This window comes from Danaus plexippus, chromosome 14, assembly GCF_018135715.1.
Source record: "Danaus plexippus chromosome 14, MEX_DaPlex, whole genome shotgun sequence".
Classification (NCBI taxonomy): Eukaryota; Metazoa; Arthropoda; class Insecta; order Lepidoptera; family Nymphalidae; genus Danaus; species Danaus plexippus.
The window spans coordinates 2,587,072-2,723,048 of record NC_083546.1 but is presented as its reverse complement, the minus strand read 5'-3'; the positions used below and the strand labels follow the sequence as shown (position 1 = coordinate 2,723,048).

At 29.2% G+C, this 135,977-nt stretch overlaps 1 protein-coding gene and 1 non-coding gene across 4 annotated transcripts; one reads left to right on the top strand and one right to left on the bottom strand.

Annotated features, from left to right (window-relative positions):
* Positions 1–49,132: 49,132 nt before the first annotated feature.
* On the top strand, positions 49,133–49,205 carry Trnam-cau (transfer RNA methionine (anticodon CAU)). The gene has a single exon. It is a non-coding gene; the product is annotated as a tRNA-Met (tRNA).
* Positions 49,206–63,262: 14,057 nt separating this feature from the next.
* LOC116769536 (uncharacterized) lies at positions 63,263–116,514 on the bottom strand. 3 transcript variants are annotated; one of them, XM_032660666.2, is made up of 6 exons: positions 116,330–116,514; positions 110,328–110,795; positions 80,227–80,272; positions 75,382–75,505; positions 65,287–65,396; positions 63,263–65,118 (listed from the first exon to the last, which is right to left on the bottom strand). In XM_032660666.2, the coding sequence occupies exons 2-6, from the start codon at positions 110,429–110,431 to the stop codon at positions 64,759–64,761; spliced, it is 744 nt and encodes a 247-aa protein (XP_032516557.1). In that variant the 5' UTR covers positions 110,432–110,795; positions 116,330–116,514; the 3' UTR covers positions 63,263–64,758. The 3 variants fall into 3 exon arrangements, with proteins under 3 accessions (XP_032516557.1, XP_032516559.1, XP_032516560.1); XM_032660668.2 differs by lacking the exon at positions 116,330–116,514 and adding an exon at positions 116,184–116,323; XM_032660669.2 differs by lacking the exons at positions 110,328–110,795; positions 116,330–116,514 and adding an exon at positions 83,559–84,051.
* Positions 116,515–135,977: the final 19,463 nt, after the last annotated feature.

The window sequence follows — 135,977 nt, the reverse complement described above, 5'->3', positions numbered from 1 at the left end:
TGAATCCGTTCTCGCTGCCCACTTGCAGCGCACAGCAATACGCGCAGACAGCGCCGCTTGCCTCCAAGTAATGGAAAAGCGTTAGAATTTTTTTTTCTTTGTTTCAATAAAAAAAATTCTAAAAGTCAGTTCAGATTTTCTAACAAAACATTATAAGCTCACGTTAGTATTGTTTTATAATAAGTTTAAAAGTAGCCTAAAGTTATTCCTATTTATATTTTATACCTGTAAATTTTTTATTTAAGTCATCGTATTATGTACACGCAATATAACTCTATTAATGTTTTCGATGCCCTATAAATGATTTGATTATAAAATCATGGCATATTTTTCAATAATGATAGTTTAATCTGTTGGTATGTAATCAAGATATTTATTAGAGTGGTGGAGGTGAGAATAATGTTTGTAAATATGTTGTAATTATCTGTAAATATTAGTTAAATTCTGGACATTTCATAGTTTGATGGCTGGATTCGAATTACATGCTCAGGGTCTGCGCCGTCTTAAAGTTACCCACTTTTTGTGAGACCACTTTTTTTTTTTGTAAAATCTGTGATATATTTATTGTAAGTACGAATGTAATATAATCAATTTGTAAATTCCATTTTTCGATTTGAATCTTATTGTAAATTTAAAAATATCATTTATCACAACGAATATATAAAATTACGTTTAAGATATAAAATTCTCGAATAAATCATATCTCGAAACAATACATATCTTTTTATCTAGCACGGAGACTTTCTATAGAAAATTCTATCAACGAAAAGGAAAATGGTGAAATCTCTTAGAAACAAACCTAATGTATACGAAAAAAAAATATAGAATTCTTTCCCTAACATTTTCCTTGAAAATCACACCTGTATTGCCTCTGAATATGGAAATGTAGTACTTATGTATTATTTAAAGCAATTGTATATCAAATATGTGTACATTGTAATCGTATAAGGAACAAAATATGACAAGACGATATTAAAGAACTTACTTATACAATTTAAAACGTTTCATTTATTCCGAGTCTCCATAGTCTGATTAGTTTATACTCACGTTTTAAATATATTTTAATACATATTTACAATAACAATAGCTGGCAAGTTCAAGATCAACTAATTTTAGATTTTAATTCGATTATATCATAATGAAATACGTAATGCATGTTCTGATCAGATAGAGTACGAATATTATAAAATATTATCTGATATTTTCAGATGGGTCATCTAATCCATCATAGTAACAAAAACATCAAGTTAAATAGTTTAAACCATTGTGATTTCACACATGTCACTACGAACCCCATCGTAATATTATACTTACATTTTTTATATGAGGGTAATATTTTCCATTGTTACCCTTGACTAGATAATGCATGGGTTTATCTCTACTCCTAATTGTGTCAGTGAAGAATGGGTATCGTATTACAAGTGAATTCAAATAAAACGGACGTTAGTGTTCAGTCTTTGTAAACATAAATTAATTATCATAATTTAACATTAAAGCATCGAACCGGTAAGGGGTGAGTCTGAAAAATATTTTCATTTCATATAAGTAATAAATACACGCATAAAATATCTAATGTCTATCATTTGGGACAGTTTATTTATCCTCGAATGGACAAATCTATATGACAAATATTTGTTAAAATCTAGAGAATAAAGAAAATATGTAATATGAAAAAGTTTGCATTGGTTTTTAAAAAACACTTAATTAAGGGACAGATATTGTTAAATAATCTAAGTCATTTAGAAATAACACATACGAACTTTCGCATAACATTGTGCTTGTCATTTGATACTAAGGCTCTCAAATATATTACTAATCCGGCCAATATGTAGCTGCAATATAAAAACATAACTAAATTACGCTACAATGATCCAATTGTGTGATGATGTCGTTTGTTCGGTTGTAGTCACGTGACCTGCGCACGCGTCCGTCACTCACATTATTAGAAATGACAATTTGTAAAACAACACCTAGCCGTCATTGATGTACCAATTTTAATAACCAACAAATTTTTGAGTTTCTTTTTGATTTATGCAAGGCGTATAATGTATAATATAGTATAATTTTTCCTAGCTTATAATTGAGCAACAAAATACTCAGCAAATTACTCCAAAATCTGCCCATCACAATGGTTTATATGACGAAATATAATATCTACACATATATATCATCCGTGACATATTTTAGTTTACTAGGCCGTAGATAATAAGATTGTCGTTATTTATCTAGGAGCTATTTGTCTACCCTCGCGATAAACACGTTAAGTGAACAAATCGTGTCGCGCGGCGCTCGACACCGCCACGTGACCAGCGCATTACAGAATTAGTATCCGGTGCATCTGACTTTACATTTAGTATGGGCGTGTTGGTTACTGATAGACGTTGCAATTCAATCAATATAATTGCAATTACATTTTATTTATTTCTTCCTAACATAATTTTCGCATACGTTTCTCGTAACGGGAATATAGAGGTCAATTGTATGAAAGTAATATAGATAGAACATTCAAAACTAGATACGACGAAAAATTGTAAACGTACAAACAAAATAAAACCCCATCAGGAGAGGACAAATGACGTCATCCATCCCTCTCCCGCTAACAGTCGCTACATATCACTCTGTACACGTTCTCGGCATTTTTCCTTTATATATTATTAATACATAGTACAAGCATGCACCGTTTACACTCTCCACTTACATATAGGTTTGTCCTTTTCTATATTGTAGGGTTTAGTTTTCCCAAGCGACCGGGCCTCGAGGGTAAAACTCCCTAGGGTCGGTATTGACTCTACTATGGAAGGAAAGTTATCTATACACCTATTGTCGACCGCCACCCCCCCCTCCCCCCTACACCCACCTCCCGTCGAAGGACTTTCTTACGCGTTTTACGTTTTGCTTTATTTTCGCTAGCTGTTTTGAATCAACATTATTAAATGTATCTTTTGGTAGCACCGATTACATAGCTTGTTGGATTTTCTCGTTTTCAATATAACACTTTTTTTATGTTTTCCTTTCAAATTTGAACTATATAAGTGATAATAATAAAAATGTTCTACATTGTAAATATAGATAAAATGTCCACTAGATCAGTCTTTACAAAATTTTCATATTGGTATTAGTTCAATGAATCAATTGGTTAATATAGTTGTTTTAACAACTAAAACTTACAAGCAATGAGTTTGAGTTGTAAAACAGTTATAAAACGATACCAAGTCGGCGTGTCAACGAGCCGCGTTAAGAGAAATTGAGTGAGAGTTGAGTTAAAGTATTAAAAGTTTTCAGCGATCTTTGTAGACGCCGCAAACCTGTGTAGTGATGGCCTTGGTGTCGATGAAGAATTTATCGATTGTTGAAAAGATTTTTGTTTTTATACATATGCTAAAGGATTATTTATTCTACTACTGATGAATTATTAATTACTGATGAATCTTAAATTTAGACGTACAAATGTTACGCTAAGTATATTAAAAGGAAACATAAATGTTTAATTCAAATTACGTATTTTATGAACGTTATAATTTTATTTAATAATATCTCTTCAGGGAAAAAAAATTGATGAAAAAGATCTTCAAATTAGTGAAACAAAAAATATCTAGCTGTTTTTATCTTGAATCCGAAGTAATGTTTATACATTCGGTATTATAATATCAAAATAATTAATGTAAATATAAAATATATCAGGTATCCAATCCCTTTTCCTTAACACGGTGTAAGTTAATAATGTAATAGAATTACAAGGAAAAACTGTTGAACTCTGTCGGAGCCGGTCGGTTTAATTGTGGCACTTTGTTTTGTTGTCCATACAACATTAAAACACATACGATCTTAAATCTCTTTTATCTTAGTTTGGTTATTGACATTTGAACAAATAAAAGGTACTAGTATTCAAGTAGAGGATTTTATATGAGTGTTTATGAAATATATTTAAAGAGATTTTTGTCTTTTAGAAACGCTTCATTAATTAATAAGAGTAATGGTATTGAATTTTTAAATGATTTGTTTTTCTATGGACTGTGAACGATTTAAGTTTAACTAATATTACGTATGTATTCGGGTTCGGTTGATTGAGAAAAAAAAAATTATGGTAAGTACCCAAAATGTTATATATATTTACAAAATTAATTTTAAAATGAATAATAATCATATAATTTCAAAACAGATATATTTATATTACCGATAATAACTCATCATTTTATTTCAATAAATTCTTTTTATTAAAAAATCATCAAGCAATCTTCTTACGGTATAAATATATTTTTTTTTAATTAAAATAATCCTTCCTATTAAGGACAAGGGAATTTATTAAAACGACAATTCCTTGGACTAATCTGCTTATGAAATGAGGTTATATTAAATGTCATGCATTCTTATAGTTCTAAGTTTTCCTTTGTTTTTTTTTTCTAAGATCTGTAGGACGTGTCTCGGGTAGATACATCTTCTCCAATATTGTTGAGTGAAGTGATGTCTGATATACGTCATATCACTTTATACTTTACCCTTAGAACGAGGTATCATCTTAACCTTAACACCGACAGTTCGAAAGTCTCTAAGTTATTTGACATATTCGTGTTGTTGATAATATATGCATTGATAACTTCATCACTGCAAATGCAATTAAATTGCTACTATGGTTTCTATTCTTTAACAGTTAAACCATGCATGCAACCCTGACTGCAACTAAAAGTTTGAAAAACTATTTTTTTTTATAAATTTGTTCTAAAAATAAAAAGAAATGAAAAGAAGCTTGAGTTCTTTATTACTTCAGCTATAGTAAATGATATTTTTATCAATATTGGTTCAGTCGTTTAAGAGATAAGCTGGAACTAACAAACAGACAGACAATCAAAACTTGTGAAATGAAATATTATGTTAGAGTTCCGAGCATACATCCATTTTAAAACCTATTTGAATATGCATAGACGTTAATAAAACTAAATATAAATTTAGCTTCAAAAGTTCTAGCTCTGTATCACTAGTTTCGGAAGCGTATAAAAGCGTTGTTTCGAAAAATTTTGTATTCAGCTCGTCCGCCAACTAACAGACGTTTGCAAAAGTTGCTCATTATACAGAGATTATTATAGAATTTGACGCTAGACGTTAAATACACACGTCAGTTTTTAAATATTCACATATACATTCGTTGACTTTGAAGAAATTACGTATGTATGTGTGTATGTGTGTACGTGTAAAGTAGTAACTATCAATGCGACAAGTTGACGCGAAGCCATAACACATATCTGGTACTTGTCAATTGAGATCAAAGCTGTCCATTGATAAATCAATCCCAGAACATAATAAAAAACCTTTCCAGGTAATCTCTTTTACGTTTACGTTTGTTAGCAATTTTCGCGCGTCCCTTATCAAGATCACATCGAATTTTATGGCTCTAATCGCAGCCGCAAATAGGACCCGAGCGGGTGATTTCCTATCCTAACCGATTATGGGATTCCAGCTAATTAGCTATTACCGATATAGCCTTACTTACAACGCATCACCAAGAAAAATATCAATGATCAATATAACAGTACAATATTTTTTTTTATCGATTAAATGAAAACCTCATACAAAATTTCAAAGAAAATTTAATATAAAATAACATTGCTATTGTAGATAACAAAAAGTAATTTGTATGTATTTTATCACGAGATCAGTAAGAAATGTAAAAATCAATACAATAAATGTTTTGACATACAGCAAGCTTGAATACTATCTCGAAATTTCATCGCAGATAATTATCTCGGAGAAGGTCGAGTGTCAACTAATTAAAGCATTGAACTTTCATCTAAATATTAAATGCAACATCAATTCATTCCCGAAAATCAAACTACATTTTAAAGAGCAGATTCTATTAAAATAACTACACCGGTTGACAAGTTGTAGACTTTAGGCTGAAAAAAAAATAAATAATACAATGAGTAAACATTGAAAAAGAATTTTATATTTATAATGAATCCTAAACAAGTAATGGCAAATAATAAAAAAAAAAAATTAATAACTTTCAATGAACAACTGTATAATACGACAAAGTACTTAAATAATTATAATGTAATAGTTCTCAGTGTATCAACAATTTTAACATTAGTTATGACACATACGTAAAACTCACTATTTAATTGGACCCAAGATGATAAATATATACCCTAAGATAAACCCTAAGAAGACGAACCGTTAAACCTCCCTATAAAATTGGTAAGCTACTTACAAAGGATCGATTTCATGAGGCAATATTTTAAAGACTGCTCCTTTCTACTGTCGAAGATTGAAAAGAGTATTAATTTAAAAATTCTTATGTCTTTAATTTGATTGTATGTACATTATATACTTTACATTTTGTTTTCTTTCTTTACACATTAAAAGCATTTTAACATTTAAAATAAGTTAAACATTTTCTTTTTATTATTTCACACGTATTAATAAATAAATTATATAAAAATTTATCTTAAAATCAATTCACACATAACTTTTTCACCTTGAAAAACTTGCGACGTGATAAATCTACGTCACGATATATAGAAAATTAATTTTCACTTGAGTAGTTAGAAAAACCGTTAATGTTATAATAAAACCATAAATATCCTACAAGTAATAACAATAGAATAAAACGCTTTTCATTACAACTGTATTGAAACAAAAGTAAATACAAAAGTTTCCCAAACAAAATAACGTCCGTACCGCGAGACCACGGACGCCATCTTACTGAAATTCAATCTTCGTAATTTCAGCACTCTCCAAGAGATGGCGCTGTTCTCTCTCGGGACTTCTACTCAAACCCTAGTTCACAGCGGACCGTCCTGAAACACAACAAACTGCTTGAGAAAGGGAGAGAGAAATTCTCAAGGCTCTCACGCCAACGCCGATCGGGGATTACATAGCTTGTTGTACTGAAATTATCCTTTTGTTGTTAAAGTGGGTGTGTTCAGCTAACCAATGGGAATGTTCTCTGGAAAGGACCACTCCCATCCGCTTTCTGGTGCCTACTGGGAGTTGGATGAAAAAAAATGTTAGCAATAGGTAATTTTGAATGTCGCTGGTAGGTGATGTAATTGCCGCTTTATGTAGACCGTTCGTTTGTTAATAAAATCCTCCCAACGGTATTGTGACGCTGATTGAATACGGAATTGGATGTACAAAAGTTTTCTATTGATAAATAACAAGCTGTTGCGATTTACTGATAAGCTATAACTAAACAGGAATAAAGCTGTAACAATTATGGATAGAGTTTTCTTAAAAGATTTATAAGTAAGGACTAGAAGTGAAGTGAATAATTTTAGCTTTGTACAGAATAAAGGGCTTAACCATCTTAATAAAAATATAACTTTCCTTTGTGCGTCGTTATTTCTTATATACTTTGTATAATAAAAACTTGACGTGTTCAGGCTTCTTAAAATGAGATCGACTCTTTGTTAAGCAGAAGGAAATAAAACAAAAAGTATATGTACATTATTTTCGAAAATAATTACGAAAAATATAATAAGTAGAAAATCGCGATACTAAAAAGATAAAAGATAAAGATAACCAATAAAAGTTGTAGGAAACTATACTTTATTTCAAATATTTACTATATATATATATAGTTAACCTTTTTTGGGAAGATCCTATTCATTTTATCCCTTTAAAATCTTCGTAAGAATGGATTATTCATATATGTGTAACTTCGAAACGAAAGTGTATTTCTTTAGAATCTGAAAGCGCTATACAATACACAGTATTTTACATGTCTTTATATAAAATTTTAAAGTTTGTAGCATTTATTTACTCGTTTTAAATATATTTACAAACACATGAAGTGGTTATTAATAATGATTATTATTTAATATCTCAATCTTATCACACGCTTGAAAAAATAACAATATAATAAGTACAATAAAAACGGATTCTTTATTGCGTTTTGTTTCTTCCACGGCTATGAATTATAATCTAATATTTTATTCCTTAAATAGAGCATTGTCTTCTTATCAATATATAAAAGTTTGTAAAATAATATCATATGTAAGTAGAACGTCTGATATCTATATAACGGTAAGGTATCGTATGTTTTATATGCAAAGATATTGATGGATAAGTGCTCGGCCGAGGGAATTGGGGGCTCCCGACATGGCTTAGCACTCACCACTCAACGTGACTTCACAACTTTAAAGTGAACGATGGTTTTATGTGCCGACCAAGAATAGTTCACTGGTTTTGACAAGCCAACGCTTTTACTCCACATAATTTAAACATATAATTTGCATATCATATTTCTTTTTATTTTACATGAAAAAAAAATTATTAACAAAAGTAACAAACAAAAATTTCAGTGCTTAGTTTTAAGCGATTATCCTGAACGACTTGTATAATGCGAGGAAGAATCAGCCTTTAAGTTTATTCTTAGAATGAAGGATAGTTGACTTAAAAGGGTATTGCTGGATTTAATTACATGAAAATATGAAGATTCCTGTGCAGGTGAATTGGGAGTTACTTGATTTTGTTATTAAACTAACATCCTTGTCATAATAGGGAACACCACAATTCAAACCGAAGAGAGAGTTATGTGGACACTCAAATTTATATAAAAACTCTTTAGTGGTGTCATTGCGTATATCATGTGTCTATGAAAAATATTAGGAAGAACTTTTCGGCAAGAACCATTTTTATAGCAATGGATATAAAATCCGCTTTTGGTCACTACGCTTCAGTAGGTATGAGTACATATTTAATGAGATCTAAGATTTTCGCGAGTTTTATTAATTTAAATGAAACTAATATATTTTTGGATATACTACGCGGATTTTATTATTTTAAAACTACATAATCCCGACGTTTCGGTTACTTTTCAGCAACCGTGATCACGGGCAGACGAGATGTGAATGTAGTTTTAAAATAATAAGATCCACGTAGTATATCCGAAAATATATTAGTTTCATCTAAATAAGTACATATTTTTCTACTTACTGTGGTCACCAAAGGACAAAAATTTGTAACTCATTAATTTTGAGCGACGGTTAATGTATCAAAAACTGCATTATACACTAGTAGATTTTTTTAATATCCAGCTTGTTTATAGACCATAATAAATATAAGTAATAATTTAAAAATAAATATCTTATGGATCAACTAATACAACTTGTAGGCTGTCTAACATATGGCGATCATTGTATAAAGGAAGAGAAGAGTTATTTGTTAATTATTATTTCAATATAAGTGTATCTCAGACAGTGATCTAACCATATTTAAAAACAATTATCCGTATATGTGAATCAATGTTCAACTGTATAATATTCGAATCGTAATAATATATCCTATTCACCCCTTTACACCATGTGTTGAAGCAATTACCGGGAACTGCCAACAATATAACAAGTGTGAAGATTTGACAAGCTATAAATTGAATTTGAACACTTTATTTTCATTGAGGAGCAATGGACGATGAAATAAAGACATTAGGGAGGTATTGTAACTCTTTGTAGCATTGTATCGGTTAACTTCTAATTATATGCCCCATTTTATATATTACAGATTAAATGGAAGCTGTAACATACGGGGAAATGGTGTACATTGAAAAAATACAATACTTGTTTATTATTTATAAATAAAATTGAAATTTAATTTATATGGAGTCAGCGTAGCTCTCGTTGAATAAAAATCTAAACGTATTTGCGGAATCGTTTATAACATTGATGAAGATAAATAGCTTGTCTGATTGAAATCTTTTTGAGATGTAATGTGAGGGAATTCTGAAATAACCATTAATATTAGGGTAGGTGTAACGAATACGGACAGGTAAAATAACTTAAAATTTTTTTGAACACCTCCTCAAGCAATGCTTACTTTTGACAATAAATAATATAATTAATTTCAATGGGAGATTACTTTTAAAATAGTTTATAATGTATTCAGTAACAAGTTCGAGAATATTCGTTGTAACTCAAACACAGAATGAATCCTATAGTTCTACATTAATAAATATATATTTTTTTAATGCGTAACTTACAAAACCTGTATATAAACAAATTTGTTTGAATTCTTAAATAAATGAGTAAAGTCACGACATATAATTGTCAAAGCTATTCAAAGACGATATTCCTAAAGTCATGGGTTTGATCCTAATCCCGTTGATTATCTATTTTATCTTAATAATTATTCGAATTTTAAATCATTTATTAAATAATATATATCGTAGGTAATTACATATTATTTTATTTAACAATATCTTAAGCCACAATGGGTGATGCGTGTTTTTTACTCCGATCTAGTAATCCTTCTTTCATTCTAATAAAATCTTTATTAATTGGTAAGAAAAACAGTCGTGAGAATCAATATCATTATTTATAATAAAATCCTAAATGAAAAGACTTTTATTGTTATTTTACGATCGTGTAGGTATTTTTTTTTTGTATCAATGACTATCATTAATGATGTAACAAAGAAAAATCCTTCCCTCATTTTTGTTCAACAATGCTTAGACTATTTTCAGACCGTAATTTGTTTACACGTGGTAAATTAAATTTATTATTCGTAAACTAGACGAGACAGATTTTAAAGGGAGTTAGATGAAGCAAATCCATTTTCTCTTCTTATATTTTCTTCGTTTAAACAACATTATGGGAAAGCTCCGACGGCGTCGTTTTTAATAAACAGATTTTTTATATTTGGAAATGTTTAGAAAAAAAAAATGACAGCTATTGAAATTACGAGGTTTGAATGTGTTACTGGACTGAAACTGAAAAGGTGAGCTATTTATCTACTAATTATACAAGGCAGCAAAAAAATTTGAGCCCTAAAATGTCACTTAGGTATAGTGCCTCTGATCGTTTCGCTATTAAAGGATTTTTTTTTCACTGTCCATACGAAAATATACATCTTAAAACATATTAAAGGAGACCGAAACAATTCCGTGCATTTTTGTGGTCGAAATGTAAAGAGATTAAAATAATATCATTTGACAGGGTCAGTTTAATCGTATTAAAACTCTGTTCGATATAAATTCTTATTCCGCTCTAAAACATATTAGAAAAGTGAATAAATGTATGTCACAGTTTCTATAAAACAGCTGTATTTAACTACTGTGTTAGAAGTTGCTTAAACGCAATAATATCTTTTTGTACTATTAAGAGATGAGTGTTTGAGAAGCTGTTTTATAACAAAGGACCTGTAACCGAGTGACGAGATAGATGTTATAAAGTGATTTACAATTACCACAGCGGTCATGGTTACAGTTTGATTTAAATCAGCGGCTAGGAAATCCAAAATAACGAACGTAGTCACATTAAACGTTTACAAGTGAATAGTGTCAAATTTAGTCATTTGTCGATTTATTTTACCATTGAGAAAAAGTCAATTTTTTTTTATTATTTGTTTATGGATTCTTCCTAACAAAATTAATAACTAAATCCTATATATCATATGAAATCCATAAAATCACGTTTTTCTTTTAATTTTATCAATGTTCAAATTGACAATTACGGCAAATTTGTTGGTTTACACAATAGAAAATGTTTTAGACAATATCTTAAACTTTTAACCATATTTTCCCTTAAAACTCTCCTTCTTTTTTGTTATAAATTTATTTTAAATATTTTGATAATCATCCAGACAACCAAAGAACGCGATAAGAGCAAAAAATAAATTCGGGGATGTCATTAACAATATACTAAAATATGAACAGATTAAATAAGATGGTTATAGTATTATTAATTTAATAAATATTCATTTTAATACTACAAAATCCTAAATAATCATGCCATATAATTAAGAAATAGTACAATTATTTTGTGGTTTGAAATGTTTATCAAATATATTGCATTTAATGTTAATCATACAGGTACGATTGCAATGACTTATTTAAAAAAAAAAAAAAAAAATTAATTCTATTCGATATCGCTTCAAATAAAATAGTATGAATTTTTTTACATGGAATTATAAACTGGATGACGTCATAGTTGTATGTATTTTACTAGTATTACATTTTATAGGAATTGTAATTTAAATTAAGACTGAATACTAGTTACACCAGGTTGAGTTAGCTTTGCTTGGTAAATTATTTTTTTGTGATCTGTTCAAGTTGTAAAAGATATCAAAGATTTGTCCTTTAATACATAACACAAAGCCAAAATATACTCAATAATTTCTACATCATGTAGTTTCTATACTATAAAAAAAACATTAAATTATTTATTGGAATAGAAGCTCTGTCCCTATACGTTCGTTCCCCAAATAAGATGCTTCCCTAAATTGTGTAAAGTACGAAATAATTTCACGGATCACGTGTCACCCGTATAATGACCCAGCTACGGACAAAACAAACACGATCCTAATAAGGGAATGACTTTGAAGGAAACGATAAAAGAAATAAGGGTTAAAAGTTACTAAGACATTTGTTCTTGTTAATAGAATCTCTTGCTTGAAGGGATTTTAATTTGGTTCTTGGAAAACCCTAGAGTTTTGTTATATACTCGTATTCTTTATATTATAACTCAATATATATTTAAAAATGATATGATTAATTTATATGTTGTAACGATATATTTAAAAAAAAAATTAATTAACATACTTACTGGGGCCATTAATATAATATATAAAATAATATTTATATACAATATATATATAAAAGTCAACAATGTATCTTTTTATTCTCCTATGTCTCTTTATTGTGAAACAAGAAAACATGTTTTATTTTCATTCATGACGCTTAATTTCCCACGAATAAATGAAATCTTTAAATTTGAACCTATCTTGTAGATTTAAAGTTCTACATGGATTTGAATTTAACATGTAGCTTATATATTTTACTTTCGCTTTCAAAAAAATAAACATGATTAGTCTTACCGTTACCATGGTTACTGGATAAAAGTGAAAAAAAAATTGAAGTCGTTCTTATTGACATCACTAGGTTGTAAACTGAACTTGTGTATAGCGAATTGTATTATAACCTTATATTATTTAATATAAAGCCCAAGAAAACGACATACACAGTACAGCTTCGAAACGTATAGCATTTTCACTTCGTACTGGAAAATAAGAATGATTGGTTATCCGGATTGTGCTTCAACCGAAGTAATTGTGAGCAAATACTAATATGAGAAAACAAAAACCAATAACTCGAATCCACAACACATTGGACAAACAAACATTAACCCCTCGACAATCTCACTCATATTGTGTTGACAAAACCAATGAACATTCTTAATTATTTGCCCGGTATAAGTAAACATTCACCCTACATTTAAAACCAATACCAGGGACCCCTAGATTCAATTCAATTTTGTAACCGCAAGTAAAATATCAAAGATCGTAAAATCTATAGGGGTCATGATAAAATTGATGTTGAAACTATTGTTTGACAACACAGGGTCTGTCTCAATTAAAAATATTGCTAACAAGACAAACAGTTGTCGTTACGATTTTAGGTTTTTAATTGGCTGTTTGAATAGAGATAATGATATTTATTGGTAAATAGTATGGCACGACTCCAAGTTACAAGTATGTCTGTTTAAGAGATAAAGATCAGATAATAAAAATAAATATTATTACTTTGAAGTTTAATTAACTTAGTACAGTAGAAATTTAATAATTTGTAAGAATGGTTATAGGTACGTACATGTATTAATCATTCAGCGGCTCCTTAACAGATTTTAATGTAATTTTTCAGTATCGTAATTAAAATATCACAAAAACAAAGTAGTTAAAAATTAGAAGCACATATGATTTAGCTAAAACATAATGTGAGAAAGCAGCTGATTAAATATAGTTTACAAAACAAATCGTAATAATTTATATTTATAAAAATATTTTATACTTGTAAATAGTAAACATTAATTACATTGAAATTAAATGTAGTTCTCTTGATATCTCATTAAATTAAAAGGGGTGCGGGTCAACATTTGGCTGGCACTGTTTTATCAGCCTGGTTGCAGGACATTGGGGTTATCTGTGGTCGCCATCTTGTGGGGTCGTTTGGGCTAGATGTCTTAGCTGTCTCGTGTCAAAGGAAGGTCGTGTTTATGATAAGGGTCACTTCGCATTAGCTGGGGATTAAGTCTATCGCGATCTAAAATTTTAATTGGTCTTAATTACACCATAATATAAGTCGTTTTGTTCAAGTTATAATATGTTTAACCAGTTTTTCCGATCGATTTTTTTAAATATAATGAAAAAATATTACGGTAATCAAAAACAGTGATGTTCAAACGGTAATCAAAATCCATTCCGATAATTTCAAACCGTCAAAACAAATAAACCGTCATTGTATTGTTTTCTTGGCACACGTCAGTCGCGACTCGAATGCATAATCAATCAGTAATTCAGCGTCGCATTCGTCAAATCCGCATGGGATTTGAATATAAGGATTCCAATCTTTATTTTTCTTTCTGTGGGCGTTTTAAAACGCTTTTGCGGTGTGTAGGGAGGTGACAAAGAAATACTGAGAATGAGCGAATGAATGAAAATTCTAAAAGCTTTTACGCCTGTTTATCGAAGTCCACCCGCTCCTGTGGGATCTCATTATTGATGTTTTGACGGATGACTTTTAATTATTTATTATTATTTGTCATGTTAAAATATTGAAATCATTGTAATGTCAATAGCATTTTTTTTTTAATAAATTTCATTTCCAATACGGAAAAAGCACGAGATTTAGATTAAGAGTATTTACATATATAAGTCTCTGTAAGATCAAAATATGTTTTAATTTTTTGATGAAAAAAGAAATACAAATAACACTTTCTTTTCGGATAAAGGTATTTTTAATATAAGGTACATATTGTTAGCCTTTGTTAATTCAGATTTGTATTATTTTATTGTCCTAATATCGACGCACCTGTAATGTATCATAATATATCTCGGAGTCTATTGAATAAGTTAACTATATTTTACATGTAAAAAAGACAAAGCTGAAATATTTAGTATTAACTTTATTAAATAAACATAATAAAAAGGCACTTCAAATATATTGTATTGCAAGCATTTTAAATACTTTTCTTTTCTTATTCTGTTCTTATAACGCTATTTTAGATTTTTATTTATTTTTCATATATCTTCACTTCTTAGCCGAGCGTAACTACTTCGATAATTTTCATAAATAAATGTAAAAATAATTAGTATTCCAATTCCAATTCCAATGTTCCAGTAAAATTAACAATATTTGATGAATACATATACGTATTTTAATTTTAATATGGATGTAGATATTTTTAATACATTAAAATCAAATAAACTACATGCTGGTAACGAAAACATAATATTTCAATTAGTATATCAGCAATTGTATAATTTTAGCGATCATCTTTATGGTGCAGCTGATACAATGCCCAATTTTGCCGGCCCTGATTGGTCAAATTTCCCAAGAGATTGCGGGGTACGTCTCCTAATTTCTTGCTTCGCTCGTTGATTTCTTGTAAAGGCTTATCAAGAAACTTTTATGAACGTTCACAAGCATTTAGTGGAGTTTTCGTCGAGGTTATATATATTTACAACTTTCATATAATATCTTAATCACATATATGACGTAATCTTTTAAACTGTCATTTATTCATTTGAAATATTCTAAACAAAACCGCACTCAAATCACACGTCACCCAACCGGAAGAGTGAGCACTCATTCCGTTCCGAATTAATGAATATTAAGTGCACACACACCTAAGTCCCAACAATAGCGGCATCTCGCAGAGACACTTAATTTTCTTTAATCCTTGGGGATAGGATTTACATTACGCTATTTCAAAATGACGATCTACATGGAAATGATTTTTGACTGGCGCGAAAATAGGGAAAAGTCATCAATTTCTTACACTTTTGTGGGGCAATGAATTTATTTTGGATTGCTTGCTTGCGTGTTATGTAAATATGTTTGTATTCTGTTACTCCTTCTACATATATTATGGATTTTATTATATTATTCATTCAGCTCCTTTATAAGTATTTTGACATACTAATATATTGAATAGGAACATCAAATCATACTTAATGTATATTCCGTAACAATACGTAACTACCATGGAACATTCACATTTACGTAAACAGTATACAAGTTCCCACTTTTTCTATATTTGTTATTCTGAAAGGGCATTATTAAGGTGCTGGACGATGATGGATTGTTCGTATCAAATCACATGAGATTTGAGAGATCTTATGATGCGGTTCACGAACATACGGAACCATAAAAAGTTTTTCTTTTTATAAATAATTTCACCATACAATATTGTATCAAAGTATTTTTTAAAGCTTATTTTGTTTCACCGACATTTTAGAAAATTATAATATTAATGATTTAATTAGTAAAATCTTAGTGAAAGTACACTTTAATGATTTATAAACTTTATATTAATCTTTCCTAATATTATTCACTTATGATTTAGTTTAAGGTGTTTGATCTCATTTTAATTAATATAATATATAATCATTAATGTCAAGAATCCGCATATTTTGTGCCCCATACAATATTTGGTTTGTTATCTTAACATTGGGTAACCGCGGTGTAAATATTTGATGATCCCATGACGACTCGCCGACTGTCTTATGGTTAATTTATTTTGACGAATCATCTTTTTGTCGGATAAAACATATTTACCTTCGGGATAACAAAAGTAAATTTTGCTAAAGAAAAAAATTCTAGCGATTTTCATTGACAAATATAAATTGATCCCTACCGATTTTATAATAATAAAAATATACTTTCCCACAAATTATTTGATCTGCATTGCATTGATATAACAGGAACATAATTCGTGTTTAGTCAAATATGACCATATAATACAAAATCAGACAGATTTAAATACTAGATGTAGTTAGGAAAGGACATGCAAATATTAGACATCAGATAGTTCGCTAAAGTTAAATAAGTAAGTCGTAAGCAAATCCCTAAAGGTCGCGACGTACGACATTCGGCGAGCCTTTATTTTACCGTATCTAACCACCCTCTATATACAGCATGCTACAAATTATAATATTCTTATTCCAATTAAACTAATAAGACTTACTTACTGACGAAAATATAAAGTATAAAACTTTATATTATATCAATAAATATCATCTTCTTAATAAGTTAAGTAACAGAAAGCGTATATAAAACATACATACTATGTTCATCCAATAGCACATTTTTATTGAGTCTATTAAAATGTGTAATAATAATAATTATAAAAACCTGTTCAAACATATATATCTTTAACCGTAAATCTTAACACAGAGTTATTAAACATAAAGTTTGTATAAAACTAAAACCAAAGAGATCAATGAAAATTTTAAACACCCTGTATATCAAACAGTGAGATACATTTGACATAGCTTCATAATATATGAGACGAGTTAACAAGCATGTAGTTACTGGCCGACTCCATCTCTCCAGAGATGCGATGCAAATGAGAAATATTTTAAATTTTATACATTCCGCATGATTTTGAAACTATTTATTTTATATTTGAGGGGTTTGTGGTTTACGAAGTATTAGATATTATGTACGTAAAAATGTAAATATATTGAATATTGGAATAAAACGTGGATTACTAGAAACTTTTTATAACATCATTTGAATTTGATAAAGATGTTACATTATTTTGGATGTTACAAAATGTTATATTTTCATTTTTGACATATTTTAATGTAATAATATAAAAAGAATTAATATAATTTTACATATAATTTTCCGTTTCCGATTTCGTCAATAAAAAGTAGTACGAAGTAAAAGTTTTTTCCGTATATTTTTTTATGGTTACCGAAGCTGCTTTTAAAAAACGTAACCAAAAAAATTTATACATTTATGTATTTCGTCAAACTTGGTGAAAATATATTTTTTTCATACATTAAATTATTCATAAGCTATAATTAAGTTAATTATAAAATTGTATTTCTCATCTGTAAAAGCTGAAAGCCCAAAATTAATAGCTATTCGCTACCGGTCAGGTAAAGGAAAGTGGTTTCTGACCGAAACTAATCCCTCTCCCTAATTGTATTAGCGACAACTTTGATGCTCATAGCCGTCTTCCCTCAGGATATGATCCAACAAGAAATTAGATTAGTTATAGTTGTTGGCTTCACTAATAAGGGGCGAAAAGTTTGCCCCTATACCCGCGTAGTATTCATATAAAAATGATTAATTTAATAGTTATACCTTTGTTAATTATTTCATTGCTATATAAATACCCACCGTGTAAACGCTGCCTTAGATGAAAACCATAAAACGCTTCCATAAGTTACAGCATCTCAAAATGCATAGAACATTACAAGAGCAAGTTTATTGTGATTTTGTGTTTAAACAATGAGGGAGGCATTTTTACGCGGTGCCGTAATGAATTTCAGGCTAGCGAGACATCGAATTTATAAAAAATTCAGTAGAAGACGTGGGGTGTGCAAGTATTTTGTTCACCTCATTGAGTAACATTGCTTCATGCATAATTTTCGCGGTTGGTTTTTTGTCTTTTTATTATATGGTCGTGATGAAATTGTTTGCACTACACAAACTTAATAATATTGATTGGATTACTTATGACTAAGCTGATTTTTTTCGTGTGAAGATAATATATTTAAAAAGAAAAAGTAGTAAAAAGAGTATCAATCTAAACTGACTAATTAAGTATAAGTCTGAATCTTTTGAGTGTCCCCGTAAGCGTTTTGACGGTAATCAGGATTTCGTTCTAAATATTGACAAGAATTATTTCTATTTTCAAATTGGCGAGTACAGATAATGTTGTTATTTAACAAATTTACAAATTCAACTAACAGAAAATAATATCACAATCAATTAATTTAACTAGGATTGGGAATGCTTCACTTAATGTAGCGCGTTGTTTTAATCAGTATCATTAATTATCATTTAAAATTGCTATTGTATAATAGGGCGAATGTTTTTACCGATTAGTTTAAAATTATAAACGGCTTATAGGACCTTTTTAACGAAGCGTGAAACCTTTCAATTTAGTTCATTTATTGGCAAATCAAGCGTTATTCGGGGATCGTCAGCGAGGCAGCATTATCTAGTGAATTTCGGATATTACCGAACTATTCGCAGTTTTGTTGCGGTCCTGAGGGAAATATTATGTTTAATTTTTGGCTATAATGACACAAAGCGTCTGAACTCGCCTCGTTAAGTAGGTAATTTTGGGGGTAAACGAGCTCTTTTACATTTATTATTTTTCATGAGATACACTGTGTAACTGTTTTTGATTGTGTGACTCGCAATATGTGTTATTATTATTTTTTTATCTAAAACAAAAACAAATAAGATTAAATACCAAGCTAAATATTACAGAAAATAACACATTCAAATAAATTAATATTACAAATTTTCATCTTCATTTAAAATTCATTTAAATTGGCATAACACATATAGGTTCCATTAAAATAACAAGCAACAGCCGCTAAGTTAAATGATATGTCTATACATTTGAAGACTGACGGATTTTATCATTCTTAACATATGTCTGAAACAACGGAGTCCGCTAGCCGATAATGTGATCAAATTACGTCACTATTAAACAATGTACCCAATATACAAATATAGCTAACACAATAATGGGGCTATAAATAAGCTTGATAAATTTCGCTCATCTGGTTATTATTTACCGCGACAAATGGGACGCTCGTTGTCGCGATTGGCGGGAATTTGTCGTCGATATTTATGACCGTTAATACAGTGAAGTTACTAATTTTGGTATTATTTTAAAACGTTATAATTATGTACGCGTATATAATATATGAATAATAATGTTTAATTAATGTTTCGAACATTTCGACTCATTTCATCATACGCGTATAATCAAGACATTATATGGGAATTCCTTTTTATTGAATAAATTGATTAGGATATCTTCAGATTTCTTCACGTTGGGAATGTTGGTGTAGTGGAAAGTATTGAATAGAATTTACTTTTATACAACACTTCCAACACCAGATTTGTTGGACGTCAATATTCTTCTAACTTATGTGTCTCAAAGTAATGGACCTTGGCTATGAGACGGAATTTTATATGTCTAATCGTTCGTTATTTTTCTCATTTAATCACTTTATTTAACTGTGTTGCATTCAATGAAGCGTACAAAAATATCAAAGCATAAACTATATCACCCTAGAAAATTAATTACAGAGAGACTGTTGCTATAAATATTATTTATTTGCAATTATTTTATTATATAATTTTCGTTAATCTGTGTCCATTGTGTTCAGGACTGAGCAAATTAATGCGCGGCTTATTAATCGCTTCATGTTAATTGCAGCCAATACCGAGTAGCTCTGTTTCATTGTGAAAATCATGTCTCATTATAATAGTTTTAAATAAAACCATAGTTTATATAAGCAATACAGTATTATAATTATTTATAAGTTTTTTTTTTTTCTCTTTTTAAGTCAAATAGTTTTTGTGTTTTTAAAACAACAGAACGTAAACTTCTAAGAAATAACAAGTACATAGGTAAAACCAAATTCAACGACATTAAATTTTTGATATGATACTAGTTTAAATATCTAAATGTCACTTGTTTTACATTACAATACATTACATCTTGTTGGCAGAGTAAATTGTGCACGTTTCTTCATTAAGAAAAGACTAAATTTAACTGAAAGAAAAGCAGTTGTGACATAACGTTGATAAATATAATGGCACTAAATGAGTCTGTATTTATTTGTAGACAAAAAATATATATAGCAAATCTTTTTCTCTTCAGATTTTGTTTTGGTAATCGCTATAAGACCGGTAATCCGCTGAAAAAGTTAGGCAGCTGCCGTAAATCTTTGAGTTTAAATGTTTTTGGTCAAACAAATGTGTACATAAATTAAGTGGAGATTGACAGGGGTTCTTTACCTGCTTTTGTGTTATACTTATATACTTGTCGTATATTATGGAATTGCTTGTGATTTTGTACTCATTTAACACATTTAAGACCCTTCAAGATTATCATATGGCTTTTAAATTACTTAATTTTTTAATATAAATAATTTAATATAATCTGTGTCCCAATTTTTGATTTATTAATCACATCACACAAGCAACTATTAAGAAGCACTATATGTAAAGGCCTTCTAAGGTCCCAGAGGGATTGCTGGACACATCTCAGTAAATTAACAAGCCGTTCATATCTGTCTATATATAATTCTATAGTCAACACGCAATAAGATTGATGCACGTCCAATTAAAATGCGAATAGAATAAACGTAATTCTACTATCAAAAAAGTGTCATCAAGAAACAGCCTGAAAAAAATATATACATAGTAATAATGCGTGTATAATAACTAAATAACAATCAAGAACAAAGCAAAAACAAGCGATTGCAGGCACAAACCAAAACCCAATTAGCTTTAAGTAACTTGATACCATAAAATTTATAATAAATTATGCAACATTTCAAGTAAGAACTATTTTCAATGATTGGAGTGGACCAGACACGTCGATACAAAATTCACCGCACACTGCATAAATAGACACGTGACTACAATCGCGACACTGACGGCCCGCCACCGGACAAACGCATCCCAATACATTTATTAAGGGACAACGAAATGAATTGAGAGGACGTTCATACTATTTATTTTGTTGAATTTATAAAAGTATTTCTTATGCTATTCTTAATAATTAATAGTTGAAGAATATTCGCTGATTAATAAAACACATTAAGACAATGAAATATTTAAAAAATCTGCGAAATATCTGCTAGAAATTTTTATAAATTAAAATTTAGTATACAATAATTTTCGTAGTGAGTTACGAGTTTGTTAACTATGCGATATAATAAATATGTCAAAATTTTTAAAACTGCATCCGCTCTATTCCACATCGTGCATACATCACATGCTAGACCATTATTCTAATTGGTCGCAAATTATGCCTCATCGGGTTAGCGTTTAGCTTAGTTTAGCTTTAGGGTGACCGCATAATTTAGTTTGCTTTACGTCCCTGTTTTGATTGGTAATATTAATATTATTTAATATACATTAAAGTGATATTATACAAATTTTGAATTTTCTTACGATGTAGAGACTTCCCCCCGTTAGTCACAGAATTAACATAACACGGAAATCCCATAAACATATGACATTTGTTTTAAGACCCTTTTAAACATTTACATAAGATAAAAAAGTTTACATCTAAAGGGTCTTGAAATGCAGGACAAATAACTTTGATGGTCATTAATATAGTGTTGTATATTGAAATATATTGAAATATTTTTTTTTGTATCAGTTTTATATTCAACAAAATTTAATTTAACTTTTGATAAAATTATAGTTATACTTCAGTGTTATATTACAATAGATTTGATTAGTTTGCAGTCATCACGAAAATATTAATGGATAATTTTCATCAAATATTATGAATATGCAACTTTGTCAAACTCAAACTGTATAATTAAATACTCAATATCAAATCGATTAATACGTAACAGGATACCAGTTATCCGGAGAACATGAAGCAGATTTTATTAAAACAAAGAAAAACAACCCCGCTGGAGGGTAGCCATGTTTTATTCAAATTTACTTACATTTATACTAACGGGAAAGACCTTTGCTATCCTGAATTGTATTCCCTCGCCACACCATATATCTTCTTCATGTGCTTATTTATTTCTGTACCGTGTGTTGCAATGAAAAACGTATCTGAGATAATTCCACAATAAATGTATGTAAAATATACCTATAAAACTATCACATTTACTTTTACAGATAAAGTGCACATAATGGTTCAATATTATGTTGAATTATAAATTGTACAGAAGATTTTTCATATTAAAAGTTGTACCTAATAACCATATTTTGTGTGCTTTTCAAGCACATTCGTTTTATACACCATTCTTGATGCTCTCACACTGAAACAATTATTAATTATTAAATAAACCAAATATATTTGTTTATTGGTTTAATTAAATATAAAAGTATCGTAATGAGCTTCAACATAATATCGTGTATACTATAATTGCGTTCCATACACTTGGAGAAGAAATGACTCAACGCTATACAAGCCCTGATAATAAATAATACGGGTTGTCTTATAAATTATGATCGTGTTGGCTCACTTCTCATTTGCTGACGAAGTTTGCTCCCGCCGGGATAGAGCCAATCACGGACTGAGTGAACTTATTATGGGAAAAGTATGAACGTAACATGACGCTGAGATTTAAAGGAAACACGCTCCATGGAGTTAATTAAATTTGTAGCAAACCATGTGACAAAAAAAAAATCGAGCGCTTTATTACTATTCATATTTTTTCCCTCACATTTTGTTTTATTAATTAAAAAACCACCATTTTGTACCCACCCAGTTTTACAAATACATTTATACAAAAAAATCAATGATGATTTGTCAGAAAATAATAGATTTTTTATACATATTAATCTACTCCAATACAAACAACAATACGACATACCATAATTTTAGTAATTGTTTAAAAAAATCTTAATATAAACTATGAGAACAAAGACTTCAAACTGTTGACATTGTATATATTTTATTCTCGCAATTTAACAGTCAGTATTTAATATTTATACTGATGTATTCTTTAATATCAGACTGGAAGAGATGATGCATCACCGCGCTCTATCGGAGCCGGTGCGATGAAGGCGACAATTTTTCACGGCGGAGTGGAAATGAAACAATTCCTGATTAATCCACGACCAAGACTATCGTATTTATGAAAACTGTCTTGATACTTGATGATAAAAATTTGTATATTCAGAATAGTTTGTATATACGAGTTATAAGATATACTCTTATAATATGTGCTTATGAAACAAGTTTTACTTTTTTAAATTGTTTATCACGCAATAATTTAAAATACTTCCAAATCAAGTTAAGATTTTACCAAACGAAAACAAAACTAATAAAAATACTTTATAGATGTAAATCACTCAATATACTAAAGCAGATCACTCTAAAGTGTCGAAAGTGAAATCAAAGTATCAAAATTGTTCAATTAAAAGATGATCAATACAGCGGTATACTTGCCTTAATGCTAACCATGGCTGCATTAATATTTTGCTGGAGTTTTTCGCCAATTCCCGCGAGTTGATCTCGAAGTGGGGGGAGTGGAGAAGTGCTCCGTCTCAATAAGTTATCGGAGATGAGCGAGAACATTAACTAATTACCGACACCGATACCTGCTGAGAAAATATTACACCAGAATATTTATAAAAGATTCTCAAGTTATATTATAGAATAAGTGTATTAAATGTTTCAGTATCTAATTTAGTATGATGGAAATAAAAACCAAACAAATAGAATATGACTTACAATCATGACGAAAGAACTGTTAACAATAAAAAAACGAGTTCACTTTTTAATTAGCTCGAGTTTCAAACCAAAACACTCGTTCGGGAAACAAAGCGATTGTAATATTTTTTACTTATTACAATATGAACTTAAACATAAATATCCGAGTCGAATGGTTCATTGTTGCAAACGAAATGCAAATCCAGACCTTTCACCCTTTGAATGGTTATATTTAATTCAAGAGTACGGAATGCAGGTAACAATCGCGCTCCTAACACCGGTAACTGCTGTAAGTGTAAACGAAGAGGAAAGTACGAAAAATTTCCCCTGTTCTGGTAAAAAAAAACAACAAAGTGAAACTCAGCCTTCCTTATTTCCCCTGGCGATGTCCCGACGTTCCCGGTTCTACCCCGGAAATGGAAAATATTGCGATAAGGCGCATTATAGATTAAACACGTCTCGCGACTTTAATGCGTTATTCTGTGATCAAGCGGTCTCAATATCGTGTGTGGAAGAAGTTCTAATGATGTTAGGAGAAAATAATGGCTAAGATAAAACGGTTTTGCATAAACGATGTAACTCTATTGACTTGAAAGATCTTATCGCGGTTTTTTATTGCGAGTTCAGCTTGGAGTTATTTTATGTTCTACTGCTGTTTACGCTTAACGTTAACGTATAAGTTTAATAGAAATTGTATATGTTTTTGGCATTTGATACAAAAAGTATCATAGCTACAGCAATGATTAGGATGAAATTGTAAAAAACCTATGATTTTTGTATAAAATTTGATATTATAGGTTGTGAGGACGTCTGTATATAGATAACAGTGAGTTATTTGCTATATACATTTTATGCACACAATCTCAGTTCTATAACTAAATATTAGTAGTGAATAAAAAAGTACAAGGAAATAATAATAATCTTTACTACTTTTTCAACATGTAACTGACTTCTCAATGACATATTAATGACAGTTATTCAAGTTTATCTTTCATATTATCTGTACTAGCTCAATATCGTTATACTTGTCTAATTTAATTTTATACTTAAGTATAGTAGTTTTAAATTAACATATATTTTATAAAAATAAACCAACAGTACTACTTATTAAATCTAGCTAGAATAATAATTTACTAGGAATTTAGTTATGAATAAAATTCTTTTCAATGTTTTTTAGTCCCTATTTTTCTTTGACCACTAATGGGCACTTAATCTCACCGAAGTACATGAGTGGTGCGTGCCGGTAATCGCTATTAGATCAAACTTTAAACCAGCACACACATGGTCCATACTCGGATTACGTCATGTACCACGGGGCTAATGTGCGTTACATCAGCAGGGTTATAAAAAAATATTATTTTTATTTAATATATTTTTATATTTTGATTTTTTTTTTCAATGTTTTTGTCCTTTTAAGGTGTTAGGTTGATTTTAAAATACCAATAAGACATCTTCAAAACAAAATATTTTACTATAATTTGAAAACCTCTAAAAAAAATACAAGTTCATGTCGAAAAGAAAATAATATTATTTAAATTAAAGTTTATCTCGTTTTATAGAATCTTAAAATTAAAACTGTTACAACGCACAAGCCCAAAATGAACAGTCGCTCCAAGTGTAACACAAGTAGGCGCGCATATGGTAAGACTAATTCCACTACCCTACATGGGGTTGAAATAAAATAAAAACCAAATTAGGGGATGATGCAACACCCCTTCGATTTTTGACAAATTCCATTATACACTTGCATTAGCTACTTAGTGTTTCTATGTTCACTGGTTCGAAAGCTATTGTAATCAAAATACTACTTAATAAAAATATTATTACAATAAAGCAAGGTCAACGTTTTTGAATTCTCTTTGTTTTTGTGTTCTGAAACAGTCAATAATTAGTATCTATTACTCTATCTCAGGTCTCTGTAAAGTATACTAAAAAGACGCTGTCATCTTTTCCTAGCCATTAACAACATACATTCAAATTTTAAAACATAATTATCAATTTTTTTAAATGAAAACCAAAACACAAATAATATGCTATGTATAAAAAATAAAGATTTTTAAGCAATGCAATCTCATGTATAAGTTCGAAAATCCCTCTTAAATGATTGCGACCTAGTGAAATGATGCACCTATTCACATTTGTGAACATAACAGAGAATTATGAAAAACTATCGATTACAGTGGGCACATGTTATAAAGAATCACCCGCTGTGCTAATAAATAATTCGCAATACATCCCTCCGGTCATTATTACATGCGAGCTGATTGTGTAACTTATTATACATTGACGTATTTATGATAATTTTGTCCAATTTATTTACGTATATATTCTCAACTAGCTGATAATAGCCTTTTCGTCTGTTATAACAATATTTTGTGTGCATTTTTATAATTATTTCTTATTTAATTTTTTTTTAATATTTCAAATATATGTAGTTGACCTCTTCCATTTTTACGAATACATATGTAAATTTGATTGGACAGCATATTTTTATTTGTAACTATAATTTTTATTTATTATAGCATATATTTTTATCATAATAAACATTGATGTATTTAATAATCAATCAATTAGTATGTCATTTTTGAATATATTTTATAAAATAAAGTAACTCTATATCCGTCTCAGAAGTGTTATCCTAATGGCATGTATTTGGTTTAGCTGTTCAGTAAGTAGTGACTTTTAAATTTAAAATTATAAAATAAGTATGAGTTATACAGAAAATTTTCGAACAAATATTACTTTACCCCAATACGATATTAACTAACAAGTATATTATGTGTCTTTATATTTGAAAATTCAGCTCATAAAAATCATGAAGTGGTTTCATTTATTCAAGTTACAGTATCAGTCATGATTCTTAAAGTTCATAATTTATTCTAAAAATGTCCTTCTAAATGTCTGAAGCCAGTATTTTTAGCTTTCAATCACACGTTGATACCTAAAAGTTGCCATCGCAAAATTAGAATAGGTTCAGTGTTATAATTAATTATAAATAATAACAGATATTGATTTGAATATAATTAATAATTATATATATTTTTACTACCTAAATCAAATTTATTACCAGGTTCTCCCAATTTCATCCTGGCATCCACAGGTACATTAATCTATTATTAATTTATAATCAGTCATAAAAATTTTTCTAAGGGTTATAGTACATTATAATTAGTGCGGCATAGATGGCGCCTCTTGTAACAATAGCTTTAAAGCTTCATCATTTAATACCATAAACAGTTCCGAAGTTAAACTTAACCAAATTTTTAAGAGTAAACATTTATAAGCATCCACAGTACAAAAATATAACAGCCATGTGAAGTTTTAAATCATGACAAATCTGTTTGAAGAAAAACGTTGATCATGGCTATAGCATAATGAAAATTTCCAGTACGTTTATAATTTAAAAATGTAATAAAGCTATACAAACATAACTTCTTTTCCAAGTTTTTTATCCCGTACAGTCTTGTCCAGATATACATGTCACATTTCTGCGATCATACCACAACACAGCAATCAGTCCCTGCGTTTTGGGATAATGAATCCCGTAGGAATCCCGGACGCTGCAACAATCGTGACTTAACTCTCGATCAATTCCCAAATCGTAGTGGAACTGTACAATTCCATCTATTATATTCGGTCTAGACAGTTACATAACAGGTAGCTTTTGTTTTGATAGAAATTCAGACTTTCTATCATAGATACAAATTTAAAGTTTGTGTTTCAATTTGAAACATAGCTAGTAACTTTTGTTATGAGTATAATTAATATCTCTATATAAAAAGAGTTTGAAATGTTGCTTAATTGAATTAAAAACTGACGCTGACTCGGTATTACAAAAAATAATTTATCTAAAAAAGAACATTTTGTTAGTTATGTAAACAAACATCATTTAATACAAAAGATTTAGGAAACATTAACTAGTTCAAAGTGACGAGTTCTTGAATGATTGAAACGGCCTTGTTTGTTAAAATCTTTTGCCACTTTATATCTCGATAATACCTGTAATTAATAAAACTGGTCCATTAGCGCCAGCATCGATCTCCTTGTTTAACTTGATCCAAACATCTCTCTGGTGTATTAAGCCAATAATGCAAAAAAGAGGGGCAGTGTCTAAATGAGCTCTAGTAACTTGTGAATATTTATGAGCTACTTTTAGATGGAATTTATTTAATGTGTCTAGTTACCGTAGTATGTCAGTGTCGAAAACACTTTTAACTCAATACTTCAAAAGTTCAGAAGCGGTGAATTATTCAAACATCAAAGGAAGTGATATTTTTGTTTAATGAGTGCTTAAACATTAATTTTGTTTTATCGCCACAATTATAGAAAAGCCAATCAAATGATTATAATTTAACAAAAGTGTGTGAATTGCGAATACCAGACAAACGTTTAGGTTTTACTTTTAAATATATGTATATGATTTAAGCCTATGCTATGCTAATTTCAGAATTCCAACACATTTTATTTATGTGGTAAAATACTATGGAAACTCCGTGCGAGTAACTTTCACGTCGGCTACATTCGAACTCAGTTTATTTCTACGCTATATTCGTCTAAATTAGCATACGACTGGAAAGCGACAATCGCTAGATGTAGAATTACCATACACAACGCAACTTACGGATATTTTTTTTCTTTTAGTTTATAAAGACAAAAATCCCTATTGTGTTTAACAATTCAATAGTATTTATACATGTTACTGTTATGAGATCTTCGTGTTAAAATATAATATGTACATAATTTATTTGCTTCCTTATTGTATATTATTTCAACAGGTTGACGGAATCAAGCAACAAAGATTATAATTATTTTGTAAGCAACAACTACTTCGACGAGTAGGTACTTGATAATAATAATTTTTTAAATAACTTGATCAATATTAGTGTGTATTTTTAGTGTAATATTATCGTCACCCTAACTAGGCGTACCAAGTACAATAAAGCAATTATAACTGTCATATTTCAACTCCTCTGTATTTACATTTATATTGAAGGGCGCGGCGATGGAGTCCGATGTCAACTCAATCGGACTTTGAATTTTGGTCCTTTCATTATAAGTTTTAGAAAATAATATGTATATTAGTTTCTGCATTTATCGTGTTTAATTATGTTTATTTTAAACATTTATGCCACCAAGCAAGTGGATATGCCGTAGTCAAAATAGACTACCAAGCGCCAAGGTTTTAGAAAATTGTACAGAATTTGTATTTGTGTATGTCAATATAAATTATTAGGATGGTTATCTAATTTTATTTCGTTAAATTTATTCGCGGTATTTTACAGTTTTAAGAATAAAATTTCAACATTTAGTCATTAGGTCAAAATATACTTAGAGTTTTATTTGTTAAGTCTATGGAAGGTATAAATATTGATTAAGTGTTTGTAAAGTTATGCTTGTTTTTTGTTTTTCTATTTGTTGTTATAATGTGTGTCAGTATACAATACTTAGATTTTATTACTTAACGTTCCAAATATTTTTTATGATGTTGTATCTAGATGACGCAAAACAATTGATACCTAATTACATAGAATAGTCAAAAAATATAATTCTTTTAATAATTAACAACTGTGCAAATATTTAATAGTTCAGAATTCTCCGATGAAAGAATAAATTCTCTAACGTATGCGTATATTGCAATTCGGTCCACGAAGGCTGCACTCTCTCTGATTCCATTTGGGAATTACTATGTCGCCACAGACTCACAAATCACTACTTTCGTTATAATGCCACATAAGGATCTTAGAGGTTTTATAATATTTTGTAATAGTGATATCTATATACAAAGTTTTATACTTTTGTACAAACCATATAACTTTCCCAATAACTTAGTTAAAAGTTCTTTGTAAACGTCACGTGGCAATGTAACTTGAAATCCCATGATAGAATAAAAATTCTCAACATGTTGAATCGAAATAAATAATATTGACAGCTTACGTAATAGCTTTTTCACATCTCTCTGGACAAACGGCGGAAGCTTTTTATTCTATTATTGTTTCTGAGAAATTGTTACAGTTTTGAAGAGTGACCGGGCCGTTTTTCTTCCGCGGCAAGTCGGCTGGAATGAAAATTTTTCAAGTTGCCTCCCCATATTCCCGAGGGCACCGTAAAACTCTGTCGGACGTTGGACAGTCGTGGTCGGCGTACAATTTGTCATATTCATATGTTAACGTGGCCGTCTTTTCTTGCAAAAAGCGGGATAACTTAATTCCAGCGCCGCATCGCATTTGCGGACATTCAAATTTGATGTCTTGTTATGGTAATACAGGTGTTGCTTCTGTTTTACCCAACAATTTTACAAATATTATGATATTTTTCTATATTATACATGATAACAAAATTGAGTATAACATAATCAAACAGGAATTTCTTATGTCGGACTTAATATAAATAAAAAGTGGACTACCTCAAACAATATAATAAATATATCCCAAAGATATTTCATAAGACAATATTTACAAGTCATGTCAGAACCGGAAGAGAAATGTTCTCGATAAATCCACCACAATATGTAGGACGGTCGACCTCGGATGGTGGCATCAGTAAGCACGTCCCGCGCCAATATCAATAACCAGGGTAATTGATGACTTGTCCGATTTGTCCGGACCACTCGTTTCTCACACGGTTTACGACCTCTTGATCCAACTACAACCTTATATAATTCTTTTACTTATATTTTCCTCTGACTTTCAACTAATAACGATTACAATTTTATTAGTTTAGAAAAATAAACTGCAACTCAAACATTACATATTAGATCACAAATTAATTATGCCATTAGCATTTGTCATTATTATAGCGTAAATTAGATCCCGCAGCGTCATTTAACGCCATGCAGTAAACAAAATTTTTGTCACTATATCCAATGAAATTAGTGATAGCGAGGCTAGATGTGTTTAACTTATGACAGGAAGACACGCGATCACGTCACGGTAATGACAGAATAATAAATTATTGTATAATAAGTTATAATGTAGACCTGGCCTTATGTCAGTGGATGGGTGTGTGACTTAATATAGGATATTTTGTAAATTAAATGTGAATTCCCTTAATAAAGGGTTAAATGATGAAGTACTTTTGATATTATCGAAACTTTGCCGTGACACGATATTAGACTATTCACTAATAATAATATATATAAATGTAAAAGATGTACATTTAAAGCGTATTAATTTCAGTAGAAGTCTAGTGGCTTATTATATCTTTTTATCTCGAATGCGACTTCACTTATTATAACTTGCTCTTATTTTCATACATTTTGTTAATATATATTCAAATATGTGTATACATGAATTGTTACCAAATAATCATTATATTTCTATATTTTTTTCTAGAAAAGTGGCAAGGAGCACAAGGGCTACTTGATGGGAGATAGTCACCGTCGCTCATGGATAACTGCAACAACAGGGATTTTGCAATTGGTTAAATGATCTTAAATCAACGAAAGTGACAGTTTGTAAATACTTATTTAAATTAGGTTAAATAAGACATACCATTTTCCTTAAATATTCCAGTTATCTATCCAAATATCTTAGTAAGAATATCTTAACAAAACTTAAATGGTTCAATAGGTACCGAACCTTAGCTTATTATTGTAACATTTTAAAGTTATAAATGAAAACAGTTATCATTTTTAAGGTAGTCTTGTTTTTGGGGGTACTTAACCCAATAAGCCCTCGTCGGACAGCGTTATAAATTCGAATAGTTTATTTTAGTTAAGTAAACAAATGTGTTGTATTTGACTACTTAGTATGCACCCCCGGGAGAAACATACTTTGAAATAGTTAATTTTTAATTACACTTTTATTACTGATGCATCCCGCCCAATTAACAAAGTAAAATATTACTTGCCGATAAGTAATCAAATTTTATCAGACTCTATATTTATTTTGACTAAGTTTATATTAATAAAAACATTAAAAATTACATTATTTTAACGAAAAACTTTGTAAGAGTTGTTTTAATAAAAATGTAGTTTCTTAGCCAGTTTAAACTAGACTTTGACTCTGTTATTACTTCTCTAAAAGAATTAAAATAAATAAAAAAATATGGACAATAGTACGTTGTTCTTGTATTGTGATTTAAATATCATTACATTATTCTGGATATTCAGTTTCCTTTTAGCATGTTTGTGTACAACTTGCCACTGTTATTGTTATCACTGTCGTTTTCTAAAAATTGAATTTAATAAAATCCATATTTTTTACAATACATGAATTTTATCACACGACATGTTTTTTTATATTTGATCATCAATCGTTTATATCACAATACTATGTTTTCGGAAAGTAGAATTCACCAATACTTCACTTTCTTTTACCTATATTTAAAAAAAATATATATTACTTCAAATGTACACAATTCTAAATGTTCGGTATTGAGAAATTCCTATTTTACAGTTACGTCAAACAAGTTATTCGATATATTAAATTTTGATTTCTCTGTCCTTTGATTCTCGTCTTTTTTAACAAAGTCATTAAGATTATTTTTCTAAATTCATCAATATTTATTTTGTGTATCATTGAAATTGAAGTCAAAAGTCTTACTAGTTATTAGTTTAAGTTTAAAACCTATGTTTAAAGTGTACATTTTTATATTTCTCTCTCTTGATAAATTTTTCATTATTCAGTTATATTATAATTTATATTGCAAGAAAGAGAAGTATTAAAGTTCTCTACAATTTCATTCAGTATCATACATACATACATTTAGTTCAGGCTTTTCCACTAACAGCTAATTGAATTCATACACAATATTCTGGCTGTTATATTTCGATACCACAACGTAATTTCATTTATCCTCCTATCAATGCTTCACAAGAGTAATAAACAAGTAAAGTAAACCTAAACAAATAGTTCTTATTATATGACGTTATTTGTGTGTATTTTCAAATTTTAATCGTGTTATCATAAATTATAATGTAAACATTTTAGCTGCTGTAAAAAAGATTTTTGAAAGAAACCTTTGGTGTCATGATTGGTGGACAAGGTTTTTTGTTTTATGCAAGATTACTTGAAATGCACGTAAAAGTATTAATTTCAGTTTTAACAATTTGTAAGGAAAACTGATTTGGAATAAATTTTTAACCAATTACATAAGCGGTATACGTAAAAAGTAGCTAGCATAAAATGTATAACACGACCTCATTGCTAAAACTATCCGCGACTCCAATTTTGGTTACAAAAAACGCCAAAACCCTTTGAAACTTGAACCGATGTGTTGCCATACAAAATCTGAATTCCCCACGCTTTCACGACACGCATACGATATATCCGCTAATGCCACTTGGGATGTTGAGTAGTGCTTTGTGTTCAAAGGCACCTGTTTTTGTATAAACAGAATCTTTTTCTCTGGTTTCGCGAGTGATATGGGCCTTTCAGCGGGAGTCGTACTTAAAATAAACATTTTCGTCGCAGGATATAAATCGAATTAGACTTGTATAACAATGCATAGATATTCCTTACCCATCGTGTCGAAAATTTTGTATATTATAAAGGATAAGCTTACATAAAAACAAAGTGAAAAGTATCTAACTTCCCGGCGGATGGTATGAACAACTTCCATCCCGAAACAATAACAGGTCTAGAAACAACATATAAATGCACTTGAAAATGCGTTACCATTTATCAGTCAATAAATATGATAAAAAGTATTATTGGGGCTAAAACGCGCCCGTCGGGACTGGAACGTCGGATTATTGTTTTATTTTTACGTTCACGCTACACTGGATAAATGTTTTTTATTTAAATGGTATTTGATATTGAGATTTATAGCGTAATAGCCATTATTCCCATTTAGGTCCCAAACATAGTACGTTACTTACATTTGAATCAATTATTTGTTCTTTGATTCGTTGGAATACATGTTGAATAAGATGAATTTTTTTTTATGAGATCAGTGATTGTAATGTTAACGTAGAAGAATATAGAATCCGGCTTCTTATTGGACGAAAGCAAATGATATCAAATTCGTAAATAAAATAATATTTAGGTATAAACAGGGAAAGGTTCAAAACAATTATAAAAGTCGGCTTATAAAGTAATAATATATTAGTAATATTTAAAATGTCATGATTTTCTGAAAGCGAATATCTTCGCCTTTTAATTAAGTTTCCAAGGGGTCGCTTCGTTATATAATTGTTATCTATCAAATGAACCAAAATCATGATTTCCTCCTTACATCGACGGACTAGAAAATTTTTTTTAATTATATGGTTGTATACCTATTATTTAAAAAAAAAGTTTATAAAACGCTGCAGATAAAAATTTATTAATTTAGCTAAATTAAGATTATTGAGATCCCTTCAAAGTGACCCAAAATTTTAGTTACCGAAATTTTATACCCATATACAGAACTGCTCATAGTAATTTACTTTACGAATCTTTTTTTTCACATATACAAATCTTAAGAAAAAGTGAATTGATTTAAAATATATATATAACAGGATTACTTACCTTTCTTTCCACTAATGCATCATAACTTAAAGAATATTTAAGGACTGTAGAAAGAATTTTTGTCAATATTATCCAAAAATCATTACTTCGAGTTTACCCAATCAATCCAATAAAGGAGTGTATTAACATTCCTCTGCAATTAATGTGTTAGTATTGCATAAGTACTGTGTAAATAGAAGACCATTAGGAAAGTTTCAATGGGTAAAAAAATAAATAGTACATGTAGATTCTTGATGTTTGAATTTTTTTTTTAATACCTCCGACTGTATGAACTGTATGAATTGAAATTAAATGAAAAATCAGATTTTTTTTAAAGATATTTTTAGTGTCGTAGAATAATACAATAATATAACGTATACAAGTATATGTATGTACTCGCACAATATTTTATAGGGATACATTTATTTTAAAATTTTGTTACAGTGCCTGAGTTTATTAAAAATGTTAAATTTCAATTTAAACTTATAGATAGACCGTAAATATAAAAGATGTTTGTAATAGTTAAAAAATATATATTTTAATTTTCCATCTTTGTACAGTAAATTAATTTTCTACGATACATTCCGTGTTTACAATAAATCAAATATAACGGACGTATCTTATTAAAAAATATATTAAACTGAGTGTCTTCTACAATTAGAGCAATTACAGCAACATAAAAAAGGAATCTAGCAATAATAATACATTTTCATCTCAACTGCCCGTGATCACGGTTGCAGCAAAAGTAACCAAAACGGTGTATGTGTAGTTAATATAATAAAAAACAAGTAGTAGATCGGAAAATGTTAGTTTTATTTAAATATTAACACGTATAAGTGACAGGACCAATAAGAATATTTTAAACTCTATTCCAGACATCTCCGAATACACAATAACGTTAAAAACAAACTACTTATGTATAATAAAAAACGTGAAATCATTATGTAGAATATTTTAAGGAACTTTCAAGACTCAACACAAGGAACTTGATTTACCCAAGAGATTATAATACATTAAGACATAAGAATAAAGAGAAATTTTACGTTCATAAAACAGCAAAAATAAAGAAAGTTGTTTGTTTTTTTTTTTAATACAGATACTTCCGACATTATAAAGTAAGATATCCAATAACTGATTATCACCGAACTGGTAGATTATTTTCATCTGACACTATTTTATAAACAAATCTTCAAACAACGTCAGGAAAACTGCAGGTGTTGTTAAAGTGAAGTATAAGCGGAGACATAAAGTGGATAGACGATCAACATTTAAGGTTTCATGAAATTAGTAATGAGTTTAGTTTTATAGTCTATCTTTAGACTCTAGAGTCTATCTTTAGACTGTATTATTCTTTAATAATGTTTCTTTAAGGACCAAAAATTATAAGAAGTATTTATATACTAAATGAAACATCAATATAACAGCAAACATTTTATAATGAAGGACTTAAAAACAACAAACAGGAGTTACCGAGTCAAAGAATGAAAAAAAAATTTCTATAGTAAATTCTACTAGTTCTGAAATTAAACAGTATATGAGAATCCATATATACATTTTACATATATAACTTACAGACAATTTTCAATATTAAACAACTACCAATTAAACTGAATCGTCACCGGCATTCAGAGCAAATTCCAGTTTCATAAGGTCCAATATATGACAAACCAATAATATTGTTACGAATTACTATTAAGCTCGACCAATACAATCTACGCAATTTTTGACGCAAACAAATCAACCCTATTGTCGCTATAGTGGCAATAACGTCCCCGTTACCAACTCCATATTTACTTATTGTAAACTCACATGACAGGTGCCCTAATGGGTGAAATAACATGGCGGGTGCGGCCTAGCTACCGTTCATAGATTCGAAAAGTGAAGGAGTGTTACAAAATTAAGAGAATTTATTTATTTTTATAAGAAATTTTATATATATAATAAACATGTGTGTAATAAAATATTAAATGACTTTAATGTATGTCTCCACCTCCACTCAGACATAATTACCTTCAGTTTTGCTTTATCTAACTTTTTGTATTTTAAAACGAAACCTGAAACTGATAATATTTAGTGATAAATGACCATTCTTTACTTTTCGTTGTATTGTAGTCTAATCAGATCTAACCGTTATGTTAAAATGAAAACGACCCTTCTATAAACATAATCTTTGACACTATGCTGAACGGGCACCTCTGGGGAAATCCGCTGTTGCGCTAGTTACGTGTAGGTGCCACGGCCCAGGAGCGGCTATAACTGTAATTAATTAATTATCGATCTCATATACTTATTAATAACATTATAAACTTACACTAGATATAGTCACTTCATATTTGCTGGCATAAATAAGATAAATGTCTAGTAACTGTTCTCTTAAATAACTCGATTTAAAAACATTTCTCAAATGAAGAGAGATTTAATTCTAATATTATTATTTTTTTATAAAATTATTGATTTAAAATAATATAACTGATATAAATATAATTCCGTTTATTGGTAAAGGTTAAGAAATAGTACGTGATGCTCAAGTATTGTCACAACAATAACTTGCGGGCCATAAGTGACAACAATTGCGAGAGTTACCCCATCTCCACGAGCCGATAATGGACCGTGAACTCTCTAGGCGACGTGCCTGTCTGACTCCGTCTGAGTACTGTAATACAAAACTAAGGTTTAAACTATTCTATTCACAATTTGTCTAAACTAAACATATGTATCATAGTTTCTCCGAAAATAGACGTTTCATGACTTTGTCTTGGCGTAAAACAGTAAGAAAATTTATATGTCAAATAAAAGTTCATCATCGTATTGTCTTACATTAAGTAACAAAACTATAATAAAAACTTAATGATACTCCAGTCTGGCATAAAATTAAAAAATATATAGTCAATTATGTAAATTCTGTACATTAAGAAGCATAAGATTTCCGTGCAGTGAAGCAATAAAGACGTAAAAGTAAGCAAGCAATATAAACATTGGCAAGCTAACGACGTCCAAAATGTGCCCTGACGGACGTAAGGGGGTTGCGGGCAAATTGTAAATAGTGCTGCCCCCATTTAGTTTGCAATATTTGTGTGGTTCCGTGTAAATGGAAAAAGGAGAAATGCAGAGTAATACCAAAGGGCGAGAAAATATTCATAAGCAAAAATAAATATTGCATATTTTTACTTTAAATTTTTTTAATGAACTCTAAATATGAGTTCGCTTTATGAAAGAAATAATAATAATTTCTTCCTAAATAATTTACATTATACATATGTATTCACTTAAAAGACAGGCACTAAAATTGAGATTTGAGAAATATTCTAATGTGTATCTAATGTTATCAGGAACAATAATATCATTGATACAATATAAAGAATTATAAAGAAACCTCTGTAAACACCTGCTCTGTACGTAAAGGGGGTACAACACGATATCGAAAACGCTGATGTGTGTAAGTCGACGGAAATTAGACATTACGACGGCTGGGAATTGCTTTGGATACTGTACCTTGAATATTCCGTATATGGTGTTACTGCTTGTTCTTGTCTTATTATGTAGTTCCACTAATATCGAGTTATGTAAAAAAAATGTATTAACTATTCTTAATATATAAAAGTGTGTTTGTCGTATACACTCAATTGTATAAGGAAAAATTGTACTAGCTAAAAACTTTGATGCCATATACATGTATATGACATATAACCTTCGTAGTGTAATTTATATGAACATATTTAATCATAAACTATATTCTTATATGATCTCGTTAACAATATATCACCCAGCTTCGTTGTCAGATCATTCCTAGCAGCGTCACGCGCCTGTGATTTGACGTGTTTAATTGGACGTATGCTAGACCCTAATTTGTGTTAACTTGATCACTGATGTACGTGATCAATGATATACTTGTAGTCTGTAGTTTAACATTAATTTATCTAGTAGTAAAAATAACTATAAAATAGTTGAAACTATAAAAAATCAAGTGTTGGAGTATGTTACAGTTTTATTCGTCTCAGAATAATTATATTCTTGAATAATGGTAAGACAAACATAATATTTTATTCCAGATATAGCCTACTTAATATATATATATATATATATGTATATATATATATATATGTATATATATATGTGTGTATGTGTGTGTGTGTGTGTGTGTATGACTGAACACATAGCTCCCTTATTATATATTAGTCAGCGAGTCCATTACAATAGCTTTCACACAGAACCGACAACACATAAATTTTCCATGGCCGTCCTTCAATCCGTCTGTCCGTTGGTAAACTGGTATATACTTAACTCTAAATAGCCATTAGAATTAGTCATTGATGTACTGAAAGGTAGGGTGAAAAGTTGTGATCATTTGGGCCTAAGATTTATATATAGATAATTTCTGCAATAGTAAATGATTTTGAAATAACAAATAAATACTAAATAATGTAATGGAATATTAATTACAATTATTAATTTAACTTCTTATACATATATACTTAAATCTGAGAGTCAAATGATTATTTTTCATGAACTTATATTTTATTGAACTTTTTAATCTTACTTACTAATCAATACACATTCTATATATTAAAATTTTTAATACTGTTCTGTTTACACGAGTTATAAAACTTTGAACCTCTGTTGAAACAAACGATTTGTGACTTTCGTTAAAAGCGAACCTGAAAGAATTTTATTTTAAATGCATGAGTCTACGAGGAGTAGACGCGTAGAGGCGTAGCGTCGTAGCAGTGTAGACATTAAACTACATTACAAGAATTTGACTCGTACAGAGCTTAGATTTGATAAAAAATACAAAGCAAAGAACTATTGTGTGCGTCAATAGTTTGTATATACTTTTAGTATACTAGTCTTTAATTTTAGTCCTCACTAAATATATTTATAACATATATTTATATTAATCATTTGATATTTAAATACTCGTTTTATATACTAATTTATTTTAAAATATTTAATGGTCCTCGGACATTTGGGTCATATATCATGCATTCTATTATCGATCATATAAAAAAGGACAGAAACGGATTTATATACTTTATAAATATATACATAGATTATGATTAGAAAATACAGGTTGGATATCAAATAATATTTTTAAAAAGGATAGAATTATTTTTGTCAAATATGTCGTTGCCAAATTAGATTCAGTTGTCTAGAGAAGGTTTTTTTTTTTAAATTATCACACTGCCCCTTCAATACCAGTATCCGACTGAAAACCGCGAGTAATTAACGCAATGAGAAATAATTCATGGACCGACAAAACGAGGATTTTAATACCCAAATGAAATAATTTCTCAGATTGATGACGCGATACCTTTCGCCTTTTTTCCCGTTCGAGTTTTTAATTATGTTTTATGGACTCGCGATTCGCAATTTACAAGATTAACTTCGTTTAGATGGAATCGAGCATTTTAATTACTTTATACCGAGGATTCGACTCCCCCTTTTTTATATATTTTTTTGAATATTTTATTCCAATGAACTCGTTAACCTACATCACCTTCGTAAAGCAGAACCAAAATCTTATACTTGTTTAAGACTATAATCACTGACACTTGCAATCCTAAGTTTCTAAAGTTATTGAAAAATATCAATATTAAATTGGATCATTAAAAAAAAACTTTTAAGCATAAACTAGTATTTAATAAATTTTGGAGGTTTTAAACAAGAAAAAAAATCTATTTTATCTCGAAAAAACAGAATATAAAAAAAGAAACTGTTTAAAATTACGTACATATACATTTGTACGAGAAATAAATATAATTTTAGTTATATGTGAATATATTCATCTTGTAATTATATTATAAATAAAACTTATCTGCTTTAAATTAAGAAAAAACATAAGAAGTTTTTGTGTACAAGCTACGTTACTTGTATTTCGTTGGATATTTTATAACGATGTGCTTCCCATTTATAAACAACGAGACGCGGACTTTAAACAACCTCCCTCAGGAGCTGAACTTTCCGTCCATCTAGCGACAATATTTGAAAGTTATTTCAACATTCACAACCCTCATAGGCGCCGTTAAAATTCTGCCCTGCCACCTTATTCATAATACACACATCATCTCTCCCATTCCCACCTAACATTAAATAGAATGAGCGACTGAGATAAAAATATTTTGCAAACTGACATCTCTAAATTAAACGTGGTCGGCTCATGATAATTTACATATTTAGGTGAAATTAACCCCGTTCCGTTAAATTGTATTATGAATATTAATAGTCTTACGTGTGAGGGAAATGTATTATATTATATGATTATGGGACCCCATCTTTATGGCACAGATTTGTGCCAAATAATTATATACAACAAAAACAAAGTTATATGAATATAAAATAGAAAAGACGTAATTTTTTATTGAAATAACTAAACTCAGTTACGGATTTTTGTTACCCCATCTTGAATAGTAAAGGCCAAGATGTCCGGAGGCAAATTTTGAAACAGGCGAGGTTTATTTGGTTATCTAATAAAATATTACGAGCTTTGACAAGTGCTCGGAGGTGCCCCCTGGTGGCTGGTTCTTACCTTTTTCGGTTATGGCCACGTTAGCTTCTAAAATAAAATAAGGATAGAAGTATTCTTAAAACATTTTATATTTTTAATTCTATTATTTAAATTTCTTTTAACAGTAAATGACATAAAAAAAGTTTCAACTTTTCTTGTGTAATTATTAATTCTTATAAATCAAAAAATATTTTTTTGAAATTTTTTAGAGAAAACAAATTTAACTTAAAAACCAATGCTCTGTAAAAAAAGTCTGGAAATCTAAAAATAATGTCCAACAGCGACGATTATTTTTATGGATATATGCCCAGAAGCTTAGTCTTAAATTAAATTTAACATGCTCGGGAAATGGCAGCGAATAATGGTATACTTCAATAAAGTCCTTAAGGAATCAGAGGAAATTAAATAAAACACCGTCAAAAAAAAACTTATTGCGGCAAATAATTTGGTAGGGCGGTAAAAATGAGGGGATTTAAATTTAATTTCCAAACTGAAACGACTTGAAGTATCCCTCGTGGCGTTCGAAGTTCAAATGTCGCTGAACATTTTTTTTTTAAGTCAGACCAGAAAGAAGGAAAAGTACTAATATCTTTAATTTTGAATTCTACATAACAGAAACAAATTACTTTACAAATAAACAACTACTTTATACACACAAAAAGAAACATATAAATTAGGTAGGACTCACACTCAATAATTCAATCACATAGAAAAAATAATAATCTATAAAGATTATAAAGCTTTTATTAGATTTCAAGTATTGTACATTTTTCTTAATTCTTATTTAATTTGTGATTTTTAGTTTTAAGGTTTTAGTTATTTATCTCTAGAAAAAAACTTACGGTCCTAAGAAACATATTTTTTAATTTTGTATTTCAATGGTACTAGTCGTAAAGACAAATTTGGGGACGTTCAAAAAATCAATTGGATTAAATTATTCAATATCCAAGAACGAACTTAGTTAAGTCTAAGTCTAACTAAATTTGTCTATGCTCTGATTTCTATTGTCCGTTGTCTTTAATCAAATGAAAGCTGTACAAATTATATCAACTGGAACAGATGTATAACAATAAAACTATTCAGATGTGAAAAGATATAAAAACGTATAATTTTTAGCGATCGGTTAGTTATTTAAAAGTATCAAATAATTAAAAACTATTCATATTTCTAATAAGATAAACAAAACATTAAAAGGTCTCCCCAGACGGATTGGACTTGTACTTGGTAATTAACAGGGGCTCCTTAGGGAAAGCCGGGTCCGGCTAACGTAATATATTATATTTCAGATGACACTCTGAGGGTCTCTGTTTTGAAGGATAATCACAACTCCAAATGTTTGGGACGCTGATATAAATACTTATTGTTGGACGGAATTAAATTTTATGTTTTTTGTTTTCTGTTTTTATTTCCTAAAGCAACGACCTACCACATTCAGCCTACATGACATTAGTTTTTGGAGAGGCACGTTTTTATTAACTCTTCGTGTTGCAAATGAAATCTCTTGATTACGATGAAATTGTATATCACCGTTACAATCTGCCCCCTAATTTAATTTTCATAGTTTATTGCGCACAAACTTTTTACGATGAACGATACCTTTTATGAGATAAATATAACAGATAAAAATAATCTTTATTAGGTAAAGAATAAGAGCTACAATCTTTTCGTAAGATTTGCAAAGCATAGTCTACGATTAATTCTTAAATGTTAGATGAGGCGTAAAGTCTTTTGTAACGATACAAGTTGATGGAGGGGGAGAACCCAGACAATACTAATTATTAAATTTGTTATAGCTTAAAATAAATTATTGAAAGCATAACCTTACTTACGCTAAGTCGTACTAAGGTAGTATTTAAGATTATAATTTAGTTTATTTACGATTTTCATCTTTTAGTTTTAACCTACCGTTGGAAATATGTTTCAGCAATGTACTTAATAATGATAAGACAAAACTGATTGTCATTTAGGCTTGTTATGTCTTTTTGGGCAGTACAATACAATATATTGAACAGTCGAAAATGACGTTCCATACAAGTGCTTTAAGACTCGACTATCAAGATTATAATCTGTCGAACAAATAAAAACGTTGACATTGGCAAAATATTCCACGATACCAGTAGAAATCAAGATATATCATAAATTAAATATATATATATGCAAGCTTTGAAGTTACTTCCAATAATTACTGTAGATATTATAGAAATAATTCAAAATTAACATTTCATATCAACTACTTATTTTATCTGTCTAATTCACTTATTACTATGTTACTATTAAATAAACTATCATATTAAAATAGAAAAACCCCACAGATAGTTCGTCGAGAGCCTCTTCACTGTAGCAGTAGTCTCAATTACGAATTACCGAAGTACAGACAAGAAAAAAAGTTAATAAATAAATATACAAGAAATAAAAAATTAATAAAATTTCTGACTAAAGAAACATATGTTTATCAATCCATAGTATTGTTTATTATAATTAAATTATTTATTTTATATAAAACTACTGTTTCGTTGCGTGACTTTCAACCTGATAATAAATAATCTTATGATATCTATGTAAGAGTAAAACAATCCTTTGGTTAGCTGCAATATTTTTTTGTTTGACCGTATCAGTTCATCTTGACGGGCCGTAACTAGTGTTTTTCACACAAGTTTTATGTGCTATTATTTGTTACGGTATATAAAAGTAATCCGCTCTGACTTTATGGCGCCGGACCGTCTCATACGAACGTAAATTGCAACCTACAACCCCTTTTATTTTGTGCTCGACACTAAAATCTCCGCTTATGTATTGTTTATTTACGTGATACTTTGTGATTTATTTTACAGTGTTCGTAGTATAAGATGTTTGTAAGTAAATGCTTTTATTGCAATCGTATACACGTTTTATGTACACAACTCCCACAGGTGAAGGTTACATGTTTCGATATACAACGTACTTGACCCAATATCATTATACTGTTTGTAAACATGAAATTTATTTAAAATATTTCAAGAACTTATAGGAACATATTTGTTTATTATGGAATAATCCTTATGGATTGTCATAGATCTAACTGAGAAACAAAATCACAAAGTTTTCATTCGATCGATTTAAAGGAACATGAAATAGCAAGTATCTGTTTCTTAAACTTAAATAATTACAATGACATCAAAGATTTTCTAGTATTCGATTAAATAAAACGGATTTACTAAGTTTTTTTTAATATTTTAAACAACATACTCCCGATGTTCGCGGGCAGACGAGATGGAAATGTCACAAGTAGTATATAATTATACAATTCATCATATTATGTCAATTAACATTTTTAAATATTTAGAAGTTTTATCTTAACATCATCAATTAAGTCATGTATCTAAGTGATGTATACTCTACGTTCGTCTGTATCAGTTGAAATGTATTGAAACACTGCTGACCGGACGATGAAAGCATCTAAACCTTCACATGAAGGGAGGAGGTAAATGTAGAGTAACATAAACAATTCATACCTGTCATATAAGTTCCTAGTACCGCGTATTACTCACGGCAATCTAAAACGCATTTACCGTCATAAATAAAACAAGTCTCAAGCGCCCCATGCCTTTCAATTTCTACATACTACAAACAATGTTCCCGGGCCAATACTAAACAACTGTCATTTTATTTTATCACCCGGCTTCCGCGTAAACTCGCTTGTGATAAATTTTAATGCTGTACGAAATATTGTCGTGCGGTAAGTTTAAGGTGTTTTCGTATTCTTTATGATTTCGATTTAATACCAAATTCTCTATCACCTCAGTTCGTATCAATACATCTTGGCTCTGAAAATAATAAAGTGTTCAGTCTAGGATATTAAGAACAATCAAATTATATTCTGTGGCCTATGCAATGAAGCCTTATACAAAAACAATTTTCTGTAACGAGGCTAGGTGCGAATAAATTATGTACTTCTTCTGACAGATAAAGATAAGTTACTTAGCAGTCAATTAAAGCCCGGTTAGACGGCCCGCAAAAAGAGTTTCCCTGCGTCATCAAAATATATATATATATTTTAGAGACTTAAATACTTTAGGCTTTTCATTAAGATTTTAGTTTTCATATAACACTATTGAGAAATATTGCTTTTACAGGAGAAAGTGAAACGGAGTTCCATAAGAAAATAATATATAAATTAAAGATGTGGAAATTATAGCGCTCCTTTGTACCTGCGTAGTTACGAATACATTATGGCTGATCATGAAAAGAATTATCTAGATGTAGTATATACCTAATATTCCAAAAAAAGTACGTAAAGTAAACTATATACAAATCAATAGATTTTTTAAGTGAAATCAATAAAATCAATGCCGTAACCAAATCAAACCCAAGCCTGACTTTAAGCTGATAATTCAATCTTTATATTTTCATATCAATTGTAAAATTATAACGATTTTATATTAATTTATAAATGATAACATATTAAAATACTGAAAGTTACTACAAATTCAACGTCGCTGTTGAAATAAAACCAAATACTTCGATATAATTTATTTAATAGATGCTATAAATAAGTTTGTAATCGTAAAACAGATATATTTTTTTACGATATCTGACATTCTTTCCTTAAGATCATATTTACTTACAGGATTTCTACCATATGTACGTTAAAGAAAGATTGAAGAAAAGGTCTAATAGGAATTCATTTCTTTTCAGTCGTCTATTATATTAAGTCGTCTATTATGTAATAATCGGAGAATATAGTTATAATGCCTTGAGTAAGAACTCTCCCTGTTACAAATTTTAATAGAAGGAAGAACATGTTTTTTCTCATATACGGCACATACAATCAGATTAATGTGTAAACGTATTTAATAGTATCATGTGACGACTTTCACTTGACGATTATCAAACAAGTTGCTAATAAATAACCAAGAAAAGTTAGATGAAAAGACGACGGAGAAAAGAATTGACTTAATGAATTCGATTAGAAATGATAATGAAACCGTCTATTGAGATGTTGCTGTAGCGTAAAAATCTATTTATAATGAGCTCACGGGCAGGTTCATTAACTGCTTTCAAGAAACCAGGAACAGTGTTTGTAATAAATAAATAAAATTCCAGATAATAGACTCATGTTACAAAAATTACATATTTATTTAACTCGTCGTTAACATAACTATAACTTATTTGGTAAAGCCACGGGAACGCGATATTCCGAAGGTGCTGGTTCAAATCCTGCACCTGTCGATGAATTTTTCATTCCTTATTTTATTAAAATTAAATTTAAATTTAATTATTTAAATCGCTGATCAAAAATATCAAAAGCGAAAACTGCTTGTACGAATTAGTGAACATTTATATGCTAGAAGCTTACATGTAATGCGACATGCGACAAACACGAAAAAAAAACATTTTTAAGCTAACATAAAAGGAAATGCACTTAAATTTTTGCTATGGAAAATTTAAATACTTTATATACTTAACTTTTACTCCTCATTATTATTAAATATATATATATATATATATATATAAGTATAAATGTACGTGTATATATACATATTTAAACATTTTGTTCAAAATATTTTATATTTATAAATATTTCTCTTTCAAATAATGATATGTAAGATTTTTCTCGAACTACATTAAAATATTTGTCGGATTAAATTCGTGATGATGTTACGATGGCATATGAAGTTGTTAACACTTATTAGAATAAAAATGTCTTGTATAGAATGAGGATTCCCTTTGGAGAAATTTAAAGGCGATTGTTGAATTGTCTGTCGGCTCTCACTCCACAACAAGTCAGTGACAGCTTTATCATGAACATGTAATACCAGTATCAATCAAAACAGCTTTGCAATTATCTAATTTAATTCAGATTATTTAAACGTTTGATCCGAAGTTAACAAAGTAAATACTATTTATTTAATGTATTCTTATAAATAATGTAACATTCTTATTTGTTTAAATGATAAGGAGGAAGCAGTAAACTATGTTTCGTATTTTATTGATATTATTATTTTATCTTTATATAATTTAAAAAGTAGGTATATGTGATATGATAATGAAGAGGTTTTAATTTTTTTTAAATTATTTTTGTTCCAACTTAATTTTGCTGTTATTGTTGTCAAATGAATGGATAAGTACGATTATATACAATTACAATATCTATATTTACAGATATCACAATAATCATTAATATTTTCAAACCTGCTCAATTAAATTTTTAAAGGTTTGACGTCTATAAAATGTATGCCTTTAGACTGGACGGTTTGAAAAAACAAAACACACACACAAAAGACTTTTATTTACACTTATTACTTAATCATACAGTTATATATTCTTAATTAGTTACATTAATTACACAGAAATTATGACATGAAAAAAACAAAGTGAATCTTGTTGTTTGGCAAAGAGTATGTTTAAGAAATTAAATATCTCGAGTAATTAACTATTATTACGATTTACGTAACTTAAATAAAAACTAAATTTATTTAGGTGGACTACGGAAGGTTTTTCTATGAAAGTACAAATTAATCTTGGTATATTAAACAGAGTATATTAATAATTGTAGGCTATTATACGACTTTGTACAAAAATAAATTTGTACCCTTAACAATATTTTGTTTCGACAAACGAGATACTATCATGCGCTAAGATCATGACTTAAAACTCATACCATACTTTAACTTTGAAGATCTCTCTAATCCACACATAACCTATGAGCTCATAGTGTACAAACATAAATGTATTCCAAAATAGAAGAATCGTAAAGCTGCAAAATAAAAATCTCATAACCAATAAAATTATTCAAATGAACAATTAAATAAACAGAAATTTTAATAACTTTGAAGCAATTCTATTCATTTCTAGCTGTCGGATAACTCCTCTTTGGTTGAAAATTTATATAACATGTAGTTGTAGTAATCTTTATTAATGTATAATATAGAATTTTTCGTTTTGGTTTTAAATAATCGGTTATATTTATAGGAAACTTATAATAAATGGATAGCAAGGAGTGTTTCAGACAGACAAAACTGATCTGGATATAATGAGATTAACAATTTTTTGTATAATAATTGAAATAAAAATCTTAAATAAAGGATGATTTTATATGTAGGTGTACTTTTTATTTTAAATATAAAAACAAAGCCTTTGGGAAGCTATAAAATTATACGCGCAGCTGCAAACGTTGTGTAAGATCAGCTCACTGTAAAAGTGTCTTTTAACAAACTTTTAAACTCAGCCTGGTTTCGAATCTCGAATCGGTCCCATGGGGTTCTTTGTGAAAAAATTAACCGACAAAAGTTAAAAAATTAAATCGTCTTCCTTTTTCAAGTAAACATCTGAACATTCTAGTCAGTTTACATAAATTGTCAGCTAAAACGTCATATAAGAAAAGCGCAGACATAAAATTTATGCAATTGAATCTGTAACCATCATTTATATCAGTGAAAACTGTAGACATTGTCTCGGTTTTAAAATGTTATCTGGAGCTAACATTATTATTCACAAAAGCCGCGGTTTATTTATGGCGAATTCATTAAGTTTGAAAAGGCGCCGTAACTAGGTGTCTTGATAATTTAATCCTTGCCGGGTTGCCCAATTAAAATGTTTCCAACGACTTTTTAAATATTCAACGGTAAGGGGTTAAAACAAGCCTAAAAACGAGGTAAAATTTACAACTCCTGCGAGAATTGATGCGAACATAATGACATTTTAAGTGTCGATTAGTAAGTTTGCTTTAAAAGTTTGACAGGCGCTTGAAAGGCTTTAAGTTGTTTATGTATTGCAAATAAGTAAAAAATTACTTTACCTTAACACAATTCACGTAATAATAAAAATTAAATTCATGCAATGTCATCACACTTGTACTGATTTTACTTTTTATGTGTAATTTAATCTTATATCATTAACCTTAAAGTTAGTTTTACTATTAAAGAGTCAAAGGCGTACGTTCATTCAAACCAATAATTTTTTTTCTAATGACCAAGTGGTTCGTTAAAGCTGATAAACATGATTATCATAAGATAACAAAATAGATTGTAATAATATAATTAATCGTTATTACGCAAGCCTCGGTAGCGCAGTAGGCAGCGCGTAAGTCTCATAATCTTAAGGTCGTGAGTTCGATCCTCACCCGGGGCATATCTTTTTTTTATATAATAATTTTATGTCTAGCAATAAAATACAAAAAATAGTAAGAAACTTCGTGATGCATAAGGGAGTAGCTTTACTTTGCCATGGAAGAAGCGTATTACTACTATTTTTTTCGTTAAAAACGTGAAATGCGAAACAGAATGGCTTTTTGCTTGAAGTTCAGTGAGAAAACGCATATTTCCAATTCCAATGAAAAGCAAATATTTATTTACTATCAAAAAGAAAGACATTTAGTTATTATTATCAATCATCCAAACAAGTATATTGTTGGTAGAATTATGTATTTACTACAGAAATTTGTAATTCCGTAAACAAAATGATGGGGTTATATTAAAATTGTAATGGACAATTTCTTCATTAGTATGTTATGTCTTAATGTTCTTGCGAACAATAATTAAGATATATTATTCTAGAATTCAAAACAAACTTAAGTTTTAAATTTTCAAAAATAATTATTCTATATGTACTAATATTTGAGAATTTGTCTACTACATAGACGAAATTTTATCAAGAAGCTTAGTAGTGACATCTCTCGAATCATAATAACAGTAAGTTTTGGGTTAGCGCCATCTATACATACATTTATTAAAACATACATAGGTACGAGTTTGCCAGAAATTTAATATCTTGTTTGATGTTTAGTTTATTACTTAATCACTAGATGACACTTTCGTAATTAAATTAATTTCATCAAATTGCTTTAGTTTTCGGTTCTTACCTATATCAAAAAATCTTGAAATTACCATCAAAACTAATTTTTATTATGGTATTAACAAAATCTTTTATATGAAAAATCTCTACATGACCTTCTTTTTAAACTGTGGATTTATAAAAATAGTTGCAGTACCGTAAATAAACCGATAAATCAGAATATACATATTATCTAAAATCTAAATTGTTAGTTCTATAGTAAAAGAAACGATTCATTAAATCGACTTTTACAAATGGTATAACTAAAATCAATGCTGAATCAAGGACGTTCGGTTACTTTTGAAATATTTGTTTTTTATAAATAGCTATTTCATTATAAAAGCAACAAATGTTGCTGTTGTTTCTCAAAAAATATTACTTACATGAAAAAATCTGTTAAAGAATGAAGTAGAAAATAAAAGCAAATTAACCTTCAAAAAATTAATTTTATTTCTAGATAACTGATTATCAAGTTGGTACACATATTTTTGTCACTAAAAAGCTCCACCACAGACGACATTGTTTTAAATTTCATTCAGATGATTTAACTTTTAAGCTTATATTCAATAACAATTGAGATTTTATAATTTCACTCCTTTTAAATTAATTAAAATCTATTTCTGATTTCATAAATACTAATTGGTATTTGTATGGACTTGTTGTAACTTTAATTATATATTTTAAGACTTTGTTAATTTTTTTATCACAAATAAAACGAAATCCTTTAATTGACTTTTCAGCGTTTAAGCGCTAATTACTTAGCAAATAAATTGCAAAAAATAAAAAAAAATAATATGTATTTACTCAAACCGATGTAAATGACGAGGTATTGTTTGGGATTCCGTCACGCGTCGCCCTGGGTAGGGTTAAGGTCACTAGGCTTTGGTTACTGAAACAAACTCAGTTTTGGTTTTAACTCTTTTTAAGGCACAAGGAGTTTTTATATACGCCTCTCTTAAGATAAACTTTTGAAATTGAGTTCCGTCATACAAATCAAAGCAATAATCTGCTTAGAAAATCACAAAATCACGCTATCATATCCATGAGATAGCATGAGATTAAAAATCTATAAAGATTTTAGTCTTCTTTTAACATTCCATTTTTTAAACAACAAAGAATGTTTTTTGAACTTTTAAGACTAATCGAGAGACAAAAAGAACTAACAGTGGAGCAATCGCTTAAAGAAAAAATTACCAAGCAATCCTTTACTTGTTGTTCTTTTTTTAAATAAAACAATTACTTATTGGTAATCAACACACAGAAAAAAAACTACCGAATCTTACAGAATGGCCCTCATCAGTTATGAAAAGGCTGTGTTAAATTTCTAATGCCTCCACACCATAATAATGGCTATCTTCTGGCTACCTTTTGTGATCTGGTTCATTAAGTGCGGGCGCATTCATCACTCCGCCCTTGGAAGGACAAAGGGTAGTTAAAATAAATCAAAAACTTAATCGTTTCTAAACGTCAACAGACAGTGCGGCATCTATAAAATGGCGGTATCTTAAAAAAAAACTGCTCACGTATTTTTTTTTTTATTATTTGGGTACTTTCACATACCTACATCAACTACGCTAATTTTGTAATTTTATTATTAATATTTTTTGATACACTATATATACAATCACTATGTACTCTTATAAGCAAAAATTAATATGCAATAAACAAAAGTTACAAAAAAAAAAAAACAGAACCAATAAAGACCTCACATAGAATTTTAAAGACTTACTAAATTAGCCTCCGTAACTTTCAAGCGTCTGATTAATATAGATTATATCGATATCGATTAAATTAGTTTTTAACGGTTTTTAATATAAACGCTGAGCCTTAACAGGCAATGGTGACGTTGCACCCTTAAAATAGCCCAATTATACCCCTTTTAAAGGGCGCCGCCCTAAAACGCATTAAACTTAGATTTATATCGAATGGAAGAATTGATTAGTTACGGATGCTGCTCTGAGATCTTTTTGTAATTTTATAAGTATATCACCATATTACTATAAAGTTTTCATTGAAATAAGATAGTAAATATCGTTTTAATTGTAAATAAATATTTTATTTTAATTTAATTGCATCTATTACTTTGTTTCGATTTTTTTTAAATAAAAGGCATTATTAAAAACATTGTAATGATATTGTTATCTTTAAATCGCATTTATAAGTTTTTTTTCATTAAATTGATAAACTCCTACAGACATTTATATTATTATTCAAAAGAAGCCGCCAGGACTAACCGCTTGCCACGAGAATAAAATAGTGGAGTAAGCATCACTAAAACTTTATTAATATATAATATCATAATACTTTTCTTTATTTACATTAATAAACATTCCTTTACACATTATAATTTCAGACAATAAATAGATTTTTTTTTAATTTAAATAGTAATGAATTTAAAATTATAACATCACTAACGACTTCTATGCTACGTTGTCCTGAAGTTGTTCAAATTGAGTTATCAGGCTCCAGTGAATTCATTGTCTTTTAGCTTTTATGCCTTTTTGTGCTGATACGTCTTTAATAGTCAATTAATACAGCTACCTGCGGCGTCTTCATTCAGAATTAAACGCTGGTCATCAGCCCGCGTCTGGATAAATTAGAGAAACATCTTACAAACCTTAAAGAGATCACTGATCACTTGATACGACGTGTCATTTTATACTGGAGTCTGGAATGGTTCGTATACTAACTATTGCTTATAAAATAATACAAAGAGATGTATAGAATTTGAACATCCTGTTGTTAGAGCTGTCATTTGGTTGTGAACACAACAAATATTATTAATGAGATCTAAGACTTCTGTGAGTATTTATTTAAATAAGAATAATATTTTCTAATTCACTACTCATTTTTTATTATTTTTAAATACAGTATGTATATACCGACGTTTAAGATACTTTACAGCAACCGTGATCACGAGCAGATGTAATGAAAATGTTTTAAGAACAAAAATTTACTAAGCCACATACAAGGTTGCATATTTCTTTTAATTGCAAATGTTTCTGTAATAAATTTTGTGTCGCTTGAAAGTGTCTCATAGTGTCAAAGTGAATTTTAAAAAACACGTTGACAGTTTAATGTAACGAAACGGAACAAAATATGAATTAGGTCTTACAAATCAAAGCAAGTTAACAATTTTTCTAAGGTACTAAACATTTATTCATATTAAATATTAAACATAAATAATACAATACATTTTAATTACATTTCTTAGATCTGAATGTTTTTTTTTCTGTGTGTAATTTTTAAGAATTCATGAAATTGGGAAAAGTATTTTTTTTGCGAAAACAATATTGCCTATTCAAGTTACAGTGTCATTTATTGTATCTGATTATTAGCTTATGTGATATATTAGATATTTATTAAGTAAATTGCAATTAAACCTTTTTAAATAGTCCGATTGCTAGGTGTAGACCTAAGTTCCAAAGAGACGGAGTAATTATGGAATTATTAGATTTTAAAACACCACACAGCTAATACATTGAAGGGTTACAAATATTATAATTTCTCCCATGATCGTGAGGATTTCATCATATTTTTTGTTATCACACAGGCATGTACTTATACAAGTAAATTAGTTATCAATCAATACGTACATAAGTAAGTATTCAAGTTACGATGTGACCAGCCTTATCGGGGATTCAAACCCGTAAATATATGTTTCGTTCCAACCATTACCTACAATTTTTAAAAAGTTGCTAATAAATTTAACAAAAATTATTAAAACAAAGCCGTAATTACCCCGAGGTTCAAAGTTGATAACTGAAATTTGGTGTTAATTGAAAGCCTCAATAAATCCCGTACAAAACAAGTTGAGGAGGCTAATTACGGGATCCCACAGGCTGTTTATTTCAATCATATCGATTGCGGTATGCTATTATTGTATATTAAAAAAAAAAAGAAAAAAAATTATATAGTAAATAAATAAAATATAAATTGCTATTAGAAAAATATATATCTGACACAAATTTGTGATATAGAATTTACGTAATTATTTTTAATAGCTGGCAATCGGAATAACTTCCTACATAAGTCCAATGAAAAAAATTACGTCACAGCAAAAAACCTAAATATGTAACATTATGCCGACACGTTGCAATCCAGAGCCACAAGCTAGTATAGCGAAAGAGGATCCAATGTGAAGATACGTCGAATATGGATAGATTAGAGCTAATAACAGGAACTGGTCATTTTGATCGATTTATTCCATAAAATGTGTTATTAAGTACGATCTTCGTAATGTATTTTCATTTAAAGGCTGTAGTACCAATACTTAATAGCTGGCCGCTCGTTCAGTTCACCTTAAACGTCTGTAAAAAAGCTATATAGTTTCTTTAATTTGACGTAACTGAAATTAAAATCACTATTAAAATTTTTTATGTATTACTTTTATATGTAATAAATAAATTTTTATGTTTGTCAAAGATTCAGTTAAATTAATGAGTTCTAAGACTTTCGAAGTATTCATTTAAATAACATTAATGCTTTCGGATATACTACGCGTTTTTTTATTATTTTAAACTACATACTATCGACATAACACAAGACGCCTAGTACATCCGAAAATATTAGTTCCATGACGCTGTAAAAGCCGCTGGGCTAACAGTAATACCCCTTAAACAAAAAATTGTTGTGTTATTTTTCAGTTAAATAATTCAATAGATTGTTCTAGAACTTAATTTTTATGAAGAAATGTATTTATAAATCATAAATCCTACAAAAACGTCGAATCCTAAGGAAGCTTGTCATTACGAAAGAAAATCGGATGTTGTCCCGCTATACTATCATGTTATTTGTAACAACAAATTATTATTGTTTAATTATTATAATTTAAATACATTTAAAATGTCACTAACAAATGATAACACGTGAACTGCGTTTGTATACGACCTGTTTGTGGTACTATTAATTATAACTAATCTTCTCATATATGGGACCATGTCATACCAAAGAGATAGTTGTTGTCTAAGGAAAGTCGTCAAAATCTGGTGTATATAAATGTGACAAGGGTCCAGCTGTTAAATTTCCAGCGTAGGCGTATCGGCGCCACCGCATTGTACCACCATATTGTATGCTAATTTGGTACAATTTCGAATAATAATTAATATACTGATAATAATTTGGAAGCGGCTCCTATGAGAGGGACAGGTTTGGTTATGACTTCTTATAACGATCACGCAGTATTATCTAACTTATTTGTTAAAAATGAGAGACATTTTTTGATTTCGATTGATAATATTATTTTGATAAGAAGCACGTTCATCAAAAATTTCAAGGACATATAAAATTATAAAGTGATTATATTGTTTGTAAATACTCAAAATAAAACTATATTTCTAAGATATTGTTATGATATTATACATAACCTTTTAAATTTATAGCAACCGTGATCAGGGAAAGATGGAATAAAGGTAAGTTCCAAACACTTATCAGTATAATTAAATAAAAAATAGACGGAAGTCATTAAGGAAAATTATGTTCTGTTAATAGTGTACACGCGAAAACTTTTAAAATTGTAACCTTAACACTCTGTTCTCTTAGCAAACTCATAACAGACTCGTCCTTCAACTTTTAACCGTTTAATTAAAATGGTTAAAAAAAATATCCACCAACTAAATTTCTAGTTTAAAGCAAACAAAGAAATAAAACAGTAATAAACATGACTTATTTAATTTAATTGAAGATGTTCTCTACATGCATACGATATCAATACGCAATAAAATAAAGTTGACCTTATCATAATAGGCACGCTGTGAAAAACTTAAAAAAATACTATATATTTAATATAAAATATTAAAAATGAAATAATTCCAAATGGATAAAAATAAGAGCAATCTTTATTTAATCAATTAATCGATTATACATGAATTATATGCTTTTAAATGCCATTATACATAAGAACATTACTAATTTAATTCTAAGATTATAAAATGCTATTTATTACTATTTACTATTTTCATAACTATACAGGATATGACGTCATCGTGCCATAACAATACCAAGATAAATGATCGTTTCATTCATAGTTTGATAACACATTTTTACTATTTATATTTTATCAAATATTTATGATAAAATAAAAGAATAAAAATAAAATTGATCCTACAATACGAAGATAATTTAATGGTACCTATGTTGTTTGGTGATGAAAATATTTTATGGCTAAGATTTCTTATAGCGTATCAAGTTATATTTTATCAAATTCACCCCATATCAATATTTTCGACCTCAATATTTAAATAAAATATTCACATAATATTTAATTGTATGTAATTAATAATAATCTTTGACCACTTATGTAAAGTCAACGACAATAAAACAAAGTCCTTTAAATAAAAAATCATTTTTTTCCGCTTTAGTATTTGTGTATATATTATTTTTTTCTTTTGAGCACTGTACGCTTACCAATAGTTTTCATTGTCACAATGCTAAGGAAGCGTTTCTTTTTTCTCATACAATAACCTACGTCATTATTACAGTGTCAGAAGCTTTTTAAATGAAAAACTTTTAACGCATAGCACGTAGTGTAACCATACAAACTTATGGTAGACTCCCTGTAAAATTAAGTATGTTTTTTTCATCAATAACAACATGGAGCGACATATCAATATTGAAAGAGCTAAATCAACAAAAAAACGCCGATAAGAGATGTCAGGATAAAGAAAAACATAATAAAAATAATATTCGTATAATTTTTCAATAAAAAAAAATAAACAAAATTTTTATCTCATTAAACGTAATTTACAAGTACCTCTCCTTTTATTGTATTAATTTATAAAGTTCCAGAGCTGCGTGTTCCATAAATTAAATTAAAATATGCTTATATTCTGTTCCTATTTATTTTTTATTAATGAAAATAATTATAACAAAACTGTTGTAAAATTTAGGCCGGACACAGACTTTTGGGTTTATGGTGTTTATGGAGGGAATATTAAGAATTTAATTTGATATTACTTTAAAGTTCGACGGACAAGAAGATAAATAGATTATTAAGCGATGTCTATTTTTTTTATTATGAAAAAAAAAATCCTATATTGTTAGGGTTAATAATTGATATAGAAATGCTTAAATGATATAGTCACAGTAATATCGTATCGTTTGTGGGAGGCCTAATATTTTATAGGCAGCCTATATCGGCCCGTCGCCGTAAGCTCAAAACAAATTTATTACACAAAAAAATTTATATCATAAACATTATCTATATCAGTACACTCAATCTACCGATCTTATTTTTAGCAAATCGATAAAATCAGATGCCTCGATAAAAATCACATTTAATATCAATGAATTATTCATATAGTCTATTGTTAAAATTGTTTATAATATCGAGATGGAACACGTTTGATCGATTCTATAGTCACTGCTTATTTTTTCTCACATATTTCATTTGTAAATTACAAAAATTGTTTTTGGAATGAAAAATTTTAAGCAATAACATCTGTGAATACATGTCGTGCATCAATATAATGCTTGACTTTCAAAAAGCGATAAATTATTATTTATAATAATTTTGATGGATATTTATTATTCATGTAAAGTGGCACACGTCACAAGACGCATTTTAAAAAAATGCTTGACGTCTCTCCAAACATATGTTCCTGTATCCTTACGGTTTACGAGTAAGCATCGTCTAACTGCAGACGGACTGTTTAAAGTTCCTCATTCATCAACGCTATATGTTAGTTTAATTGAGCAAACTTGTAATAATTTTTAAGACATACATCATAAAATATTTTAATATTCATTCAGTTGTTAAGAACTATTTTAGTTTAATAATAAAATACATCCAACATTATTCATCTACTATTACGTTATTATTATATTATAAGGGTATTTAATATTTCCATGTCTTATCAAGAAACTATTTCGACTTATTACAATATATGTATTTGTAATTTTTATCGAAATTGAGTAATAAGAATATGTACTCTCTCCAAAGTACGCTTTTACTTATAGTACGTTGAGGAATAAAGGCAGATTTTTTATTGATAGTGGTAAAGCGCAAAATACTCTCATTACGGAACCCGAAAACGTCAAAATACGTTTTATTACCCTTTTAGGAACAGTTATAAAGCTATAAAAATTATTATGTTAAGAATTTTATGAATATAATTATTTGCAAATATATGCATTTTACTGTAAAGCTATAGTATGATATATGACAACAGAAAATGATGGAATTTATTTTATAATTTCATTGAAATTTTCTACAATATTCTAAAATTACTATTAATTTCTTAATAAAATGTGTCATTTAAAATAATTGCCTTAATTAATGCATATTACCAACTTTGAATAGCGTTATTAGTCATGCAAATCTTAAGAACAACACCTGAATTTGTTAAATGAATAGTGTGTACGCGTATCGAGTATCGGCTAACAGAAAATATTCAACAAAAAGTCCTATCTTACAGCCATTAGCGCCACGTATCACATGCAAATTGGCTTCAACTCCAAGTCTACAATTACCTTACACCAGCGGCGATTACTCTTCGTTTTTCGATTCACTTTAACTAAATTTTCATTCTTATCTCCCAGGTTTATGATAACCGTATAGTGTGTTGGGCGAAGATTTTGGGTGGTCTCGAAAGTAATGATGTTATTATTTATGTGGAATTATTAATGGTGTTGGCTTTCATCAACTGTCTCATCAAGATAAGTTTGTTTTCAACGACTCATTAATGCTTTATCGGACGAACGATTCACTTTGGTTTTATCATCGAGATCCCGATTAGATATTGGGCTTGAGATTTCCAGGTTTCACGGCTGCTTTCGTCATAATACTGATGGGTGGCTTGTGAAATCTCAGCGTCTTCAATGCGTCCAAGTCGCAAGCTGTGAATCTCACTCGTATTTAGAAAAGCGGGTCAAGAGCTTGAACGTAGGCGAGTAGCTCTTAGTATTTCTAACTCTAAGTGTTATTATTTACACTTTATCTACGGTGAAAGACTTCGAGGCCGAGTCATTTATTTGTTTATTTATATGTTAAAATAAATTACCTCTGTAATATCATTTAATTGGCCATTAATAAACATTGATAGTCATATTTATAATTAAGTTTGTTTCCACTTTGTTTGAAATTTTTATGGCTATACAAACAAATTATTTAATCATTGTTCTAAGGAATTTATTGATAAAGCCTTTTTTTAAACAGTAATATATTCAGTTATGGTAAAAGAGGCGTCCCTTTCCCACTTATACGTAATTAAGTTACGTCTTCTCATGTGTTGTCAGTATGGAGTAAAAATAATGGACTCCTTTTGGAATGTCAGATAAATTAATTCAACAAATTAGAAATATCTTGTAAGGCAACAACATCCACTTTATTTATTATATTGTTTTCAAATAAAAATCTTATCAGCTATCGAATTTAATTACAGCAATCTCTATTACTTTACTCTAAAACTAGACTGATAAATCATTTGCAATGCGTTGTTTAAACTTTTATCCATATTATATCCAATTTTATATATCAATGACTTTAGTATACTTACAAAAATGGCGTCTGATAGCATTTTCAAGTACCGCGTAATATAAATACATTTATTCTTGGAAATGTTTCATTCAAGTATTTACGTACTTTATAAAGTAAACTTACTCTCACCTAAACAATGTATTAAGCTAAAATTCATAAAGATGATTAGTTTCAAAATTAACTTTAAATGTACTTTTATGGACTTTATGATATCCATTACTTTTAAAAACAAAACTAAAGTAAAGATATGCTTTATCTTAATAAGCAAAGTCTAAGATCTTGATTCAAAATCACAAATTATTTACAATGAAACACGTGCCGAATAAAATTATAACCATTAATTATGAAATCGATCTGGAACTAAGCGGTCACTGTCGTAATTGTAGGATCCTTTAATGAACTCTCGTGAAGCTATTATAATCTAATTGACTATCTTTCATTTAGTCATGCAAACAGAAGGGCTCGGCAAACCGATGCGCCGTGGGAACCGAGCACCAAACGAGCTATTTGTCAGCTAAGACCAAACACTAGACGGCTTTTGTCCGAAATGTAATGGGGATAGATAAATAAAAATATTACGGAACAACGGCGCTACAAAGATTTGTTGTTGCATTTATTGACAAATAGATTTAATGCATATTAAGCTATAAGTTCACGTATAATACAATGGCTGAGACACTGTAATCGATTTCGTTACAAATCGAGATACGATTGAAGGCCACTGATTTCATTTTTATATTCGTAAATTTCTTCATTTTGCTAAAAATTGGGATGACGTCTTCGTGTAGTCATGTTAATATTTATAAAATAAAAAAAAAAACAAAAAAAAAAATTTGTCTCTTCGAACGATTCTTAAGTCACGAAGCGAGTTCATAATATATCTGTAAGCGCTTCTAATGGACTTGTAATACCCGACATCTTCAAATATACTAGTGGCGTTAAAAGGACGAAGGGCCAACATAATACATTACATTTATTTGGTATAATACACTGAATAAAGCGGGGACTTATATAAGAATATTTTCAAAAACATTGTTATGACCTTTATCATTATAAGATCTCGATGAATCTCTTAGAACTCAAACGAGAAAAACAAAGAATGGATTAAACTAGTTCCAAAAACTTTTGTGATATAAGCTACGGTTTAGATTCAATTAAAACGCTTCCGCCTGTGTTTTGTTCCACGCTTTTCCACAGTGGACGCCAATATTTACCAAGTGTGAAGTATTTTTTGTCAGGCTCGAGTGGAAGGGTTGAATGGCTGAGGGTGTTTGACGAGACAAACTTCATATCGGAATTTGGAAAATTGTGAAACGATAGATGGGTCTTGTAGATGTCATAGTTATATGTTTATTGGCTGTCATACCTATACGTTAATACTTATTCAAGCAAATAATAAAATTTCGTAAAAATACACGGTAACATAATTTTCATATTAGTATACGAAAATACATAATATTGTGATTATAAATTATCGCAGAATATAGTACTTTTTTATAAAAAAAAAATATTTAAATTGGCATAGATTTTTTCAATATAAAAACACATATTGCTAGCGTTACGTCTAACATAATATAATTTGAGGTTGACTGAAATATATAAAACGTACCTCCTTTACATCATGACCCTTCGTCAGTGTGTTTCAAATGGGATGCATGTTGATTCATAAATGTAAAAGACCGGCTTGTATTTGAACTAACAGTTAGAAGATCTTAACTAGTTCCATCATGCTTCGATTAACATTCTTTTAGGTAACAGGAAGAACATACCTGTTTTCAGATCTTTAAATACAATTTTAAGTGTGTCGTATCAACCAGCGGTATAAAATAATAAGGATATTTGTTTAAGAAAATTAAATAAAATATTAAAATTATTGTTCAAAGGCAGGATTTTAAAAATATATATGATATTTTTTATTATAATTTAATTGCTATTGGAATAGTTTCGTCCGACGACTGGAGATAGTGATCTGGCAACAAGATCAAATTATATGTAGCTTTTTATTGTAAGTCTACAAATACACCTGTATACTGCTGCCTGGTTAGCGACTACATCAGTTTTGTCAGCAAATACATTTATTATTACTTACAAACATTCAACAGTTTTGTGTAGCTCAAACAATTAACATTAAATATTGTAACTTTAAGAAAATATTAAATCACATGTAAAAATTCATCTATATTTTTGTGGACTTGAAAAACATGAATTCAATTGCAATCGCATTGCAATTTGATAGATTATTGCATTATTTTTTTTATATTTACGCATTATAAACAATTTATATTAACAACGTCTCTAAATTATTTTAAAGAAATACTGAATATTGTAACATAATATATCATACATGTAAAATTTTCATCACAATTCGAAGGCGTCTATCTTAAGAAGCGATTTTTATTTTAAAAAAGACAATAGGAAAAATGCGTGACAAAACTGTGACTTGAAACGATAACAAATTGATGACGTCATGAAGCGAACAATGAATTTGTGGAAAATATTTCGACTGTGTCTTTTGTGTTCAAAACTATAATAAAATATAAAACATAGTAATAGATAATAAATATATACGTAATATAATTTTGGTAAGCGACAATTGGGTGAATTGAAATGGCATTTAAACAGAATACGAAGAAAAATTGCAATAACTCGGACATATAGAGCGAATACACACTACACAGCAGCAGAATGTAAATTAGTTTTTTGAATATGACAGAAGATATTGTGCAATCGAATGACAGCAGTAAAAAAGTACAAAGCAAATATTGAGATGATTTCATCATGCTCTGTTTATCCGAAAATTACATTAACAATTGTTATATTTCGTTTATATTATATAATCTAATTATTTATTAAAATATATATATATATATAAATATATATGTGAAGTATTTGGTACTTTTATTTAAATCAGGTTTTATAAAATATTCTATCGTGTTATGGTTAATAACTATAGATTTTGATGGTATGTCCTGTGCAATATTTAATTATTTTTTTTTCAAATCTACCCATGATTTGGTACTTGGGCTTTGATTGACATTCATGAAAATTCCAAGGCCTGAACGATAATAGCCTAAGCAAAACTTCTATATTGAATAGGCAAAAAACCTTATTAAGATCTACAGACCTCTTCTAATTCAACAGCCTGACTCGTGTGTAGTGAAGCGCTATACAATTTTCAGTAACATTTAATGAGATATTATAGTAAATGAAAAGATAGCACCTTTCACCTTTCATCATTTTACTTATAACTTTAATACTTCCAGCTACTAGCATACTTCCTCTAGAAGAAAAATATTAGTTGTTGAACTAATAGAAATAAATTCCAACAAACATTAATGTGTACATGCACTTATATGACTTCTTGATTATAAAAATAAATTTAAAAAAAAAAAATAAAAATACTAAGAATATTTTAATTGCATATGTAAAAGACCGCGTTATCTTACATTTCTCTCATAGATCCGACCTTGTATTTATATTTGAAAGTTAATATAGAGAATAATTATTAATGAACATAATATGAATTTATTAGTTATTATGTATGTATTGATTGTGTTTTTATGGCAATACTAAAGTAGTTCGTGGTATGTTCTCGTGTCATGAAGTCACGTGTAATAAATGTCATCGGGACTGATTCTTTCCAAAGTTACGTCAATAACAAAATTTATTATCGTAATCTGACACTAAAAATCCAAGCATTTGCCTAATCTTAACAAACAACTTGGCATAAAATGCGGTCAAATGAATATGAAAGGTATAAATTTTACGTCACCAAGAATATTTTGGTATGACAAGATTTTAAAAACAAAAAAGCATTGTTGTCTGTTGTTTGTTGTTTGTTTGTGTATTAACTGGCACAAGGATATCAACAAAAAGATAATTCGAGTTAAATATGATTTAATATCGTAATTTTTCTTAGCAATTATACGATTTCGTCTTCAGCGTTTGAATATTGTAAACATAACGGCATTACATAAAGTGCGTCGTAAGTATAACAACTTATTGTTTATTTAAGCGCATATATTGTTAAATATTTTTTTACATTTCATTAAGTGGAATGTATTTTACAAGTATTGTCATTAAAGCGACGATCACACCAAGTTCAACATTGATAGCATACGGTATTTAAATAGACACTGGGCATAACACTATTTATTAAGTCAGTTATTCTTCTTAATTTAAATAATTATCTACTCGTAGTTTACAGACAAACTTAACACACTAAATACAATGCGAACACAAATCCATACATTGCCACCACACTATGGCACAGATCTTAACAATATATTAAATATTAATTAATGTCCTTTATCGTGCATATGATATTTTATTTAAATTATTCAGTGTACTGACAGCAATGAAGATATTTATTTGGTTATGTATTAGTCTTCAATGAAAATATTGAGTTGACCAAAAAAAAAAAAACAATATCATATTTAGGACGAGAAGAGATTCGAAACCTATCACTCATACAAACACTTAAAATAATATATACAAAACTCTCAAATCATACATTAAAATCAATTCAAACGAGGATTAAAACAGAAAACGTCAAGGAAGATGTTTTTGGCGGCAGAAAACATCTAGATATATGTACCTAGACATACAACTGTGGCTAATCACAAGAGAGCAGTTGGTCGGATTAAATAAACATTATTAATTACAAAAAATAATAATTAATACAACTTTACACTAACATCTACGCTTAGAAATCTTTTGATTAACGTTTTCGATAAATAAGTAGACACGTTTATTATATTTACAAGCAGATAACTGGATCCATACTAAATAAACAATAAAGCATTAAATTATAATACACTGAGAATTGACGTGAAGACGCTGCAACTACATAATGGCGGGAGCGGCGGCATTCGTAAATTAAACGTAGTCAAAGAGGTTCGTTGCAAGGAACTGAGGATTCCTTACATATGTATATGTTAGTTGTGACGACGCTTCGCTCGTTTAATCATCAAGTTCAGCGGTGGTCTGTCGGAAGATTCGTGACTAGCGAGACTACTATTTGCTCTTTCCATTGAGAACCTTTTTCATTATAGAGCACGAGTCCGAACAGGCACAAGAGCAAACGCGCGCCACGATGTTACACGACCTTAAGGAATTTCACAGCTTCAACGTCCCAGTTCGGCCTTTTCTCCCCATTCAAATGTTTGCTCTCACTCGCTTCAGCTTCATGCGACGTTAAAAACGCCGCGACCAACGCGGCTGAGTGCTAACTTAACGCTATCCAGTCCTCGTCACTGTAATAATACTGCGGTAGTTGACTAATACTCTCTCCACTCATAAAATCCATCGACAGCTGGCAACGGAACGCGCAAAGCGTTGAAGCATAAATGAGCTGCAAATGATGAGGCAAGTTGTCTACGTGCCCTCGCAGTTCCTCCGCCTCTGATGCCTGCCATGATTGTGGCGGAGGTGGCAGGGCGTTTTTATGGAATTCTGCGACGGTGGCCGTTGTCTACGCTGCGGGCGCCACTTCGGAGGATCGCCGGCTATCATAGTGTTGTGTCTGTTGATGTCGAAGTCGTGGGCTTGCTTTATGAACGAGAAACACTTGTGCTGTCGATCGGGAATGTGACTCTTCCCGCGTCTCATTTGTATTCCCTTTCTGTTGAAGCCTATGTATCGATCCTTGTTCTTCACCAAATGATATCTGTTGTAGCCGTCCACAAATTCCTCTTTGAAGAGACAAGTCGGTTGTCTTTCGGCTTGGAATCTCGTCTGTTGAAAATTTAAACAAATTTGAATATATGAGGTTACAAAATTATTATCAAACACAAAAATCACATATTTTTCCTATACATATTTCAAGTCATATTATTAATTTAAATGAAATCATCCAAACAGCTACATACAATATATACTATGTTCTAATGAAAATTATTTTACCAATCTCCTGCCGACCAAACGCGAGCGGTTGAAGCACAGGTACATGTCCTGCACAGGCGAGTGGATGAGCAGATCTAGACTCACTCCGCGTGTGCTGATGGTGAGATTCGCTGTAACAAAAATATACAACATATTTATTTTTTATCCTTTGCTTTTTGCTTAAACTTACTCGTAATTTAAAGGTTTATCTTAGTAACCATCGGAAACAATACGTAAATTTCTTTATTTTTAATGTTTATCAGTTCTCTTAAACATTAAGGTTGTTTATGTTTCAGGTGGATCAAAACTTGTATAAAAATTAAAGCAATATAAAACTAAATTCCTTCTTTATCTCCACAATTTTATGAGCGGATAACAGTTAAAACTTCTCCTTACGATTGCAATGTGAATATTCACAAATGACGTTAGACATTCCATTATAATTTTATGAAGTATTGACAACCGGTGATAGATGTTGTTAATTCATATAATTAATACACACAATCAACTGTACTTCACTTATATCTGAGGAATTTTTAATAGCTTCTTGTAACGGCAATGACTGAAATATGACCATAACTTATACCACCAAGACGCCGCTCAGGTTCACATAATAATGAATTCAATTACTAATATGCAGAGATTTAAGAAAGCCTCGGGTGCGATAAACTAATCTTTGACGATATTTGGACACAAGTTACAAAAATAAACCGTCGATATTTATTAATATATAGCTTTGACAACAAGTTTTACGATTAGGTTACATACCTACATGAATTGTAATTAAGGAGTACTTATAACTAGAGTTAAAGAAATTAGTCTAGGTTAGGTAGAATAGAGATGTTGTTTTTATACAAAAAATATATATTATATTGAAATAAATAGCTATTATATATAAACAATAACATAACAAAAGATATTACTCTTGCTTTCAATTGATAAGAAATTGATGTCATTGGTGATCAATAAAAAATATTGTTATGACGTGTACCACAAATTTCTCTTGTCACTGGAAACGATGACATGTAAGCCTACCTCGTTTTTCAATTGTATAACATAAAGAAAGTTCGTGTATAGGATAAGATGGCCGGACGCGATGGGACGCTAATAAAAAGTATTAATAAAAATAAAAAAAAATACAGCCGACCGCCCGTGACACCGACCATGTCATTTCAATTAACATTAAAAGAAATAAAATGCTCGGAGCCGGTGATTCAAGAACATAAATTTGTTATAATTTCGATAGTCCCCGTGAGTGCGTGAAAGTGATAACGGATTACGGCTAATGGTATTTCACATTTAGTTATCTTTCGCCTTCGACAATTTTGCTGTATGAAGAAAGAATTACCGAAGAAGCTGTTTAAGCCTCTATTTTCCTCACGTGGAAGCTCTATAAAACTAATAATTTTCATAGTAAATATTCATAGACAATATAAATTTTAATTCAGACAACCAAAGTCACGGACTCATTTATCTCAAAAAAAACTGTTTTTATTTCACTCACAAAATGTGTTTGTCTTATGATATGACGTTACACGGTGTTTATTGTTTAATCCGAGTGAATTTTGTCTCACAGCATTTGTTTGAAATGCCTTCATAACTTTAAAACACTCCGCTATCATAATATTAAATACGTAAGCAACCAAACACCTGTATAATGTATAATTAGGAATCATTTATTTAACGTTACACTTGACTGGTTCACTGTCGAGCTGTATTCGGTTCTTTGTTAATAAATTCTATAAGGTTCAACTGTTTGATAGTATTATATAAATGTTTGGACAAGTTAAAACAATCAATATTTAGAATCCCGACAACCTAGTACGGTTTCCTCGCTTCATATCGGCCTCGTTTTCATTCCTTTAAGTATAAAATTAAATAAACTATGATGCTTTATTTGAAATGATATTAAATATATCAAATTTCAAACAGCCAATTCATGAGTTATGGCCTATCATATGTTAAAAAAGTATTAATCCTACTGCTTATTTAAAAATTATATACTTTTGACATTTAATATGTGCCATAAAAAGTTATGTTCCTTTCGTTCAAAATACAATTGTCGTCGGACAGTTAATACTCAACCGTGTATCTCACAGAACCTCCGACACAAATACTTATTCGAAGGCTCTCAAACAGTACCCGTTACGCCAATGGGCCATATTTCTTTCGTAACAAGAAAAACGTAAACATTGCCCAACGTCCATAGACAGGCTAATTTTTGAAAAGACAACGTAATCTCTACTCTACAATGTAAACATTTCACTTTGATCGCACCGACGTCATGTATTTTCACTATAAAATAGAGGAAGTAAAACTTTACTCGGAGTAGGATTTTTCAATACTTTCATATTTGGTAACACAACCAAAAGAAAAAATTACACAACACTGACAATACAGGTTATGGTATACAAATAAATACAATAATTTCGACAATGACAGCAATTAAGGATATTCATATGTGATAAAAAATATTTTATACTTCCTGCCTTTAATCTACTACTGTATAGTCACGTTCGAATTGAGAAACACCTGTAAAAAATTATTTCATATATAATTTTCATAGTGTTGCTCCATTCGGTGACAGTTAGTTTGTATCTATTGTTTATTTTGTAAAGGGTGTTATGGAAATAGCTGATTTTCTCTTCCATTGTAAGCCCACGCACTATTTTCTTCCTAGCTCCGCATTCCTAATTTGATACGAGTTTGGACGTGATTTGTCGTGTTCTATTTCTACGTTTTATCAGTCAAAGACTCATCAAATGCTACTTGTAAATCACAACTACCATTAGAGCACACGAGGCACTCAGACAATTAATTTGTAGCTAAAATAAATGCATATTAACATAAAAATCACTTCTTTTCTTTGTTGTCTCAATCATTTTACATTTTTAAATTTAAAAATATATTTTTTTTTAATATCAGCGTACCCATTTTTTTTTTTAATCTATATTTATTTTATAGTTACGAAATTAAGTACGCGAATCTTAAAATATTTGAAGTAAATTTTATGCGACACGTTATACAGTGGTTCTTATTTTATTACAAAACAGAATTAAAATTCGGGAAATTATTTTATTGCATCGCATTTAAGGTGAATATGGAGTGTAGGAATAAATATAATCATCTAAAATTGTATTTGTGACAGCTAGTCGCCATTTTTTATTTGTCAGCGGCCAACGACCCACTATCGTCTCTGATAATTCCATCGATGTAATCTTATTTGTAACCTGCATTTTGTATTTAATTATTTTCAGTTGATACAAGCATACTTTTATTGAAGTTTAAAGACGATATAAACATATATTTATATGTCTTAGTCTTAATTAAAAATATTCAGTATCAGCTTGTAAGACCGGAACCAAAAGAAACCCTACACTTATTCACGAAAATTTATAGGAATTTATTCTAAACGGAAATATTATAATATTAAAAAAAATTATATATTATGTATACATTTTATAACTGAAACGCAAAATAAGTTATTATAATTTTCAAAGAATCAATTACATTATCGCATCACATCACTTGAATATCTACAAGACCTTGTAAATTGAATAAATGTTTTCGGGTCGTTTTGCGTAATTATTTTATCTTATTTCGCTGATAACAAGATGACCCCGACATTTAGTAGTGTCAAGAATTAGGCAAATTTTCCAAGTCGCACAATGGATAACAAGAGCGTATTTGATAAGAGCTGATAAAAAAAAATTAACAATTAATTAAACAATATACTTAACATAGCCAATGTAAAATTATTAAACTTTGAATTTTTCGTCAAGGAGAGTAATATATATAATATTACATAAATGATAAATATTTTACATAAATTGGTACAAAATATTTAAGTCGAAAGTTTTAGATCTACATTTTGGAAAAATTTTATCGATTGTTATAGATAATATTATTATTCGATAAAAAAAATAAATGTGCGATTTCCGGACGATATCGAAACCGGTGATTTCCCTTTTGTTTCATTAATAATATCAAAAATAAACGGATAAAGAATGACATATAAAAACTTATACAGTAACAGGCTTATTGTTTGTATGTTGAAATTAAAATATTATGTCTGAATCCGAGTTTCATTTACAATCATAAAAGAATCGGAAGAAATTTTCATCTATACATGAGAAAAATCTTATGTTTTTTAAAATCTAATAACGTATTATTCACTTCAATTTGCAAACGAGATATCGTTTTTAAAAACAGTATTAAACTTAAATTCGTCACATCTATTCAAGCGTTCCAAAGTATTACCATTAAATGTGTAAACTCAGCGAAGTGAATGCGTCAGACGATATCTCAGTTAGGGCTTGACAAACATTTAGCTTAAGGACTACTACAAGTTAAAGATTATTCGCTTATCCGGATGCGGTAGGTATTGAAGTGAATTCCTAACTCTCTTGTCTCCTCCAGAATGTTACCGTTATATCAACTTAAACGTAATTATTTCATACAAAATAACATTAGTTATAAATTTTAAAAGAAAATATTTTATTATAATACAAATGGCATTCCGATTCATAATTCTCAAATCACTTAACGTTTTCTAATAACTCTTTCATACAAAAACATATTTTTAAACAATGTATGTACCTGTTATGTCAATAAGCACCTGACAAACCTTATCTGTATACTTTAATTGCAGCTTCCATTATCTTAATCCGGAATAATAATAATAGACCAGATTAAAGCAAACATTTCAATTCAATTTTTACTTTAATAACGTGGTCTTAGTGGCATTTTTTTCAAATATAGTGTCACAATGAATCTTCTAATAAAAATATAAATATTAGTAATTCTCTATTCATATAAAAATCATATAAACATTAACTTATTTAAATATTAATATATTGTTTTAGCATAATTATTTTGTAAGGTGTTATGACAATCGAGTATTTTTTGACGAATTTTGTCCTTAGAAGTGTCTAAACGGACGTTTATTACGGACGGAAATTAAATGGACGGACGGAAGATGTTACTTCAAAATATAATGAAAACAAATAGTCGAATAAGATCAAAGTCTTATTAAATATTGTCATCACCTATAAAATATTTAAATTATAATAATCTCTTATAAATTCTATGACTTACCTAAGAGCACGTCCCTATCATTTATAGCTAGCAGACCATCTTTCAAATATGTAAGTTTCTCAGTAGAATAATAGTGAGATAATTAATCGCGTACACGCATTCGTTAGAAAGGGAACCGTTTTTATATGTACTCCCTTTGATTTATATCTCCTAAACATAACGTGTCCAATACGGACCTCCTTTAATGTTTATCTTTTATAATCGACATCACTGTTTGAAATTGACTTAATGAATCGAAATATGTAAGGAAAGGATCATATTAGGTAACAAAAATATGATCAAAAAATTTTGAGTATAATCATGAGACTCAAAAATAGCTACTTGAAATCAAACTTCGATTGGGGTCGGAGAGACGAAATTGATGTTTTTTTGAAAGTATTTTTTGTTTTCATTAAAATTTCGACCTTAAATATATCGAGAAAAACAACTGAAGAGAAAGTTGGCTGTCACTTTTTATTGATTCATGTTATTAAATAGTTTATACAAAATAAAATCCCTTTTTTTGGTTACTATTATTACTAATAGAGTAACAATATTACGTTTAATTACTTCAAAGTTAATTTATGATACACATTTCTATACAAATTTTACAAACAACAATTATATTATGGATCAAAAAGCATCACTGAATAATATATAATATGATCTTTCATTTATTTGATTCCTACTATTAAAGTTATCAAAATATTTTGTATTTCTTATCACATGGAACTGTCATAACATAACAGTCATGTGTCGAGTCTCATGGCATGCATGCGACGGTGGCAATGACACTAAAAAACAGTATTTTGATAGCCAAACTTATTACTACATGCAAATATATTCCATAATAATGAAAGACTAAAGGTCATCTTGCGAATCTGTGAAATTATTCCGTATAATTAATTCACGGAATGCCTTATAAAATGATATTTTTAACTGCACTGAGACGGCTGCATGGAGTTTATCATTACAATTAATATATACTATTTATATACAGTTACAATCATATTAAATGAAACAGTCTCCATTTTATTAAATAGTATTTAACATAATCGAAGCATCGGTGAAGAATTTGATAAAAGCTTTGTCACCCTACCGATAAATTGAGGAAGCAATGAATCACTTTAATCTCATAATATCGGAAGACTTAAAGAGAGTAGGTGAATATCTCCTATCCCAAACTATGTCACAACAATGTCCAATAGAATTTTGAGGATAAACAACGGCATAACATTTTTTATTGTTGATAACCAAAGGAATTACACGGAAAATCTTATCGTGTGATATGATTGAGTTAGTATTGTCACAAGTTTGAAACCGGGTCAGACATATTCTGATAAGTCTGGACATCACGATCGATAAATTCTAGATTGTTGCTATGTATCTCGACACGTTGATAATTGAGACAGTTTTATATCAACTGGAAATCCTAATAACAAAGATTTTCGATATTCTATTTAAAAAAACGTGTACGCGTTGTATAATTAATGATAATTTATCACCAGTTTAAATACACGTAAAACCAGATTATCTTCTTTATAATTTGAGCGTTTATTGTATTTTAAAACAGTACATTACCATGTAAGAATATATTTATTTCAACATAGATATAAGACAGTCTCCCAGAATTAAGAAAATAAAACTTTATAAGATTCCCCATAAACAAATTCAGAACACAAAAATTAAACAAAAGGTTTATAATACCGATTCAAAGAACTCAATGGTTTACAGAAACTTAAAAATATCGCAGTACTTTTTAAACAACCTCATTTCTTAGTTTATTACAATGCGATATGTTTACAAAACATTGTTAATATTTTTAATACGATATCAAACAGCATTAAAGACCACCCATCGTGTATTTTTTTACTAACAGATGTTACTATAAAGTAATAATGTTGATAAGAATTTTCAAAGCGTTACACATACGTACATGTTTATTGCAAAGGTTTGATAACTTTATTGTCTATCATACTATATTTTAAAAGAAAAAAACTATATTTTTTTTATCACAATCAAAATCCTAGACAAGTAAGAGAAAGTTAACGAAATTACCACATAGTTTTATGTACACCTTAAGAAGTATGTTAATAACTTGAAAATAACTTTATAATTACGTATAAAATAGCATGAATATAAGGAAAGTATACTATAAAATGCTGAAAAGCGGCTTTCGTGTAATCATTACATAACTGAACGTCAAAAACAAGTCACACAATAATAAACGTTTTCGTAATTACAAACATTTTTTATCCACAATCAAACAAACCACAAACAATTAGGAATGATTTCTTTTAATACCTGCCCGAGACCAACAAATCAATTTCGTGGAATCCTGACCCCATTTTGTTGCTCTTTTCATAAATTGTATTTCTTATTAGATTAAGGACATTAATTGTATGCGTGCGTGTGGTTCGATATTTTTTGCGAACAGAACATTATGGGCCTTTTATCATAAACATTTTTAAATTTAATAACTTAATTTGGGAAGGCGCCTCACCGCCTCCGTCGATTGATTTCATATAATTTGCGAGCCGCCAATCCAATTTCGAAGAATTTAAGCAAAAAATCTGTAGGAAGCGCTAAAGACCAAAATATTTTTTTTTTATTTTCATCTCCAAATTTTTTATCCAACCGTCTCTGGGTGGTTTTGATTAAGTGGTTAGAAAAGGTTGTAATATTAACTCAAACAAATTCATTATATTTTATGTTATTTATAGAACTACCAGTTTCACATAACAAAATCAAAAAACTTTTATTAATCTTTACACTTCTAAAACTATATTGAAGAAAGTAAATATAGTTTTTTTAAATTAAAAATGAAATAGTGCTGGAAGGTAAATTGTTATTGTTTTAAAACTGAACATTAATGATCACATTATTAATATGCCCTCCAGCGAGTACATTAAAAGCTTGTACTGTGGAGTTCTTTCTAGCTCTGTATGAGTTATTGAATATCTTTATCAGAGCATTCGAATCTAATTTTAATTAAAAAGCGTCACATATATTACGCGATATTCGGTGGGAGGTGGCGCAATGCGTCTGGCGATGGTTACCGACCACGTTAATAAGACCTTTCGATTATTAATAAAATCATAAACGCACTACGATGATAGGAGTCCATATAATTTTGGCGATTTGATATTATATCGTTAAATTTTATATTGTCCGTAGTTTCTTTTATTGCCTTTCAACTAACACGTACTTGATTTAAGTGATTATTTTTATAGCAATTATAGTTATTCTCACGCGATTATTAACCATAGTGTAAATCAAATTCACGCAATGAGATTATGAATATTTAATGCTTTGGTTCTTTATTACATAAAATGAAATGAAATCAATGTTTTTATTAATATTATATTTAAACAAACTAAAGAATATTCAATGTTGTTAGCCTTTAAAGTATATTTTGTAAATTACGAAATCACCCCAGACGTTCCGTGAGTAAGTCTTACTATAATTCGAGACAAGAAGCATCATATTTGTTGTTAATAATAAAGTAAATCAATACTTCAGTAATTTGCTGATCTAATCAATTGAATCAGCTAACAGTTCAAATTCAGTTGATGTAACAAACAATATGCAATCACCTATAATGCACGCTACGCAATGTAAGGCCTCCACTGGGTCAGGTCATCGTAGTGATAAAATTATTTCATACACAACAACATTTCACTTTAGATTAATTTTTATACAAAAAAAAAAAAATCAAAATTGTATCATATCTATATCTTATCTAAGTAACGACCTCGTAACATTTTTCGAAAGGAAATTCGCTATGGTAAATAAACGATGATGTTTATAACTTTACTTTACAATTACACGGCACAAACGCAAACATTCCATGTCTTGCTTTTAGGATTACAACGAAAGGGACAAAGGCAAATTCCTTTATTTATTTTCAAATAAAAAGGTCCCTCGCGTCTACCGCCTGGTGCAAGTAAAAGAACTCGCGATAATTCTTGAGCAAACCACAAAGCGATCACGGAATAAGCAAAGGTGAAAGTACTTTTTATTTAGAGAGTAGGCTATGCTAAAATGTTGCGTGTATTTACATCAAATATTGAGTAATGACATGAATATATTTATTGCGTACTAGAACAATTTTGTCAACATTTTTTTCGTCATTCTCTTGTTTTATAATTAATGCAATTTTAATCGTTCTATTGAATTAAATTGTGACCTGTCTTGATAAAACATAGTAATATTATTTAAAGTTATATCAGATTCTTATAACTGAATAAATAATAAGCCACTATAATGGAAAATCTCTGCAAGAATTCCGATATATTTCTTATATTGACAATATTATTATGGTACAGAATAAGCCGTCCTTAACTCTATGGCCTATTAGCGTAGCATAAATTGCAAATAATTTCAATATAATATAATGCAACTTGAAAAGTCGAAATCGGTATCAATCTTGAGCAATATTTTTGTGACATTCTTTGAAAGCTCAACAATAATAACCGTTACTATATAGCAGAGCGGACTTTACCTGTTGCTGTACCTGGCCAATGACCCTTTAAGTATTGACATATTCCTATAGTTTCTCACGTCTAGCTCCCGCCATGATTACAGCCAGCCCAGTATGCATTTACAAAGGCATGCCTACGTTATTCTTTTGCTTATTTTCTTTAAGCAATCCTCGTTACAAATTAAAATTTAACAGTCAAACCTCTCGAGATCAATATCAATAATAAGGTTTTGATCGTTTTAAGATATAAACAAACGTAAGCAGAATAATATTTTTATTAAAATAGAATTATTAAGAAGCATAAAATATTCTAATGATCATTAAAAATGTTCTGGCGTACCGGAGATAAAAAATTGTGACGTTATAATGACGCAATTCAAGAATTCCGATGGAGTTGAATTGTTTTCCGACTATTCATCCCTTTTCAGTTTTCATCATATGTTCCTCATTGAAAATGAAATCAACAAAATTTTCAGCTGACTTTACATAGATTAATTTAAATTTATATCGATAAATGAATGATTTATTTTGTATGTATCGATGTTTAATGAACTTACGTTGATCGTTTCCATCGGAGAGGGCCATAACAGTGCCGTTTTGGAACACGTTCACATACATGTGCGAGCACTGGCTGTAGAGGCGAACCGATCGAATCGATGGCACCGCGCCGCAAATCACCACCTGTAATAGATCACAATTTAGTATTACGAGAATAGAACCAACATTCCTCACGCGCATAACAAACATACCAATTCCAAATAAATTTCAATAAAAGTTTCCATCACTACCTATCTTCGAATAAAGTGTGTAAAGAGGAGAACAAAACAAATCTAACGTTACAAAAAAATATATATATAAAAAATTCAAACGACGCATGTCATAAAATTAATTAGTATCTAGAAAAATACACTATCAATAGAGTATTTAAAACATACAAAACAAGTTATCACCGTGTCACTTTGACCTCTCAATTCAATTACCTTTGATATACTGTTGTTATGTTTATATAACACAGAGATAGCTTCATCAATTATATCTGGTACGAACTTAGCAATTGAATATATAAAACACAAAAATGAATATCACATCATCGAAGGAAACCGAATTATTTTTTATTATTTTTTCCATGGTTACGTATTCTTAGCCGACGACAAGCCGTCGTGTACTGAACAATTTACATCAATTTCCTCATAGAATAAAACTTTCACATGCAGTTTTAATAGCCTCGATCTTAATCTTCATTATGTCGATATTGATAGTGGGAAAACTATTGAAGTTGTCATCGCCTTAAATCAATGGTTGTATTTAATTTGTAATGTTATTTTCTATAATTTATATAAGTAGTGTAATTATTTTATGTCAGTGTTAAAAAGGATAACATGTCATAGTTTTATAATTTGTATAGAGAATGTGAAGTTAAAGTTATTGCATTTAAAACATATTGGTATTTTTATGAAGAAAAATTGCTTGTTTTTGCTTTTGAAACACCTATGTATAATCTCAATTTAAGGAGCAGTGCTATAGAATGTCAAACGTAATAATTAAACTAAATTTCCTAATTTAAAAAATGATGTAATTTCAATATCACAACGATCATTAATAATTTAATCACTTTATACTTCACGGAAATATGGAAGCCTTGTTCGGTGAAAACGTCGGACTACCGCATATAAGCGAAAAGTAATATATTATATCAATAATGATATATAAATAAAAGATTTCAAATCAAAATTTGAACGAGGATTGAATTTAAAATTATCTTGCATTTCCAGTAAATTCTTTTTTACTAGAGCCACGGTTACCACTGCGACAATAGGAAACAATCGATCGTTTTAATAGGTCAGCCGTGCTCAGCTAATCCGTCCGGCTGGGGTTCAAATCAAATCTGTTTAGGCAATTTTAGTTTTTATTTTAATTACATATAAGACACTTTCTCCATTTGGCCGACAGTTCTTTTATGACCATTCAAAGGTACGAGGACGGTGTCATATTCAGGTGGGAAAGCATAGGCTACCGCGACGCGGTCGCTGTTCAGCCATATTGCATTTCATGGCAACTCTTGTAAGCTATATCAAAATTTTACCTTTTAAGGCTTTGTTTATTTTACAAAAAGAATACTCTATGTTTACAAACGAATCGTTGAACAGTTCCATTAAACATAATAAATAACTCGCGTTGCCTAAAAAATTGTTTACGATATACAAATGTCACATTGTCGACCTTTCATTAAAATGAAAGACGATACCTATACGGAATGTTAACAAGAAACTCTTATTTTGACGCATTAATTAACTGAATATTTTAGTATGAAATAAACCTAAGCAATAATCGTTAACAGATCAAAACATGTCATATTTAAAAGCGAAGCTCGTTTTCTCGGATGAAAATGAAATTAATAATTATGATAATTTGATATTATTATTATATATATTAATAAACTGCACTTCTTTATCACAAGTTTATTTTAAACACGATCTTTATACGTGTACTCGACGAACTGGGATCGTTAAAATAATCATTAATATAACAACTAAATGTCTAATTGAATACAATCGCAGCTTTTCATGTCTAACTAATTATAAATATCGTCTTGCAATTAATTAAGGAGGTCGGAACATCACTGAATCAACCTTCATAAACACTGTGATCTATTAGACGGAGATTGCATCTCCGTTTGAAGATGGTATAAGGTCAGTTAACGCTTTGTACTATTTGGAGGTCAGTGCTTTTAGTACCGAGCTTATCGCCTATTGACCGCACGCGTTAGTGACGGCTGAGTTCCAGCATCAGGTATGTACACTATCTGGAGCAAGTGTGTCAGATATTTTTATGGTATAACACAATAGGAACCTATACACCCATTGAAGACATTTATCATAACTTTTAGTTTAGATAATTAAAGTTAATAACGAAACTAAAATACATTAAAATTATTTGATTCGAGTATTGTAACGAGTAAAGTCCAGCAATCTTGCACCCGTTATCTAAAGACGACCAAGGATTAGGCTGGCCACACACACGCACGATAAGCGTTATAATTGTTTTAAATGATAATATAACTTAATGTTAAAATGTTAATGTATTGCTTACATTATAAAATATATGTTGTGAAAACGTAGTAGGCATATTCAAATAATAAACACAATTTTGCGACCTTTGCACTTAATGTACAAAAAACTTCGTTACACAATTACAGGCCTTATTTTAAAGTAACAGAGCTCGATATTGCGTGTATTATGTGATATAAATTGGCTGTACAGCGTCGAGCAAAACGACCTCACGGTAGACAAGTTCGCGGTACTTTAACAATAGATATAGGTAAACAGATCAAATCTTGCTAAATGATAGATCATGCCTTCTTCTGCACTTCGGATTTTTGTTGGTTGTTTAAATACGTAAGCGCTTGCTTAAAAACAAATGTAACTTACTTTCAAAATAGTTGTTATTGTTGTTTTTTTTAAGAATATAAATACGTTAAACTTCTGTAACCGTAAATGAATAGCTTATAAATTTAATGACTGTCTTCCTTATTCGATTATTACAACAAAATTGTTTCAAATCTATGAAAAATATTATTGTTTATAGTTCTATAAGTTATTGGAATACTCCAGGACAAATAATATAAAAAAATAAATAAATTGTAAACTATTGTAATGTCATTGAGTTCAATCCAAACACAAATTATTATTGTTTGGGTAACAAATATCGTATAAGACACCTAACCTTCACGAAGACCGAGAAATACTTAGAGGTTACAAAAAACAATTTTAACAAAAGTTACATATACGATTGAGGATAATTCTATTTGATTGCTAGATTAATTTTTATTTTGAATTTCAAGTAGCGTTTAATATTTTGCATGAAAAGTATGAATATAAATATTCTAACGCATAAAAACTTTAAGAAATAGCGGCGCTTTGATATCTCTCTCCAATTATAATCAATTAGCCAAAGTAAAAAGAAAATACTAAAACATTTGCACGATTACTATTGTGTATCTAAATAGCTGGAGGATTTTTTTTATCAATTCGATTTTGCTCATAAGACCATTTGCATTAAAAAAAATTCAGTCCTGTACATATAATATTATAATTGATAATATATTAGCATTTATTCTTATAATTCAAGCTTTCAAAAACCTGGTTAAACATCTCCACCATTAGCCACAATATAATGTTTTGCTTATAAATGTTTTTATTTATAAGGCTTGGTGTACACATATAAAAAAATTAGGTAAATAAAGATGATGAAAGTGCAAGTTTTCAAATCTTTATGAAAAATCATAAATACTTTTAATTACAATCATAATATTATATTGATATAATACTTGCTTGATACAATTATATTTCTTAGCTGGGATTGGTAAATTGGCAATAACTAAGAATGAGTCGAAGCGCACCTCAAACTAGCACTCAATATTAAATCCCAGTTAACCTAACAGATTTTCAAACGATTAAAAATCGATGTATTAATTTATATATAACACAATCCATTTCCTTATCTAGTATTGGTCAGTTGGATGTATGAGCAATAAAATGTACGTCAAAACGTAAACTACACCTTTGTACTGATTATTCAGCATTAACAGTACAAAACTGACGTCTGTATGACGTAACCTACATCTAGTTTCATCACACAATAAATTTATCACAAATCGTACGTGTTCGTTCAGAAATTTCAGCACGCATGAAGAAAAGAATACAGTGTCATATTATTTGATATAATCTTATATATGAATATCATAGATGACTAGAGAGGTGTGATAGCAGCCTTATTTGTATTCCTTCATCAAGCGTGGAGACTGCGAAGGCATAATCACTGCAAATGATAGCTATTACTAAACACTACCTGTATTCAATTTATTAACATTATACTTATATGCGCATCCACTATACGTGAACGTTCGACTAATATAGATAAATATAAATTAATATATTACCAATTAAATTATATCGAAATCTTTTAAGAAATTAGATAGTACGAACAAATTTTCTACATTTCGTTTATATTTAATACATAATACGAGCAAAATGTCATCTAAAAAGAAATCATAGTTGTAATATCTCAATACACCCTTTAACAGTATTTATATTATTTACTAATTAACTTAGATATATATACTTTTAACTTCAATATCGTAAAAAGAATTCAATGCACGCGTTTCTTCATACAGTGTTCACACGTTATATGTACGCAGTGTTTCTATGAGACGACTAATGAGAATAAAATGATACCTGCAAATGACATTACTAATCCTTTTATACCGGTTAAGAGACCTTTTTAGTTGTTACGTCAATTGTTTTATTAAGATGGCCACATCCGAGACGTGTGAGAGGATAATTTAATAACTTAATAATTTATATTAATCAAACGAAGAAATATAACACAGTGAGTTAACTTACCATCAGGAGGCACAATATCTTCGCAGAGACGGCAAGCTGTGGTAACCTGAAGACAATAATTATATTCAATTATTACATAATAATAATTATTAAATCATTATAAATTGTACGAATGAGAAAGTATGTATAGTTATATGGCCGGTTTTTTATAGTTTGCGAGCGTTTTTAATAAAATCGTTCAAACCAAAAAAAAAGTCAACATTTCAAAATATTGAATAAACTCTCGAACTAGAATTGTTGTTTTGTTTTTTGTGTCAAAAAAACGTTTGTATGGAAATAATATGGTACATGTAAAAATGGGATCAGAGCATCATTTCTGCTATGTATCGCGTTCAACAAAACATAACTTTTTAAACATAACAAATAACAATGCCATACTTTAAAAGGTCAGCCAGACTTCTATTAAATCACGAGACGTGCTTCTAAAAAGGTATTATATGAAAACCACTAATGACTTAGGAATTCTGAAACGTATTACGTCACTGCCGACATAAAGAAAAAAGTACATATTTGAATTTCACCTCTATACCATTAAATTAGGTTTTAATTTTGAATGGTCATTGCGATAGAACGAAACGAGGGTGAAAATTTACTTTGAAATTCACTAACAACAGTTTATTTGCCAAGCAATTTCATAGCTCGGAATATAACTGACTAGGTACCATTTAATTTAGTTAGGGGGTAGCTCTAATTGATTTTTATAAGTATACAGCTAACCCCTTTTAACTTATTACATATTGCCCTATGCACGATCCTATGGAATGTTAAAGCAAAGATATTTAAAATTGTATTTATAATTAAGAGATGTTTAAAATATAAGACTATACTTAATAGATACCTCTTATTAGTATAATAAAAATTAGTCCTTACATTTTTATTATATATGTATAGTAAATATATCAATGTAAAAATCTGTAAGAAATCCTCACTGAAGTAGTTTTTGAGTGGAATATAACACACATATATACACTTATAAATTCTTGTATGTATGTATGTTTGTTTATATGTTTGGCTATATATTATACACCTTATATTTCAATTAAATTATCAGTAACACTAGAATAATATAAATGGCACTAGGAACAGTTTTAAGTCACAATAATTTATTCACCTACGTAGGTACGTCTTACAGATAAAACTTAACATGGAATTAATTTTGTATAGCAAGGTTAAGTCCGTACTAAACTAAATTTATATGTAAAGTTACGAGTAGTGTTGAGAAGCAAATGAATAGAATATATTTTTTAAATTAAACACTTTTAAAAATTAAAGCAATGTATATTCTTACTATGAGTGATCTAGTAAAGTCTCCCCAATTATTGTTGAATCCTTATGATGTATCTAATTCTTTATACGAAAGTTTTACGAAATAACCTTCCTTAAATCAAACGTATTTAAGTTTTATGAATACATTTTTAAATCTACAGCAATTAAATATTAATCAGCAGAACAACCAACGGCAGGAGATTTTGGTCATGTAAAAAAAAAAGAATTTCAAAGAAAATTTTATAAAATACACTTAGATGTGTAAGAAATACACTTTTAAGTAGAAATACATGAAAAGAGATCGAAATATCTTATGTAAATAATGTAAACAAGTACGATGAGATGCGATGAGATTTACGTGAAAATTTAATATTTTCGAAATAGGGGTAATTTATTATTATGACACAACATTAAAAACTTCACACTGATATTATAATTATGATATTCTCGTTGTTACAAACAAATGTTAAGTTTATTAAACGAGCATGACATGCAAAAATATTTATTAAAAATAAAAATTCGACAAATTATATATTAATTCGTTTTTTTACCAAAAAACATGAATAAATTTAAGCGTTATATGCACTTTGTTCATCTCGAACAATTTATCATACGATTATAAAGAGTCGATACTCAATTAACATAGAAACTATTTCAAACTTATAAATATGTATGCAACTATATAATGTTATATTTTATTATTATTACATCTTTATAATAATAAAAAGATGTTATGAAATAAAAATTATAACGGATATATAACAGAGGTACGCTATGTTCAAATATTTAATTGCCTGCGAGCCACTCCATTGTGCTCATCAAGTCAAGAACCCTTTATTTACAAGAGAAAATAGAAGTGAACATTGCCAGGAATGAAATACTGAATACGTTGATATTTAAACTAGCTATGTTCATATACATATAATATATATAATTTTTCTTATCAATCAACCTTGTCCTGGACTAAAAATTACCTTGAATTCAATATAATCATACGATTTATAGCAATATAATTATGTAAAAATGATTATAATGTGACAGGATTTAAATAGCGTCGCGTATTATAATACTAAAGACGTCTAACTAACATACGAATATGTTAACATTAATAAAGAGAAAATAACATTAAAGTTAAATGTTTCAAGCATTGATGACCTTAATTTTTTTTAACAACTTAAAATACTTTCGATAGTGAACAGTCGCGATTTATTATCGAAGTATGTGAAACGTATTTACTCTTATTAATACAATACAAAATAGAGACAATACTTTCTTAAAGACAGACGAAGACGATCAAGCATGGCCAATAGTAAATGGAAAAAGGTAGATATAATTTTGACATATATATTTATAGTTTCTATTGTGTTAGGACACCGGCTCGAACATAATTTTCGTTGTCCAACTATGACTTTGACGATATTGTCGTTTATTAAACAGTTGAGCTGGCATTGTTTGCTGTAATAATAAATAATAAAATATTTCGCTATTCTATAGTCTGCAGTGTAAAGAAAATATTTGCTTAAATATATTTAATGTCCGACAACATCCATAAAAATATATATAACTGTATAATGTTTAATGAAGTCGGATAAAAGAAAGTGTGATAACAAATAGTGAATGAAATATCCTGGTATTATTGTCACTTCCCCACATATAACCGCAATAGTATTGGTTATTTGAAATAGGATAGGGTCGGACATCCTGTGGGCGCTTCGTAGATTTACTTATGTATTAGATTTATAACATGACTGCTATTACTTTTTAATGGAAAAAGAATCTTCGTAAAATATTCCATTTACAACAAATTAGATCAAAAACACTTTACCGCCGAGTATCGGTACTTAACGATATGAATGTATTATTACATTCATGAGTGTTTATTTAATTTTAAGAACATTAAAATTAAAACGCGTTAGAACAAAAATATATGTTTATAAATAACAATTCATTCATGATGAGAAATCTCACTACTATAAGATTAACGCCTCCGATAACAGTGGACGGAAATGAAAAATCTCTTTCATGAGGATGTAAAAATAAAATTACAAATTCCATACAGTACTTACATAGCCGAACTTTGCCGTCATGTTTTGTCCCGTTGTATATTATTTGGAACATTCATCTAACTGAATTACTCTGCCGCTTTCCCGTTTATTAGAACTGAACAATCCAATTTTACGTAATGAATCCACGTTTCATTCGATACAAAAAAAAAATCACTAAAATAGCATATTTACTCGCTTTAATAAGCGGTATATCGAACAATAGGCTTTGTAGTCACAAAAATAAACTATGAAAAATCTTAAACTGAAAAAAGAAACACCTCAACGTTTCACATCACTTTCATATTTTCCCAAACGAGCGCGAGCGATCTTTTTCACATTTACACTATATGTTTGTAAGGCGTCTTTGACTGTGGACGCGTTCGATTTTACTCGGGGGAGTTTATATTTTACATTGATGGTCTTTTTTTCTTATGTTTAACTTTTCACATATGGTCGAGTTTCACGCACGTACTTATGAGGTTTCAGAGGTGTGGGCGACATGCGCTCTGCTCGGCGGGCGGCCAACGACTACGAGATAAAAACCTCGCTTCATTATAAACTTATAAGCTAAACTTTTTTTATTAGTGTGCGTGAGGTTGTCATATGTTAACTCTACACATTTAATATATCTCAATATTTTATTCAAATTATATATAGAGAGATTTTTTTTAATTACTAATTCTTTTGTACTTAATCTATAAATTTAAAGAAAATAAACAAACGGCCGCAACATGTTCGACGTACCTGAGTGCTTAAGTGGACGTAATCTGTGGCTGGCTTTATCAAAATGGGCCAATGCGCGTACCTACTTCAATCCTTTTTATTTTGTTCAAGAAATCCTTAAACACGCGATAAATAAGTTTTATTTTAGATAAATTGCTTTTGCGATCAAATAGAACAAATTTAACTACGGTTCAAAATGTACTTTGCATTTCAAATATAAATACTAATGTATACTTTTATATCAGGGCTATGAAGTCATATTCCTGTATTATAAGCTGTGTATTCCTTAGTATGTGATTAAAGAAATTAAAAATCACACACACATACATATTTGTATGTGTGTAGCACACACTTAATATCATTTCTTACCCTGTAACCGATGTTTATACAGTCGCAATTATTCAAACAGCAAATATATGTCTAGCCATCCGTGTGTTCAGCCGCCATTCGAACATAACTATGTACATGAGAGTTTTAATAATCAATCGCTTATATAATATACTCATTTGACAGTTGCATAAAAATCGTAAAATATATATCTATATATAGATATATACAAACACAAATCTCCGACTACTTTGATTTTAATTTAATTATTATAACAGAAGTCACTTACTTATAAGAAGTACATATTAACGTATGTCATTCATTCATTTCTTTACTGATCCCAAAAGGATATCGAATTGTGAAATTTAATTTAACATTTTCCAATAATAGACATTGTCTTGTGATATAAAAAGTAGAAAATAAACTTGTAGGAATCAAATTATCAAAATGAATAAGCAATACAATGAAGTAGAATGCAGTTAAAGGCAAGATCTTTAAAAATTTATTACCCTTCAATTACAATTATATTGTTATATTTAAATATATCATTATCCTGTAGAGTGTAAATTGTACTATTTTCTTCTGCGCTAATTTAGAAAATCAAGTGAACAATTTCAGAAAGTAACTGGTAATATATTTTTGACTTAATGATGTTAATTGTAACTTGGATGCAATCTTTCAAGCGTATTGTTTTCTAGTAGATCAAAATTTAAATTAAGAAATGCCTTAAATACTAAGAATATTTTTAAAGTAGTAGTACAATGAAGGAACGGTTGTTAGTTTAAGGGTGTAAAATAAAGAATATTATTATTATTATATTTTGTTGCTATAGCCTCCGGTATTTTTTAAGATTTTAGGTAAAACGAATGTCTATCTGAATTGGTTATGTTTAAATTTAAAAAAATCCGTAACTGAACAAAACCAAACTAAATCAATAAACGCTATATTATCTACTCAGAGAACTTTTATTGACGATAAAAAAACATAAATTCTGTATCACTTGATTTTGTCGAGATCAAATGTACTGTTTATTTATTTGCCTTCAATATATAATATTTCACGATTAAACAACCTGTGTGTGGTCTTGAAATGTATAACAAAAAATATATAATAAGAATTTAGTCTACATGAAAACGTGCCTTAGTTAAGAATGTCACTGTCGCCAACTTTCTTATGCGGGGGCGTGTACAAACTTACATCGAAAAGTTTGAAAAGTATTATACAACAGTACAAAGCAGCCTTCAAGAAACAACAATAAGTTTTCGACAGATATCAACCTGTACATTGTACAAAGTTGTACACACGACATGATTGTACACAAGGTTTTCATGAATTTCCACGCAGTAAACTAAACACAAAAATTATGATGTCAATAACATGTCGGTCTTAAAAGCTTTTTATTCATAATACGAAACGCTAATAAATTATTTGCACACATGGACCATTATTGCTTGTCTCTGTCGTGGTGTCGTGTAATATTCTCAATGAGATGAACAAACACACAAATCCATACAAACAGATACCGATTATATCGATTCGATCATCATTTTATTCGTTTATGTTACACGATTTATACTAAACAGAAAATCGATTTTCAAATTCATACGGTGATTTATAATGTAAATGATCTTTATTTTGTATAAACTCAGCTACAATCCGTGTAACTACAGTCGGATCGATAACTGCAACTCAATTGATACTTCCTACTTCCGGTGTCGTTGACATGTTTATATTTAGATCCTTCCTCATTTAGCGCACTCGATTTAAATTATATTGAATAATTTGGGTATATACTGCAAAAAAACTCTCAGCGTTCAGAATCATTAAATCAAATATATTAAAAGTTATCTTTTAAAATTGAACACCTATAGAATTATATTATAATGAACGAACCATAGATACCTTCGAGTTTAAAAAAAAATTAAACGTAGATTTTGAGTGTTCATTCAATAAGAATTCAAGAAAAAAAATAATGAAAAAGAATTCCTTGAAAAGACCCCTGAAATTTTTTATTTCATATTTCTTTAAGAAAAAGATATCTACGTCTGTAATAATTAAAATAAAAATAATCCAATCAAAACAAAGCGTATTTAAACCTAGCTGTTTTTTAGTGAATATCATGAACGAGACTTTAATTTATGAAATATATGAGTGACGTCACAAAAATTATAGCTGAAATGGTTGTTGTTGAATATGGCCGGGTAATCGACCTGGTCTCCAAATGCCGTACAGCGTATAAAAATGTTGTAAGTATGTGTAAAAATAATCTAAAAATATATATAATAAAATAATTAATAACAAAAGTGAGTTTAAGATTGTTTCGTTAGTTTGCTTTTATAAACAATTTTAGAAAGTAAATTTTACAGGTTTTTGTTTATTTAGATGAAGCGTGTTCATTTAAATGTTTATTTCAGGACGATGAAAGGTGTACAAGAATACCAAAAGGTTTGTTAATTCATAATATACTTAACAACTCTATTCTGCTGTCACCTTCTCTCATGTAACCAGATTTTTTGTTTGGGTATATGTATAAACGAAATAAACATATCCAGCTAACGTTAGTATGAACAAACTTAGATCAGTATAATAATTTTTTTGATGGAGTCACAAACATTCATGATTTAAAACATCAGGAATTGATATTTAATTATATTTAGTAAGTTTTTGTATGCAGTTAATGTGAAATATTGTTTAATTAATTTTATAACCAGTTAATGTGAAATAGCAGTTCTGAAACTATCATACGTGTAGAAACTTGTCCTGCAAATTAAGATTTTTATCGGATCGATTTTGGTCTTAAACATTGTACAAAGTAGCTGTCTAAATGACATCGTCTTTATTAAATTCCTTTGATCCGTGACCTTTAATGAGCTTCTATAAATATTTTCCTAAACTTAAAGCAAAGGTTATAATTTAGTTTCTCTAAAGAATTAAACGCATACATTTTGAAAATTTAAAGCCTTCGTAATATTTTTATTTATAGACGATAATAGTCTTAGTGTTCCGAATACATGAAAATGTGGAATTTGAGCAAAATATAATAAATTTAATTAAAATAATTAATAAGAACCACTCGTAGCAACAGTTTTATATTGCAGTTACCATATTTGTTACATTATTCGTTCAGCGCAAATGAAAATCAACGACGATTTAAAATCTAAAAGAACGAATGAGTCGTATTGTAGTAAAATTGTATATAAATATTACAGTAATTTTTTTCTAAGTCTATTAAAAAATATATAAATATACAATTTCAATGGAAATTCAAAATATTTCGTATTGTATTTGAACTCTAACACAATTCTGTTACATTGTACTCAAATTCTTGAACGCGGACAATACTTAAACACACGGAAACGTTACAAGGAGCACACCGCTAATGACGCAAGAACGTGATTAATTCGAATACGCCTTTAGGTCAAGATCGTAAAACGTAATTTTTGTTTATTTTACGTAAATATGAGTTTAAAAAAAAAACGCTTACTTTTAAATTTAACTTTAATTAATTAGTATAAGAGAATTTGATTTGTTTACTCTATAAAAAACTTCAAAATTTTGCAATTATGCTTAAAACGTAGGAAAGTATTATATATTATTTCATTAAGTAACATAATATCCGTTATTTGCTTTTCAGTCATCCCAAAACCTGTGAAATTAATGGAAACTATAGAAAAGATATCCCTAAGACATTTACTTAAATTAGTTTACATTACATGAACCGGGGGAGATTCTTAAAGATAATTACTATTTAAAAATATTTAGTTATGAGTCTTTAAGGAAAATAGATATTACATATGAATATTGTTTTAGATCTATAATGATTATTAAATATAGTTACGTGGCAATTCCATTCGAAGAAATAAGTTTTTAAAGGATTAATGTAATGTCACATATGATAATTTAAACTGATGTCATTTTACCAAGAATTTATATACAAGACATCGGCCACTTAGGACGAGCGAGTGCTAGTAATATTTACAAAGTTTAATTAATATTATAATGACTCTGTATTTTATTAAATAATATAAAATGTTAGGGTAAGTACCTATCTAGGAACTATTAGGTACAAGTTAAGTTTACTTGCACCCGGGATCCGTTATGTAATCGTTTGATTTTGAACATAATTCCTCAAATTTTAATACGATTTGAAAATCTATGCTTTCCCATTGCTAAAAATTTCTTCCAAAATAAGCAGTGTCTTGTGCAATGGTAATAAGTAATAACCATTTATAAATAAATAGCTTTTTAAATAACCATGTACAATACAATATTAATAGTATATAAAATTTAAAACAATCAATTTAAATATACTTTCTGTGTGTACTTAACAAGTCACGTGATAAATTGAATTTAGTCCACATTTGTTTAGCCTTGACTAGCCGTTATCAAAACGTTACCCACTTAGCTCTTAGTGGAATGTCACGGTAGGCACGGTATCGGCTATTGCAATATATGTATATATATATAAAAAAATACTTAAAATATTAAATTTGTTTAAAACTGGGCACAAAATCCGGACAAAGTGATTTTTTTTACATATAAATTATTTACTACCTAACAAGTTGATGTCTTGAATATTTGAAATAGTTTCTATTCCTAACATAAATAATATTAGCTTTTTATTAAGTAATATATTTGATTTATTTCAAAGATATTTACATTTTGCCTCATAGATATATGTTTTATAAACAAATTGCATACAAAATATTATATTCTTTCATATATTAATCTTCATTTAAAATAAAACATCTTAGATCTCATTAAAATAAAACATGCTTTCTTTGTGGTTATACAATACTGAATAAAATGTCGAACCCTCATATTCCTAGGATTATACTTTACACTGTACAAGTGCTAAATCTAGATACATTAGTAAATCAGGCGTCTCGATGCTATATGTCTGTTTGTACGAACAATTACACATACGAGGCGCCAGTCGACAAACATAACTACGGTAAACTTTATATATGTATTGATGAAGTGTGCTCTTCATGATGCTCACTTTCGTCTTATTACATCTGGTATAGAACATTTGGCGAAAAAACTATTTATATTTAAAATAAAAACAATTTTTTTTTTTATCAAAATGACAGCGGAAGAAAATTGTATTATGTTTGAATGACTTCAAATCTTACAAAAATTTGAACATCAGTTCTTAAAAATTGGTTTTTCATAAGATGCTGTTGTGAATATAAAAAAAGTTACAAACATAACTAATCATGAGATGTATTTGATAAACATTCGAGGGTTAATATAAAAACCAATCAACAATATGCATGTGAAAAAATTAAAACGATGACGCAGAGTTATCGCTACATGTGTTCATGCCCTTACATGTCAAAACCCGATAATGGCGGTACAAGTTCGTACGTAAAGTTTTTAGGAACGCCGGCAGATGACCTTAATATGTGTTTGAATTAAAATGGAAAATATTAATACTTTCGCCGTAACCAGTTACATGTACTTGTTATATCTTGTTTCAATTTTAATTTAGATATTATTTACCATTTCTTAGCATAATATAAGCATATGCATATATTATTGTAAACAGCCGTTGAGAGTGCGAGCTTCGTCAACGGAATCCTTTTTACGTAACTATTTGGATTCCGTATAATTTTCCTGTATGCTCTTAAGATTTACTTAATATTTACAAAATGATAAGGTAAAATTTGTTAGAAAAATATTCTAAAATGGAACGTTATAAATACTCCACACGAACAGCTTTCATAGATTACAAGGTATTTTTAACTTAAACACAATTTGATAATATTCTCTAAGTCGTTATCAGTTTATCAGACGACAGTTATCGATTTAATTACAACTGATACGAGCACTGTACATGGCGCCAATATGCAATATCGTGATGATAACGATATTCAATTGCAATGATAATAATATGAATAATAAAATTCCAGCTAACGTTTTGTTGAATAAATTTTAATAACACACAAATTTTATAGGATAGATTTCTTTATATTATAAAAAAAATACCTACCAAACACGCAATGGATATTCCCAGAATATATGTATGTTTTATTTGTTAAATTATGTATAAATAATTTTAATACTTAAAAAAAGTGATAAGATTAAAAGAAAATTCAATAGTTGAAGTACTAAACGTGATTGATAGATGAATCATAAAATAAATATTTCTTACATAAGCATTGTGTTGTGTAATAAATTATTTAATCTAATGTTTTTATTTATCTTACGTATAATGTATACTATGTTACTATTCGTTTTATTATTGACATATTGAAAAATAAATTTCTTTTTATTTGATTTCTTCATTATCTCCGCAATGTGGTTATATTTAAAAATAATTTCACACGCTTTTATCTTATGATTATTACTTCATGAGTCACGTGAAAATTCATAAAATCCAGTAAAAGTATACGTACACCTGATAACGTTAAGTCATTGGTTATTTTTAATTATTACATTAGCATTTCAAATTCATTGGAAATCTTCGACATTTCGCTTGATACATAATTTCTTAGAAATTTATTATATGAACATAATTCCCTTGGAATTTTAAGAACACGGTCACATATTATTGTTTTTCTAATATTTGAGGAAAAACACTTTATAACAACGTCGTAAACAAATCAAAATCAAATATTTACATAAAATATGTAAAACAGATTTACATAGCAATAGCGTTTATGCAGGAAATAACGTTGGTATAAAAATAATGTATGGAAGTGAAAAAATTAATTATCTTTATCTGAAAAGTGGATTACAGGCTTCCAACGATTGAGAAACTCGCAAAACTTTATCATACGAGATTACTCACAGCAATTGCTCATTGGCATTCGGAAAACTGTTAATCTTATTAGCATTAAAGGCATTCATGCTTTGAGGTTAAAGCATCTGAAATATAACGTTCGAGGTCTAACGTTTTGTTATTGATATTTTTATGATAGGAAAAATATGTTTTTTTTTACTGTTTATGATGTCAAGAAGATATAAATGTTTTATTATATTTTATAAAGTAACGATACAACGTAAAAATTTAATTATTATTATCTATTTATTTGACTTAATTGATGATTTTTTTAGCAAAAGACAAAACGCGGGTATTTTGTTTATCGTAATATAATCCCAGACAAGAGAATATGTGTAAACTGCATACCTTAGCAACGGTGCAAATCCACAATACAAATAACACTTTGTAAGTACATGTCCCTCATGATTTACACTTACTAGGTAAAGATATTAGATAGTAAAATAATATATATGTATATGGAGTTATGGAGAATAAGATGTAACAGAATTAGGAGTGTAGGTTTTGCAAGTTGTGACCGTCACTACTGATTTCTTTGTTCCTAATTCTATTAATCATAGCGTAAATAAGAAATATATACATTAAATTCGGTTACGATTCCTCTCTAATTAATTATCGAAAATCATATCAAATTTAATAAATCAATATTACGTCTGACCATTAATTCTTATTGAACACGCATTCACTAATTCAAATGAAGTCCAAGTCAAATTGCAAGTCAGAGTGAATAAAGTACATCATCAAATTGCCGAAGAACATTGCATACATTGTAATCGTATTCAAAAGAACATCGTTCCACGTCCAGATGGGGCCAGTCGCTTAAAAATGTGATCTGGAATTTACGTACCTATTTACAATTATTTCTTGACAAACCTTAGCCAGCTAATTAATGCGAGATCACGCTCGCAATATAAAAGTTGTCGTTATATTCATTTTCGTATGCGCCAACTATGTTGAATTTGTTTTTATAATTGTTATGCAAATATTGCTATAAGCGAAATGTACATTATGTAATCGCAAATAATGTATAGGAATCTTGTCAACTGAGACCACAATTACGTTTGACATGTTTGTACTGGCGTTTATTTGTGGCGAGATATTTAGACAAATCGTTGCATGTAAGGCTACTTACGTTATTCAATAATAAGTATCCCTGATAAATAAATTTAAATGTCTTCCAAAACTATCTAAATGTTTACGCTGAAATATATTTCAAAGTCGTAATGACGCGGATATTTTAAGAAGAGATTAGGGAAAAGAATCAAAAAATATTGTCAGAACGGATTACGGATCTTATAGCAGATTGAGATAACAAAAAATTCTTTGTTCATCAAAATCCACAGGCTGTAAAAATTCCGCAAATCCCTTGGAGTTTAATTAGGAAATAATTTCGTGTTGAAACTGCAAACATGTTGATAGTATTGCGTAATAAAACGTGCCATTCATCTGACACAATCAAGGATCAATGTATCAGAGAAGAATATATGATTATTAGGATGGCACAGTGCGACCACATGCCAGAACAATTACTTCAAGCATTTTAGAGAAACCGCAGCCTCTACCTGAGATTCCACGAGTCTTATATACACGTAATACGAATGCATATTACATACATATATGTATATAAATCAACTCAACCTTGTCGAGTTTACAAAGTGATGTGTCGAAGGTTTAAAGTTATCTGTGAGTTCGAAATTAATTTAAAAATATGTTTGTTAGAAAATTTATTTAATTTATATTGAAAATTTTAATCAACGAACGTTGTTTAATTCATTTCACATTTTTTTTTCTATTCTTTATAATGGTTAATTGACACAGCAATAAACATTCAACCTTCAACACCCACGTGAAATAACTAAACAATGCTCGGATTTACGGAAAATTTACAAATTGGTTTTTTTTTTTTTATTTACCTTAACTATAATATCAATTAATAAATAATAAATAAAAATAAAACAATGAATAATTTTTATAACAACTACGACCACTTGAAATACTTAACTGATATATAACGTGAACAATAAAAACCAATTGATTGGTCCGTGTTTATGTTCTTTTAGGGACTTTCCACTTTTTCAGAGCACTCAAATCTATGATCAATAAAACACATAACTTCTATCACATTTGTATTATGGTGGTTATTTTTATTAGTCTAGACGAAATATTAACTTTTCACCAAGATTTTTATACTTCACATAGTAATTCGTTCATTGTTTTAAATTTTCACATTTGCTACATATTTATACTGACTTAATTATTAGAATAATGAAGTTGTTTCTATATTCGTATGATTGAATACCACACTTATTTTAGGACAAATAAAGTTTATTTTCGTATCCAAATGATTATCTGAAGTATTTCTAAGTAATTACTTTAAACCGAAAGCCTCGAATGAATTTTGCGCGCAATTTCTTCAGGTCAGTAGGTTAGTTGCATGTTAGTTACTTACGTGATATCTATGGCAAATATAATTTACTAGTAATCGTTATTTTGAATCTAATTGCTATTTGATGTTAATTCGTTAGCCGTAATCTGTCTGTAACTGCTGTATTGATATTGAATTTTTAAAGATTTCAAAACATCCACGTGCTTCAGTGACGTCATAGGTTATATAATAATATAAGCAAGCACAAAGACATATCTTTGTATGATAACCCGTTATTAAAAATAATGTATATATATATATATATATATATCTTCTCTTTTATTATTCATTTCGTAAAAAATACTGTTTTCCTCAAATACAGATATAGACAAAGTGTGTACAAATATAGAAATAAAAATATTTTTTCTTGTACAGAGAGCTTTGATAAAGAAAGTATTGTATCACCTATACGTGCACAGTTAACATGACAAAATTAACATTTATTTTAAAATATATAACAAGGTAGACGATTCAAAGATGTGCAAATCAGAATACTTCTGTTTTGAACGGAAGGCTCTAACTATAGCATAATAATTTTACATTACTTTATTGAGACCGTTTTCAGAAAGCTTTGCCGTCCTAGACGATAGTTGAATAAAGGAAAGATGTTATAAGACTGACGTTATGTTTATAATAATTAATATATAATTAAATATTAAAAAAAATATCGACTTATATTCCAAAGTGACAGATAAGTTTCGTAGAATTACATGTGGAGCAATTTTTTTTTTTTTTTTAGTAAACGATTACAACATAGTTACACTATCATGGGTTCTATGCATGTCGTTCTTCTAAAGTTACATTTATAGCATGTCATATGAATAAATATGTACATTAAGAATGATAATTTCTAACAACAAACATCTATTTATATGCAATAAAATATCATGAAGTGAATAAAAATCGATTTAGAATCCATTTTAAGATGTTTAGGCGACCTTAGAATAATTTATGACGTAAATACTTAAAACGGAGAGCCTTTTAATGTAACTTCGTTCTTGCAATTAACAAAATTTACGTTTATTGCAATTATTATCGATCTAAACGTACAATAAAACAGATGCCATATAACTAAAGTTAGTAGCCAGGCTAATGCTTCTAGTAGATACGTCTTAATTTAAAGATAAATCTTGAGAGGGTACATTAATTAGTGTCAGCTTCTCTATGGGCTGATAGTGACAAAGATTGTGTCTCAACACGTTGAATCACTCTTAACCTACTGGCCCTAAAAAATCTGAATAGTCTGTTATTAATTGCACGATTAAAGACAACAAAAAATGTAAGCAATCGCGGACAAAAGCTTTATCGCATTTGTCTGAATGTCTTTGTATCCAGTCAGATGCAAATTCTTTGCTCCATACGTACCAACAGAATGTTTATTAATTTAACCATCATCTAAAGTTGAAAAAATAATGTTAAAGAGAAAAAAATCAGACATTTTTATAATATCATTTTTAACGTAAAATGTAACCAAAATATCTTCTAATATTAACAAGAACCTGACAGAACTTATGTAAACTTGCATTATATTCTATAAAGATTCTAAAAAAATAAGTTACTTGCTTTATTTGTTTTATAAAATTACAGTCACCTGAGCCAATCACAACGATCAATTTAGCACTTTAATATTGCACTAAAACCGCAATTAGAATATTTATAATGAGCCTTGACCCATGGATTCTGCATTGCGGATAAGTTGCAAGTGTTGTATTCTACATATTATAATATATTACGAACAATATTAGGGTAAATTTATTATGTAGAAATATATGTCGTCCCTTGTTATTCATAAATGTGTGCACGTTTGGTACAAAATGTTAATAAATAAGGTTGAAAATGTTTAACATTTGATTTATAGGTTCATTAATTTCTTAATAATTTCTATGTGATTGAAAATATAGTTAAGTTAGACATTTTAAATGACCTCTGATACAAGTTTACAAAAATAATATGTCAAAAATATTTTGATATAAATTTCGATGCTATTAAAAACAACGTTCTATGGTGTAAATTACACGTTACGGTAACGTGAGAAAAATAACATCAAATACGTAATTTAAAAACATGAAATTATTAAAAATCTTAAAAACAAGTGACAGTGAAAGTTTGAATATTAAAGACGTGAAGTAAAATACCTTCTAGACACTACCTACTGTGATGCAGGCTCATAACACGAATACGTTTAATGTAATGTATTTAATAAAAATTCTAATAATAATATAAATATTACTATTATAGCGACGGGTAAATGAATACATATTTTTATTTGGCTGTGGTAAACTCAAAAGATATGTGTGTGTCAACTGTCTTGCTACGTCAATTCAATAGTGATAAATTAAGTTGCAAATCCTAAAACATGTTCCTTAAAATGAAAATATTCCCTTCAAAGGGTTCTCTAATGTTGCATGTGCTTATCATTAAATTAAAAAAAAATGTCTCAATATAAAGAGACTCATTGTATAGGCGGGGGAAACGAAATCAAAATCGAACAAAAAGTTTTTAATACCTTAAAAAGATATAAAAATTTACGTAGATCGTGAAAATAAAACAAATTAATTCTATCATAAACAAGATATTTAAACTATAAAATATAGACAATAAATTGAGAAACGATACATTTAAAGATACAATAGAATTAATTTATTGCGAACATAAATTTAATATCCGGATTCATATTTGCATTTTTTGGTCTGGAGACTCGCAAACGCAGATGAAGGCAAATTTAGTATACAAATGTAGTTTTTTAAATATTGTTTTGTCGCTGTAAGAACTCTTTTAGCTTCGAACACACGTATGTTAATATTGTCTAATTAATCAAAGTTGACATATCACTGCAAAACTTCAAATATTTTTATCTGTGTCTGCGTTTTAATAGCCATTTGTCGAAATGATAATTTATTATCTGTTTATGTTAATAAGAAGACTACTAGGCGACTTGAGCTGGTTTTATGGAATTTTCACGGATATTTTTATTGTTTCAATTTTAAATTTCAACATATTTATTTGTATATATTATTGTTTTACATTTATTTGATAGATTTATGACTTGTTTATGTGACCCAATTAATTAGCTAATGTTTGAACGAATCTACCTTTAACTGTTATTTATCAGAATCGCGACATATGACAAAAAAAAAATCAATTCATATAATTTGACTAAACTATACAAACGTGTGTACCAAAATTCGACTTGAAAACTATTTTATTAATTCAAAAAAAATGTATACAGTACTATCCTAACGACATCTTATTTTAATTTAAATCAATGTGCGTATATCTTAACACAATTATCCGACGCATATTATTATTAATTGACAATTGACAATATACCTTAACTACACAAAGCCCTATTTCAATACAAATTACTCAAACTATTCAACAAATCTATGACGTATTGGAATTCATATCAGACGTGTGTGGGCCAAAAACACAAATATATATTCGTAAGATAAAATGAAATGCAAATCATCAAATTTACAATCAATATAGAAACCGTTTCGGTCAATTATTTTCATTTTATTACATTCCAACTTAGTTTTACGTGACAAGTTTTTGTATCAACAAAAGATTCAAACCTACTCCGGTAGCAGGAACGTCTAAATGAATTTATCTGACACAAATAATTTCTCATACATAATATGCAGTAGTGAATTATTTAACATTGATTTTAAAAATATTTGTTATAATCATAAACCTTTTTTCTGTCAATAAAAAATAAAATAAAATTCCACTTCATTGTTATTCAAGTACAGACGACATCTGGTGTGTTCCTATTAGTATGCGTTTAGCACGAGCACGATTTAGTACTGATATCAAACTGTAGTTATTAGGTGACGGGCATACAAAACATTTCCCTATTTTTTAAATACATTCAATACAAATCCTCTCGTACGAACCGTCTGCGACTATATTTTTGTATACTTTTTGTCTCAATAAGAGTATACATGTCTATATAAGGCATTTAGTCTTAACCCAAATGTTTATGTTTGTTTTTATTATGCTCTTATGAAATTGTTATTTTAGATATAAACTCTCCCTTATTCTATAATCTTTGAACCTAGGATCTCAATATTACAGTGAAAAACTTAAAAGCTTAATATAATTTCAATCAGTAAGAAAAATATATGCATAGTTAACATATTTGTAATGGTTCTCATAAATTAGTAGCAAGAAAGTAGTCGTAGTCATGAAGCATAATGATATACTCTGAAGACATTACATCTCTTATCCGAATGAGATCTTCATCGACTCCACGAAGTTATAAAAAAATATATATATATAATTTTGCATAAAACGATTCTAAAGTTTATTTGATGAGATGGAAGTGTACTGACGTGGGATGAAGCAGGCTTGTGCCCAAGCAACAAAATGTCACTTGGCAACTTGTTAAACAATATTTATTTAATAGCACAACAACTTCAAAAGATGAACACTCGAAACTCTTGTGGAGGAAACGTTACTGACATTCAGTTCTGGGTACACAACGCACGAGTAACTGTCGAGTGTGTTAATATTTCCTCTGTGTGCCCTTCATCGGATCGAATTATAACTTACAATGATCAATTAATGGAGTAAAAAGTTTGACAAATTATGGCAGACTGAACGGGCGGTCTTGTAAAAAGCCATGGCGCAAGCGGAGAAAAAACTTGATACAGTTCAAGTGTGATTGATGGACTTGGACTTGATCGTATACTCGTCAACGTCTCGTAATTGAATTATAGAACAAAAACAGTTTTCACATTATCCATTGTCATGATTTGATGTCTCGTGGGACATAGGCTTGAATTTATATTTAAGAGAACTTGACAGGTGAATTAGTTCGGCCCTTTGACGTCGTTGGACGTTTAAGTGAGGCGGTTGTTTCAGTAGCGATATTTCTTGTGATCATTAATTTGCGTCGCGTTGGCAGCGTTCCTTCATAATATGCAAAACAATCGAGATATTGTGGAATTTTTAATTCTGCCGTAAGGTAACAAAAGATTCGTGCTGCTAATAGAACAAATGCAAAACAACTTGTATATTAAGTATACATTTTATTAAAAATGTCGAGCGATTCGTGTGTTTATCCAAATCGTACATAATTATGGGACAAAATTGTTCAAAAAAGTTTGAACAGTAGTAAAGTTTTTGCTAACTATAAAACAGGGACGAATGAAGATTTAACGCTTCAAGTAAGCGGCGCCACGCCATCGTCTTTGCAATCCGTGTATTTACGACTGCGGAGTTATAATGGCGAACACGCCCACGAGACTCCTTCAAAATAATACTGTTTAACTCGGACAAGAGTTTTTATGAACCTTTACGTATAAATCAGTATGAATAGAGAAAAGTTTGAGTGTGATAAAACGGAACGGGGGGGAGAACATGATATTTGGTTCCATTACCGGTGAGAACACAAGGACCGTATACTCTCATCAATTAAGTTATAAATATCTTTGCCAGTAAACCGTGTTAAATTGGAAAGAGGTAAAAATAAGAACTTGTAAAATAAAAAGGATAATAACTGAGTTTTGCATCTTAAGTGCTAATTTTCATAACACATTAACACTGCATATTTAGCCTCGAAGACCAGAAGTTTCTTCTGATTTGATATGTATTTTGTATCGTCTTTTTAAATATTAATAAGTTAAATTATATACTAACATGAACTAAAGGCCAATTAAGTATCATCAAAACATAGACAGAACAATCGTTAAAGCTCTCAACTCATGACTACAAACCTGTATTCCAATGTATAAATATGATATATGTTTAACTAAAACAATGTCCTCTAACTCAAAGTTTAAGAAATTGCATGACAGACTTAATGTTACTTCAAAGAAATAAATGGATTTAAAATCTTTAAATAAACTTCAACAAGAGATTTCTATTTACAATTGAAATGTACGCATTTATTACAAAAACAAACAGGAAACAATATTAAGATATAAACTATGTCTATTTGCATATAACAGCCATGTTTATTTTTATATAGCACTTTTTATCTACTATTGCGATCGCTTACAACAACACAAATAATAACATTTAACATTTTTCCTTATAGTACATGCACATAAAATTACATTATATAATATATTATAATCTTTATGTAACATAGATTGTAACATAAGTACGAATAAGAAAAAATATCTTCTCAATGTGTTGATATTTTTTTAAAGAATTCAAAGTCATAATACGCAAATTGAATGACCAAATTGAGTACCTCGGCTTTAAAGTGTATTAATTTAGTTAAATCTTTATACCTTTGAAGTTATATAAAACAGTCGAACTATAACAGAGATATTTTTTTCATTTAAATGTATTTATTATGCTCGAAATATTTGATATTCTGAGATATTGAGAATTATAAGTTATTGATTTTAAAATCGATGACAGTTGTGATTAGATTAATGTCCATTAACCTTTTTTTTTTCACGTGAATATAAAGTTAAGCAATGACAATCACTATAAGTTCTTCACATTGAAACTCAATAGTTTATTTATTTAAGTTTCAAACGATATCCGGAATATTAAAAGAAAACTGAACGATAATCTCTCGTATATAACAACAATTATTTTAGTTACATAAGAAACAAATAAGAAATATGATCGATGAAACCTGTAATATTATAATCAATATTTTGAAAAAAACTTTAGTTTAAAACGTTGTTCTCATTTTAATTTTTGTCATTAAAATAAAAACGTCAGTTTATTATAGTCGCATTGACACTTACATTTATTGAATTCAACATTCATATATTGATTGCATATAAACATTAAATTTATGTTTCTCACTCGTAGAGAACGGTCGTCGGTGTAAGCGACGGTTTTATTTTTGGTGTCTGTGTTATGTTTTCTCCGTAATAAGTTTATTGTGTATACATATTATATATGTTATGAGTACAAATAATCTACTTAAAAGCTTTATTTTGTATGCAATAATTTATTGATCAAAATAATTAATAAATAAGGCAAAACGAACATACAAAATAAATGTCAACATAAGATTGTATTAAAAAAGGCGCTCGATAAATTTATTTTAATTAAATGCAAGTACAATATTTTTATCGTATCGTATACTTAATGCCAACATCGATATACAAGTTTGTGTCTTTATCTTAAACATGGATATGCGGAGCTACTGTATGACTTTATCGACATGAAATAGAGATTGCTAATTGGTCGCTGGTAATACTATGGAACAAGCCTACTCGCTTTATCAATAGAGATAGTTTGACTTGGAAATGATTCTGCTATCAAGAGAAAAACACTGTTCAATGTGCATACATACATATTGATAGCTTTGTGATTTATTAAAATTATAACAGTCCGTCTTTGAGATTATATAACTTCTTAAAAAGAACAATCTGTTCCCCTTCCAGATCTTTTTTTAAGTTTTTAGCAAAGACTATTTTTCTAATTCGATTTAATTACTTTGTAATCATATTCTGCGCGTCTTATCCAGTGAAGTCGGTAGGATGGGTTTGTTTAAATAAAATTGCAACGTAATTTTACCTTAAAACATCATGGTGCGAAAAATCTGCTTTGAAAAATATGCAATTGTAATCTGCTAATAACATACACAGAAACCGATAAGCATTTGAACCTGAAGTGGTTACAGACTCGAGCAATGTGATAAAAATCTAGCTCAGATAGGCTGATAAAGTGGCTAGAGCACTCGAATCGGGTCAGGGCCTTAATGTAATATGCATGTGGAAAATGAATTTTTGTCGACATTGCGTATTTCTGAGGAATTTTGTAATGTTGGCATCCCATTTCATTATTTATATGACTTATATACTATTTAATGTAAAATTAAGTGCAAAGATCGAATGTCGTAATAGAACAACCAGAATTCTGAAAGAGGAATTTTGTAATAATAATATATATCATTAATTTTCCTTTGAAATATAATATAAGTGAAAATAATAAAAATGTTCAACATCTATAAAAGGCATGTATGTTATAATTTTGAAAGTAGAACCGAAGAAAATTATATGGGTTGATGTTAATTAACGTTCATTTACTAATTGATAGGCTGTATCAGAAACAGTGATTAATTTGGTAAGTATATATCAGGCATGTTACTAAAACGTTTAAAACATAATAACTTTAATATTCGTGATCAATATAATATAATTTGTGTAATGATTGGGATCATATACTTTGCGATAAGATTTAGTTATAGTGTTAACATAAATCAAACTAAGTGGTCGAGTAATATAATTATGAAGAATTCAGTAGGTGATACCATCGGCTTGATGAGTTATTTTTATTAATCCCATACATAATATAAGATATTTAATTAATATTTTATTATGTTGTCCCAATTCTTGCAGTTTTTAGTATCAGCCTGCCCACAAGGTTAGTATCAAATATATTTTAATTAAACGAACCATTCTCAAGATGACCGGCTCCAACAGAATAATAATTGACAACTTCTTGATGAATCGTTGTACAATACGCCATTAATTTTGGGACTCTTAATATTTTGTAATAAGAGTTATTTTAGCGTCACAATATGTGGACTACTGTACAGCCTTGTTATAATATAACTAGGCCCCATTTATCTTTTCGTGGCATACAGTGAGCAGATGAAAGCTTTAATTTGATATAAAACTAGTGAGTGATATATTGGTGGGACTTTACTTTCTTTTTTCTAGTATCAGATATTTGTGAACGCGCTGTTGTAAAAAAAATAAACATATTTTTATTCCAATAGAGACTTTACTTGGATATGCACATTATTTTTATTTCTTAGCAATTTTTTACAAAAATCTCAGTTCAAAATGTAAATTAGCGTTAAATGTTGTTTATTTAGCGTAATGTTTTCGATCTGAGTGCGTCAATCTTTAAGATTCATCTTTATAATATAATTTTTACATGTAAGCTTTTAACGGTACAAAACCGAACATTCCTAGGGATTAAAAAAGAAAAAGACAATTCATTTATTTCCAGTTTGGTATCAGTAACAGTCGTCGCTTGGTATTATTTTTACCTTGTCACAGCCTTTCAAGATACCTTACGAGTAGAATTGTGAATGTATAGAAGTGGCCACTGTATTGGTTTATAACTATAATTTTCTAATACTCATTCTTCTAGATAGAGATTTTAATAAAAGCTAATTTGATGAAACTACTGCTCTAGAAATTTTCCATAAAAGTTACACAACTTCTTGTAATAAAAGTTTTATATAGACGATGGTAGGAGTTAAAAACATATTGACTACTCTCAAAGATTCGTAACCCATCAAGTAAGTTTGCTTACGGGCGGTATAGTAAATAATTTGTCGCCTTACATCAACGTCCTTTCTGAAGTTATTTAATATTAATCCGGCATCGAATCAAAGAGATAAACTCACAAACATCAAATAAATATGGAGAGATTAAAAATAATATGATCATTAACACTATTTATATAAAAAGAAATTTTAAAATATACACCATTTTTTTTTTTTATTCAACCAAGAATTACTTCACTGCTCAAACGACGTCAATTAATATTTAAATATTACCGTTACATTATTTAAATTATTTAGCTGCAGGATACACCTGCATATGACATTAAAAACAGGGATTCTGTAATTAAATTAGCGTCTACGAATTAAAAATGATAAAAAATTCAGTCCTACCGGCACCGTTGGACGCCACATAACACGACGCAACATTTTATAACCATCAAATCGACCGATAATTGAAATGAGTTCTTTGTAAAAAGCAGAAAAACTATTATCCCCAGTACCTTTTAAGACGTCCGAGATACACAAATGGACTTTGTATTAGAATTTATGTCACTTAAAAGAGATGATATAAAAAAGCGCCGACGGGTTTACACGCAATAAAAATATGGGAATCAGAATTCCTTCCCGGTTGTCAATAGTAGGGTTTAATAATCGTAAAATGCCCGTGATTGACTCGAACTTGGAGGAAATAGTCATTAAAAGTAAAGGAACAATTTATTGTGCCTCAATAAAACAAAAAAATATATATGCATATATAATTGTTACTAACATTATGAGATATTTGAAGTACTGATTGTACAAGGATTCCAAAAAGAGATTAAATTTCTATTCTTAATAACAAATGAAATATTTTAGTTGCGGATTCGTCAGTAACAAAAAAAAACAGTAAAAATTTGTATATATATATATACTTGCTGGAATCAACAGCTGGTCTACCTAAAATCAGATTTTAAACTACAACTCAAATTATAACTAACTTCAAAACATACTAAGTCGTATTTTGTTATTAAAACAATATAGATAATAATATATGTCTGGCACGATTACCTTTAGTACACAAATTTTGAGAATTTTATAATATTCCTGCAGAAACTCAGAAAATCTCTAAAATTTTTAATCTTAGCTACTTTACGACTTAAAAATATATTACGCATCTAGTTAATCGTCGTAATAAAAAATCAATTTAACGATTTGGAATACCAATAAAATATGTCTAATTATTGTACATTTTATGTCGCGTTGCCATGTGAAATCGATAGTCTTTTACACTGACAGAGAAATATGGTACGTAAGGAAATAGCCAAAAGAATTTTTGATGTCGAACAACGGCGTCACTATGAACGTGTTACTATAATCGTTTGGTAATTTATATACTAAATTCTTAACGCCCTACACGATTAAAAAGCGATGGTTTCTTTTTAATATTCATAATGCGCGTCCGTTTCTGTAAAAAAAAATGTGTGGCGCTCAATCAATCACTGGTTTTTATTGGTTCGACAGAAAACTATTGTGTTAAAAGTTATTCAAAATAAATATAAACATAAAAAAAAAATAACCAATTTTAAATGGATAGAGAAAGTCATTTGTATATCAAAATAGTTCATTTACAACAACAATCATTAAATGTATTCAGTTTATGTCATAGAAATAGTAATCTTAAATGATAATATAATTAATCAAAAGGTGTCCCTATTGTTAATTGAAAATACACTTTCATAAAATTGATGAGGTAATAAATAACAGTGTTGTAAAAGCTTACATTTACGTAATTAAAAAGTTTGACGTATATTTTTTATGTTAATCTAGATACAGAGATGGCGGTAATAAGACATCAAAGACTTATCATAAATATCCAGCCTCCGATATTGTAATAACTGTTCATTTAAAACACTTGATGAAAAAGAGCAACGGAGAGGTTCAAGTTAAAAGAGGATCATTGTTTTCTCGTATAAGTTTAATACAACAAACCAACATTTAAAGTGTATGACAAAAGCTATGTTTGATTAGTGTGTTTCACCTTAAATTTGTATTCACACGCTCAAACAAGCTACATCTAAGCTTATAAATAAATTATTTATTACAAACAATCCATGTATACTTAACCAGAAAATATTCATTGTTTACATATAATTTACACATAACAGCGACCGAATCCGTTTAAGTAATTAAACAAAAATAAAAGCCAACAGTATTTTTGTTTACAAACAGCCTTGTATGTTAAAATGTTGACGGGCGCACCTCCATACTTTAAGGTCAGATACGGTGGGCGGACATAATCACGAATTGAATACATACATACACGCGTACACTTCTCACTTGCACCGGTGCATAAACGCTAAACCTACAATTACGCGTATTGGACGATCAAAAGCCCCGACAATGATTATGAGTACACGAAATCAATGTGAACGTTTAATTTTACATGGAAACTTTATTACGAGGTGCCAGACTCAAGGATAAATTTATTCCTAGATAAGACATTTTTATAAAATTAAATCTATAATCCTGCATTAATACGTTAAGCCCGAGTTTTCGTCCTCATAAAAATGATACCATAATTAGAAACTCTTTTATAACTTTAATTACAATGTAGGATTATGAAAGTTTTTAATGCATTTAATTTTTTATTAATCTCCTATCTATGATTTAGGATCTTGTAATTAGAATATTATTATTGACTAAATATAGTGCTTACGGACAAAGATATCGAGAATTATATTTACGAAATAATATACATAGCAGGACATTATTTATTTTCTAGAGTCGTTGATAACAATCGTCATATCCTTTTCCATCCCCTTCACGGCATCCCTCTTATCTCGAGAGGCACCACCTGACCGTATCAAACAGCTGTCGACTTCAGAAATATATACTAATTGAATAACCTTTCGGGAATAAAGATGAGATCTGTGATATGAATTTTTATTAATATAAATCCTTAAATATTAGGGATTTTGGTTACTTAAATACAACCACACACACACACACACACACACACATATACACACAAAATCTTTTACACCTATGTATATATATATATAAATTTAAAGTCCACCAAACGTCTCTTGAAATAAAAAATATCGGCCTGTTTATCTGTTTTAGTAAGTAAGTGTATCAGATAAGTAACAGAGAAAAAACATTTTATTATTTCATTGCATTAAAATAATCAATGCGAAAACATCTGAATATCATGTTTCATTTAAATGTGTAAATTAAATATCATAAAATTATTTTAAAATTAATAATAATTTAATTAATAACATGCATAAAAATAACATATTATAATGAACGGTGTTGTGGGTGGAAACTAGTCGAGAATATTTTTTACACGTCGTCTATAAATCATACGACAATCATATTTTATTTTTCCATACAAATCCTGAATAATAGTGAACTGTTCTAGAAACTATTTGTATCGAGCAATAAATATCTCACATATCAGTTGTAAGCAATAGATTATAAAATTATTTTCTTAAGAAGTCGTCCTTATAGAGACCGCCCACTAGCGCGATGTCTCCAAAGTCGCTTCCCAAACGCAATTGTACACTTCGACAAGTCAACAATTACAGTTAAAAACACCACATACTAGTAATGTGATATACAAACAAAGGCAGAAAGTATACAGCCATGCAATTTATTTATAAGGACTAATTTTATTTACGTCATTCCTTGTTGATTTTGATTTAATATGACTTATTCCAGAATAATTACCTTTCTCAAATACTTATTGTTTTTACATATATATTGTTTATACCAAAATACTATATATACTATTATAGATTTTAAAATTCACCGTATAACAGAGAAGTTTCTTGAAAAAAGCGAGAAAAAAACAAAGTCAAAAGAAAAATATTTCAAATTAAATCAAGATAAGAGATGCTTTTGTATTTATATAGTATATCAAAATCATTTGTTTAGTTACAGAGTATACCAAAGGTTAATAAGACGACAAATAAAAGGTTTAAAAGACCTAATGAAAATTTTTGTGACCATTGACCCGTTCATAACAACCCAAACAATCATCACTGATCAGCATCAGTTAAGAAAACTAATCCGTCAATTCTTTTATCAGACACCCATCGTACTCGAAACTTTCAATGAATCTTAAGGTCATGTACGACTTTTGTCGATTTTGACAAATGTCAAGCTAAAAAAATTTTGCACATTTAAACGTTAAATTTGTAAACAATAATAAACTTTTATGAATTAACAAAAATTTTACGTACCTACTAATAAGTTTGTATATTGTCTATTCGTTTGTATTAATACGTTACTTTGAAACTCTTTTTTTTACAACTAGAATGGTAAAATCATATTTATATAATGTTATTTGGTAAAAGCTTCTCCTTAAGTATATTTAGTAATAACTCATTATCCCTGTATTTGGACGCGCTTTGAAGAGTGACATATGAATGTGATTGTTTCGATGTCATTGCCTCTATCAATTAGTTATACGGTAGATGTACATTTATTTGATACGAAATGACTTATTATAACACCGTTTTATTTAACTTGCATGTGTGTATGTTTGTTTGAGAGAACAACCTTTTTTATTATATATATAAATTATACTATAACTCTTAAGCAGATAATAAAAGTTTAGAATTTTTTTTTTCGTTTTAGCACATTCCAGTGAATGTTTGTGTTTTTAAAAGGTTTTTTACTTCATATAATTTTTTCCACACATCCCCAAAATCTCTTTTATATTTCACTTTAAATAATGAGAGGAAAAACCCAGGAAGTTATACATACCAATATGGTAAAATAATTCACATCTCAATGCGTAAATAATTGCAACCATAAAAGCAAATTATAGGCTGGTTTAATGTTTATATTATATTAAATTCATTATCCTGGTCTTATGTGTGTAGCGCACGGTTTAAGTCCAAGTGACTCTCCAATTCCTACTAAGTCTAATAACAACATTCAGGCAGTATATAAATGACAAAACATAATTAATCATTATCCATTATTATAGTAATGAGTTATAGAATAACCTTCAAATCTACGTCCCAAAATATCTTATCCAAAATCAATATTGTCTTAACACATCCAGTACAGAACAGTAGTGTACAATGATTAATTTATTTCTAATATACGCCCACTGAGGTAGTAAGAAAAAAATTGTCTAGCCGGTTATGTCGTAAACCTGGTAATATGAGACGGGTAATTCTAACAATGGTGCCCACATATTATTGTCTTAGACTAATTTCAATAGCAGCATAGATTAGATATGTTATAATAATCTTTATTCATTTTTATTAAATAGTAGCGTATATTTACTTAATTACTTATGTATTCCTTTATTTATGTTTGATACCGTTATACATTGGTTTTTGTACGGATTAAGATCAAATTGAAATCGCGTGGGGTGATCTTATTAGTAAAGGTCGCAATATTTTATATTTACCCATCTTATTTAAGACGAGCTGTTAAAGTGATTTTCGTTGTACAGTCAGCTTTTTATTGTGTAGTATTCAAAAAAAAAACTATTTATCCAGGACCGGGTTACTGAACACGCAGGGTTTTTGGAGTAAAAAGTAATGTTATAATACCGTACAGATAAATCTGTTTGTCAGTAAATGGATAGTTTAGAATCAAATAGTAATATACCAAGAAAAAATTCTATGTATTGATCGTAATTTTAACTACACATTACACTTTATACATCCTACATTGAGAGAAAACACAATCCCTTCTGTAACTTTCCGGGTTATCGGACATCCCTATATTAATCTAGAACATTCACTATCAACGCTCAGTCTAGACTTGAGGATAACGTATGCGTTGTTAAGCGGTATTGTTATCTATCAATTGAGATTTTATTTTTACTTTCTTTACTCATGTTCTGTTTATCATTTATATTTTAATTAGCTGAAAAATACTCAACGAGGAAAAATGTATGAAAAAGAAGCTGAAAAATAATACATATTTTACTAAAACAAACCGAAGATTAAGATTTGCTTTAACCAAATCGGAAAAAAATCAGGCTAATCAGCTTCGAAAAATTAAATTAATAAGAAATAATTAAAACGCTATATTTGTATATTATTCTTTCTCATTTTTAACAAAATTTCTTCTATGTACAAACGGCAGTATTTATAATGATTTATTATAGATATTAAGTTAAAGGTGTTTGTTGTTAAGATACATAGAAAAATTTATTAATACTTTATAAGGACAGACATTATTTAATATTTATCTTTAGCTATTAACAATTATATCAATAGACTTAAAATATTATTTTTGTTGCTGTGTACGATTTTATATAATGTCCAACTATCGCCAATATCATAGATGAATGATGATACAATGTTATCAATTAATCAAATACGACAGACTTATTTCAGCAACAACTAACTCGACGAATTAAATGTTTGACATCAAACAATATTGGATTCCAGACGATTTAACACGTCGTTGTAATATTTCAAACAAACATAGTTTGCAAACATTTAATATTGTTGGCAATTTTTTTTATGTTCACGTTACCAAATGAACGGTCTACAAAACAGTCTATGTAGGATATATATTGTGTTCGGTTACCAAAATTCAAAAAGTTCGGAATTCAAAAAATTTCGAATTAAAAAACGACGTGTCGATTGATGATACAGTATAGAATTGGTTATTCTCGCTTACAAACGTATCACATTCTAGTAATACTTTCAGTTAATACTATTTCCAGGTGATATATAATCATTGGTTATAACTTATGAATGATTTCATAACACCTATTATATTTATATTTTCAATAATAAAAGCACTCTAATAACAATTGATACTATAGTAGCGTTTATATATCGATTATTTAGGAGCGAAAACTAATACATTATTGTTATTATAATTATTTGATTGACATATCAATCAGATGTAAAAGTTCATGCTACGATAGTTAGCTACTTAGGTTATGTAATAGATTTGTATTGTGATACGAACGGCATCCTGGGAATCTATTAGTTGATTTCCGGAGCTTAGAAGGGCTAAAAAGAAATCCGTACAAATATAAACGGTTGGAATACTCATTTATATAAAAAAAACACGTCTTGGGGGAATATTTTGTAGTATAAAAAACATATTAATGTTTTAACTGCATAATTGGCCTTCCAAAAAGACAAAAAGGATAGCTACTATTTTATTAAACTATCTGCTTACTATATTTTAGTATTCGACACGGCGATAACTTTACAAAGAGTGATCAGATACGTCTTTAACGAATAATAAACTAATATTCTTCACACAGGATGCTGTACATAACAAACATAAGTATCCAAACGATAGTAAACATATAAAAAAACAAAAAGTACTTACGTGTATACAGTTAGTAGCATCCAGCACTGAAGTCGCGCGCCGGGAAGCCACGTGACGTAGCGACCAATCAGCGCGCAGTCGATACAAGATACAATATAAAGCATACCACCAAGGTGGCCCTTACTATGAATCCCTACGGTTTTGCTTAAATTCCACTATGGTAACTTACTATTGCTAAACACGGTTCTGACTGACTAGTATTGTTAACTGCTTTAATTTGATAATAAGGCCAAATATTGTCAAAGTTTCTTAGGAATTTACTTATTTACTTGTCTAAGCATCGGCTATCGTCTGCCGAGCTCAGGTTGATCTGCTTCGCGAATACGAATTTTGAGATCACTACCCTCAAAACACACCCCAGCATCTTTGTTTTATGAAAGTTTTGAATTAAAAATCGTTTTATATTAAAATTGTTATTACAGATTCCCAAGCAAGTAGTTATCGGATAGCAAAGTTTCCATATCGCACCTGAAACAATGAGAGTACGGTATTAATATTTAACACCAATAAAAACATTGAATTCCTCTTTATTAAAAGGCATATAACTTGGGACGTGTTTAAAGCGGCCAAGCGAAAACTGTTAGAGCGAAATCGTAAATAAATCACACCTTCACACGAGCCCCTTTTGTTTAAGCGCTACCAAACATACAAAAACCTTTTATTTTTCTCGCAAATTCAACAAAAAAAAAAATACATCAAGCGCTCAAAGATTGTGCAAGATCACAACAGAAACTCATTAAACAATGCCTGCCCGGGATTGAGGTGTTTATTATATTGGTTCACGTTCATTCCGAGTCATGCTGCAAAAAAAGCAGATTCTCAGGTAAACTGGGTCTTTTTTTACTCCAAGGAACTTATTATGCGGGATTTATGTCACTTTTTGTTAAGTCCGAGCTAATTATTGTTATCTACTATTCGCTTGACCATAGCCTTTTCTAAGCAGCAATAATGGTCCACTAATTCTCATAACACCTTCGGTTTGACTCCGTCAATCGTTCGGGTATTGAATTCTATTGTATCCGACGAACAAAGGAACTGCCGTTTTTCATTTATAGAATCAGCGATGTCTTATTCAGTTGTTACATCCCTAAGTTCCACATTTACGACGTTAACACAATTTCTTACCGCTAATTAACTTCTCCTTTTAATTTTGATTCGATTACCATACCGTTGACTCATTCAATCGCAGCGCCTAATGGCCTAACAAAGGGATTGCAAATTTAATTTTGTATCGCGTATCGGCATGCCGCAAAGGAAAAAAGTAACAATAAAATATCGAATTTAGAACAGCAATCCGGACGCGGGTCTTATTATTTTAGCCAACAAAGTAGAAAACCATTTACAATAAATCATTTTGAATGCTTTCTTGGTTCCCATGTGTCGAGCGGGCGACGCAAAGGGTGATTTCTGTCGGAGTATAAATAAATAAAGAAGGTTTTATACATCTCAGGTACGGTTCGGATGTTAAACATATAGAAATTGCATTGCGAGAAATGACAGTCTTCATAACAGCTGACACGGAGCTTTTACTGTTACTTAAAATATGTTTACATTTTCTTCGTATATATGAATATTATTACCGTAATATATGCTTACGAGGAATTATTCATACCGCCATCATTTTGTCAACAAACAAAACGACATTTCATTTACAATAAATATAAAAATATAAAGCAGTGGAATTTTAATTCTTCTTGTCAAATGAAGGGAAATAAAAGTTAAAATTTTTTAATATATCCTTGAGTCACTTGTGCACAGCCTAGATACAGAACATTTCTTGTGGCAGACCACAGGTAAATTGTCGATGGTATTGCTAGATAATAATTAATGCAACGCGGTTTAGAACAGGACATTCAATTTAAATCTATGATCTCAATTAAAATGCCTTATCTGCTTAGCTTTTATTCTATTTCATTTCACGAAGAATCCATGAATATATTTAAATTTTTGTTTAGAAGCATAAAATATTTGCTTATTAAGTAGATTTAATTATATTTAAAATCTAGGTTAACGAGTTTTTAAAATGTTCATATAAAATAACCTCCCATCGCTGTATAAGGCTCCAATGATTTTCTCGTACACGTGCAAATCGTAAAACATTATATCAAATAGCGACATTGCACCTGAAAACCTTGCACCAAAGGCCATGACTCTATTGCAATCATCATAATGTAACACGTCGTTGACTCCGCATTTTTGAAGCACATTCTTTCAGTTTGACGGAAAATGAATCTTAATACCATTAAATAGAAATGAAACTCAGTCGTTCCAATTGTAAGTTTTTAACCCAACTCTATTAATCACAGGAGTTTTCGAATAAAAACGTTCATTCGAAATGAACGCAGATCAGTCAGCTCAAATGAAAAGGTAAACTAGACCTCGTTTTAAATTGATTTATATTTAATAAGTATTTTACTTAAGCGCTTTTAAATTATGGCTAACAAGTCCCGCCCTCGGTTTCTTTACATTAAATATAATAATCAAAACTATACAACCTTATTTAGTTACTAGGCTCCAAGTTTAAAAGGCTTTTGATATTTGTACAACTATGTTGATAAAATTATGTACTGTCAAGACTGACGGTTTTATTCGACGACAGTTATTAGAATAAGTCAAAGGTGATAGGCCATCCTGAACAACACGTGTTTTAGTATCAGGAAATAAATTTTACAAATGAAACCAGAGATTACATTAATATGTGAATATGCAAACTTAAGTAATATATAAAAAGTAATTTTCAAATCTTTTCTACCGTATATATGTATTTGGAAGTAACAAATACGATACATGACTCTATCCCAACATTGAAAAATGCAACCAACTCAAACAAAATCAATCATTGACATTGCAAAGAAGCGAGTCATCTTCGAGGACGACACGTAAAAATATCCACCAGTAATAAATCACTGAAACAAACGACATTTCGCTGTGGAACTACGAAAAGTTATTACGTTTACAGACTAAAGTTTGAACAAACAGAAGTGCAACGAACGTTAGACGTACTCGCAGATAATTTAACCTGCAATATATGATTTTTAGACCAACCTTTATGGGCCATTAAGTTTACTTTAGTATGTGAGAGAAACATTAAAGTTTGTATCTTACTTAGGACCTCTATAAAAGAGAACACTTAAAACAAACAATGCTACGTTAATACGTCGTATGCATGTATAGCAAAGTCACTAAGGTTTTACTATTGTCAATGACATTAGATTTAGGATGTTCTCAATGTATTGATCTGAAAACGATCAATAACTAAGGTAGCCTTCATTACAAGTTAATAATTTTAATAAAAGGACTGAAAGTAAACTACAAATGTTACAGGTTATAGTGTGTTATGTCTCACAGGCTATTGCGAACTGACAGCGGAATTATGTGTGAAACCCGAACTCAAGTGAAAGAAAGTATTTTATAGTAACCGCATCTTTTGATGAGGCGTATACTTAAAATGCGATGGCAAAAATAAGTTTTAATGAGTTATAATATAAAATATAAAGCCCTACTAGTGCTTATGTGATTTACAGAAAATCATACAATTTTTAAAAGCTTAACTTGCAATTAATTTAGTATATCGGATACAGGATATATGAAAAAGTTATAAAAGAATAAAAATGCTATATAAAAAAAAAGTTAGTCATTATTCTATATAAATATATTTTACTGAACCTTTCTGCGGAAGGTCTACACTGCAGTACTAAATATATCTAGGCAATAAACAATTTAACGTATGCCGATGTTCAGACAGACAAAATATCATTTATTATTTAAACAGATTCTAATTCTGTTTTGCAGTCAATGCAATTGCTTTTAGACTCATATTCGAACAGAATTAAATATAATTAAGATGTTTACTAAAATTAAATTATCTCGTATTAAATTATACCGTTATAAATTCACATAAGTGCATAGAGTAAAACTTTTCCCAAATATATATATATATATTCCTGTCCTATGAAAAATCAATTAACCGCTTTAACTATTTTTAAAAGCCCTTTTCAGAATTCAAGAAACACTCTCTTCTAGCGTAGAATTTATAGCATGCTAAAACAACGAAGTTAACAATAGGTAAATCAATCATAAGCGCTCTAAAACTAAATACAAAATCATCTTAAGCGTATTTACTCTTTCGTCAGGTCCGGTGATTACATTATTAAACAAATGTATTTCGTAAAATCCTTACTGTAATTTACTGTCGAAGTTAAACTACGAGTCAATGACACCATTCCGGGATATATATGGAAGTGATTTAAAATTTTTCATTTTATTGTAGCAAACAAAAATTTATCGATACGAATGTTTTACTACAAGTATGATATTCTTCTGTGAACGGTCACTGAACTCGTATTATTTTGAAAATAAAATACGATCTGTTCCTCTATTGAAATTTTACCCAAAAAAAATTATTAGAAGGATTTGCCGAGAGTATCTATTTTTATATTTGTTTCTGTACATTTTTATTTATATTTTATAGCATGATTAATAATATAATTGATTTAATATAAAGCAATAAACTTTTGGCCACCCATCATGGAATCGTCTTGGGGCAAATGTAACTCGTGTAAGACCACACCACGCCCGTCACTATGAAAGCAATTGTATATAAATTGAATTCTTACGTAAGCGAAGTTGCCAGAGAAGGCTATAACAATAAAATCAATTTTCGTGTCTCTATGTCAATGAATCTAATAGCTTTAGTCTGTGTATCGGTGAATTACCTTTAAATTAAATTGAATATTTTTATGACACAATGTTAAACTGATAAATATTCCGCAGATCGAATAAAAGTTTATTTGCCTGATCATTTTAAATATAAAAAATATACGTAACTTTCTATAAGTTGATCACTTGAACCTTAAATTGGGAACTTCATTCCTGGCTTCATTTCAAGAAAAACTTTCTTAGCATTTTGTTATTATGTCTCCAACTTATATTGCTTCTCTTTTCTGTACAATAGCTTTTCGTTTAAATATGTTTCGTATTTTCCCAATTGGCCTGATTCAATTATCAAATTTAATTAAATTTTCTTTTTCAATTATTTCCTTTTGTTTTATTAAAATTAGTAAAAACTGCGTCCAAAATTTGTTTCTAATATATGAGTTAGAACACATTTCAACAATATTTTTCTATAAATGTGATTGCATTTAAATTACAACAACATAACCGAACGAGATGTTATCCTAACTCTATCGTACATACCTATTAATTATATAAAAAAAATTAAACATACTGGGGCTATGCGAATAGTATTCATACGTAAACAATTTCAATTTAAACCTCTCATCTCCCTGGAATGCGTATAAAGAAATGGTATCTCTACGTAGAGGTCCGTAGACATAGAGAGTCAGAGCAAAAAATTTTCTATATAACATTAAAAGACGTGTTTTTTAAATACAAATTAATAAATATACATTTAGCATTTACTTTATTATGTTTTGTGAAAATTAATATTTTTTAATCTATAATTTAAATTTTACTATATGTTTAAATAATGCTGTTGTAATATATGTATGTTATGATATAAATTAATCAAAGTATCACCGCTCACTACCCGCAATGATTTTCCATCTCGTCAGAAACCCGTTAATACTAAGTTATAGAATTTGTCGAAGGAAAATTAATGAAGTCCTGATTTATTATACGGAATCATTCAGTACTTAGCGCGACGCCGAGCGAAATAATTAATTGATTCAGTATCGTTTTGCGTAATCTTTAACGGATTAGTCTACAGACATTTAGGTTGCGGTTTTGAAATATAAAGAGACAAGATAAATGAATATTCTAGACACAAATCAACAAGCAAAATTATAACTGAAATAACAACAAATATTATATAAATAAAATAAAACAAAAACCAACCAAAAAATCCGGAGCAAAATAAAATCCAAATGATAAATGCACAAAAATTAAATTGCAACACTTCACAACGTTACTGTACACCGCACAAAAAAAAATCTTAGAAGCTAAATAAAATTCACTTTACATACACAAACACTCAACTTTACCCGTTTGCCGCCAACTGCAACTTCTAATCAGGCCGCGTTCAAAGAAAAATTAGAAAAAATATCGCGATATCTTGCAATGTGTTTCGCGCCGATTCGCCGTGTTCGGAATTAGAGTGAGGAATTTTCGGCTATGATGGGGAGGATGTTCGCATAGCTGTGGCTTAGATGAGACTGTGGCGTGTTATGTACCGCGGTCGTACTGTGTGGCCAGAGCCGACTTTCGCCCCGACCGGTCGCCCTACAACTCTGCCGACCGGTGACGCATCCAGGAATATTAAATTCACCACTTTTTCGCTACCATCTTTTCGCTACAAGCTAATGAACATGACTATAATTCGCAGACAAGGAAGATTTGGATATTTATAAGAAAGCTATACCAAGCTTAACTGGGTAGCTGTAGCAAAATAGGGTGGGTTTCACGAATTCCAATAGTTCAAAACAAATTGCTTTGTATTTTTTAATATTTTATAGTACAAAATGTATATGGCGTTTGCTGCTCTCGATATTCAGGCCAATACTACGTTAGGGGTTACATACGTAGCAATAAATGTATAGTCGATGCAATTTTTGCACGAATGCTCTCCTATTGTTCTGATATAAAATTAAAGAGTCGTACTGTTATGTAGATTACCCATATTTTGGTAGGAAGTGCTTTGTCACATATAGATTAAGGGTTGGGTCCCTAAGGCAATTTTAATCCTTTAAACAAACGCCGAAATTCTAAACGCGATGGTGACAAAAAAATGCGCGAACTGGTACATTTGTGTGATATAGGCCTTAACTTAAACTTCATTGCATTAAAACAAGCACTATTATAAATAAGTATTAAAATTAGATTGATATTATTAGAATTCACATAATATTTAAAGTAATGAATGTTTGTCATAACAAATATTTAACCAAGTATTTGCTGTTATTTACTATGAAAGCTGATTCATCGTAATTAATCTATAGATGACGTGTTTCCTTGTTGCTTGACTAAATTATTGAAGTATTGTTTTAATTAATTTCACAAATATTCATAAAACTCTAATGTCTATTCATAAACAAAAAAGGTAAAAAAAAATGTTTTTTGAAATTTTTGTTTGAGCCTTTTTTGCCGACGGTTGTTGTCCAATAAAGTATACATATTATATATTATGTCAACTGTAACCCAGTTAGCGAACAAGGATCCGTGGATTCCAGGATGCAGTGCGGAACTTACTGGAACTGTCACAGAGTTGTGTTGTTCAGTCCAGATAGTAACAGCAACATGCAACTGACGTTACATACATGTATATATATATATATATATATATATTAAATTATTAAAAGTTGATATCTCAAACAAGTTTAAGGTAATACGTAATTACATTGAAGATAGAAATAAAGATACATCACATTACGCAAAAATTTCATAAATGCGGACATGTTCATAAACGTTATTTAAAACGTTTACGATTATTAACAACAAGTTGGACGTCAACTATGTGCTCTCTAAGATGTGACCGCGTCATCACATATATCATTGGAATTTATTACAATTATTACAACATTAAAATGTGCCTCCATAATATTTCGTTACCTTCGAAATTGGTGTTTCTTCAAGGCATACTACATAAAAAAAAAACATTAAATTATTATTCAGTTTGAAGAAATGATAAAAAATATGCCCACATGCTTTAATGTTTAGTAGAACAAAGTAAAAGTGATAATAAAAATATTATCTATTATAAACAGCATATGCATTCGCAAACGCAATCTCTGTTCAATACCTAAATCACCTTGCTAAAAGACGATCTGCGGACAACTCACTCGTCGATTCACCTCGGCTACCGTCCATAGCAATAAACAGAAATCCGATATCTCGGTCTATGACAGCCATTTAAGCTACAGATCCTTGATAGCAGCATCATTCTCTTTATTATTTATAAGCCCCGGGCGACCCTTGTGCCAAAATCAAAGTATTTTTAACGCTCATATTCCACAGAGGATTTTGACCCTTTTATGTATTTTTACTTTTGCATCTAATTATTAAAAAAAATGAGTGAAATGTTCAATAAAAATGCATTTGGTGTATTTAAAAGGTAAATCATATGTATTGAATTTGTGAGAAAATCTAAATTCTGAAGGCCTTAAAAAAATTCACTACTTTGATCGTCCCAACACTTACGAATGTTTGAACAAGTATTTGAGTTTACGTTGCTAAATCTGAATTCCAATAAAGAATCGCATTACATATGCAAGCACACAGCTGCAGAATTTGGGTCCTTTATTAATTTATTTATTAACCCTTCACGCCCCAAATAATTCCATAGAAAAGGGTTGTGCCGCGTGTGCTCTATCCATCATAGCTGACGCAAAACAAATTCATTGCCAAACACGTGTTATTTGTCATTTCATTTAAGGAATTGTAACACTTTTTAAAATATACCCAATGACGATGATCTTTAGTGTACCATCAGGAATTCAATATGAGTCGTAAATATCATTACTATTTTTACCCTTTTCAAGTTAAATTTAATAATGTTCATAAATATTTTATTATAATTGTTTAATTGAACTGTATTCAAAGTCAATGCCTATAAAACTCATTACACTTAGATGGTGGATTTTATCTTTACAGCGTATCTGTTTTAATGAAGGCTGGAATGTAAATTAAAAGTGCAAGACACAACCAGCTTAACAGACGATACATTTATAGCTTTCATTTGTTTATTACAAAAAAAATCCTAGCTATATGTCAGAATAAATACGCACACGGTATTTGACATTCACAAATAAGGAACGGGCCATTTTAACACCAAATTGCAAACGCTTGAATCCAGTTCGTGATTTGATGGATACTAACATTCAACGAAATTCCAACTGATTATATAACAACAGAGATTTAACAATTTCATATACTAAAATAACGATATACAAGCACATTTTTCACGGGTTTCAACACCTTATCGGATCGGAAGGAGGGTGCAGTCGGAAACGATACTGGTTTTTATTTCCCCTTTACTACATATAACATCGATCCCCATTGTCATCGCGGGGCATTGAAAATTTTGATTGATGTTTTTTTTTTTTTTTGCTTACTTGTTTCGTTATACGTTTAACCGCTGTATAGATTATATTGTATTGTTGAGCCTCTATATAAAAATTTATGGTCAAAATATTTTTAATGTCACCATAAAATTCAATGCTCATGTAGATTAATTTTTTTTAATTTCGTTGTTTGTGATCACAAAAACAATTAATGTCTCACTTAATGGTGACTGTAAATCATTTTATACTTTATTAAGATTCATGCAATATTGAAATAAGATACCAAACTGGAAATACAATGAAAATTAATCTTACACTATTTACTGAGTTGTTATTAATATAAAAAAAAATGTTTATAATAATGTGTCAAAGTTAAAAAGTAACGACAACTTAATTTGACTCTTATATTGAAGTGATTAGGTTTGATATTAAATATATAACATAGCAATCGTTTCACCCCATTTAAATTAAGATACTAGCTCAGAAAGCTTGTGCCAAACCGGTTTCATTAAACAGTGGCTTTCAAGCGCTATTGTTAACATTTTAATTGGGATAAGTAATATTAACATAGCCCAGGGGTAACACATTAATCCGACGCCTATATGAAGCTTGCAAAATGTTCTAAATAGTTATTTAATTTAAACATATCACGAAAGATAAGTAATTGAATATAATAATGAATAAAATTACAAAATACATTTGAAAATACGTTTTGCTATTTAAAAAGATAATATTACATTTTTTTCAATATAACACAAAGTCTTAAAAAGTTTGATACTTGACGGGAATGTCTCAAAGCTACTGGTTCTGATATATCGGGTGTCCAAAAAAATATGTTTTATATGACGGTAATAAATAAATTTGACCATAAATTATACACGTGGCAGTCACAGCACTCACAGCACTCCCGGCATTCACACATTCTTTTCAATATATCTATGCATAATGCAAAACATAATAAAAAGTGTAATGATACTTTAATTTCATATTCAACAAAATTAAATTACGGAAGAGCATAAGAAAATAAATTTTCGTAGCCACAGCAATAAAATGGACGAAATGGTGTATTAGTGAGCGGGCAATAAATTAAAAATTTATAGTTATATTAAAGTACACTAAAAACTCAATAGATGGGTGAGTTTTGGAACTATAAAATATATTGTGACATACCGACATACTAACCGTCATTTTTAATTATTATCTATTTGCTTAGTACATGCGACCCTCTAGAAGTGTTAAAATATATTTTATTTATTAATAGGAAGGTTGAGAGAACATTAATGTTCGCCAAACTTAATGGAGTTTATTTTTTTGACAGGAATTACGTGGGTATGGCACTTCGTTTTTGGTTCTATTACCTACTATTTCTATTTTAATTCATCAACTATGTAAAAATATTATTTAACATTTGGTAAAAAAAAGTGTCAACAGATTTTTTCGTTAACATGATCTTTTTGTTTGTAAAACTCAAATAAATTGATTTTTTCGTCCTATAACAAGATCAATTCCATTTACATTTGCTATAACTAAGTATTTTTTGTTATTTAGTTACGCACCAATATATATATATATATATATATATACGTAAACTTTCGTCTTTACAGTTATTATCCTTAAAGACTCGTTTATTAGTTATTTATCCTAAAATAAAATGTGTATAAAAATTCAAATAATATTAGAACAAAAATACTTGCGTAAGAAATCGTCTTTATGTCTAATCCCTCCATATTAAATCTAGAGAAGAAGTAATGTTATAAGTGAATACATTTTAACGTTAAATCGATTAAAATGCACAGTTTAATACATTCTGGCATTAATTAAGAAACTAAATTGACTTTACACAAACAAAGAAACTATGGTTTCATAAAATTCAAAACCAATACCGAATACAGAATTCACGTGACCAGGCAGTATTAATTGTTATCATCAAAATAGATTTTAAGGGCGATATACAACATTAAAGACTAAACTGATGCGACGCTTGTGTTTAGTACTCGCCAATGTACTAAGTATCATATACCTCACGATAATACATCCATGAATTATTATGAACAAACAATGTATACATGTGATTATAATATCACGCAGTGATATTTATTGAAAGCACTCCATACGGCGGCACGTAATCAAATGGACACATGCATTGTAACGTATCTCGGGACATAAGACATTGCATCATAACGCCTCTATAACACTTGTAGAGAAAACTCACAACCTTTCATATCAATAAAACAATATAAAAAACACATTGGTTATAATTTATTCAAAACAAGTGCAGTACAGGAACCATTCACGCTTATCAATACGAAATCACACACAAAATGTGGACGAAGGTATCAATAAGTAAATTAATACAATAATTTTAATGTCAATGTAACACCTTTTAATTATGACTTAGCCGATATTAACTATCAAGCAGCGAGGCATTTCTTTACTTTCCAAATTCTAATGAAAATTCATATCGGCTCGTAATAGCGTTTACAATTGGGATCTCTATGGGATGCCGAGTGGGCGACGATAATCTAGTGATTACAAGGGAATTATCGTGAGACGGTCAGAAGAAGCGAACATCATTTTTATAAAAAAAAAAATACATAATTTGCTGGATACTTTATCGATGTACTTGTTTGTTCAACACTCTCGTACGGTATTCATATAGAACCATAATCTATAGACGTACACTGTTTGTGGCGGGAACTTGGAATTTATCTATGGATATCAATTGTATCTCTTTTATTGATTTCGTTTTATAGCGTTAATCTTTGTATAAGGTTTGTGTTATTAATCTTAGGAAAATGTTGAAACTTCATTTACATAAACTATTATTACTCTTATTTAAAGATAAATTTTGGATTAAAACGGGTATTTTGGTGAAAATAAAATAATAGTTGGGATATAAATCACGACTTATGTATGTGCCTACAGGAATCTTATCTACAAGTGACTCTATGTCTTATATTTATTGATATTCCTCAATCTTATCTTATATAATTAGCAAATTCTGTTAAAATTCTCTTTTAAATGTAGAATAAATAAATATCTATACTGAAAACATATATAACATTATAATAAAAACATCAAAATGATACAAAAATAATTACTATAACATATTAATAAGATGTATAGAATTTAAAATTACGATTTTCGCTTCAAAGTCGAGGTCAAGGCGGCTCCGCTAGATGCGCCGGCGCAGAGAGTCATCGTTCCATCAAGTGTTGACTCTCGACTGTTTATTCTCCTCAGTAAACATAACAGTTGCACAGACTAATTACATACAAATATATCGACTTAACATACTGCGAGGTCCCTCGAAAATTATTAATGACTTTCATGTTCTTTATTTTATATTTATGTTTATCTCTCAAAAATACAACAACTTGAAATGGTCAAAGGTTAATATTATAACAACACTTATCTTTACAACATAAGAGGTTAGTAAACTTCAAGGAATCAAAAATTGTATAAATTTAATTTTGTCTGTAGTGCCGTAAGTAGTACGAGTAGTATACTTATGACAGATTAAAAAAAATATAGGACCTAAATAATTTTAATCAAAAATATCCAAAGAATTTTATAATACAATTTTTTTACGTCATAAATCTAATGAAACATAATAATTTTACAAATAAAAAAATATTCTGCTTTATAAATATGCTTCTAACAACATAATTTAATAAATGACAAATATATCTTAAATACATTTAAAAAAAAAGTTGTTGATCACCATCAAACAATTGTTTTAACTTATAAATATAAAGAAAAGTCTGCTATTATCAAATTTCCATGTAAATAAAAGTAATTCATAAGGAAAACTCGACAGTAACGTATGAAAATACGAACACAATGATTTACTTAACACAAAGGCCGTCATAACATAGTATCCTCAACCATATGGCTATATATAAAAACATGTTACATCTAAGTGCTTCTGATTCGCCAGTCACGCCACTCATACTCCAGGATGTTGTAACTCGTGTGCTAGTAATTATAACAGTGTTCAAGTATTCCTTGTATTCTACGCATCCTTTACTATGTATTCTTGGCTATGGAATGCGGCTTTTGATTTGTTTACTCAACAAGTAATCGAAACTCATAACAGTATCGCAATGTATGCTTTCATCTTCATGTGACTATATAATCAATAAGCGTTTTGTTAATATTTTATTATTATTATTATTATTATATGATGGAAATTATTATCTATGAAAAATGCCGTAGTTTTAGCTAGATTTGTGTAAAATATTTTTTTTTACTACAAAAAAAAATATCTTTTATTAGATTTACGTCTATAAGTTTTAGCACTATTGTTCGCACTATCTAAAATTCTGTAAAAACAATTGATAATAGTTTTTTACTGTACCATGATGACCGAAGAAGAGCTATATATGTATATATATATATATATATATTTTTTTTTTTTTTTTTTTTTAATTGGATACGATTATTTGTTAATAACAAACCTGACATCGATATCACTGAACAGTTCTTAACTACGCAAATTATAATTATTTACCATAACGTCTCAAGTATATGTGACTTGTTATCCATCTAATGTTGATTGATTATCTAAAGATATCGGCAAATAGTTTCCTATAAATAGTGTTATATGTAATACTATATAAATAAAGAAATATTAAATAACTAAACGGAAGTTCAGGTTTTCAACCAAAAAAAATATATTATTTATATTACAATATTTTTGGGACCTCTAATTTGACCCAAATGCTAAATTCGTATAAATTCGATGAGCCTACAGAATTACTGTTTGGATAAATCAAGAAATATGAATACTCGCGTAAGTTCTCATTAAGAAATATGCACATAAGAAGTATTATTAACTTTTATTCAGTGAATTTTAGGAAACTTTAAATAAAAACACCAAATCGTGTTCACACTACAATAATTTCAATAAAAAAAAAACGGAACATGATAGAAAAATTATGTATTTCAAAGCCCGTCGCTTAGGAAAGGAAATATAAATCCGACTCGAAATTACAACACATGTATTAGATTTACACCAGAGTATAATGGAAATGATCACCTCGTAAAACATGGTGTAACAAGCGAGAGCCCAATAAAACCAATAATCTGACAGTATTTATCTGACACAGCAAAGATGAGGTAATAAAGTAGTTCGCAGGAGGCGCCAAACTATATGCGACATGTTATGTCCAATAAGTTTGGTTTAGTGGACTGTATGATACGCTTTTACTGTCTTCATATTGGACCGTACGAAACATTATTTCAGTGATTCAATTAGCTATTGATTATTTATTTACCACGTTGCCATAGTAATCGCCGCTGAAAACTTCAGTTTCTATAAAAATGATTTGTACAAGGAAACCATGTAAAAGAACTCTATTAATCATTAATGTACAGAAACAAGAAAAATATATAGAAGATAGAAAATGATTTCTTCATTTCTTCTTTCGTAATCAAGGATTTATAATAACGACGCCGTCCTAAAGGGAAAATTATTGATCGTCACACACTTGTTTCTTTGAAAGCTATATTATCTGAGACGAATTAGTTAGTACCTTAGTTGTACTGCATGTACGTACATATTTGACAAAATTTTCTAATGAATTCATGCAAAACAATAAATAACTTTGTGTTATAAACAAAGAAACAAAATTTTACAAACATTATCAATGTAAAACAAAAATTATATTCACATAAATCTTCCCAAAAAAAAAACCTTAAATCTGAAAGGAATAGAAATGATTATCACGACTAAACGCTTTAATCCACATCATAATAAGCCACGCGGGTTGTTTGGTACCATATTAATTTATATAGCTCCAATGAATCGCAAACGATTTACCTACATCACAGCTATTCATCACACCCTTATAACATACGTCAACTTCATATTGACCACCCGTAACCAACTAAATGAATCGGAAACGGATAAATTCACAGCTAAATTGCTCTATTTCCGAATATAAACGACTCAATCCGCTACGGTGTGGACAAATTGTCTACCAATTACATATCCGTACTGCAAACAAATATAATCCTTAATGCCATAGATATATAATTGAAATAGCATTTTAATAAAAGCTCCGACCGCAAAAGATCATTCAATTCACACTGGCAGTTGCAGAGCATTATAATAGGACTAAATACCATAATATGGAATAAAGGGAGAGAGCGTGTGAATGAAATATAACAAAAACAGAAAAATCATAATAGCTAATACGTAAACGCCGGCATTCACCATCTGCTCGCTTCCAAAAAGGTGTGCAGACACGTGTCTGCAGAATTACTATTGATAATTACACCGACTATTACTACGATTTCTTATAAATAACTCGTAACTTAGAGTTTCGCACCAAAATTTTACCCACAATGATAAAGATTAAGATGACGTAACCATTGTTTTTGTTGGCATATTCGTCATTATTATGATAAGTTAAACAAATATTCTAAGTGTTCAACATTTGCTCAAAACATCCTACTATTTGAGGTATTTCTTGATGGCATCGACTACACCTACGCTAGTAAAACATAATTATAAAATTAGCTAACAGCTATATTAGTGTTGTCCCATATAAATTATACATTTGGTAGTATAAATTAACGTATATTTAAGACATCACTATCTACATTGTCATTCATATTTTTTCTGTTAACAATATATATAAAGTAAATATATTTTTTTATTTGATGTCATAGGTTCATTAATTTTCACTTTATTTGTGAACATTAAAAAATATCACATAAATGATATTTCAATATTTTTTTTACGCAATAGGTGTATCCACTTAAGCTTATTTTGGCTATAACATTTTTTTTGGGCCCCAAAATATAATTTTACAACCTCCAAGTTCACGAAAAAGTATTGCATTTGTTAATGGGAATATTAAATTAACTATAAAAAAATTAAATGTTACAAAAATACAAAACGTTAAATAATTTATTAGAAATTATATATTACATAAATGTTTACAATGTGGTTTTACAATAAAAAGAAAGAGTTATTAAGTGCATTTCTTTTCAAATAATATTTTTTAAATTGAGAAATTCATTAAATCACTGAAAATGCTGTCCAACGATGAATATGTTAGTATGTAAACTTAAAAGATATTTAGAAAAGTAGCATTATACTTTGACAAATAGTTTTTACCACTACTAATATGCCACTGCACCTCTGTAATTATTGCAAACATATGCCTCTACAACTCCCTTGACGAGGTACAGGAAGGTAATCAAGCCACATACACCATACATAATACAGACATATAGAAAAAATATAATTAAATACGTCAGGACTCATACGTTAATACAAAAATAACGTCCGCGATGCATCTATTACAATAATAAATTATTATTTCACGTCCAATAAACGTCTTATAATTGTATTGTAGAAAATGTTGTACTTTGTAACATAATGTGTACAAAGTATATGCACTTAAATTAAAACAAATATCACCATACAGTTGTAACATATTTTTTATAGTGCCTTAATGTATCTATATGGCTTTGTTTATTAATTTTTCACACTAATTACTCAGTCGACCGTCACACAATACGTAGAGTTGGCTATAAAATTTCAACTAACATAAACATTATATACGTTTGATATTTTTATATTGATATTAATACATAGAAATATGTTTTATAATAACGTATGTTCAATTGTTTTATTTGCTAACAAATTAAGATGCTAAAATAATTATAATTGATGATCGATTCTTGTTAGAAACATGAGGATATATATCACGTTAACTGACTTTTGTTCTTGTTGTGTGTTTAGTAAAAAATATTAAGCATTGTGTAAAGAAATGAAATATTATTTAGTAGACAGCGTTCCGCGCATCTTATTAACTAAGAATAGGGAACTGCAAATAACGAACGCTCTTTGCAGTACGTTTAATGTATTATGCTTATTTAATTTTATTATACCAAAAGAAAATAAATAAACTTTGACTAGTTTAAACTTCACAAAGAAAAGTTAATGACAATATTTCAGTGTATGAGTAAATAAAATAAATAACTAATTATGTTTCATAATATTTTTCAGTGCTTTTTAGTTAAATTTTACAGTGTTAGCATATAAACAATGCTTATTACTTTTTATAATGTTGCCCTGTCTAAAATACATTGTACAAATACGTGTATGTTATAAAGAGCAATAAAATATTTTTTTGAGCCCAGAAAAATTTATACGTATATTTTTATAAAGATCGCATATTATTACTAAAGTAATGTAAATATATATGCATAGACATAAGAAAAATTCACATTATTTTCCATTTAATTTCCATCAACTTTTGTTGATGATGGAACGAAGACAGAATTTGTAGCTTCATGCTAAGAACATCTTTACATATCAAGGCCTGGGAATTGAGGAAGTATCATGGCAAAAAGTTTAATAAACTACTATTTCGATATAATTAAAGAAGATCGTTCGCCAAAAAAAACAAGGCAAAATTAACACAAAAAATAACATGTATTAAACTGGATCATTTCCATGATAGCAACAGTTACGTTATTACTATTGCCAGAACAAAAAAAAAAAGTAAGGCATTATATACACGAATCTAAATACGTACATGATCATTATAAATTTTTTAGTCTCACATTTATATATTTGTATGTCGTGTATGTTAATTAGATGATAAAAAAAACTTGTCTGTAAGGCTTCTTTTATTAAAAGCGTACTCATTTTCAAGTAATCTTTATTGATTGTGAGTATAAGCTTAAACGTATCATTTATTCTACGTTTATTACCTCCTATCGCTTCATTGATTGCTACAATAAAGCAGTTTGTTATTATAAACAAGTTACAACTAGATTGATTTATGGCACCAATTTTAATGATTATTGATGTATTATAAGTCAACAGTGTGCGGTCTATTTAGCAGTGTAACTGTGTTGCCATTTCGAGAACACAATTCGATTCAAAGAATGCTCAATAATTATTTTCTTCTTTCTTTCTTTTTACTTTTCCTTCGTGATCTCATTTTACAGAGCGATTATGACCTTAAGTAAATGGTCGACATATTCTTGTTATATCAATTGTATATATTGAAGTGTGATTAGTACTTTAAAGAAATATACACAAATCAATTTATGTCTGATTCAATTGAGTCCGTAAATTGCAATTTAAATTATGTTAAACCAAGTATCGACGAGAAGCCTAAAAAAGGGGAAGTATATGAATTGAATTACAAAACCGATATTTTGAGAGCTTCATGACTGGCGCCATATTGAGTTACTCATTACTCATACTTGTTTTCACAAACATATAAAAGATTTACAAAAATATATTACGTACATGAAATACATTCATACCGTGAATTAAGAGAAAAAATAATAATTTAGGGAGGCTAAATATATATATTCTATAAAAGTGCTGCCAGTAAATACAATGTTCCACTTTGAAGCAATTGTATAATTTACAGTTATTATATTATAGTCCTTATTACTATAAGCTTGTTTCTCCAAAACAAAATTATAACCGCTTTAAATGAACATATACGAATATATATTATTAAGATTATCGTGAAACCAGCGCAAAACTTGGCGTGCACACTTGCTTTTTTAATTATTTTAGACAATAACCAAAGGGGAGCTTTACGTATACCAAATTATTATTATATATATATATCATTCTTATTTATAATGAATTTGTTTATATTCTCCAAAATTTTCATTACCAAAAAGATATAAAATTGATTGATTAGTGACATCAAAATTTAACGCTCCAACTCTAAAATCAATCAAACAGGTCTAACTGGCGTTTTAAGCCGATGGTCTGATAACAAGGCGCGCCTTTATTATCGCCTTTTACTTACATTTAATAGGTAATTTCGTGTGAGAGTTGATACGGCTTCATTCCCCTTCGTAATATAATAGATTATGTTCTAATATGTTAAATCATGCCACATTATTGTTGATATTTAATTAAATTTAACAAAGTCTTTTGTCGCATACGTATTCTAGTCACTTTTCAGACCGTTTATATCTTAAATAACTTACCGAGTTCAATTAACCACGTGGGTTTAAACATTTCCGCAATTCTTTTTATCTACTATCATCTAACCTAACATAAAAGCATAATTATTAACGTCAGTAAATACTTAGAATTGTAGATAAAATGTAGCAGAACAGTACATAACTAAATCTCAGTCATAAATTACTCTCTGAAATCTTAAGATGTTAAAAATATCCATGCCAATTAATACTGGCAGTTTGTAAAATTTTCTAATTAATGAAATAATAATAATCTTTGACATTAGACGATAACTTTTTCCTACGTTCTAAATATGCAACAGAGTTCGAGTCGAAATTCTCTTGTGCTTAACATTTTTATTTTATAGTTGCAAACTATAAAGCCTTGCTCATAAAGCGCTAGTTAGCTTTAAAATAATTTGATAGTATGTTTTAGTTGGTGAGTAGTATATATTAAGAAAGATTAAACAAAACTCATGTAAAAATTTATTTTTCATAACTAACTATTTATTTTTAATATTTTTTTATCACTGCCAGTATTTTGATTACAGCATTCTGTTTTGGCTGCTGAGAAAATTCATTTTTTCTTTATTGACAAATCAATTGAGGTATCTTCATTAAGACCTCTAACTAAGCTTTTAATATCTAACACAGACCCAAATTAATTATAATATTTATTATTTATTTATTGTAATGAGTTTTATTTGCAAATAAATTATTGATATGTTAAAAAGTGTTTTATTTATATTTTAAAAAGTTATATTTTTATACTATTTTGGACTAGCACATAGTTTTTTTGGAGATTTTTCTCGTAAATAGGTTTTAAAAACAAAGTTAAAAATGATATCCATATATCAGAGGGTTTAAGAAATTACGCATTTTTAATGCACTTTTTTAAAAAATTCTCTAAAAAAAATTATAATCTACATACATAATATACATTTAAATATAATGTTAACACGGTCTTACCTGAAACATCGTAAAAATAATATGCTGGTACAACGAATAGCCAATTAATGACGCGTGTGATGCGATTTTCGAAATTTTTATCACTTTGTTTTGCATCCGTATTCAAATTGAAATGTTTACGGTGCTACGGAGGACGGCGACGTAAACATTCAGACGTCTACGAGAGTTGTACGTATCAATTTACGTAAATAAATTTAACGTCTACGGGAAACTTCGGTGATATTTTGGTTTAATCACTTTTAAAAACAAGTTCTTAGAATGGAATCGTGAAGGTAAACAATAAGTTATTGCCGAAGTATAGAAGAACATTCTAACTTTAGAATACTAAGCAGTTTAAAGTTATATATATTTATGACCATTGTATGATGAGTATGTCTTGTAACAAAACTAAAAAGAAACGTGTACGAACAGATTGTTTACGAAATGGTATATATTTTAATAGTTTTAATATTACGGTTGGTGATAAGCAAATAAAGTTTTCCGACAAATACGCATTGGCTACAAAAATAAATTATATGAATAAAAATAAAGATGCAGTTCCTTAAATAGAAACCCGTTTTATTTTAAAACTGTTCAGCTTTCAACAATAAGCAATTCCTATTTTTAAGAGCATTTTACTTTTAAACTAGACAATAACTTAGGCAAAAAGAACGAGCTTAAATACCACAAAAGAATTTCAAACACAAAAGTAAATAAAACTATTGAAGAGAATATTATTTCATGAAGCATTAAAATCTGATAGCGCAGCAAACCGTCCATAAAAATATTGAAACAAAAGATTTATTCACAATAGTTTTTCGGACCTGACGGTAGATATTAAATTTGCGGTTGATGTCGCCTTGCGTTGCTTCATTAAGTAACTGGGCCTTATCTATCTCAATCCGATTCACTAAATACCCACCCGGCCGTGTGTCTCTTTGATATGTGTAGTAGGTTTTAAATTAAATACATTTGAGATCATTTAAACTAATTTACTTATCACACAAAATAGGTCAAATGGAATGCTGTTTTAAGCACTTAACGTGGAGAATTCCTATTTTGTTGATTACATTTACGGTTGAGATTTAATAAATTTTATTTTTGAGAGGATTTCATCTTATAAATTAAGTGTTATTAAACTTTATATACAAAGAAATAACTTGTATTAAAACCGGCGAAGAAAATGTGAAACTCAGAAATTCCTTTTTTTAATGGCCGAATATAACCTGATAACACGACGAGTTCAAAATAATTATAATAATCGTAAACACACTCAAGTAACGTATCTTATATATTAAATAATCGTAGATGGCTATCTCATATCTCCATACTGAGATCGCATTGCATCTTATCTAAAGTATCAAGAGAAATTTAAGTTAGCAAATGGTTGAAAAATAGATGATAAATTTTTAACACAAACTTTCGTGCCATGAGCAAAACACATTTGAAATTCAAGTGTTGTGGAGCGTTCATAATATTTGCAAATATAGTCCATTGTTACTTTTATTTTAATTGAATATAATACTATATAGAACATAGCCTTATAAATAAATAATCTTTATAGGAATTATGTCACCACAACTTGTTTTAATATTCAAACTGAATAAAGAGTCTCTGGGATGAACTGATTTGGCAATCGACGTTTTTTTTTTATTTCAACCAATGAATGAAAATATTTTTCTTCGCGATTTGGCTGTATGCCACATCGAAGAACGTGGGCTGTTATTAAAGGTCGGAGGTAATAGTTTTGATAACGTCACATTTACGTTACTCAATTAGCAATAAAATTAACTAATTTTGTACATAAATGTTAACGTGCTTCCGAATAAATAGCTAAATAAATATGGCTTCACAGCCCCAGCTCCTCTATGAAAATAATTTTATCTATTAACTGCAAAACATACGCCTAGTTACAACCTTTCTGTATATCAACTACATTATCACTTGAATTATTGATTTATATAAGTTAAAAAGCACAAATAACAATTTTTATAGATTTATGATACTAGCTTAAATAAGAAATGACGTAACAAAATAAATAATGTTGTTGTATGGAACATGAATGAAGAGATTTCCTGGCGATCTTCCAAATGACGAAATGCGTGGGCATGTCTGTCAGCTCGCAAAGGTTAAGGGTGACGAAAATAACGTAAGAAATCATTACATTTTACAACAAAATAGAACTTCTGCGGCAGATTACGCAACGACTGACTCATCTGCCTCATTCAATGTCGAAAATGTCCGTAATTGTTTCTAAATTTGCTTTAAACAATCCTTTTTTTACAACAACATATAATACCCATAATAATGATTAAATATGAATCCATTACAGTTTATTATATAAACATAGATGTCAAATAAAACATATATTAACTGTGATCAAAGATATACATCTAAAATTTATAATGATTGGAAATGCAAATTATGTCTTAACGGACTAATTAATGGCTGCTGGCCTCCAAACACATTCAAAGCTTTTGAAATCAGTAAATAATTGTGGTATTTAAGAGTATTTTAATATTTTTATTACTTTGACTTCTTATTAAAAAATAATGTACGGGAATTATTCACAATTTTCTGCGACTTATTTATGTGTGTACGATTTACTTGTTTAATTTGACATATCCACCATGTTTTTCCAAAAAATTATCACGTCGTTTCCAGTAACTGTAGCTTTTATTGTTTTATTCAGAACGCACTTCAATTACAATTGAAGGTGAATTATCTGCCGTTTCTTAATTACTAAGGAAACAAGCCATGATGGATATATCATGTATCAACCAACAAATCAATGTTTACAGATTGCGAGAGAAATACAATGACCTAAAATTATGACAGAAAAATAATTTTTATTTCAAAAAAATATACAATGTGTGTAAACGGGAAACCACGATATGTTTAAAATTCGGGATATTTTTATTAAAATTTTTATTAGAATGAAATATCCAAATATTATAATAATCATTTTTAACGAATAATCTAGTCTAGTAATTACTAGTATAAAAAATTAGTTATTAAAATCGCGACGATAATTTATTTTTAGGAAATTTAAGCAAATTTTCCAGTATAAATATACAATAACTAGGACGAAAACGAGCTAGCGTCGCCGATTTTGTATGTTTTATTGTCCTTTAAGAAATAAGCATAGAAAATGAGACTGATTATGTAAAGAGGCACTTAGACCTATCTACCCCAGTACAGGTCAATCCGTGCATTTTGTGATGCATTAATGAAACTCCATTGACTTATATTATATGCCACAGAATAAAATGCAAATATATGCTCAATTACCCCATGTCCCGTACTTTCTGTTTTCTCAATACAATTTTCTGGCAACACTCTCATCCTCGCCGTATTTTAGGCACTTCGCGAAAATAAAACTATTGAGACCGCCTACGCTGCTATGGTTTTATGGAAGTAAATATGGAATATTTTCTAAGAATAGCTTTGGCCAATTTATCTTCTTACGAAGAATTATGTCATTGGTGCCAGAGAATATCTTTAATTAGCTAAAGTAGTTGCTAAAGATTATATAGCGATAGGCAATTTATATTTGACAGTTCAGGCAAATATATATTGTATTCGTATACACATATACATATATATTTGTATGCACACACATATATATATATATATATGCGTCATGTATGATGCAGACGTCGTGATGAAGACAAGCTTGACTTACTTATTCGGAAATACTAAAAATACTTTAGTTTAGCATGGGTATTATTTATACATAAATCATTATTTACTTCCCCATTTTTAGCTATAAAACTTTTCATGTTTTAATTTTTTAACCTTATTACATCAATAATGGGATAAGGAAAATTTATTTAGTCACTGCTATCACACAATAGCAACGTTTATGACCACGCGAGTAGTCTTCTAAAGAAATAAAAGCTATTTATTAAAACTGCGGGAACGAATCTGATAAGAGGAATACTTATTTATACACTTATTGTTGGTTTTCCTTTGCGAGATTTATAGCTTGAGATGATTGTATCTTGTTGTAAAGAGTTTTCTTGCGAGTGGACTTTATTTGTTCGCAATCTACTGTTGTGAGTAACTATAGCTTATGAGGTGAATATTTGAATTTCATATTAGTTTTACTTATCTTTTCGTTTTGTATTAATGGTCGCGATATATATCATTTTCTTGTCAATACTCGTACTAGCGTTTAATATAGATGAAATATATCTATGACATAAAAGTTTATTATACCTATATATGCATATATATAACAGAGGTGTTAATATGCAAGGTACAGGACGTAATTTAAGCTTTTTGTTCAAAAATAAAGCAAATAATATGTTATTTGACCGCACACTCGCTGAGCTATATAATGTGTGAAAATTTACAAAGACGGTAATCCTTAGAAGACCGTTACTGAACGTTACTTTACAAGGTGCCGCTTAGTGAAGCTAAAAAGATTTGCACGTCCCATCGATCCCAAAAGCTTTGTTGTCGTAAATGCAGCCTTTTAAAGGATTAAATTAAATTACGTCATTTATATTAATATTAACATATTAATTGTAATCACTGCAAAAAATCGATAAGTTCAAATTTTTTGTTAGTTTTTCATTAATATGAAATTTATCATGGCTTTATTGAGTGTCCCTACTACTTAAAATAATATCCCTTTAATATGAATATTACTCTATGTTGTCTATATGAAGCGTGTCTCTAAAGATTAGCCCTCAATATATGTATAACCGTACATCTAAAATCACAAAAAAAATTACCTGACAATTGTATTCGTATAAAATTAGATAAATTTAGAGCAACAAATATCCTCATATACATCTTAATAGGCTTTCTCATTATTAATATTAGACCGATTCGCTTTTTTCAATTCCTTATCCCTTCTTCTGACGCACCCTTCTTCAGACACACCCATCTTCATGAATGAAACCGGATAAGAACACTGTCAAACTGACAATGAAACCATTTTGCATGCAAATTGAACGGGGTCAGTTTAAATTCAAAGATTTTTGGGTGAGTCACGAGCGGATTATTCAAAGAGTTTTTTTTTATGTTTAAAGTTTTTGATGTGTAAAATATTTTCTTTTATATTTAGGGACACACGTGTCTTTCTGACAGGCTGCTTTTAGACTTGTAATCTTGATTTGTAATGCTAAAGATTTTTTTTTTTTATTTATAAACTCGATCCTTAATAGATTTAAACAAATATTTGTTTGGAAGGGCAACAAATTATGCATATTATATAACAGTCGAATCGTTTGATGACATGTATGTAGAATTTTACTAAAACTTTTATATGGGATTAATAAATCAGTTTTATTTCTTATATTCGCAGCTGTTTATACTAATCTCCAAAACTTCTAATCAGAAAAGCCTTTCCCAGACATAAATGAATGATAGTAAAATAATTCATGTTTTTTTTTTTCTGTAGTTTCAGTGAATTTTTTTAAATAATTTTCTTTAACAATGAACTTCTTTAAAAATTTAATTGTATAAATACATATAGAACCCATAACAATAGTTTGAATAACCAATGCAAACCTTATAATAACTTGAAACGACGCATTTACGAACGTTCATATAAATTTCCTGAGCTCGTTTCCTAGTCTCAGTAAACAGACGCATATTTCAAGTTAACATTAGTAGCAAGTAGCCATCCCGATCCTATATCACATTTCTTTTGTAGTCTCTATTTATAAGATGTTAAGGTTTACATTTGATATTAAATAACAGACTACAGCCC

What these genes read in the sequence shown, in the direction of transcription:
- LOC116769536 (XM_032660666.2), bottom strand. Translation starts at nt 110,431, where the DNA reads ATGCTTTATATTGTATCTTGTATCGACTGCGCGCTGATTGGTCGCTAC. An exon ending in CTCCGATGGAAACGATCAAC is followed by an intron (nt 65,397 to 75,381) that starts GTAAGTTCATTA and finishes TTTTTGTTACAG; the next exon opens with CGAATCTCACCATCAGCACA. An exon ending in GTTTGGTCGGCAGGAGATTG is followed by an intron (nt 65,119 to 65,286) that starts GTAAAATAATTT and finishes AATTTTCAACAG; the next exon opens with ACGAGATTCCAAGCCGAAAG.